Source organism: Phoenix dactylifera, chromosome 8 (genome assembly GCF_051530095.1).
Source record: "Phoenix dactylifera cultivar Ajwa chromosome 8, Ajwa_hap1_PhDact_Kaust_v1.1, whole genome shotgun sequence".
NCBI classification, from domain to species: domain Eukaryota; kingdom Viridiplantae; phylum Streptophyta; class Magnoliopsida; order Arecales; family Arecaceae; genus Phoenix; species Phoenix dactylifera.
This window is the reverse complement of record NC_143197.1, coordinates 9,603,116-9,746,878: the sequence shown is the minus strand read 5'-3', so window position 1 is coordinate 9,746,878 and position 143,763 is coordinate 9,603,116. Positions and strand designations below refer to the sequence as shown.

General features: G+C 39.3%; 9 protein-coding genes, 1 long non-coding RNA gene and 1 pseudogene across 33 annotated transcripts in view; 6 read left to right on the top strand and 5 right to left on the bottom strand.

The window, feature by feature from the left end:
* LOC148702653 (beta-glucosidase 22-like) overlaps window positions 1-6,549 on the bottom strand; it is a 19,209-nt pseudogene extending 12,660 nt beyond the window's left edge. Inside the window, exons 1-8 of the transcript XR_016396082.1 lie at window positions 6,463-6,549; window positions 6,290-6,369; window positions 3,477-3,555; window positions 3,140-3,394; window positions 1,848-1,963; window positions 1,554-1,775; window positions 1,447-1,475; window positions 1,322-1,374 (exon numbers count right to left, since the gene is read on the bottom strand). The product of XR_016396082.1 is annotated as a beta-glucosidase 22-like (transcript). The remainder of the gene's footprint in view (window positions 1-1,321; window positions 1,375-1,446; window positions 1,476-1,553; window positions 1,776-1,847; window positions 1,964-3,139; window positions 3,395-3,476; window positions 3,556-6,289; window positions 6,370-6,462) is intronic.
* The window catches only part of LOC120110211 (uncharacterized), a 33,373-nt gene extending 14,576 nt beyond the window's left edge, over window positions 1-18,797 (top strand). The window contains exons 2-5 of one of the 8 annotated variants that reach the window (XR_015967923.2): window positions 7,549-7,609; window positions 12,833-13,893; window positions 18,517-18,621; window positions 18,706-18,797. This is a non-coding gene — a long non-coding RNA (uncharacterized LOC120110211). Of the gene's footprint in view, window positions 1-7,548; window positions 7,610-9,556; window positions 10,226-10,253; window positions 11,533-12,832; window positions 13,905-17,124; window positions 17,365-18,496 lie in introns of those variants that run through there. The other 7 variants (XR_015967924.2, XR_016396143.1, XR_015967917.2 and 4 more) reach the window with 7 other exon arrangements.
* Window positions 13,391-25,608, bottom strand: LOC103715310 (beta-glucosidase 22-like). Of its 2 annotated transcripts, XM_039124551.3 has the most exons (13): window positions 25,302-25,595; window positions 25,123-25,186; window positions 24,018-24,076; window positions 17,221-17,296; window positions 17,065-17,136; window positions 16,300-16,387; window positions 15,959-16,214; window positions 14,871-14,986; window positions 14,578-14,798; window positions 14,468-14,496; window positions 14,283-14,385; window positions 13,977-14,070; window positions 13,391-13,876 (listed from the first exon to the last, which is right to left on the bottom strand). In XM_039124551.3, exons 1-13 carry the CDS (start codon window positions 25,446-25,448, stop codon window positions 13,648-13,650), a joined length of 1,554 nt encoding a protein of 517 aa, XP_038980479.3. In that variant the 5' UTR covers window positions 25,449-25,595; the 3' UTR covers window positions 13,391-13,647. The 2 variants fall into 2 exon arrangements, with proteins under 2 accessions (XP_038980479.3, XP_088558849.2); XM_088702723.2 differs by lacking the exon at window positions 13,391-13,876 and having other exon boundaries at window positions 14,266-14,385; window positions 25,302-25,608.
* Window positions 25,609-34,692: 9,084 nt separating this feature from the next.
* EID1 (F-box family protein) lies at window positions 34,693-36,219 on the bottom strand. The gene has a single exon (XM_008802885.6). It carries the CDS (start codon window positions 35,885-35,887, stop codon window positions 34,886-34,888), a length of 1,002 nt encoding a protein of 333 aa, XP_008801107.4. The 5' UTR covers window positions 35,888-36,219; the 3' UTR covers window positions 34,693-34,885.
* Window positions 36,220-38,964: 2,745 nt separating this feature from the next.
* Window positions 38,965-52,752, bottom strand: LOC103715300 (serine/arginine-rich splicing factor SR30). Of its 13 annotated transcripts, none has more exons than XR_015967912.2 (17): window positions 52,617-52,752; window positions 52,134-52,225; window positions 48,114-48,381; window positions 46,588-46,653; window positions 46,352-46,426; window positions 46,160-46,268; window positions 46,030-46,076; window positions 45,893-45,950; window positions 44,438-44,487; window positions 44,021-44,077; window positions 43,807-43,916; window positions 43,630-43,734; window positions 40,333-40,421; window positions 40,093-40,259; window positions 39,707-39,819; window positions 39,550-39,636; window positions 38,965-39,454 (listed from the first exon to the last, which is right to left on the bottom strand). XR_015967912.2 is itself a non-coding variant. In XM_088702721.2 (15 exons), exons 2-15 carry the CDS (start codon window positions 52,190-52,192, stop codon window positions 39,440-39,442), a joined length of 1,140 nt encoding a protein of 379 aa, XP_088558847.2. In that variant the 5' UTR covers window positions 52,193-52,225; window positions 52,617-52,752; the 3' UTR covers window positions 38,965-39,439. The 13 variants fall into 13 exon arrangements, 2 of the variants coding, with proteins under 2 accessions (XP_088558847.2, XP_008801108.1); XR_015967913.2 differs by having other exon boundaries at window positions 39,707-39,740; window positions 40,161-40,259; XR_015967914.2 differs by having other exon boundaries at window positions 39,359-39,454; window positions 40,161-40,259.
* Window positions 52,753-68,436: 15,684 nt separating this feature from the next.
* LOC103715301 (uncharacterized) lies at window positions 68,437-69,062 on the bottom strand. Its single transcript, XM_008802887.6, has one exon. It carries the CDS (start codon window positions 68,932-68,934, stop codon window positions 68,578-68,580), a length of 357 nt encoding a protein of 118 aa, XP_008801109.1. The 5' UTR covers window positions 68,935-69,062; the 3' UTR covers window positions 68,437-68,577.
* Window positions 69,063-75,109: 6,047 nt separating this feature from the next.
* On the top strand, window positions 75,110-86,744 carry LOC120110209 (LYR motif protein). Its single transcript, XM_039124544.3, has 2 exons — window positions 75,110-76,000; window positions 86,407-86,744. Exons 1-2 carry the CDS (start codon window positions 75,301-75,303, stop codon window positions 86,508-86,510), a joined length of 804 nt encoding a protein of 267 aa, XP_038980472.3. The 5' UTR covers window positions 75,110-75,300; the 3' UTR covers window positions 86,511-86,744.
* Window positions 86,745-89,568: 2,824 nt separating this feature from the next.
* Window positions 89,569-97,814, top strand: LOC103703611 (complex 1 family protein / LVR family protein). The gene is made up of 2 exons (XM_008786520.5): window positions 89,569-89,870; window positions 97,585-97,814. The coding sequence occupies exons 1-2, from the start codon at window positions 89,624-89,626 to the stop codon at window positions 97,659-97,661; spliced, it is 324 nt and encodes a 107-aa protein (XP_008784742.4). The 5' UTR covers window positions 89,569-89,623; the 3' UTR covers window positions 97,662-97,814.
* A 9,928-nt stretch (window positions 97,815-107,742) lies between these two features.
* LOC120110213 (putative E3 ubiquitin-protein ligase LIN-1) lies at window positions 107,743-122,464 on the top strand. Of its 3 annotated transcripts, XM_039124556.3 has the most exons (17): window positions 107,743-110,823; window positions 111,535-111,607; window positions 112,669-112,929; window positions 113,567-113,634; window positions 113,742-114,917; window positions 115,727-115,868; window positions 116,439-116,684; window positions 117,426-117,723; window positions 118,181-118,302; window positions 120,078-120,197; window positions 120,601-120,732; window positions 120,823-120,945; window positions 121,172-121,282; window positions 121,417-121,563; window positions 121,642-121,767; window positions 121,866-121,982; window positions 122,075-122,464. In XM_039124556.3, exons 1-17 carry the CDS (start codon window positions 110,117-110,119, stop codon window positions 122,090-122,092), a joined length of 3,987 nt encoding a protein of 1,328 aa, XP_038980484.3. In that variant the 5' UTR covers window positions 107,743-110,116; the 3' UTR covers window positions 122,093-122,464. The 3 variants fall into 3 exon arrangements, 2 of the variants coding, with proteins under 2 accessions (XP_038980484.3, XP_038980486.3); XM_039124558.3 differs by lacking the exon at window positions 112,669-112,929; XR_016396142.1 differs by lacking the exons at window positions 121,642-121,767; window positions 121,866-121,982; window positions 122,075-122,464 and having other exon boundaries at window positions 121,157-121,282; window positions 121,417-121,455.
* Window positions 122,465-125,711: 3,247 nt separating this feature from the next.
* On the top strand, window positions 125,712-126,704 carry LOC103703705 (pectinesterase inhibitor 6-like). Its single transcript, XM_088702078.2, has one exon. It carries the CDS (start codon window positions 125,957-125,959, stop codon window positions 126,542-126,544), a length of 588 nt encoding a protein of 195 aa, XP_088558204.1. The 5' UTR covers window positions 125,712-125,956; the 3' UTR covers window positions 126,545-126,704.
* Window positions 126,705-140,578: 13,874 nt separating this feature from the next.
* On the top strand, window positions 140,579-141,565 carry LOC103698163 (uncharacterized). The gene is made up of 3 exons (XM_008780151.6): window positions 140,579-140,735; window positions 140,865-140,955; window positions 141,314-141,565. The coding sequence occupies exons 1-3, from the start codon at window positions 140,666-140,668 to the stop codon at window positions 141,456-141,458; spliced, it is 306 nt and encodes a 101-aa protein (XP_008778373.1). The 5' UTR covers window positions 140,579-140,665; the 3' UTR covers window positions 141,459-141,565.
* Window positions 141,566-143,763: the final 2,198 nt, after the last annotated feature.

Below are 143,763 nucleotides of genomic sequence, written 5' to 3'. Positions count from 1 at the left end.
TTAAGGCTGAGTATACTCCACTGTTGAGTTAGCATCAAAAATAACGTTTTAGAAAAAAAAAAGACCGGTCGGATCTGAGGCCGGTTGAAAACCAGAAGCAAGTCCCATCTAATTTTGCATTTCATTTTGTTAGTTATGGAAGCGCAGCTTGGTAGCGCGTTTGTTTTGGGTACAAAATGTCACGGGTTCAAATCCTGTCATCCCTACCTATTACTTCTCTTATGGGCAGTAACGAGGGATTAATATTAATTAAGATCGATTGAAATTGGACATGCCAATGAGCTGGTTCGGAACTTTCATCTTTCTTCTGGTGCTGCCAAGGCCTGCCTCAAGGCATTACAGAATAGTCTTCGCCTTCCTCGTTCGGCTGCCTCACTCGCAGCTCAGTAGGATATGAGGCCGAGTCTCCAAGCAAGGCAAACAAATCGTATGCTTTAACAGTAAGTAGGATTGTGTCTACATACTGGACTTCACTTTCCCTTACCGCTGTCCTCGTTCAGTCTACAGAAGGAAGGAGAAGAAAAGAAATGATCAAAATTGAAATTCTTTTCAAATCCAATTTTTTTATTTTATTCCAAAATTACTTAAATATAATTTAATTTTTGAATGAAGTTACACGACACAGTTCTTATTACTATTACTTTACTCAACTCATGAACCTCTTCTATAGAACCATTTTTTTCTTGGTCCCAATTCAATACTAAGCAAGTCCGAACTAATTGAATACTTGTGTGATAAATTCCTCGAATTGACTTGCCATTTCCATAAAGGATATAATTGACAACTCTAAGTTGGACATTATCCTTTTCCTGCAAGAGATCCCGAGGGAAAAGTGTTGCTAAATTTATCCCATCAGCTATTTCATATGTGACTACGGACCGAACCGAAACAAAATACTTTTTCTTGGTGGGTGTGATCCGTTGGACATAGATCCAATTTTTCAATTTTTTTGATTTCTTAGAATTTTTTTTTTTCGTCTCTGGTGGTATCAAAATGCCGCTGTGCCTAGGTATCCACTTTTGGTATTTATGGATTTTCCTTCCTTTTGCCACATTTCGCGACCTATTGCTTTAGTGAGAATGCATGGCAAACCAAAGAATTGTTGAAACGGTACATGCTATTCTTAGGGAAGACTAAATTGTGAGGAAGCATTGCATGCAAGTCGATAAAACCTAAAGGCAAGATGCGAAGATACGAGCTGGAAGTGTAGGACAAAAATCCACTGAAAATACATACATGTTAGTTAGTACCTCAAGGGCCGGACAGAAAAGGAAGTCGTAGGAATATCATCTGTTAAAGCTGCTGCGATTTTTCGACTGACTCGAAAGGTGGGTGAATAAAAAATGGCTCTGTTGGTGCATGCATTGGAATAAGCTGATTTCGAAAAACAAGTTAGCCATATCAAGCAATGAAATAAAAGAAGCAATGCTGGTTTACCCATTTTACCTGTAGAATGGGTGTTATGTTCTTAGAAACTGCAATGCATTATCAGCCATTGGTTAGAGATCAAATACTGCCTCCATCAACCTATTACCAGTGAAAGGGAAACAAACCTGTGAATTCAGCAAAGATATCTGCATTAAAGTCTCTAAGACCTGTCCTGGAATCATTGTAGTTGTCGCTGACATATGCTGAAAAATAGTGATTCAGACCAATGAAGTCAAATGAACCCTTCACCTGTTTGGACTGGTTTTTGATGAAGAGTGGGAGCCTTGAGCCAGCATTCTTCTTCACGACTTTCTGGGTAGTCCCCGAACACCAGGGGATTCATAATCCTGAAGTGGATGCCATGAGGTCAGTTGCTTGTATTCCTACTACTGTAGGTAGTATATATGCCTCGTACCTACCAGCCTATCATGAAGTCTAATGCTCTTTGGGCTGCTTCAACATCTACTGTTGAGTTTGTAAATGGATAAGACCAGAAGGTGTACACATTCAAGCCTATCCAGCCATTTTGTACAGCCTGCATTTAAGGATGTTAGCAATATTTTGTCTCTTCCTTCCCGATCTAAAGCTTGTGTATGGTGTAACTCTGGTCGATAATTACATGGACATGTTCTTCAAATAAAATGGAAATGTTGTCACATCAGAACCAGGTAGAAAAGGTATTTCTGTACATTATCTGAATGTGTGTCTGAGAGAGAGAGAGAGAGAGAGAGGTGATAAGAATTTTAAGCAAAGAGAAGAAAACCGTAGATAATGTTGGCGAAAACTGTGAAAGAATTTCAAGCGAGTTGGGGATGATGGGGGATGTAATATATTACTAAAGAGTGAAAAGATAACCAAAATTTTCCGTACCAGTTGGTACCAAACCGGTATGCAGTATCGTACCGTACCGACACTCGATATGCCTCGTCGTCTTATACCGTACCATGTATTAATACTGTAATAGGATGGTACTGTTCAAGATGGCGAATCTTAGTGAGAACACATAGCGGACCAAATAAATAAGGACTTGAGGCTTGTTATTTATGTTTAGGTTTAATGGACATTGTTAAGCCTTGCAATTCATGCCCACCAAGTAGATGTTGTCAAGTCTAATCATTGCAGATTACTTTAGATTAGGATATGACATCTCAACAACTTAAGCATTTCCCGTGGGAGATAGGTATCGGAGCATTTTTTGATGTGAGATATGTTGCATTCCGTATGGTACCAAATTCAGCATTACTGCAGTTGAGCATTTTCTGTGAGAGCTGATGACCAAGTGTCAGAGATTCTTGACAACAGACAAAGAGATGTTGAGAGTGATGGTGAATTCAAACTTATGAATAACGAGTTATAGTTTGTTGCAGCTCAATCTAATATTCATATTAGTAGATTATTCTACTTATAAACAATACAGTGCTTGTGTTATCGACAAATGTATACCTCTAACCCTGTTACTAGTATGCATGTGCATTGTACAGGTAGAGTCTGTATATGCACAAATATTTCCCATAGGACATATTCTCTTTGCAATTGTTTGTACTTGGCATTATACCCTAATGGCATCAAAACATTCCTCCAGCACTTCCACTTTTCTACCTTAAGATTACATGCATAATGATGCAAACTTAGCCCCTTGGAAAGTCATTAAAGCATATGATCAACATCTAATTTCACAAATATAATCAATGATTTGAATAAAATGGCTTACTTGATATTTAGTCCGATATAGTTTGACAACTGATGCATGTGCTAAGAGGATGTTGTGAACTGCAATATATGGCTCTGTGGTGGAATTGCCAGCTGTGCAAGTGATGCCAAATGGATAAGAACATCGACTGGGTGGGAATTTTCCAGTGTCATTCGAGGCAATTGCCATAATGTTGGGTTCAGTAATGGTGGTCCAGTGGGAAACCCTGTCACCGAATTCCCAAAGCAGACATCTGCATATGCTGTGAAATCATCCCTGAATAACAGTTCTATATCTTAGAAGGTTAGATCATGAGTATTTGAAAGCAAAGCTAACTATTGAGAAGTGAAAGGAGTACACTATCTTAGGGCTCAACCATCCTCCATCTCATCTTAAAGTACTTGGGGAAGATCTAGATGATCGAGCGTAACATGTGGCTGAATTCCCAGTTCATTTAAAATAAAAAAAAATCAGAAAAGGAAAAGAGTTTTGCAGTAATTGTATTGCAAAGATATGCAGCTCTTCACGTGAGCGCAAATTCAAACTTTGTCATACTGTGGAGTGATTGATTAAAACCCTACTTGATTTTGATGAGCTCAAAGCATTTGAGTATATCTTTTGTTTACTAATGAATTCAATTGAGTGTTTCAGTGAAAATCTTGTCTAAGTGTTTCTAGACTTGGTTCAAGATATTTTGGATAAGTTAAGAAGTCAGTTTGAACCAAAGTCTGAGACTCGAGTCGACTCCGGGATATTACGAGTCGACTCCAAGCGTATCAGAATCACTGGCACGGGCTCGAGTCGACTCCGGATCATTACGAGCCGACTCCGACTGAGAACTGACAGACGAACAGAAAGACTCAACTCAAAACCTGTCAGCGAGTCGACTCCTGAAGTGCGCGAGTCGACTCCGATGATTACCAAGTCGACTCCGGAGTAGTATGAGTCGACTCCAAGGAGTTACAGACAGAAAAGTCAGAGAGCGATTTTCGACCCTGAGATTCGAGTCGACTCCTGTGGAACGCGAGTCGACTCCGATGGTTGGCAGGTCGACTCTCAGTGGTACACAAGGCAAAAGTCAGAGAGCAGTTTTCGGACTCTGAGATCCGAGTCGACTCCCGCAATGCGCGAGTCGACTCCGAGACAGCGCGACCCCAAAAAGACAGAAGACCGAATTATTGTCTCTGAGAGCCGAGTCGACTCCCAGACAGCTCGAGTCGACTCCAAGGCAGCGCTACATCAAAAAGGCAGAAGGCTGTGTTTCGGAAACTGAGAGCCGAGTCGACTCCGGAACAGTTCGAGTCGACTCCAAGACTGGACGAGCCAAAAGACAGAAGATCGGGAGTTCGGGCTCTGAGCGCCGAGTCGACTCCCAGGATTGTCGAGTCGACTCGAGTGGGCCAAGTTGAAAAATTAGCTCCATGGACTTCATGGGATGAGCCGACTCCGAAAATGGCAAGTCAGCTCCAGAAGTTGGCGAGTCGACTTCGGGTTAAGTCGAGTCGACTCCCAGTCGCGGAGGTCACTTTAATTCAAATCCGGAACAGTTGCCGAGCCGACTCCAGAAAAGCATGAGTCGACTCCCGCTACAGCCGAGTCGACTCCAGATCGCGCGAGTCGACTCCGACCCCAACAGACATATTGTCAGGATGTGCAGAGTGTGCAGAACGGGCAGAAAAAGGTGTCTAACGGCTAGTTTCCGTGGGGGATGGCTTAAATAGCCACAGAGGACTGTAGCAAGGCAGAGAAGCACCATTCCACTCAAAGAAATCAAGCATCCTATCTCTGCCAACTGGTTTTCAACAGAAAAGAAGGAAGAGCGCCATTAACTCCATCCAGCTACCTCTTCCCAGCATTTAAAGAAGTCTCCTCCTGCCTTCAAGTCGACCAGACATTCAAGAGGAGACTCACAGTTCAAGAAGCCCTTCTCTACTCCAACTCAAAAGTGTTTGAGGGCTCTTAACTTCTCTCTAGTTTATATTGCTATATATCTGCTTTTTAGAAGCTCTGTTTTTCTGTTTGTCCTTGTTCTTTCCATCTTGTCTTTGCTTGATTCAATCAGGGGATTGAATCAAGAGTGTAGAGGTTGGTTGGTGAGCCGAGGGTAAAACCAACGTGTAAGGGTTCGATTGTGATCCCGGAAAAACAATCGGGGTGGTTCTAGTCGGTGAGCCTGGGAAAACCGACCGAGTTCGTTGTGAGCTCGTAAAACAACAAGTTGGGTTGTGAGCTTGTAAAACAACCGGCTGTAATCCAAGGGGTTATAGTGAATTCCCAAGTGAGACTTGGGGAGTGGACGTAGGAGCAAGGGTTAGCTCGGAACCACTATAAACATTGTGTTTGTGATTGCTTGTGTCTCTCTCTCTCTCACTCTCATTTCACTCACAGCACATAGCAACTAATTAATCATCTTGCAAAAGTATTAATTAGTCATCCTCAAACGTTTTAATTGCAAAATTATTTTAAAACCCAATTCACCCCCCCTCTTGGGTTGTCTATCTGGGCAACACATACTAAGCTTGGCATATGACATTTATACTTTAAGAACTGATATGAGGTCTTGATCTCTCATAGCCGTGCATATGGATTGAGATAGGTTTCACATGATCATTGCTTGGTGTCTTTTTTACCCCTTCCTTTTAGTGTGCTGCAATGATGTTTAACCTCTCTTTTTAATGTGAGCTTATGGTAGATTATGAAGCTTACATTTTTTACTGCCCAAACAACTTCTAAGTTTCACCAAAAATCCTCTCTTGACTGGAGTTACCTTGTCCAGAAACTTAGAATCAGAGAGAATTGACATCAGGTTAAGAGTTGGTCTTAAAATTGTGGATTTCACCTCAGTTAATCAATTAATACCAGCTTGGAAAATTAGGCTTCCTTCTAGATTGATTTCTTTGATGATACTCTCCTTCAAAGGTAAAAGATAACTGTTCAATGATGTAGCTAATCTATCAGGAAGTTCATGTTTTACCATTCATGTAGAGGCTCGGTAAGCTAAAGGGCAGCTGATAACTTGATTCAGTACTCTAGATGTATTTCCTACAGTCGATTGGTTATGCCATCTGATTGTAAATTTATGCAATAAAACAAATATAATTTGGAGCATTTCTCCTTGTTCATAACTCAGAATTTTCATATATCAAATAAGCATAAGGATAAGAATAAAGCAAACTGACCATGCTTTAGTAGGTCATTGATGAGATTGTTGTAGAACTCGAAGCCTTTTGAATTGAGAGCGCCTCTCCCATCTGCAAAATCAGTTGCATCACATAAGCGAGGATTTTTTCCTCTACTTTGCAAAGGTAATGAGATTTTGAGAAGCCTTGGATAGTCTGTCATACTAGGAAGAAGCCTTGACCAAGAGATGGGAATTTGTAGGCCTCTAGTCCTGTATCTGTCATAAGCTTGACATCTTCTGGGCAAAGCATCGCTCTATAAGTCAGGTAAAAGCTAATGAATGAATGAAATTGTATGTCTTTAATGCAGATTAGTTGATACATGATTTTATGTTTACACTTTAGACCTTAGTGACCTTAGTGATCCTTCAGTTTATCAACATTTTTGTTTAAAAGAGTACAATCTCAGTACTTGAAAGAGTTGAGAACCAACAGGTCACCATTATGGACTGTGATCTTGCAATAGTACTATATAGGCCTGTATCAGGGAAATCAAGCACAACATATGATCAAGAGAGAGAAAGCTCTATCTATTATCAGATTAAGATTTGAAGTCCATTCATCACAAATTTGTTATTGAATTATGAAAACATAATGCTTGGGCATATCATGTACTCAATGACCACAAGCACATGTAAAGATGGGGAGGTCCAAGGGAAGCAATAAGTGAGGGTGCGAACTAGCGGAGTTGATAAAATCTCTTATTTTGACTCAAGGGGCCTATGTTCGATCCTGGCCTCCATCCGGTATTCATCCTTCCTCTAGGTTGCTAGTGCTCAAAAGAAAGAAAAATAGAAAATCTGAATGGAAGATGTAAGGACAAAGATATGATTGTAGTTGGAAATGGCGCAAGCAGCAAGAGTATTGATATCTTCACTGATTCACTGCAGAAGTTCCATGTTCAAGTTTCAAATGGGTAGTACAAGTTAGGAAGGAAAATGTTCTTCCTTTTTTAACGTTTTCTTTTGCTGCTTTTTTTTCCTGTCAATCTATTACCTAACATTTCTTTCAAGCAAGCTGTTAAACCTGATGAAATAAATATTAATAGATTATTGCTGGATGTGCATGTGCAACATTCATGTACCTGGTGAAATAGTACGAACGCAGATAACTGCTGTTATTTTTGTTATAATGAGCAATTATAACACTAAATAACCCACTGTTTTCCTCCATTATTATATATGTAATAAAATGGAAGCGGCCTGAAACCAAAGTAGAAGTGTTCTAAGCCTCAGTTCCTCTCTTGTGCAGGGTTCTGAATGAATCATGGCTGGAGCTTGCTAAGTATATAACATGGTGCCTCTCACAGCAGGTATAGTTGCCCTTTTTCTACAATACGTATGTATCTGATACCATTTACACTTACGTTGGCAAAATATTACTCAGCAGACCAGCGTCCGTCGCTATTTCCCCCTGTTCAGCATATAGGTGGAATTTAGTGTTGTCAAACCCTTGAAATTGCAGGCTGCATTTTGCTCCATTGTAGCTTATTCTATGCAGGGTTGGAGAATCAAAAAGTTGTTTGTTTAGTTATCAGATGAAGTTTTGGTCCCACGATTAGATCGTAGGTTTTGGCATCAACCTCCTCCCTGGACTGGATAGATATACTTAGGAAATGATGCTTAACTGCATTCTGAAAAAGAAAGAAAAAAAATCAAATAATGTAAAATGCAAGTTGGCAAAGTTGATAAAGTCACCAAATCAGCTTAAGGGAAAAAAAATACTCGAACACAGACATGCTAAAGACAATAATAAAGGAGAAAAAAGTGATACAATTTTTTTTTTTTTTTTTTTGGTTTGGCAGAATTTTTATTCTGATTAGAACAGCTCTAGGATTTAGCATACTTTGTCCATGCAAAAAGAGAAGGGTTAACAAGAGCCTTTTTCATAAGTAAGATTAGTGCAGCCCTTTCGGAATAAGAATAAGTAGGTTTGATTGGAATAAATATTCTTGTTTTATTTCTACTTTCCTTAACCCATGTGTGAGGAACAGTCTTATTCTAGACCTACTATTGTTTTATGTCTGAATCAAATGGAACCTTAAATCATGTATGCAGAACTTCTTGTAGCTTAGTAAATGCTGCTTAACTTTGGCTGGCAACATCCACCAATGGATGCACCAAAACAGCTGACGCTGAAACAAGCCGAAACGATATAGTGGGGCTTGCAAGGTCCTTCTTGGCAACTAAAGTTTCTGGATTTGTATATTTGATAGTGCATTTCCAGGTATTTGGATCTTGATCATCACAATACAGAAGAGTATGCTCCATTGCTTTCTGAAGAAAACAACAAAAATAGTTCAACCAGCATCTAAAATTGACCACACATAAGAAATTTTTCCATTAAGGTATTGTTATTGGCTTAAAAAACCTGCAGCCTTACATAAATAAGGTCTGAATTGCGCATTGGCCCTGTGATCATGTCGCTCAACTAACAAATGAAGATTGTTATGATATTCTTTTCTTGTATTGAGACCTGGACGCTATCCAGTTCTATGGTTTTTGGAGCAAACATTGCCTACTGACTTATCTTGTTTTGTGTCCACTAGCAGCTCAACTTGGGTCTTTTATAGACATGCATAGGTAATATAATACTTATAAGAAAAAGAAAAGAAAAGGTATTTTTTTTTCATGAGAGACAGCCAAGAGAGTTTTTAGTAGATTAAATAAATTTAAATGGTTAAACAAGTTAAGCAATTTGGGTTAGATAGGATGGAAACAAATTAAACAGATCTTAAACAAGTTAAATGGATCATGTCATGACCAGATCTAATTATTAAATAGGTTAAAACATATTAAAATAGATCGAAAGTGTAAACTTAAACTTGATTTGTTTAATAAATAGGCATAGATAGGTTGATCCATTTATAACCTAAGCCTATTTATATCAAATTCAAACCTATTTAAAGTGGGTTGTTTGTGAATTGAGTTGACAAAATTATAATTGCCATCCATAGTTTCTAGGAGGACCTAAAAATAATTTATCTTTTTGCTGCTTCCTCCGTATTGCATTTTTAAGGGTAGAACATTGTAAGCTTTTTTTTTCATTAAAGGTTTTTTGCAAAGGTAAATAATCACTTTTTGGTAAATTAATATGTACATTGTGGCTAGGGATGGTATGTTTTGTGCGGAAAAATAAAATTCATCCTCCTTCACACGAATCTATCATGAAATCATTTATCTCACAATTCATAAGATATTCCAAACTCGATCATGACACGTTGATGATCATTGGCAAGATAAATCCTACTTTCCACGCATAAAATACACCCCAAACACGTACATTATACAGGAACCTACAAGATTTTATTTTATTTTATGTTCTAGGTTCTAACTGATTGCAAAAGAAATTGTAGTGTTTTGCGGCCTCTTTACGTAGAATTAAGGCTGCAAATGGGTCAGGTTGACCCAGGAACCAACTTGACCCGACTCGGTTAGATTCGATCCGACCCATTTTAGAGGACCCATGGGACCGGGTTGGGTTCTAAAATTGGATCCGTTCTATTTTTCGGGTCGGATCTAGGTTTACTGAATCTGGACCCGGTCTGGACCCGACCCGACTCATTGTTTTTTGGATCAATTTTGGATCGTTTATCCAACGACCCGATCCAACCAGATTCAAACCCAAATTATCCATTTCGGCCCGCAGGCCCATATGTCGCAGCCGTAGGAAAAATCGCTCCACTCTTCATTGCTTCAAGCTTTTAGGCTTAGCCAGTTAGCCATTTGATTTTCCAAGTTTCCCTTTTCCACTTGGCATTCTAGTGCCCCTTGTTGGAGTAATGATAAGGGTTGCACAAGTTCTTCAAGAGTTTGCTCGATGTCGAGGTCGTCTGTAGATCCTCCATGAGTTCGATCGGATTCGAAGCGATGTTTGGATCGAAGAGAGTTGACGATGAGATGGAGCTCAAGAAGGAGAGAACCGTAAGGTGACTGCGCGCATCTTTATTATTGTTCTTTCTGAGCAAGACCTAGTTTTTTTTTATAAAAAAAGAAAAATCCAATCTTGATGCGGTTCTTAGCTTAGGAATTGAAGCTCGATAGAACTCATCGGTGATTTCATTCTTTTCGCATCTAGAAATGAACAAAACCCTTTACTTCTCTTGGATTTATACTTTTACGAACTGAGGGAGATTTGCAAGATAACAGTAGGCAAACCCTTGTTGCTTTCCTTTTTTGGAGAAGACGCGGTTAGAAAGTAGATATTTGATGTGGCTATGACATTGGGATTTAAACCCCAACAAAACCTGTTCTCTTAGTGCTATAGGCTTTGCTTGAATTTCTTGACTTTGTTTTACAGGATGAACTGAAAATTTGAAGAACCTTTATTGAACTGCTAATAATTTTATGGGTTCATATCAGTCATTTGATGTTTTTCCTAATGCAAATACAGAATGAAGCAAAAGACACCATTGTTGTATCTAACTCATTGCCAAAATTTAAGAACTCCCCCCTCTCTCCCTCTTAACAAGTCCATTTACCATTGTTGTAACTAACTCATTTGAGAAAGGTAATATTTCCTTCGATATTCTCTCCAGTTCATCTCTCCATATCTTATTTTTTCCCTCCTTTCTTTTTATTTCTACAACCAGGATGGGCGCAGGAATGAATCTAAATGTATCGTGCCTTATAATCCACCTGTATGGTTTAATCATCTATTATTTGTTGTACATCTTAATATAACCAATAAATGAACCATAACAATTTTAACATAACTCCTCATGCTAAATGTTGTAGTAGATTATATGCGAGTGGATGATAACCCGACCCGACCCAGATCCGAATTTTTTTGAGTCGGGTCCGGGTTATACATGGACCAACCCGACCCGATCTTTTATTAGGTTGTGTCTAGGTCCAAAACTAGAACCCGAACAAGGAACCGGGTTGGGTTGGGGTTACTCATGACCTGATCTAACCCGACCCCATTGCACCCCTATGTAGAACGTGCAACAAAGGGATCTGCAAAGAAATGAGAACCCATTTACAGGTCTGAATAAAAAAAAAGTTTCTTTAATTTAACGCCCTCCCCAAGTCTAGGCTCCTCTTCGTCTTCCTCCATTGACGAGACCTGGGCGGCGGCGATCCACCCTCCCCCCTCGAGGAGGCCTCTTCGCCACCGAGGACGCGGCGGCGCCGCCACCTCCATGGACGAGGGAACAACGCAAGCTAGCCGGTGTGGAATCCTCTTCCCTTGGGTCTAAAATAACAACTTTCTCCAAAAAAACTGAATTTTCTGGTAATTTTCTCTTCGCCAAATGATTCTCCGAATTATCCTCAGATAAACAACTAATTTGATAATTTTTGGTAATATATTTCTATATGTTTGTGGGATTATATATTGGATTTAATAGTTGAGGTTTCTTTGTACAATGATCTTTGTGATTTGATGCTTGGTATACGAAATAGTAGATGTACGGGGTCAGCTGATATCATGAGAAAAGGAAATCACTCATTTAAGGTGAACAAACAGGGGTTTTACGGAATTTAAAGCAAAGATTGCATTACATAAGGTTGAAATGATTGCAATTTGGTCTTTGTCTGGACACTAGAGTTAAGAGCTTAATCTGAAATCATGACCAAGTCATAGCTATGAGAATATGTTTTTAAACTATATTTATTTTGGAGTACAAATATGTAATGCTAGAATATGCCATAGATTGTATATATTCCAAAGGAGATACTGTTTTAGTGACTCCTAATTTTTAGCAGATTCTGCCATGCAACAAGGGTTTTAGTGTCAAATATTTGGATTCAAGTTATGTCAAGTACAGGTTTTGTCATGAGAAAGCCATTCTCTGATGCTGGCCCTATGTTTGTATTTATGTGATTGAGGTTTTTCAAGGCTCACAATCGCATGTAGTTAACTAATTTAAGCATTGTCTGGGCATACAAAGTTATAAGCAAGGTTGAAGACTTTATAGGTTCATTGCTAAAATTTGTGAATAGTTGTAGGTGTCACCATTGTTGAACTTATCATGTTGGAACATTGATGACAAAATGTCATTAATTTGTCGGATTTTTTTGCAGTATTTTGGACAATACCGGGCTTGTAGCAAGCTGTTTCTGTAGCTGGAATTATGGATTTGAGCTTGAAAAAATATTGATGCTTGAATCGAATAAGAAACATAATTAAATTGAGATTTGTATATAAGTTGACGCATCTTAACTTCTTAAAAAAGCTCATATCTTTAAAATGCTGTGCTTGGGGTAGAACAAAAGTTTTGACTGTTTGTGTTAAATTTAGCAAAATGCCAAAAGAAAGTCATGCGGAAGTATATTGTTGGGCATGGTACAAGACAGATGTGTCAAATAGTGTATGCAACTATGCACTTTGTTATGATTATTATTTTAGAGACCTATTTGCATGACAAAATTATATTTGAAACTAAGGATGAGTAAACTAAAAAAAAAAAGAACATTTTTTATTAGTATATCCCCTTTTATCTGATCTGACTTTTGACATGTTTTTCATTACTTTGTTATCATTTGTCCTATGTAAAGTTTTTCTTTTAATTTTTTTTTTTTGTCTATATTAGAGTGTAGATCAGTATAAGATTCCACTCTTGGTGGCAACAGCCAAAATCTTGACATCAAATGAGCCAAGAGATTCCACAGAGCGGCACTATGAAATACGACTTGGCCATGTAAAGTGTTTGTGTGAATTCTGTGCAGATCTGTTATGTTCAGATGGAATAGAATATATGTTTACATTTGCATTATTGGTGGAGAAGGAAAACAAAAAAAATCTGTTTCTTCTTTGAATTATGAGATAAACATTGGTGTGAGAACTATTCCATGATCTAAGCATCAATCCTCTATAGTTTCAGCATCTCAAACCTATGAGGTTGGGGTTCCAATTATTAGTGTAGGAAATCAAAATATTATACTTCTGGTTGGGGTTTCTTTTCCATATCCGATAGATGCTATACTTATTGGATATAACCCACCAATTCTTTTTTTTTTTTTTTAAGTTTTGTTCTGCAAGGCTTCCCCAAGTCTCTATCAAAATGTTTAACAGACAAATGACTGAAAATGATTCTAGGTGTCAGGAAAAGATATGTTGTCCTGTCACAAGAATAACTGGTGTGCTGGTGTGAAAATATAAGGGAAGAAGTGCATTGATAGCATAAATGCCACTGCATGGAAACTGAAATAGCTTACTGAACATTTACATGCAACTGGATTGTAACTTTCCCTGCTGATTATAACTTATTAATCTCATAACTTTGAATTACTGAGCCATTTAGGGAGTGCACATCACACATAATCTGATTTGGCAGAAGGTAGCTGTGTGCATTGACTTCTCGCTCTCCTCTCCATTGTAGGCCAAAAGGGATAATCTGAAGCAGTCTCACTGCTGAGCATGAGAGGTGGCATTTAGACCAGTCCTTTCTATGTTCATATCTTGCTTCTTCTTGAGGATGTTGGAGTACCAAAAGGCAGAGAGCTTTGGAACCCTTTCACGCTTCTCATCATCAAAATCCACAAAGTAGAGCCCAAAGCGTGATCTATACCCAGCCAAGAGCTCAAATACATCTAAAAATGACCACACAAAGTATCCTCTCACATCCGATCCATTCCTGCAGAAATGAACAAGGTGTTTAAAAGGTTTACAGCATAATTTTTCCTGCTCTTTGTTTTGGTGGCTTGTAGTGTATATCATCAAGACAGCAGCGTTACCTGACAGCATCTAGTGTGCTTCCAATGAAGCCACTCAAGAAATCTATCCTGGCGGTGTCATGGATTGTGTCGTTGAATATTCCTACTCCATAACCTGAGGGCAAAAATGCATTGTTGCAGACATAGACATCAGACATTCAAGCCTCACCTCAGACACTTAGGGTGGTTGACACATTCAAAAAGCATGGTTTATGGGGGTATAAAAACTTCAAACAAAGGTTTTCCAGGACATATTTTAATAACTGTTTGATTTTTGAAAAGTTGAAGATTTTAGGAGGTGCCTCATGACCTTGGAAGCGGACTGACCATTTTCTTGGATATAAATGGGAGGATTTCCATAGGCTTCTTTAAGATACTCCAACATATATTGCAGCCCTTGGGGATCTGCTGGTGCAGGAACTGGGATAAGCTGATTTCAAACACCTGAGTCAGCCACAACAAGTAGTGAACTAGTAACCAGCATTCAATAAAGGAATCATTTGCACTTTTACCTGATCAGTGGGTGTTATATTCTTTGATACTGCAATGAGATATCAGCCATTGGTTAGAGTACAGTCCACATAGTCTCCATCAGCCTATTACCAATGCAAGGAAACCAAACCTGTGAATTTTGCAAAGATATCTGCATTGTAGTCTCGAAGATCTGTCCTGGAACCATTGGAGTTATCACTGACATATGCCGAAAAATAGTGATTCAGACCAACAAAGTCGAATGAACCCTTCACTTGTTTGGACTGGTCTTTGTTGAAGGATGGTAGCCTTGAACCAGCGTTTTTCTTCATGACCTCAGGGTAGTCTCCAAATACTAGGGGATTTATGATCCTGAAGTGGATGCTAGGAGGTCAGCTGCTTATATCCATATCAGTGTGGGTACTATACATGCTATTCCCTTACCAGCCTATCATGAAGTCTAATGATCTTTGGGCTGCTTGAACATCTGCTGTGGAGTTTGTAAATGCATAAGCCCAGAAAGTATACACATTCAAGCCTATCCAGCCATTTTGCATAACCTGAATTTAAGGATGTCAGCAGCATTGCCTCCCTTCTTTCTTGATCTAAAGCATGCATTTTTAATGAAATTTGATAGACTATTATATGGATATTGTTCCAATAAAATGATAGTGTTGTCAAGAAGAACTGAGTAAAACTACATAGTGCTGTATGCATGAACTGAAAATTCTTCATAAATATTGACTTTGAACTAGGATAGAAAGGAGGAGGAAACCTCACTCAGAAGCTGTGAGAACAAAATTCATAGAAGCTCGGTATAAGGATGTCTCGTGCAGTGGGTTTGAATGGCAAGGAATGAAAACTAAAAGTTAACCAAATTGGTAGGCTCTTAAAGCTCGTTAGTCATAGTTATAGGCAGAATAAAAGTTATATGTTAATGGTCATATTTAGCCTTGCATTTCAAGGTGTTAAACAAGTAGATGTCTTCAATTTTCGTTATGATACATTACTCTAGGTTAAATACAACATTTCAATGACTTGCTTGTGCCGTTTTCGATGCTGTACCAAATTCGGAATCATTAGAGTAGAGCATTTTCCTGGAGAGATTATGACCTGAACAAAACATTCTTTGGATAATCAATGAAGAGATGAGAGCCATCCTGTTTTAAATTTTTAGTCACTAATATCTTTTGAACATTCATTATAGTAGATTCTTTATTTAAAAAATGTGACACCTGTTTTCGCCACTCGCAGATAATTCACCCCTATTACAATCATGTATATGAACTGTACAGATAGAGTCTGTCTATGGTTCTATAATATACGTATTTAGCATGTTTTCTTGGAGGGTTCAACACCTTTGCAACTGCATAAATTTGGAAGCGTGTCCTCACAATTATAAAGCATTCACTCAAACACTTCTGCTTTTCCATTCTGAAAGATAGATGTATGTTGATAGAAGCCTGGCCCCTTATGGAAGTCACTAGAATTGATACTTAATTTAAGAAAATGATTTGAACAAAATGACTTACTTGATATTTAGTCCGATACAGTGTGACAGCTGATGCATGTGCCAGTAGGGCATGGTGATTCACGATGTATGGCTCTACACTGGAATTGCCTGCTGTACAATTGATGCCAAATGGATAAGAACACCGATTGGGTGGGAATGTTCCGCTGTCATAGGCAGCAATCGCCATGATGTTGGGTTCTATAATGGTGGTCCAGTGGGAAACTCTGTCACCAAATTCCCTAAAACACACATCTGCGTATGCTGTGAAATCATCTCTGTTATCAATTTGAAGGGGTTAGGACATTAGATCACTTGTATTTTGGTAGGAAAGTTTAGAACATCAAATAAGAAAAGGATTACACAATCTTAGGGCTCAGCCATCCTCCATACTCATCTTCAAGTACTTGGGGAAGATCTAGATGATAGAGTGAAGCATGTGGCTGAATTCCTATATCATTCAAAAGAAAACAGAACTGAGAAGAAGATATAATCAAATGCAGTTCATCTTAGGAGCACAAGATTGACATCTTCGGTATCTACGGTACGACATTTACACTTAGAACTGACACCTGGTTTCAGTTCTCATCCTCTCATATATATTCATATAGTGAGATAGTCTTTACGTGATGTTGAAACATCAGGCATTACTTATGTGATGATGGTGTTCTATTTCTTGTCCGACTCTATGTTAGATTTTTTGATAGTACATTTATTTTACTGTCATCCATCTGATTTTCATGAACAACCATGCCTGACTGAAGTTATCTTAGTAGAAATTGAGCACCATTTCAAAGGGCACAGAGTAACACCTTCTTGGTATGGTTAGTCTTGCCTGTGAAATTGACTCATTTGATGATCCTTTCCCTGAAAGGTGAGAGAGGTATGTTGTAGTGTGGCTAATTTATCAGAAAGTTACTGAAACTGTCGTTTATGGAAAGGCTGAGCAATTTTTAGAGCTTTTGATAACTTAATTGACATGTATTTCCCACTGTTGATCTCTTGTGCCTTTTTATGGTATGACGCACACAACAAAGAATGTATGGCTTTAGAATTTTGTGACTTCGTAATTTTGAATTTCGTTTATCAATAAACTGATAAGAGCAAATTAGAACAAACTGAGCTGACCATGTTTTAACAGCTCGTTGATGAGATTGTTATAAAACTCAAGGCCTTTTGGATTGACAGCTCCTCTCCCATCTACAAAATAAGAGACAGCACACAAGTAAGGAACATTTTTATAGTGCACAGCTGTAATCAGAAGCATTGGTTTGTTTGTGATACTTGGGAGAAGTCTTGACCAAGAGATGGAGAATTTGTAGGCCTCCAGTCCTGTATCTGTCATAAGCTTGACATCTTCCTGAAAGATTACATTGGAAGTTAGAAAAGTGTGACAAACAATCGTAGATTCACATCTTTGCTGCAAAGGTTTGATGCATGACTTTACATCTCAATTCTTCAGGCTGTTTTGTTTTTTCCTTAAAAAATTCTGATCACAAAAGCTAAGTTACTATGCATTTAGAAGATGAGACCCACAGTTCACCATTACAAGATGCAAATAATGGTATCTAGGCATGGACCATAAATGACTCCATATATTTTACTCCTCGACCGAACAACAGATTTCCCCAAGCTCTCCTAGAGAAGGTGTCCGCTGCTGGACCCCCCCCCCCCCCCCCCCCCCCCCCCTCCTCTCTCTCTCTCTCTCTCTCCCTCCCCCTCTCCCTCCTCTTATTCCCTTCCTATCTTCATCCCTCGTCCCTTATTTTCTGCTACCGTTGCTGATAAGATTTAGTCGTTGGCTACAATGCTCTCAAATCCGAGCCCCTCTATCTATCTTTCTCTCTTTCATCCTTGCTTGTCCCATCTGCTCCTTCCTCATGCTCTCTTTCTCTCTCTCTGCGATGGTCACTCTCTACCCATGCTATCCTTCCTTTTTCTCTTCAATGTGAATGCCTCCCATTAGTCTCAACTTCCCTTCCTTCCCCTCTCCCTTCTCTCTCTATGAGAGCTCAATTAGCAGATTGCTTTACTGGCATCGATGGTCTAGTTGTGCTCTTTCTTGATGTTTTTCAGTGTCTTAATCTGCATGCTTATCTATGCACTAATCTTTGGCAAGTCATCCAGTAGTGGAGTAGACTGCAGTCAAAATTTGAATTTTAAGTTTTAAATTTGAATGAGGTATATGGTTTGTATGGGAGGTATTTGGAATTTTAAGTTGTGAATTTCAGAGTCTTATTTAATGGAAGTATGGGATTTTCCAGCTTTTGTGCTCTTCTCTTCTTGTACTCCTTGATTACCTTAATGAAATATAGGGGTGGGTCTCCCTCCCTTTTCATCAAAAAAAAAAGGACTCCATATATTCAAATAGAGTTATAATCTTTAACTAGAAAAAATAGGTGCAACAAAGAGGAAAAGTTTGATGTATATATAATTTTAACTATAATAGGATTTGAAGAGTCTTCATCAGTATTTTGCTATCATGAAGATGGTGCTATTTTCTGTTCATCAATACATAAAAACGTCTTACTTGGTTAATTATGTCTTGTATTTTGACAAGGACCATTGACACATGCGCAGTAAATTGGGGAAGTGAAAGTCAAGAAAGAAGGATAAGAAGAAAGGGATCTTATTGATTCAAGTTCAGGCTGCATCTAATACCTGCTAAATTTTCTCATAAAAAATGTAAATGTTTCAAACCTTTCTTCTTGTATTGGCCTGCAAAAGAATCATGCTATTTTTTTATGACAAACATGTAAACATATGCAGGCTGAAGCTCCACATAAGCCAAACTCTTGAAACTTGCAAAATGAAATGGCAGCTTGGCTTGGCTTGATAGCAAGCTCGCTGTGGTTTGGTAATTTACAAATAAGCGCAACAAGAATATATATTGGGTTAAGTTTGAGCTAGGCTTGAGCGCAATATATTCTTCTAGACTCGTTTGGTTCGTGGAAAGAATTTTTTCTCACTATAATATTTTTACTGAGAAGATTTCTGAAAATATAATGCTTGAGAAAATGGTTTTGGTATATTTGGTTGATCATGAGAAAGTGGCATATTACGGAGTGGCTTATATTTGGTTGAACATTTACTTTTTGAAAAAAATTTATATGAAATACCTATTATACTCTTAATAAAGGGAAAATCTTATCCATGGATTTTGATGACTTAAAGGGTACTTTGGGAAAAAAAAAGAACCCCAATTTCCAACCGGTGAAAAAGTAGCTTTCACATGTTTTTCATGGGTTTTTTTTTCCATGAAACATAGAGATCTTATTCTCATGGAAATGCTACTTTTCTTCTCTCTCCTTTGAAAACTCCAACCAAACAAGAGGTATTTTTTTTTTTGACTCAAGGGGCCTATGTTCAATCCTGGCCTCCATCCAGTATTCATTCTGCCTCTAGGTTGCTAGTTCTAAAAAGAAAGAAAAATAGAAAATCTGAATGGAAGATGCAAGGACAAAGATCTGATTGTAGTTGGAAATGGTGCAAGCAGCAAGAGTATTGATATCTTCGCTGATTCACTGCAGAAGTTCCAAATGGGTAGAACAAGTTAGGAAGGAAAATGTTCTTCCTTTTCCTCCATTATTATATATAGAATAAAATGGAAGTGGCCTGAAACCATTAAAGTAGAAGTGTTCTAAGCCTCAGTTCCTATCTTGGGCAGGGTTTTGAATGAATCATGACTGGAGCTTGCTAAGTATATAACATGGTGCCTCTCACAGCAGGTATGGTTGCTCTTTTTCTACAATACGTGTATGTCTGATACCATTTACACTAACGTTGGCAAAATTTTAGTCAGCAGACCAGTGTCCGTTGCTATTTCCCCCTGTTCAGCATATAGGTGGAATTTAGTGTTGTCAAACCCTTGAAATTGCAGGCTGCATTTTGCTGCATTGTAGCTTATTCTATTCAGGGTTGGAGAACCAAAAAGTTGATTGTTTAGTTATCAGATGAAGTTTTGGTCCCACGGATATTGCTGAAAATTAGATATTGGTATATTTATATCCATATCCATTTATATTTTGCAAATATGGATACAAATACATATATTAATTGGATACGAATATTTATATTTATATTTATTTTAAATAGATATTGATACAAACCAGATATTGAACGTATGGATTCACCGGGTACAACAATCAACAGGGAGGCGCTAGAGTTTGGGAGAGGTTGGACAAAGTCTTCGCCACGGCAGGATTGTTGCAGAATCATCCAGACTTCTGCGTGAGTCACCTGCCCCGGATCACCTATCGGTGAGAGGAGATGCCATGTACAGAGTCTCCCGCAAACTTGAGCTTACCAAGCAACGGCTGAGGTGCTGGAACCAGGAGGAGGTGGGAAACATATTCAGGAGGCTCGAGGAGGTCGAAACTACTGTTGGAGATCTACAGGCCTAGGAGGAGCATAATGGAGGGTTGACGGAGGACCTGAGGGAGCTCAGATCCAAGTTGGCCACTCATGACTCTCTTCTTTGGCAACAGGAGACTCTGTGGAGACAGAAATTCTGGATTCAGTGGATTATGGAGGAGGACCGGAACACCAGATTCTTCCACCAGTCTGCGGTCATCCGGAGGCAAAGGAACATGATCAGAGTGATGAGGGGTACTGATGGACAGCTAACAGAGGATCTGAAGGCCATCAGATGGGTGCTCGACCAGTTCTTCAGGGCTAGGTGGATAGAGCAGAAAGACAATAAGAGACCCCCCTATGCCGGTGCCCCAGACTTTAGTATTGGAGGAGGAGAATGAAACCCTGATCAGGCTAGTGTCTAATGAAGAAATCCAGGAGGTTGTCCGGTCCTTAGCAGAGGACAAGGCACCGAAGCCGGACGATTTTCTCCCACTCTTTAGATGATTTTGGGGGGTAGTCCGTCAGGATGTGATCGAGGCTATGCGACACTTCTTCGATACAGCTGTGATGGCCGAGGATTGGAAACAGACTTACGTCATCCTAATCCCGAAGAGAGTGGATGCGACGGAGTCGAGACACTTTCGTCCAATCAGTCTTTGTACCACCCTATACAAGGCAACGACAAAGGTCTTGGTAGACAGATTGAGGAGTATTCTTCCGATGATCATCAACCCAGAGTAGGGTGCTTTTGTGGAGGGGAGGAGTATCTATGAAACTGTTTTGATTGCACAGGAGTTTATGTGTGACCTCCGGAGAGCTCCATCTCGAACGAGTCTGATGGCAATCAAGCTGGATATGGAAAGGGCATATGACAGGATGAGTTGGAGCTTTCTGAGGAGCATTCTTGTGAGTTTTGGTTTTCATGAGAGATGGATCAGTTGGGTGATAGGGTGTGTTAGCTCCCCGTCCTTTGTCATTTTGGTGAACGGCATGCCCTCCCGCTTCATTGACTCTTCGGTTGGACTTCGGCAGGGATACCCGCTATCTTCTTTATTGTTCATCTTGTGTGCAGATGCTCTGTCCAGAGTTCTTCGGCGTGCTATGGAGACCCAGATGCTAGAGGTCTATATACCGAGACCGGAGACCATTCAAATATCACACTTACTTTTTGCGGATGATTGCATGATATTGGCTTGGGCTACCAGGCAAGGGGCGTTGGTCATCCGGAAGGTCTTGGAGAAGTATTGTGCCACCTCAGGCCAACGGGTCAACTTGGCCAAGTTAGTCATTTATTTTAGCCTGAAGACCAAGCTTCAGGTGAAGAGCTCTATCAAGCAGATCATGGGAGTGGGGGAGCAAGAGGGTACATTGCAGTATTTGGGAGTTCCGATTACTAGTCCTCGTTTGCGTCGCAGTGACTGCTATGCCATTGAGCACAGTGTCAGACATAGCCTTGAGGGTTGACAGATGGATGCTCTTTCGATAATGGGTAGGGTGACACTGGTTAGGTCGGTTCTCAGCTTCATGTTGATATACTTATTGTCAAATACCATAGTGTTGGTGGCGCCGATGAGGTCCATGGAGCAGCTATTCATGAACTTCATCTGGGGTAGGCGACAGGGCAGAGGTAGTATCAATCTGGTAGCATGGGAGGTTATATGTCAGCCGGTCAGAATAGGTGGGCTAGGAGTGCACTCCCTAGTGGCGAGGCAGGAGATTCTAGTAGTGAGACACGTGGCTAGGTATTTGCTAGAGCCAGACAGCTTGTGATGTGCCCTCATGAGAGGCAAGTATGGCGATTGCTTGGTGATGTCTGATTTTCAGGTGGGCCGACATGCCTCCTTCATCTGGAAGGAGATTTGTGACCATGTCCCGATGGTACTTCCAGCAATCAGGTGGGCGATTGACGATGGACAGTCCGTTGATTTTTTTCGGGATGCCTGGGTGACCGAGCAGCCGCTGGAGAGGATACCCACATTGGTAGATTCAGCAAGATTGACGGGGTGCAGAGTCAGGGACCTGATTATTCCTGAGGAGGGCAGATGGGATGAGGCACTAATCCGGGAGACCTTTGGGGAGCAGCTGGCAGAGAGAATCCTGACTATTCCGCTAACTGCTGGAGAGGTGGGTGATAAACTGCTGTGTGCCCCAACAGGGAAGGCGAGGGTGCAGGCCAGAGATTTGCAGGCGTTGTTGGGTAGGGAGACCACCTGGCAGATTGAGGGCAAGTGGATATGGAGGCTGCAAGTGCACCTCCGAGTGGCCTTATTCATTTAAAAGGTGGCTTGGAGGTGTCTACCGATCCGAGGTGTGTTGACGAGGGGTGTCAGAGTTACTCTGATGCGCGAGGAGTGTGCTACTATGGAGGAGACTATCAGCCACACCCTTCTAGGACGCCTCCGGGCAACACAGGTCTGGCAGTGGACGCCTGTTACCTTGCCGCAGGTTGTGGGGTCGGCGGAGGTTCTGCTGGATCACTTGAGGAGGTTGGCGAGTAGACCAGAGACCATGGAGCGAGGCATCACTTGTGCTTACATGGCGTATCATATCTGGTTGGATAGGAATGTCCATACATTTGAGGAGAGGAGGGCATCCCCAAGGACAGTGGTGGACATAACCATTCGTCATGTGACCGAGATCATTGCCGCTACCCAGTCGCCTTCACCGGAGTGAATCAGGGACACCTGGGGTTTCCAAACCGCTTCTACAGTGCCCTGCTTGAATTTTGTCTCTTGGGAGCCCCCACCCTCTGGTCACCTCAAGGTGAACTTTGACAGTAGTGTCTTAGCAGGCGGAGACAGAGGAGAGATAGGATTTGTGATTCAGGACTACAGTTTCAGATTGATTGCGGCAGGCGGGCGGCGCACCAGCGATATGACTGCTATTGGAGCTGAGCTCAGGGCAACATGGGAGGGGATCACCTATGCGAGGAGTGTCCTAGGAGCTTATCGCATCATCTTGGAGGGAGGCTCTTCGACGGTGATTGAGTGGATCCGGCAGGCTGAGCGGTAGGGCGATGACCACCCATTACTCAAGGATTTTCGGAGATTGGTATCTAGTTACATTTCTATCTAGGTTGCTCATGTATATCGGGAGGCGACCAAAGCGGCTGATTAGGTTGCCTCTTTTGCTGCTCATTACTTGGAGGAGGTCCTGTGGACAGAGTCTGACCCTGTCCCTACACCTTTGTGTTATTTTATTTCTCTTGATATTGCTGGTTGTACTCACACTCGTTTGACGTGAATTACCATTGTATCAAAAAAAAAAAAGAGAGGATATAGATAGAAATATAAGCCAGATGGTTAATCTTTGTAGCTATAAAAATAAAAAAAATACTGAATAGAAGATAAATTAAGTCAGAAACATGTTAATACGATCATCTTTTTTTTTTAAAAAAAAATGAAGGGCGTTATATAAAGTTAAATAAGATTATAAATAAAATCGAATACTAGAATATGGATCGGATAATTGGTTATCTATATCAGTATCTATATTCTTTCAATGGTTATGGATATAGTAGGATGCTTCTCTTTTTTTATAGTCTCGGATACCAAAATGAATATTCTGTTTTTTTTTTATATATATACTAAGTGTTGGGGCAGGGTACTAAATTATCACATTCTCAAAGAATTAAAAAAAGGGGGAAAGTGATATATCCAATGGTGGTTCGGTGTAATCACAGAATTGAGAGGATAGATTCGTGTGGAAGAGTTGGAGGCCGTTACCTTGTATTTGTGGTACCCATCGGAAGCCACATCGCCCGTGCTCTTGTCCGGCATCTTTCCTGTCAAGGTATGATAAACAATGGCAATCCTTTTTATTTTATCTTCAGATTAGAAGAAAAGATGCAGGCTTTGCTAAAAAAGTGCACGGAAGCAGGATTATGAGTATAGCGGCTGCATCTAGTTAGAAAGCGTTTTCCTATTGGCCTATATATTCAGAGGCAATCTTTTTCTTTTGAGAGAATATTATTCACATGCAATGAAACATTTAATTTAATAATGGAAGATATTTGAAATAGGACTTCATTAAGTTCGAACTATTCTGAAATGTTCTTGGGAAAAAAAGTAAAAGTTTTTATCACGATCAAGATCTCAGCGAGGATCGTGCAATATAGGATACATAAGAATCCAATATATGAAAATTCTCGACTTTTGTTATCTTGACTAATATAATTGATAAATTTTGAGATATTGACTAATATGATGTTACTATATGGAATGATGTTTTCTATCTAAATATTTTAGGTACAATATCTTAAACATTGTTATTGATTTTGGATTTATCATATCAGTCAAGAATTTGGTATGTTGGTTCTAATATGACAACTGAACTTAAAAGTTTCATTTCTTTGTAAATTTGTCATGTTCCCTCTCGGTAGGGATAGACTGAGTTGCCGTTTTATTTTAGTGTCAATTATTCATGGAGATGGCTGATATCCCAACTTCTAAAAGTTGGTTAAAGATCACTATAACTATAAGTCAGTCAAATATGCATCAAGAAGTCGGAATAGTAGTAACCAATAGCCTATACAATCAATCTCTCGGGCTGCATGAAGCAAAGAACACCTAGAGTTGATTTTTTTTTAAGTATCAGGCTGCTGGTTATGTCGTCTTAGAAGCAAGAATTTTTTCTCCATGAGGGCCTTCAAGATAAAATTTGAGATTTGCAACAGAAGCATGGTGGTCCAATATATATTATTATCCATTCCTTCACTGCTGAAGTTTGTGGATTCAATTGATTAGCTTTCATGGTACCATAACTTTAGCACAGCCATGTCAAATCGCTCCCCCCCTCTGCTGTTCAATACAAAATAGCAGTAAAAATCACCTGCATGAGTAAAAGTATCCCAAATGCAAGGACTCCTTCCATCCTCAGCTGCTGCTCCCTCCACCTACGAGTTTAGCATCCATATGTTGTTCTTTTAGCATCAGCAGTGACTATGTCACCTTTTGTCTTTGTGTTATCTTGTGACGTTTGAGACAGGAGGAAACTGAAAGGAAACTAACCTGGTATGCCGAGGTTCCGGCACCGAAGACGAAGTCCGGTGGGAAGTCGTCCCTACTATAGTGTAGGGCACTTTGGCCCCCATCAATCTCTAGTATTAGCAGCAGCTCTAGAAGAAGCCAAGCTGCTACGCTTCCTCTCATCTCCATCTCTCGTCAAGTTGTGACCTTCTGAGCCTCCCCAAGTTCAGTTACTATAAGCCTCCTCTTCTTATATTTCCACTGACATGAAGTTGGCCCGACATCACAACCAGGAAAAATTTTCGCCAACCTAGAATTTTCTTGAGAAAATGACAAAAGTTTGCATGGAAGATTTGAAGGCAAAGTCCAGTCTCCGGGGAATGCGTTAGGAGGTAACAATGAAGAGAGACGAGACAAATTAAGGGACAAAAAGAGAGAGAAGCATCCAAAAAGTTTGATGTCATGCATGATGAGCGCGTATGAAAAACTTGTGGCGATGCACGGCAAAGTAGTTTTGGAAGTCAATGCAAAAAAAAAAAAAAAGTAGTTTTGGAACTTGTCGTCTGGTACGTGAGCTGGAGCCGCTTTTTTTGGTTGGAAACGTATGGAGCTAATCTCTCAAATTATTCCATGAGGGACTAGTTATTTCTTGGACAAACACATTGCCACTCCAGCCAAAGAGCCCACTCTAGCCACCAAGGTGGTAGCCTAGTGGTACTGGTGTAATTTCTATCCTCATGATCCCAAATTTAAGTCCCTGCGGCATTGATTAAAATGTGGCTCAGCCACTACTTGGACATGAGGCATAGAAATGCTTCTTGGATCTCTAGTAGTCAGGATGGTGCCAGGTGTAATGTACTCACACGTAGAACTCGAGCCAGAGCCTAGAGGGGTAGCTGAACCGGGCCCATGGGTAGGGAGGGTATGAGTAAAACCGATTGGGATGCCCAACACACGGCCATTTCTGTCCGCATCGAATATTCTCCTGGCGGGACGGAAGCCCAGTGGGGGCTGCTACGTAGGGGTGGGCTTGTCCCTCCCCCCCTCCTAGCAAAAAAAAAAAGGAGCCCACTCTCAAGAGCCACACTTCATCACAACCAACTAATGATTCTAATAAATTATTTGGGACAAGCAAGAGCGAAACCCATCCATCCAAGACGCTCGAGATCATTCAATCCAATGCTTGCTTCAATCTACTCGAAGGCAACCCATGGCAATCACCACTCCTGACCAGCTAAACCACTTTGGTGATAAATACACTGGGAGACTTCAATGGAGAGAGGTGCTCAAATGAAATAAAAAATAATGACTCCATATTCCCTAACGACTTGTTCTTGGAGGAGAGCCAAGCTTCAAGAGTTGGATTGTTGCTTTAAAACGAATAATAATGAAGTAGGATAATTTGTGACCACATACATATTTCAAAAAGAACTCCGATGTCAATTTCGATGGTTACGTTTGATGGTGGTAGGCGGGGCGGTGCTGGTTTTGTGATCAGAGATCTAGACTCTAAGATGGTTACGGTTGGAGGTTGCCAGATTTTTGACACCTCAATTCTTAGGCGAAGCTGAAGGCGGCATGGGTCGGGCTTAGTTATGCTCAGCGAGTGTTGCAGTGTAGCGCGGTGCTACTTAAGGAAGACTCACTACGATGATCGGATGGATTCAGAAGAGGTTGGCGGTGCGGATGTGCCACCTTCTGATCTGAGATATTAGAGCTTTGGTCTATGATAGAGTGGCTTTTCAAGCCATGCATGTTTATAGATAGGCCAACAGAGTTGCGAATTGGATGGCTACATACGTGGCTAACCACTCTGGGGGCACTATTGGGGTTGGGAAGAGTGAGCTGCCTAATGTGTTTTGAGATATATTGTATTTTGACTTTTTTTAATGTATCTGTATTAGATCTGTATAAACCATCCGTTTTAGTTAAAATAAAAATAAAAAAGCTACGACAACCTCACCTTGCCGGTGGTATGGCGAGTGAAATCTAATTCATGAGGGCAAAAAATCCTCCTTGCTATTGTGGTGGCAACCTCTTTTTGTTTGGAAAAGCTCTAATTACCAACACTTTGGTACGAGCACCTAGAAATTATGTGACCTTGTTAGGAAGAAGAGATTTTTTTTGAGAAAAAATAAAGAAGAGGTTGCCATCATCCTTCATCAAATGCTGAGCTTGTCCTTTGTGGCCGACCTCGATCATTGTTTCTTGAGGGTTCTTTCGGAAGTAGTTGCTGAAAGTACGATGTCTCATCTTTTTATAATTCAAGAGTAGTTTTCACAAGGCAAAATGTCAGTGTTCGCCAAGGACTGGCAGAAATTTAATTTCAAACCAGCATGCATGTGTTGTTTGGCATGCGATGCAAGAGAAGTAATATTAAGTTCCAGAAAAGATTTGATAGTGAACCATTAGATTAAGTTTTTTTTTCTAGGTAGTTAACTTTAGATTAAGTTTGATCCTCAGATCAAACAACTGTCTTAAGGGCCTATTTAATTGAACCAACGATTCTCCAAATTCTGGATTAAAAAAGGCCCTGATAATGAGATTCTTGTGCTTATGTATTCATCTGTATTATAATTAACTATGCCTTTTAATATTGGAGAATAATGAGAAAAGGTAGAAAATACCAGTTCTTCCCATCCTATAATGGCTATTATAATGTAACAAAGGATAAATAATGGAAATGGACTGATAACCATTGACAATGTTATTTCAGCTGTTATTTCAACTATAGATATTAAGTAGTTTTACAAAAAATAAATATTCTTTTCAGCTTCAGAACATCAAAACATCCCCAAAAGTTTGGCTTTACCATATGTAAGTTTATATTCTAAATATCTTGATATCTTTAAAGGCTCAACCGAAGAAGGATACTGAGCAGGAATTCATTCTTTCTGCTGGAGTTCAGAGTTCAAGAATATTTGAATATCACTCAATGCAGTCAATCAAGGGTTATAGGTTCTGATGGTTTGAAATTAAATTTCTAAAACTACTTAATATGAATGGTTGAAATAACAGCAGAAATAACATTGTCCATGATTATCAGTCAATTCCCATTATTTACCCTTTGTCATATTATAATAGTTATTCTAGGATGTGAAGAACTGGTATTCTTTTTCGATTATTCTCAATCCTCAAAAGAATATCTTTCAGATTTAGATCCTCATGGCACAGAAAAGAGAAAGAGGGAGATTGGGTAGAACCCGATACTTGCTGCTTCATTAATGATATTAGTTAGTGAGATTTTAGTTTCATAACCTTTCTTCTTTTCTTTGTCACAACAGATATCGTTCTTGAATAAAATCTGATTTTTAATACAAAGAGACATACGTCTAGTAATTACCTACCATATCACCGCTCTGTTCACTGTCACAATTCTGCTACCGTTGCGTTAGACCGATGAATGGATTCTGTGATATCAGTAGTTGAGAAGAGGACCGTTAGGTATGTAGATGTTTCAAAATTTCAGAAGAGCTAAGTAGAGTTTTGTCGGAGTTGCATTAATCTAAACAGGGAATGATTATTTTGGTTTCAATCCTCCAAAGGCCAATATAACAACCCAACAAAAACATTAACAACGATTATTCTAGTTTCGATTCCCACAATAACAACCGTAATAACATTAACAATGATTATTTTGTTTTCGAATCCCATTTGGTTTCAATAGAGTCCGAGATAATACCCAAAATAACATAAATAATGATTATTTTAGTTTTGATTCACACACATGGAGGGAGACTGAAATAACAGGCGAAATAACATTAATGATGATTATTTTGGATTTGATTCGCGCACACACAAAGAGACCGAAATACCAGCAGAAATAGCATTATCAATGATTATTTTGGTTTCAACACAGAGAGAGAAACAGACACACACACACACAGAGAGAGAGAGAGAGAGAGAGAGAGAGAGAGAGAAACCAGCAGAAATAGCATTAACAATGATTATTTTGGTTTCAACTCCGATTTGATTTCAATGTTCAAACACAGAGATTGAAATAATAGCCGAAACAACATTAACAATGACTATTTTGATATCGATCGACATACAAAGACGCATAGAGACTGAACCAATGAACACTCCAAATCGCTTGCTGGAATGCATGCATGCATGCATTCCAAATTGCACGCACACATGCACATGTGCACATGCACGCGCGTGCATGCACACAAAAACAAAACTTCCACAAACAATTAAACAATCTGCTCTCAACAATCTATTTTACTATAAAAATAGTGACCATAAAAAAAAAACCATTATTGTTATCCATTATGTTTTTATTAACCATTACAGCAGCCACCGTTATATATAGATTGTGTTCTGATTAACATTTTACCTCTATATCCCCTATTCTGCTTATTTCCTCTCATCAAATGAAACACCACGACAGTCTGTGCCTATGCAACACTGCATTACCAAGGGCATCCCCAGATCTTCACAGCTTATGCTCATACCATTTCAGTCACTTCTCCATCACTTTCTCCTTACTAATACAACTGTTATTCTTTTCCAGAAAACCCTTCAACCTTTAAATCCACGCGTATCTCAACCTCATCATACATACAATACCCATATTACGAAGCAATGGACCCCCTTTGCCAATATTTGAATTCACACAGAATTGCCAACCTCAGCATTGTCTTGTAATTTTCCCTCCCACAAGTCTCTCTACTGTATGGCGATCAAACCACACCCCACAGGCTGACAACCACATCCACATATAATTTTACAACAGTACAACCACTAGGAATAACAAGGCATGGGTATTTGCCATGAACTCTGACTATGACACATTTTATATATTCTCATGGAGCTTCATTTTATTACCTTTAACCTCATATGACCAGAAACCCCTGCCACATTGATATCTGCAGAACAAACACTCAACAATCCCCTTGATGGCCTGCATTGTTTCCTCATTTTAGTAGAGAATGTTTAAGTAGTATTTAAAACATCATTATATTATATAACAGGAATGCTGACTAGTTCTTTATTTTTCACAGGGCATAAAGCAATCTAACCAAGTGAGAGATCAATAGCACCTGTAATATAGGCAGGGGCCGAAAGCGATTTATAATGTACAGACAGAGGATCTTTGTGAGAGACCTAAAGGTTATTTATTTAAAGCAAGATTCCATGCATTGATGAGCTTTAACCCAGATAACATTTGTATAGTGCAACAACAGCCTTGAATAGTAGATTGATAATTTGCGTAGAAGGGCCATAAAAGAGAAGGAACAAATAAGAGCTGGAGGAAGATGTCCAAGAGTGTCTCATGAACATCCACTGACTAAATGTATAAAATAAACGACTGTCAATGGAAAAGATTGAATATGAATGGATTATGTAATGGGAGTATGGGACAGGATAAAGCCTGTTTGTTTTGCTATGAAGCTTCAGTTCAAATTGATGACCAAATATATGCCAAGATATGTAATGCTGAAGACTAATACCAGATTGATCGCCAGGGAATTACAAAGTTATTTTCAAGAGCACAGTACCACGACACCGGTAAACGGGAAGGGGGGGAATGCTGCAAACCTGCAATTGTGACCAGAACAACTACCAAGAGATGCAACTAAACTACAAAGAGAGATGTATTCTGTGGAATGTTTGTGTACCTACTTAAAACTGATGAAAGTGAACTAAAGAAAAGCTAATGGAATGGGCAATAAGATAAAAGAAACTAAAGCAATTAGCTATAGAAAAACAACTCACATGGTATGACTACAGAGAGAATGTTCAGATAGGTGTTGCAAAGAAGTTAAGTTGTGAAAAAGGATAGTGCAAATGCTCAATATGCTGTCTGAAAATGGCATTGAGTTGAAATTAGAGGCCAAAATTATATAAGTAGTTTCCACTACAATCCACAGCATGTGCCTACCAAATATATCAGATCTTTTCCTCAGATTACTTTAGCAACTGTGCATTCAATGCATAGGTTCAGGGAAAGTTCTGTGCTAACTGCATCTTAGGTCAAAAGATCTAGATGGAGAACAATAGAATAGCAAAAACAGTGCGAGCAACATTCCAAGAATGGTTGAACAATGATTCATATATACATTAGGATTAGATCCATGGCCAGATGATAGAATAAAAGGAATATGGGTAATGAAAGCAAATAAGGTTATATCAGATGAAGGGAAGATATCTGAAACATAATAAAAGTAAATTAGCATTAAAAAGGGAGTGGGAAAAAAATGGCATTAAAAAGAAAAATAAGTGACCTGGTCAACTAGCACTGCAACAGAACCTGATAAAAAGAAAGCAAATATATGAACTAGAAGCATCTGATGCCCATTATTCAAGCAATGCTTCCCAACAAAGATAATGTGCATCATTTGGAAAAGTCTTGTAGCTAAGCATAATGAACAGCTCCATCCTTATGAGGATTTCACAACCTGCCAGTGGGTCACTACTTAGTGGAAGACTGCCCACACTAGTTGTTGTACCATTGGTGGCTGCATTGGAGAAAGAAGTGAATAGATCTCGATTTTTTCTCACAAGTCAGTAGTCACCAGCACAAACACAGAAAAAATAATCAAAATGCAAAGCAACAATGTGCTTACAGTTTAGCATTGACTGTCCTACTAAGGCTCCAGTCATTTGCATCAGCCTTCACATGCACAATGATCAATTTCTTGATCAAAGACAAGAATGGCGACATACACAAAATATAGTATGAAAGCCTTCACTTAGTACATGGTGGAAACCAGCACAGCATGGTTTGCACATGTGAAGAACTTTAAGATGCAGACTTTCACATTTCCGGTGATCTGTGAAACCACTTTGGTGTAATTAAAAATATTATCGTTGAAAATTTATAAAAGTTACCTACATAAATTATGTTTGCAAAATTGAAAAGAAAAAAGTTCTGGCATTCAACAAAAGCTGATCAAGACGTGTTGATTTAACTGACACATGTTATGAAACCAAAGTTTGGACCTGGATCAAGGTTTAATGACTATAATACACAATGCAAGTAATAGTTCTGGGATGAAAAGACATCCACCTACCTGTAATTTACCCATGTAAAAAAACTATCATCAAGGTTAGACGGAACTCAACAAGTACTTCTAACAAAAATATGGAAACCTACCTTACATTTACCTAGAAGGAAGACAGAGAAAGGGAGAATGAGACAAGCATGTGTGCGCGTGCATGCACGAGAGAGAGAGAGAGAGAGAGAGAGAGAGAGAGAGAGAGAGTTAAAACTTTTAAATATAGATCAAATACCAAAATTTGCACATGTAAGGGAAGAGCAAGAATTTGACCTCTGCTTCACAAGAACTACAATAAGTTAATTAATGCAGCTCTTGCAGAGATTACCATCTTGGTTTACTCTAATTTGGAAAAAAGTAAAGGAAGGGGCTTAAATTTCAGTAATCAATATATAAGTAGCAACCAAAGGTATAAACACAAGTAAAAAACACACAAAAAAGGGACAAATGTAAGATCTGTCAACCTAAGAAAGCACAAAACCTCGAGCAACTATTGAGTTTTGAATGACATACACACTAAATATTGACAAGTATGCAATCCAGGCTTGCTGCATTGGTACCTTACCAGTACGATACAGTATGTTGGTATAGTACGGGGTGTATCATACCGTACCAATTCGGTACCAATATCCAGTACGAATGGCATACCGACACTCGGTATGCCGAAAAAATCTCGTACTATCCATACCGACATAGTACTAGTGTGTCATCGATACGAGGTCCGATACCAAGACAGTGAATCTTGTGTCTCACTATCAAGTTTAGATGTGTATGATCATGGATAGAAAGCTGTTAAGTAAGGATCGTTGTACAACCCTCAACTACACGGTTCAGGATGTACTGAGTCGTACTAAGGCTAACCGGCGCGATTCTAACTCTCGATTCGAGAAACGAGCGAGGGAATGAGAGAGGGAGAAAGAAAGAGAGGAAAAGAGGGAGGGTTCAAAACTAGGGCTCCGCGCAGCGCCCTCTGCGGACGAGCGGAGAGGAGGGCTTCCGAGCCTCCTCGCACCCTCTCTCGGCATCTTCCTCGCTCCCTCTCCCTCCCTCTCTTCAACCCAAGCCCCTGTTTCAAAAAAAATAGGGGTCCCGCCCAATGGCTTGGGCAGAGGAAGGCTTCCGAGCCCCCTCTCTCCCTCTCATAGCATCTCTCTTCTCCCTCCCTTTTTTTCTCTGCGGTGGGAAACTATCCCTCGATGAAGAGGGCAATATCCACTTTTTATAACGTTTTCCACTCTCTCCTTCTCCCTCTCCCCTAGCTCTCCGGTTTTCCTTCACCGGTACATGCCAGAATGGCATGCTACTAGCCTATTGGCATAGGTGCCAATTTCGATACTGCGGAATTTGCTGTTGAGTAATCCACAAAGTGTGATTTTCCGGTAACCTATAGAGATTTGTTTGGAGTTGTTAGTAGGAAGTTTGAATAATAAAGGGCATGGAATTACATCCTTGTACAACAACACTGGAAACATGATTTCGATGCCAAGATACTGCATGCAATAATCGATTGGCAATAAGTAATCATGCAATGATGCTAGTCAGAAAATATAGATGTCCAATAACCGATGGGCACTATATTCATAAAGATTGCAGACAGCAGTACTCAAATTGATTAATTCAAACACACACAGCTGTAAATTCAGAGACTATTATTACCATGTATTGTAAATGTTGTTCAAAAATGAACTACACAATAATGATGTTCTATCATGTTCTTTGCCTCAAAAACAGATATTCTATCATGTTCTTTTCAACTTGTGACTTCACATGGATTCTGTCGTGGGGGGTGAAAATACATGGTGATCTCTTAATGGTTGGGAGAAGCAAAATCTATTTTCTTAATGGCATTAATAATATTCATCAACTGCATTACCCATGTTGCAAAAAAAATGTTGACCGTGTAAATAACAATACCATAGCATGCCTTTCAAGACACCATCATGATCACTAGCTGCGAGTAAACAAGAAGAAAGGGCAATTTAACATTAACAGATATGAAGTGTCAACTATTGACAATGCAACACACCAGATGGTTAAACTACATATTACCATAGGAGGGAAGATGACACCTACCAGTTGAGCAGCACGGAGATCTTATTATGTTACAATATTTACAAGATGCTACGATCAGATCATGGTTAATCTTTAAAGTGGTTCCTGCTCAATATACTGACATCATGATTCAAACAGTTATAGGAGATTAAAAAAATGGGAAGTCACCTGACCATCAACATGCACACTGCTGCAACAGTACAAGTATAGTCATCCATACCAGGTCTATCATTGATCACACTTTTCAACACAACCCAGTGGTGATATGAAGATTAATATAACAATTAGCAAGTACATTGAAGTCCAAATGACAATAAAAAAAATCACATATTACCAAGGAAAATAATAGAAAAATCTCCATCAGCATACATCGCAGATAAAATAAACACCAGAACTTATAGCATATTCTATAAAAGTTGATCACTTTTCATCCAAGACGACAATAGCAATTAACAAGCCTAACACCATCATCACTAGCAGCAGTACATAATCCCATATAAGCATTATATAATTACTCAAACTTAGAGCAAAATACGCACTCAAGACTAAGTAAAGGAGCAAGCTTCATTATCAAACATACATCGGCCTCTCGGTCCACGCCCCCGAGACATGCCCATTCTCGCAGACATAAGCCCGGACCACCGGCTCCCCATCATCATGAAACCCAAACACCCTCCTCAAGCAAAATGCCGAGTGGAGATCCCAGGCCTCATTGCAAGAACAGAAGGCACAGTCCAGCTCAATCGTCCCCCGATTCGAGTCGCTGATCGTCCTCCACACCCTCGACCGCTTGAAATTCTTGAACACCCCTCTGAACAGCATGTACCTCCGCTTCTCCTCGACGTGGACACAGCCGGGCCACTCGCAGATATAGAGGCAGTCGCCTCTGAACCGGCTGGCCAGGAGCTTGTTCCCCTGTTCCCGGCTTAGGGTCCAGGACCCGGAGGCGAGGTGGGCGTCGACGGGGCCGACCCGCTGCTTCCTTCGCTTCTTCGAGGGCTCCCGGGGGATCAAGATCGGATTTTTAGCAGCGGAATCGGGGTCGGGGGGCGGAAAGGTGGGATTTTGGGAGGATTCGGAGGGGTCGTAGACTGTGTCGAAGTAGAGGTCGTCGAAGAGGGACCAGCAGGGGAGTGAAACGGGGTCATCGCCGGTGACCGGTGGTGGAGAGGGATCGGAGGCGGCTGCCGCGGCGGTGGCGGCGGTAGAGGGAGAATTGGGATGACGAGGGGGCAGGGAGAGGTCGGGGCCGATGTCGCGCTCGAGGCCGAAGTCGGAGTGCTCGAGGAGGACGCCGGCGCGGAGGAGGCCAGGGCAGCAGACAGAGAGCTTGTGGAGGGCGGCGGGGGAAGCGTCAGAGGGGAGGAGGTCGGCGGCAGCGGAGGGGAGGGCGCGGGCGCAGCGGGAGCGGCAGCAGACGCCGCGGACGAGGCCGGCGAAGCGGGCAGAGGTGCAGGCGAGGCGGGCCCAGTCGCGAGGGTCCGCCTCCAGCATCGCCAGGATATTCAGCACGATGTCCTCCGACAGAAGCGCGAAGGGCGACGCCGACGACGAGGACGAGGCGCTGGCCATTTTCGATTCTTCCACAAAATCTTGTTTGCTGTTTCTTTTCCCTTTTTCTATTTGGTTGGTTGAGGACCAAAAGGGGACTTGGGGTGGGATTTTGGGGGTTTAATCAGTTTAGGGATTTGATAGGTTGTTGTGATCGAGGAGGAGAAGGGAAGGAGAGAAGTGAGGAGGAGAGAGCGGTGATGGTGTGGGGGTTTTAGAGGCTATTATTTGATTTAATCTGCTAAGGTCGGTGATGGTTGGATTTTACTTCCTATATTTCTCTTTCCTTCTATGGGGGCCGGAAGAAGAGGAGCGACAAAAATGGTGGGGGCGAGAGAGAGAGAGAGAGGGGGGGGGGGGGGGGGGGGGGGCGCGGGGGAGAGGGAGGAAGAGAGCCGAAGAGAAAAGATGGTACAAGGTAACGAGAAGGTGGACCCGCGGTTTAGGGTTAAATGTCCGTGCATTGAACTCAAGACGTAAAAGGACGCGAACGGGTCGAGTGAATTGGCCAGACTAGTCTACAATCCTTAACCCAATTTCGGGCCTTGTACTAGTGTTCGGCCACATTTGATGAGCCCAATCTCGTCACCCACAAAAAGGGAAAGCGGTTTAGGTCCCAGTGCAATGTATTGGAGATGAGGTATGTCGCGGTTATCACCCCCGACACCACCGCTCACGATGAATTTGTGCTGGTGTCAAGAGACTATTTAGTTAATGAGGAGAAATCATACCCTACGCTCCTGTGCATGAGGCGAATCATTAGCTCTTCATTTTATTTTTTATTTTAGAGATGCATCAAGATAAATACTTGATAAATACTTGATAAATGAGGCTATAAAATAGAGCAATTGTAATACTTGATAATTGAGTGTAGCGTATAATTTTTTATTAACTCGAAGGAGGAAGAGAAATGATAGAGTTTGGAGTACTTTGAAATCTTTGAGGTGGATGGTAGATTCGGTGTGAAGGAAGGCGAATCTTCTTTCCCCGGTCACCCTGTCATGCTTTGTCAAGCATCTTGTAACAACTAACAACTATACAGTTCTAACCAAGGATTCTATAATAGACCATTAGAACCATTTTCAATATTGAAGTTAAATAATTTATCCAGGAAGACATGATGGTCATGTGTATCTATCAACTATTCATTTTTGCGTGCAGTCTAAGCCTCGCTCAGAATGAACCATACTTAGATTGAGCGTGATCTAGTTTGCTTAAGCCCCACTTCTTGGCCTTGTGATGGAATGATACAAATTTAAAGGAAATGTAAGGGACAGAAAAAAAAAAAAGAAGGTGGGTGCAAGCGCATGGAACGCAGATGAATAGCGTCCAAGAAAGCGGTGTCAAAGAGGAGAGTGGTGTTTCTCTTGACGTAAGTGTTGATCTGTGGTTGGTGTTGGTTTGGGACAAAAGAACGAGGACGACATGGTGGGAGAAAAGATAACGAGAGTGGGGCACCTTATGTGGCTTCCGAATGAGGGCCACAAAAGAAGGTGGTTGTGTGCGGATTCTGATGCTGCTCCTTTCTGGCGAGTCCCCTTCCTTCCCCACAGCCGGATGTCACCGTGGCACGCTTTCCTTCACTCGTGGAACAACAGCTGGGAGGATAGATACCATGTTTGAAAGTGCTGAGTTCTAGGACCTTGTAAGTAATCATTTTCCTCAGCTATTTCTGTTATTATAATGCAGATTATTCCAAAACTTTGTTGCCGTTGTGAACTTTAATCCATGGTGAGCCATTGCCATCTGTTAGCAAGAGAAATAATCCAAAACTTCCTCAGAAGTTGTTTGGATTGGGCTCGGATACGAAAGCATGAACGGGTTCAAAACTAGTATACTATGTATTTCGAACCCCAACCCTGAATGTAAGAAATTAAATATAATTTGTCAATAATGTGTTCTTGATTATAATTGCGTATGATTATCAATAAAATATTATATAAAATATATTTTCCAAAATATTTGAATATTATTTTCTACTATTTTTATTGCATAATATGTTTGCAATGTAATTAGGTAATCAATTTATACATATTTATTATGATTTATCTCTGGATTATTTTTCACCTGATTTGACTTGAAAAATTCGATGGATTACAAAAATCAATATTAAATCCAAACCGAAAAATGATTAAATCTGGATTCTCCAATTTTTTGTTGGTCCGATCCAAATATTACTTGGGTTTGAGTTGTGCGGCATGAGTGCAACGAACAAATTAAGAATCCTGCAATACCAAACAGAATTAGATGGTCTCCATACAGTGGAGATGTTTGCAAGGTGCTCATGTCACGCTATAGTTATATAATTTCAACCATCTAGGGTAAAATTTGAAGAATTGTCGATTTTAGACTATAACATTAAGTCAGATGGGTAGGCATCTAGTTAAATTGGATTACCTTTGAGATTATTGGCACCTAAAATATATTAAACAAGTAAACAACAATAGTTTTCTGAAGGAGATGATAACGAAAAGAGTTTAAAAAAAAATTAAACGCCATCAGAATAGCCTGATCTTTGTTAACCAAAAGCAATCAAGCACCCTGATTCCTCACTTTATGCCCCCGGGTGCTCGACCACTGTCCCACCCTCTGAAACAACTACTTCCTTGCCCCAAAAAGTTCCAATCAAAATGACAACACTTCACAAGAGCCCACCAAATTTCACTGCCTGCTGTACCAATTCATTAGCCCATCCTTTCAGCACCGCACCAATCCATATAATTAACTTCAATGAACCGACCCCATCCTCGCGTCCAAAGGATGGTATCATCCCCGACTACTTCCGTAAAGCAATAAGCTCCGAAAAAGAACAAAAGGGAAAAGAAAGCTGGTGGCAAAGCATTCCAGGCTCTGAACTTATGGGAAACTTCATAAAGACGATCCACCACTTGATTCTTCAGCTTTTTTTTCTTTTTTTGATTCTTCTGGTTGAAAAGCAGCAATTGATTGAAAAATTTAGTCCAAAAAAAAACATTTGATTGAAAAATAAACCATAGCATGCTCATACGAGGAAACAAAAACAACAATTATTTAACATCCAATCTAAATAAACCAAAGAGGTCTACATAAAGCTTGGAAAGAGAAATCAAGAGGCGGAATGAAAAGTATAGTTCAAACTTGTTTTGCCTTCGAAACTCAATATAGCATACACACTCCGAGACACAACGAATCAAACATCAAGCTTTCCTGATCCCTGAGCACATTAAGAAAACCCATGCCGCCGTACTTCACAAATCAATCCCACAGAAATGACAATTTGTAAGTGAAAGCGGGGGCGGGAACAGCTCTACTTGAGTGTCTGATGCAAAGGTCTAATCTGTATTAATTAAGCAACTACTACAACAGTACCAACAATCGTCATCTAGGAGAGGATAAAATAAACAGCAATTCTGGCATTCGGTTTTGTTTTCCTAACATAAGTTCAGCATAGTTCCAAATTTTAACAGCACAACCAACAGTCTTGGTGCCCTAGATGGTGGCCAAGCAAAACAGTTTTCTCCGGTAATCCATAACCTTCCCAATCCACACAAATATGTGGCTTCCTATTTGACCATCTTGGGAAACAGATCAGCTTTAATCAGACTTAGCCTGTCCAGGGGCATAAAGAAAGCAAAAAAAAACATCAAACAAGTAAATATTATCGCAAAATCAGAAATTGAGTAAAAAGGAATAGTTGTTTATACAGCAGGGGATCGAGAACGCGATGAACTCCTGCTCCTACTAGGACCGTGCTTCCTTGGACTTCTGCTCGCAGGTTTGCTACGGCGTGGCTGCACAAGCACAGTTTCAGTTGAACAAATATGGAAAAATAATAAGATCTAATTTCATGGTGTAACTTACAGAAATCAAGGGTGATCTGGATTTCGATTGTGATCTGCAAAAAGTTCCAGAAACAACTCAATTCAATATCCACATGGCTGCTTTAACAGCTTGATCCAAAAGCCTCGACACCTCTTCCACGTCAGAGTTACCATATTGAAAGGAAAAAAAGGCTACTTAAAAACTTGGAAAGGATGCAATTCTCAAAGGAAATTTAACACATGCATAGCAATCCAATAATGTGACGTAAAAAAATATCATTAAAAAGGTCGGTGATATTTAAGCCATAGTCAAAAGTCAACAAACTATAATTAGAACTACCAATGACCAGAGTAATTTAAAAACCTAGGCAGCAACAAATAATCCGTAATGAATAATAGAGATGAGATGTATCATTTTCATTATACCACCAAAATCCAAATCCAGAATCCAACCGCAAATAATGTTGAAGATCGAAGGTGAAACTTGTTTCTACCACTGTTTTGGTGAGTCCCAATTCCACATAGTGCATGGAAATCCAGCTCTATGGTCGCAACCCATCCTTTCTGCCCCACTGAACTCCAATGGGTATCAGCTAAAGGCCAAAAGGCATAAAAGTTAATATGCTTTCTGGATTTCCGAAGCTGCTCGCTTATGAAACAGCATACCTCACACAACCAAAAGAATTGCAGGCACTTGCACCAAATCCCATCAAGATCCTAATATGCAATCCCCAGATCACCGCATAGGTCCAAATCTAGAAAACAGACAAGGCAACTTTCAAAAACACAGGATGATAACTGGACAGTATCGAACGTTCTTACACACGGGCAGCCATGCTTAAAGAAAATTTTCAATTGGAGGAAAGCTCACAAAATGAGGGGGGCAGGGGGGACAAGCATAATGGCAGGGGCACTAGAATCAACTAATTTTTCATGAACACATCAATCATAAAGCACACTATCAAAAAACCTACAAAAAATTGTGAATGCAAAGCTACTGCTAGAGAAACAAAATTTTATTTCATAAATAATAATATCCAAAATAAAGCACAAAGTGATTTGTAGCATGACAATGTACAATAAGTTACAGTCACGTTAACAATCTTCCAAACTGAAAGGAAATAACAGCTGTAAATTGAACCTGCCAACCCCAGTATAGTGGAAATGATGTTAAAGGTCAAAGTACCACCACAAGTGCAGAAGATCACTTGCAACTGCGTGGTTAGGCATGCATGAGTTTGAATTACAGTATCAACCAGAAAGAATTGTGCAGACAGAGGCAACATAAGATTTATTTATGCAGCTGTGAAAATTAAGTCAAGACTGGTTGACAAGCTTTGTGTTATAGTCACTTCATTAAGGATTTCACACCAACAAAATGCAACTGGTAAAAAAAACCAACATCTAGATCTAATAAGACCAAAATATATTCACAATTTATACCTAATTTTAACGTGCCTGCTGCATCATCACTGCCCCTCTCTAGTCTCATCCCTCTTAGCCCCTGAAACTGCTCTGCTCAAACTGCTGCAACTACTCTCTGTTGCTATCCTCTTCGACATTGCAACCTCCAAGTAACTGACAGGTATTTTCTACAATTACATGAATACAAATTCTGGAGTACAGATACTTGTACACTTGGACACAACATAGCCCACTGACAACCCTTGGCAAACCTAAAATAGAGCGCCCTCCATACTCAGCTAGAAATGTCTGCACTAGGCACAAGCTCGTGGGAATGCCATGTCATTACACACTTCATGAAACACCCAGAGAAGTAGAGCACCTCCCCATTTTCGCCCTGCTTCTCCCTATCTTCCTTTATTCCTTTATTTTCCATCCTTCTAGTGTTTGATCAAATGAGGAAGGAGGCTGGAATCTCACCCGCCTCCCTTCTTTGGTTGCCAGTGGTGGGGAGCTGGACCTTGCATCCCTGCCATTTTTGGCACTGTCCTGTTAAGGAGGCTGGGAGTCGCATCCTGTTAAGGAGGATTGCCTTAATATCCGAACCAGCAAGGGAAGGGGCAGCTACCCATCTTCGCCGGAGACACACAAGAGGCGCTGTACATATTTCCTTTTTCCACCATCCCACCCATCCACCCCCCACCTTGCCCCCCAACAAAAAAAAAAAAAACTTTCTTATTCTTCTCCTTTCTCCCCTGGTTTGCCATCACCACCTCCTCTATACTCACTCTTCCTCTGTGTTCTCTTTTTCTCCAGCGCCCCTGTTCCAAGGAGGCCTTTCGAAAATCATCAGCACTACTGTCGCTACCTCACCGGCCAGCACATCCTCTCCACTGGGTTCTCTCGATCAATCAATCAAGAGCCTTCCCCTTTCCTAATCCATCTCTCACTCTCTGTTCTCATTCTCTAATGCTCTCAGTAGAAAATGCCCGGACACATAAGGTTAATTATTTGGGACTTCAAATGTTAAGAATGCAAGCACCATTACCTGCACAAGTGTCCTTCAACAGGAAACTCTGAAAAGTATCAGAACTTTCAGACAACTTGAGCAGGATATTCCAATTCCAGAGTGCTAGGTAGAATATTATTGTGTCTCATCATATCCAGGTGTAGATGTAGATGCTACATAGTTGGTTCTCATCCTTCAGAGACTAGAAGTATAATACGAGCATCTGTTGACAAAAGGATCATCCTAAGATGATCATATCATGGCCATTGAAAACAAATCAAATCAGACTATTAATGTGATTATTCCAACTAGATTGAGTATTACATATATGATGATAATAGTAGTGATTGTTTCTCTTAGACCCGCTATTTAAATAACTAGAAAAAACCTTCTAGTTCAGTCAGAAAAGAACTATCATTGTCGATCTCAAAAATCTGATTTTCAATATCAAAACATACAGAAAAACTGTCACCATCACTATCCCTAACTAAAAAAGTATCATCAAAGATCAAACTCCAAATATCCCTAATATCAAATAAATAATCAACATTTCTGAAACTACAACTGCCACTACCCTGACTAGAAATGTTTTCTCCGTACCATTGAGAATGGGTTCTTCATTGATTTATTTAGTCCACACCTATGTTCTAACTTATCATTAGACAACATCGAATTGAACCATTTTTTACATGGTCTTCTTGCCCCCTATTTGACGAAAATACAATAGATGAATGGTCATTCCATGAATAATCAATTTACTATTTTATTTCCTATTGGAAATTAAGCATATGAATCCAATCATTAGGATTGTTAAGATCACCAACTAATCGACACACTTAATGAACCAAGAACGCAAGAGAAAACCATGAGGTCAAATCTATCAATAGCACCAATCAATCCACTCACAACAACATCGAACACAATTTCCCATGAGCCAAAACCATCCAAATATTGTCTGAACCCTAATAAAAAGTGGATTATCGATAGATTTCATAAGATCTAAAATATCCAATTGTCATATTATATGTGGTCCATGGGATAAGGCAGGTCAGCATAACAAACAAACACACACACACAGCCTGCACCTGCTAATAACAGTAGCAGCAGTGGCAACTCTAAGTAATCAATTTGCCAAGAAAACGTCAACAAGCTAAAAGAAAAGGCAAATTTAAGCTGACTAGTAAATGCTATTTCAACATAGCAGGAAATATCATATTTGAATGCTGACAAGTAAAGGTGTAGCAAGTGCATATCACCCCTTATACAAATCAAATAAACACTGCAAATCATCCCCAACTTATCCTTCAATATAGCAAGACACCATTGCAATTTCTATAATTTCTCAGACATGTAACATGCAACTCATGAGCAAGATTGCTGCACCTTACAAGACCATGTAAAGTATGATATCCCCAACTAAATACAATTTTGAATGGCCCTTTCAGGGCCTTTACAAGAAACTTTATGGTAAACTATGAACCATAAAACAAGTACATGCAATTTATTCTAGGTAAACAAACTCAGAATCATCTGAAAAGACAAAGGCATACCTTGACAAGGAGCGCCCCCTTGATCCTGAACGAGATCGAGAAGACACAGATCTTGATCTAGATCTCGACAAAGAACGGCGTGATGATCTAGCCTTCGGAGACTTGCTGCAAATATTCAATTTATGTTAAAAGACATCACATTTTATCACAATAATGGCAAATAAATCTACACCCAACCTTTGGCTCCGGCTGACACTTCTACTGCGACTAGGACTCCGGCTTCTTGAGTAGGAACGGCTACGGCTTCGGCTCCTAGATAAGCTTCTCCTAGAATCATACTCCCTCACCTATAGAACAAAAATATTGGAAATTGGATGAGAAATTCAGCATACTCGACATGTTGCAGAAAAAAAGAAAGAAGCAGCTGCCAATGATTTGCAAAAGGTCAGACCCTTATATATGCCCGAGAAAATGCATTGCGAAACTCAGAGTCATCGAGCTTTCTGATCTGCCAATGGAGAAAAATACTATCAGAAGAATTTTTTTACAAAAATAAAGACAAAATTAAATATTACGAAATCTAAAAAAGGGAAAGAATGAAAGAAAGAAAGAAAGAAAGAATTCTTAACAGAAGGAGCTATAGTAAAACATCATCATTCTTTACCCAAAAGCCTTTTCCCATCAATATGATATTAGCTACAGAGCATAATAACTAGAGGAGGCTCCAAGGAAAACTTAGATTTCTGATAAAGGCCTTTTCCCACATTGAAGTGAGTATTACATTACTTAAATGGCCAGCGGTTCCATACCATTACATGCCACTTTGCAAGTACAAGCAGATCACAGGCAGAAGACATGATCGACCTACCGCATATTTCATATCCTCATAGTTTGTATAATCCACAATTCCTGTAGTACCTGCACAAGCAAAAAAGAATGAATAATATATCAATTATTTAACTCAGAATTCTTGATTACAAGATAAATAAAATCCACAGCCCCTTCATCTTATACAAGAGGCCAAATTATGAAATCATGCGTCAATATGTAAGTGATGTGCATGTGAAGAGAGAGGGAGGAGAGAGAGTAGTTGCACATAAAAGGTGAAGAAAAAGGCACAACTGGTGAAAAAAAGAAAAATCATTCCCAATGTAGGCCTTATCCTCTAGAAGAAACAAGAGAAAACAATGGTACAATGCCACTGCCACCATAGGTATCATCACCACCGCTACCTCCAAGCATTGTTCGTGGAGATGCAGATGACAAAGGTCATCTTGTTGAGATTGTGCAAGAGTTTCAAAAGTGGTACAATGTCAACAACTTCGCAGGAAAATACAACTCGACTACCAGTGTTTTATTCAAGAAAGTTGCCAATATTGAGTTACAGTTCAAGCAATACAAAGTACAAACTGCTTGTTTTGATGCAAGTCATGTAGCTAAGCTAATGTCCAATTGTCAAACTGGCCTTACAGAGATCGGGAGGCAAGGAACACCCAGGCCATAATCATTGCACAGAGGACGCAAGAATTTTAACGTTTGGCAGTTAGATCAATCAAGTTAAACAAAAAAAGGATACTTAACATTAGGTTAGAATGAGACTTTCGAAGGACTAGAATAAATCAAAGCATGAATACACACACACATGTACATGCTAATATCTGTATATGAGTCTGTATGTGTTTTATGTAGATACGTCCATGCATATAACGGTGCATATGAAAATTCAAGATCTACTGCACCAAATGAATTTCTAAATCCATTCTCAGCTGATAAAAAAAAAAGAAAGCCTAATCAGAAAATCTTTAACAATGAAAAGAATATTTAATGAAAACATTTGAGAACAAGCTCAAATTACCTATATATGGCCTCAAATACTCCCTCCAATCTAGGTGGCAATTTTGGCAAAAAAAATTACAAAAAGGAAAGAGCAAAAAGGCAACCAGATCATGCTAAACCACAATACCTTAAGCACTTTCTTCCACAACTTCCTACACATTATCATTGGCTAAACCAAAGAAGAGAAAACTCTTGATCTTCTTTTCTTCCATTTAACTATTTCCTTCTTTTTCATTTGATCAAATGTTTTATGTAAACTAGAATTCGAAAACTTGCTCCATTTCACCAATATCACTAAGTAGAACATTTTACATACATATAAGCATACATGAGCCCATATACCAACTCACTCGCGCACACATAGTTGCAAACAGGTCATTCAAAGACTGGAGTCACTGGACAGAGTTTTTCAAAGCTACCTCCTGATCATTTTAAGTTAAACACAAACCTTTTTTTATATATCAAATAGAGATCTAGAGCAGCTCACCTCCACCATCACGGAACACTTCAGAGAAACAAACATCACCAGCTCGGCGCATATGATCCTGAATTTGGAGAATTTCAAAACCACAGTATCCAGAAAAGGGGAAAATTTAGAATGAAAATACTACCATATTTCCAAACCTTTAGATCTTGCCAAGATGCAGACGAAGGTAGACCAGTGACAAGAACTGCATGAAATAACATATAACAAACCTCAAAAGCAAAATTCATATTTAGGATTACAATCACACAACTTTAGCCAAGAACGCACCACGATACTCTGAACGCCTCGAGACACCACCACGGCGTCCCCCACTATTATAACTGCTATGTCGTTCAAATGATGAAGACTGGCCTCGTCCACCATGTGCAAGTTCCACCTGTATGCAAGAAAAAGAACTTAGCTGTAAAATAACAAGAGATCAGTAGAAATACTAACAACTTTGTCGATAAAAATGCCTACTCTTAATCTATGACCGTCAAAATTATATCCATCACGACCACGAATAGCATCTTCAGCATCACGAGCATCTTCAAACTGCAAGAAACAGAAATATACTGTGAATGCTAACCAGCATTATTTTTTATTTTATTTTGTTTAGCAACAAAAATAAGTGAACTACAATTAGCACAAATATTCTGGTTTTTTTTATACAGGGTAGAATTTCCCATAACATTTGGTCATGAGGATAACACTACCTCAACAAAAGCATAACCAGGAGGCCTTGGAGGAATCTTCAGATCAATATCAACAATGGGCCCATACTGCAAAACACATTTAAATCAGATATTAAATGTCATCAGAAATATGAAGCAGAAAACTATCAATATTTGCAATCCCTTTTTGGTAGCATAATATCTACAATACTGTAAACTGTTCACAATAATAGATGGTACAGTTTTAAAATGTGGTGCATAAGGCCGCATATGCAAGCGCAACCCCTTGACCGCGCTGCATTGCCCATATGCAGTTAGCATATGTGGTCATAGTGCTTGTGGGCAGAAAAGTTGGTCCATTTAACATTATGAAGCTGTACATGTAGTTCAACTAGCATTGTACAGCTGCATATGTGGCCCACTTAGCATTATGGAACCAAATATATGGCCCATTCTTATGTGGACCTGCGCAGATGGAGCATATTCAAACTAATGGTTCGGTATGATGTGGTTTCAATTATGTGATAACTGCTACTAGTATTACATAATAAGTAATAAGCACTAACCTTTAATTATCATTGTTACTCATAATTATGATTATTTATCCCAAAAAAATTACTATCATTATTGTTGTTTATATTGTATAATAAACTTTATTTATCTTGATATAGTTTCAAAAAAAATACTAACTGCATATAGGCCCACATATGCTGCCCGAATACAGCATAAGTGCTATAGAGTCCCTTGAGGCCTTGACACCTGCAAACACAAGCCACTTTTTAAAACACTGATAGATGGTGTAGTTGCTAATGCTATTGCTCCACAGGTTATTGGTCTTTGCTAGAGCCTCTATTAAAGCCTAGAAAATTTGATTAGAAACCTCAATTATATTGTTTCATATACAATATAACTGAATATGTTCAATGGACAATTAACACTTATCTTTTATTAGAGAAGTTATCAACATGTTCAACTCAAAATTAAACAACAACCTTTCCCTGTGCTGAATTCAATAGAGAAGATAAATAAATGCAGAGTGTCTATACCTCCATTCAAGATATATCTATGGTCAGGCTTCCATCCTTAAAGTTGTCTATTTTCATATCTCCAATCTCGTCAAGATAATTGTGGGAACTGATTTCTTTTGTGCAAATAATTCTCCTGATTTTTATTCCGAATAGCATAATTCGTGTGTCCTGTCAGTATTGTCAAACATGTTCCAAATTTGACACTTCTTTTGCCACCAACAACAAAAAAAAACTACTTGTTTAATGAGTTTAACATTTCTAATATCACAATGAACACATCAAATTATTATTTTAATAGCTTAATCCATTGTAGTCTCCTGCATTCTTGATTCAGCAACTCCACCTTTTACACCACAACCCTAAACTTGCAAATGGAGTGCGCTAGCTTTCTTTCAGTCAATGATTTAAAAGGCATATATTTCATATTACACGAGAAAGTACTTAGTTTTTTTTTGGTACAACAACGGCTCCCACTCAACGAGTGTGAATACGGCCAACAAGATCAAAAAATAAAAGACTACATAAGGCACAAGCACTGACATGTGGTTCGCCCAAATGAAACCTCCAGAATGGTGGGTTGCATAGGAGGCAACCCAGTCTGCAACACTGTCTGCCCCCCTGTATACATGCGTGGCCTGATAGAAGACACTCCCCCAGCAATCTGCGGACGTCATGGAGCAGCGGCCTCCCCTCCGCACGACATCTCCGACCCCGAACCCACTCAATCACCATGGCCAAGTCTCCCTCGAGGAGGATGCGTTCAGTGCCCAACACCAACCTCACATAGGAAATGCCCTCCCATGCCGCTCTAAGCTCGACGCAAACAACAAATGTGTCGAAGATACTTAGTTGAAAATGTATATTGCCTTCTTAAGTGGATCAGTTATTTAAATTCACTATGAGTTAGAATAAAATAAACCATCTGAAACATGCACACTTTCATAATCAATTGGTAAGAAATCTTACACTCCAATCTTTTCTCCATTGTAGATTCCAAGAAAAGGTTAATAACTTCTAGAACCTAGTTGTAACTCGATCCCTTCATAATGGTTAAATGCTTCTTCCTAATTCATTTTCCAATTTCAGACTCAAAACTTGCTTGCTTTAAATGATTCGAAGTCATTTGAACTTGTTGCATAGCCATAAATATCCAAAACAGGAACAAATCTTTATCAAAACATTTTTTGTACAAAGGCACAACAACATTATGTGTGCAAATATCTAGGTTAATCAAGTGAGTAAATTCCCATGTACTGAAATCTCTTTTCAAATCTAAACAGGAACAAATCTCTTTTCAAATCACTAGTTTCCACGATACATTAGCAATAAAGTAATTTTCCATTATCTATGCACAACCATCAAGAAACATATCTGTAACCATCTTTATCCAACAATAGTGACTAAAATCATATAAAGAACAGAAGCCTTTTGAAATAGTAGTACAACATCCAGTCCCAATATTAAAAAAATCTCCACACACATTATAGAACAATAAGTATTCATGTTCAATCAACTGTCTTGACAATTTGAACTATTAGCATCACTCCAGAATTGTAGACTTAAACCCACCTGTCGCATGCAAGAAGCTCCCAAGAATTATATTCATCTTTTAAAAGGTTTAGTCTATTACAATCTACCTTTATCTGATCTTACTACACGAACAACACCTTTTCTTAATTCATAAAGGAGTCTTCTTTGCTTACATCAGTTATCACAATGTGATTCTTTTTTCAGCTTCAACTCCAACAAAATAAGTCAGCTGAACTTGATTGATTCTTGCTTCAATCCTCCAAAACCCATTTATTCAATAACTATTCCAATTTCCAAGGTTTATTTGAAATAGTCTATGGTATGCTTGACTAAAAAGTTCATAAAATTGCTCGGTAGTACATATCATGCATGACGAGTATACCCACAACACATTTAACCCCATATTCTTAGGTTCATTTTCTACTTAAAACACATTAAGGCTACAATTCCTTATTACACCCCTTACTAACAACTTAGTAGTACAGAACTTTGAAACAAAAAACTTTGAAAACTTACACATGTCGATAAGCCTCTTATGGAAGCATTATAAAAACACCTAGGTAGTAATTCTGTTTCAAAAACTAGAGTGAATAGTCCCATGATAGTCCTAATCACCAGTTGTCACCATATAGGCTCCATGCAATTTGTCAGAAGAAGCAATTTAACATGGTTTAGAAACCCTACTGGGCTAACAGTGCTTCATGACCATATCAAATTGTGTGACCCCAACCATGTATTGAGTTTGCTCCTCCACGATGAGCAATTGAACCTGTTCAAAATCTCAACTTTATGAAGTTGTCTACCTGAATCTCTTCTGCATTTAGCATCTCCACAAACTTATTGACCGTTTTTGAGAAGTTCAAACAACTGAGTAACATATATAGTAATGAGATTCTAACCAAGAATGGTATTTATAATACTCTGACATCCTTGAAATCCCCAAATTCAATGCATTCTTGCTTTCCATTTGCTAATATAAACATGTCAAAACACATGCACTTTTCATCATGTCCTTTTCGGTAAACCAATTGAAGTTCTCGCAATCATATATTACTTTCATCTCTTAAATTTGATCTGAACCCATGAGATGAGATTTTGTTGTAAACAAGGATACAAAAACTGAAAAAGCATTTATTTAAAGTAAATATTGGATATCTATATATATATACACACACAAATACACAATCAAAAGACACCTTACACCCCAAAAATACTAGCAATAGCCCCATTATAAGGCACATCAAGTAAATTTGTCTTGGAACTAAATAAGATCTGTCAACAATAGATCTTACATAATCATGGCTTAGGATGTTATATCACCTAAATCATCACGTATCAACAACAGAACTTATTGTACATGCTGCTGCTACACACTAAAAATTTTTGAAACTCTAGTCCAAATGGGCATGAATTATCCTTTCAAATTCAACATCTTTGTCCCCCCCCCCCCAAAAAAGCAAGTTATTAACTTGGCCATTTGTAGTTAGGCCTGTTAACAGGCCAAGCCGAGCCCGAGCCTGGGAGGTTCGGGCTCGGCTCGTTTCACAGAATCTTGGGCTCGGGCTCGGTACCAAGCTTTGTATTGGGCTCAAGCTCGGGCTTGCTTGACAAAGCAAAAGCTCGGGCTTGAGCTCGTAAAGCTCGTTTCAGTTACGAGCCTGAGCCCGAGCCTGAGCCCGAGCTTGGGCTTGCTCTTCCTCCGGTTTCAAATAAAAAGCCTTTACATTTAAGTGCTTTGTTTGCAGGCACTGTGCTTCCCGAGGCTGCCCTGCCTCCCTGTAACACTAAGAAATTTCTCTGACGGGGTTATGAGCAACAAAAACCAAAGAAAAGTATAGGTGTTAATCCTAGTACTAGTATCAATAGTAGTAGGTTGGTAGGGACTGCAAAAGATATAATGGAGCCCTCTGGGACTAGCCGTACCCTGGACCTGGGTCTAGAGATAGAGAGTGTTGTGGTGACAACCCCCACAAGAAATGAACAGTCACGTCGCCCTTGCCACCGCCTTTTTTGTGCTTACGGCCTTCGCCTCCCTGCATCTTTTCCGTTTCGGCCGGGCAGTGAAGTTGTCGCCTGTTAGGGAGGAGAAACAAAGTTACTTTGGTTTTTGTTGTGTTCGTCTTTTAAGGGGACGTTTGATTGCTTTTTGCTGCGGCGAGTAACAGTGCAGATCTTTTGCTTGTGGGAAGAGGAGAGCGCCCCAGTTTCCGTCGATACACGAATATGGAAGCACTGGTCCTATACGGCAACTGGGTGTGAAAAAAAGCTGGCAAGTACGGGTGGGGGGAGGGAAGGGGGAAAACAAAGGAGGTCCAACGCCAGAACCAAATTCAAAATGATGGGAAACTGGCCCGACCTGCTCCGTGCACCGTGCTTGGTGCCAGGCAATTTTAAGTCACGAGCCTAAATGGGCTCGTGAGCTGCTCGGGCTCGGGCTCGGGCTCGAGCTTGAATTTAAATGGGCCTCATTTTGGGCTCGAGCTCGAGCTCGTTTGACTAACGAGCCGAGCTTTTACTGGGCCGAGCCCGAGCAGCTCGGCCTGTTAACAGGTCCATTTGTAGTAATAAAAATCCAAAATAAGTCCAATTTCAACAGCCTTCAACACTGTTTCACAAAACAAGTATTGCACCAAATTACCCTGAGAAGCAAGCTAAAAGTTCAAAGACATTTAAGTCTGGCAGCACATAAACAGCCCAACCACATAAGAATCAAAATAAATCTCCATAAAAATAAAAAGAAGAGTTCATTTAAAAAAAAACCTAATCCTAAAATTGTATAAGGCACACAAAGTGGGCTTATTATTTTTCCAGAAATCATAAGCCGTGCTTAACCTGTCACATTTGCATGTTATTTTACATCAAAAAAAATATATACGATGACTTTTTGCCTCTTACGCAGATTCTCTGAGAACTTTTAATGGGAATATCAGAAAATTCTATATTCCTACAATAAAAGATCAAAATAGTAACTACTTCTTGCTCTCATACCAAATAGGCCACATCAATAAGCTTCAATCAAAACTCACAAACCTTGTAAAACAGATCTTCAACTTCCCTCTCGCGGATGTCTCCGGGGAGATTGCCAACATATAGGGTTCGACTGGAACGCTTGCTCATATTTCCTGCAGTCCGAGAAAAAATCAAACAACGACCAGCAAATGAGAAGAAAATCCTATAAAAAACGCAAAAAAACGAACCTTGAGTCAAGAAATCAACCATCGAGAAAAACGAATTCACAAAAAAGGGATAAGTCCATTACCCATCTCAATTTTCAAGAAAAAATCACGGCTTAAACCTAGAAATATCTTCAAGATAAACGATGCGATCAAGAGAACATATAGCTTCAAGAAATCGAAACCTTAACAGTAAAACCCTAGAATCGAAACAGAAAAATTCCACCGTTGAAACGGGTAGCTAAAAAGGACCATAAAGAGGGCAAATTAGGGGGTTTTGCCCTACGATTTGTACGATTCGGACCGGGAGGCGGGGGGGTGGCGGGCGATGAACTCTCACCTGGGCGTCGGAGAAGAGACCGAGGACGGCTGCCTTGTTCGGGGCTTACCAAGGAAAGGGGCTAATGTTGTAGGATTTGGGTGAGAGCGGGGCGACGGCATAAATAGAGGCGCCGCTGCTTCAAGATTCGGGTGTTACGTTCTGACCGTTGATTCGGATATCTTCATACCCCGGCTAGTGTTGAGCGCGTCCGTTGCGCGAGAGGATTGTGGACGGTTGTGATTGCCTGTTAGGTTAAGATTTTTAGACTGATTGTAATTTCCCTTCTAAGTCATGCTGGCTGAACTTTTTATACCACATCCCGGTTTCGAGGCCGGGTTGTGTCGGAGGATTCACCTTCACTCGCATGAATTTACTATTAAATCATATGATGATCTCTTTAAGATCCACGCAGATAGACTGATGAAGAAATTTGGAGTGCTTTAAAAGTTGTGCAAAATATGATCCGATAGTTGAAGCTATGAAAAAATATCGATCGTTCTTTCGCACGAGAGATACAACCCGAATTCTAGTTTTGATGGTGTAATTGTGTAAAGATTAAACAGACAATCAGATAAAAGATTGGATATTAAGTTCTCGTTCTCTTATGAGATCATCTTCTCAATAAAATAACAAACTCTTCTTAACCTATTATTTCCCTAATAAAATTATTTTCCTTTTAGAAAAGCATTTTTAACATATTATATTCCTACCAAAAAAATCTTCACCTCTATTTTTTTCAAAAAAAAAATCTAGCCTCTATTTCTTCATGGTTAATGAAGGTTTAATTAGTTCAATGGCCTAAGCTATATAGTTTTCCTATTGTTTCTTCAATTATTTACTTGTTTTTATAATGGAAATAATTGAAGTGTTGTAGGTATCAATCATAATAACGAAAACAAGTGGGAGGCCTGAAACAAATTTTCTTGCCTTTACTTCTTTTTGCATTTGACATACCAATCGATGTCAAGCCAATCGAAGCAATTGAGAGGGTTAGTATCGTTGTATTTTTACATGATTAATCAGGGTTTTATTAAAACAATAACCTAAGTTGAATAGTTTTTGTGTTTTCTTTCAATTATTCATTTGTTTTTATAATGGAAACGATTAATGTATTGTAGGCACTAGTTGAAATTATTTGAAATTTGAAATTGGATTGCTACAGCTAGCTAGAAGCGAGGCTTAGGCCCTATTTGGAGGAGCTGTTACTAGTAGAGCTTTTGGATGTAGAGCTGTTAGAAGTAGAGCTGTCTGAAGCAGAGCGTTTATAAAAAGCTGTTTGCTGTTTGGTAACTACATTTCTAAAGTGCTGTGGTACTTTAACATGTGTTTGGTAAACAAACTGAGAAAGTACTTTTGTGTGACAAAATGACCATAAAGGACATTACCAGTATTATACAACAAAGCATAATAAAATATAATATGTATTAATACATAAATATATGATATAGTATAATATTAATGTAATGTAATATAATATTATTATAATATAGTACTATAACATTATGTATTATAGAATAATAATTTAATATAATATTAAATTATTTAACATAACATATCAATATATTATGATATAATGTAATATAATATTATATTTATAGAATAATACAATAATAAATATATAAAATATTATAATTATTAGTGTAAATTAATTTTTCATCCTTCTAATAACCATTTATCTTTCTAATAAATTTTCTAGCTAGGTGATAAAATTGGTTAAATAATTACTAATATTATTTATTTATTTAGATTAGATTATTTGCCACTTACCCATTATTTTTCTTTTTATTTATTTTATTTAGTTATTTATTTATTTATTATTTTATTTCATTGAAATATAGAGGGGTCGCCGGCCATGGGTGGTGGCCGGCATGGTGGCTGCCACCATGGGCAACCATAAGCTCCCAAAACAAAAAAAAAAGAAAAAAAAAAAGAAGAGGAAGAAGGAACAGTGACAGCGGCGTTGAGAGGAAGAAGAAGAAAAAGAGGGAGAGGAAGGGGATGGGTGAGAGAGGAAGAGGCGGGATGAGGATTTTGGGGGGAAAAAGTGAGATTTAAATGGGGTATTTTGGTCCAAAAAGCAGCTTCCCGACAAAGCTGAAAATAGCATTTTCGGAAAGCTCCAAATTGGAGCTTCTCCCCAAAAGCTGTTTTCAGCTTCCCACAAAAGCTGAAACAACTTTCCAAAAATTTTACCAAACACCATTTTTTATCTAAAAGTACTTTTGGAGAGCCCGAAAGTGCTTTTTGGCCTTCCAAAAGCTCCCCCAAATAGGGCCTTAGTAATTTTGTGAATTTAAGGCAAGTTACTATGTTGCCATATATACCATGTGATATACAAAATAAAACTTGTTGCTTAGACCACTCATAATCAACTGTTTTGTATGATATAGACATTCTTTTAAAAAAAATAAATAAATAAAAATTCTTCTTGCTTGGTGCATTTTCTCCGCATCATTGACTACTTGATTTTCATTAAATTGAATTTATTGTGAACTCTTGAAAAAAAAATCAAAACAAAGGCATGTCATCTAGCTTACTGGTAATCAACTATTTTACAAGATGTGGGCATCGGTTTTTTAAAAAATAAATGAATGAAGAATTCTACTTCCATGTTCTTAACTACTTGCTTTTATTTACATTGAATTCGATTTAAAGACTTCAAAAAACGAAATAAGAGGTTCCTGTTATTTGCATATTAAAAATATGTTTCATAAACAACACATAATCGACTATTTTGCATGATATGGACATCCTTTTAAAAAAAATAAAAAATAAATGAAGTAATCTTCTATTTTAATTTATGTTCTTCAGGTTATTGGTACTTACATCACATCTCAACAATTTAGCTAGCGGCCAGAAATAAGAGCTACAAGGATTAAATTTGATAAAAATAGGGTAGGGGAGAATCATGTGACTCTTACTAAGATTGGGTAGAATTCAGCTATGAAATCAAACTAAAGGTAGAGAGCCAAGCCAAATAGATAGAATTCTGCCTTAATATAGATAAGCAGGCCAAAGATAAAGTATTGGCCGTGAAAGATGACCGGTGGAAGAATAAGACAATTATGCATGTCACAAAAATTTCAAGGGACAGAATATTATATTATAGGCCGAGCGAAAAGAGACGGTCAGCATAAGCCAAAAGCTAATAGAATTTGATTATCGGTCTAACAGTATAGTGAAAGGATAATTGGTGACGGTTACCAAAACTAGCAAAAGTGGAGTCTAGATGTAAGGAGCTATCCAAGCAAACAATTAGTATATTTAAGAAAATTGTTATGCATTAGTATAAATAGCAGAATTGTAATCTATAAAATGAACCCTTCAACAATCAATCTAATTATATCGCATCATTTTTATCTTAATGTTTTTTCCAAAGAGTAGATGTAACTTAGATTTTCTACCATAGTCCAGTACTATAATTTTATTGTTGCTTAGCACTGCACTCTTCTACCGTAGTCGACGTGGCACCTCTATTCAGTTCAATCTCCTGATGGTGTGACAATGGTGAAAGTCCATAAAGGTGTCTCCCTCTAACATGATCCTTTTACAATTAAGCATAGTGGCAACAGCTTTGAGAGCTTCTCATGCATCTCGCAGCTCAACCGGAGGCATGGAGCTAGCGATGAGACATTTAGCATGAGCAAGAAGTATTTTCCCATTATAATCTCTGATGAGAAACCCAGCACCTCCTTGACCATTGGCGGGTATCAGAATAGAATCTGTTTGAAGAAATTTGAGGGAGACACCTTTATGGAACTCGATGGCCATCTTAATTGACTAATCAACTCCATTATATCAACTCCATCCAGTATAGGCATTAATAGAAAGAATTACTAGCTCATGCCTATGAGAAAAGAATGAATCAAAGAGTCCACTGTATCAAACTCATGATAAAAGGAATATTGGAGTCCCATGCATCCTCTAATATATTGATCCTCCTACCGTCACCAATCTGCCGTTGAAAACAAAAACGTAACCAAGCTCCAGATTATCGAGGTTCTTCGATCTGCTACTAGGACATTCATCCCACAAATCTTGGAAGTAGAGATTCCACTGCTTGCGAAGAGGAAATAGTTGTAGATCAAGATAGCCATGATCGGGATTCCTCTAAGGCACCGGAGGCTTCAAATGGGGATCGAAATTACAAAGAAGCGCATGTTATATTGATTCAAGAGATCAAGAAGAACAAGGATTATTATGAGATTCTTGGGGTGGAGAAGAGTTGCTCCATGGAGGAAATTAGGAAGGCCTACAGGAAGCTGTCTCTTAAGGTTCATCCTGACCAGAACAAGGCCCCGGGAGCGGAGGAGACGTTCAAGGCTGTTTGCAAGGCTTTCAAGTGCTTGAGTGATGAGGAGTCGAGGCGGCAATCCGATCAAACAGGGATAGTTGAAGACTCTGATTTCCACCAGCAATATAGTGTCATGAGGAGGCAGTGAAGGGCAGACTACCATGGGAGAGGTGATGCTATGTATCGTGTGTCTTGTCTATTGGAGCTGACGAAGAGAAGGTTGAAAAGGTGGAACCGGAAGGAGGTGGGGAATATTTTTAGGAGGATTGAGGAGGCCGAGGAGGCCATTGCCAAGCTACAGACTCAGGAGGCCGGGGAGGGAGGCTTGGCAGAGGAGGAGTTGGGGGAGCTCAGGTCACTTCTAGCCATGCATGATTCCCTTTTGAGACAGCAGGAGATCCTGTGGAGACAGAAATCGAGGGTACAGTGGATCCAGGAGGGGGACCGGAATACTAGATTTTTCCACCAGGCGGCAGTAATTAGGAGGCATCGGAACAGGATCAGGGCGATCAGGGATGAGGATGGGCAGCTAGTGGAGGACCCAGATATGATTCGTAGGGTGTTGGAGGGCTTTTTCAGGGCTAGATGGTCTGAGCAGACGGGCCCCGTGGCTTCAGAGGGTCCTGTGCCACCTTCGATACGGGTGGTGGAGGAGGATACAGCAGCACTGATTAGGCCGGTATCGGCTAGGGAGATTCAGGAGGTGATGTGGTCCCTTGAGGGGGACAAGGCACCCGGCCCAGACGGCTTTCCACCATTTTTCTTTCGGAGGTATTGGATGCTTGTGGGACAGAGGGTGACGGAGGCCATACAGCAGTATTTTAGTACAGCCGTGATGTCTACAGATTGGCAGAGGACCCTAGTCACCCTGATACCGAAGCGACAGGATGCTTCTGAGCCGAGTCACTTTCGCCCGATCAGCCTGTGTACTACTTTGTACAAGGTGACGGCGAAGATACTAGCTTTGAGATTGAGAGATATTCTACCGAGACTGATTAGCCCGGAGCAGGGGGCTTTTGTGGGAGGGCGGAGTATTACAGATAATGTCCTTATTGCGCAGGAGTTTATGTTTGATCTTGGTAGGGCCTCTAGTAGGAGGAGTTTGATGGGGATCAAGCTTGACATGGAGAGAGCATATGATAGGATGAGATGGGATTTTGTGCAGCAGTCCTTGCAGGGATTTGGTTTTCCTGAGGCATGGATCAGATGGGTTATGGGATGCATCAGAGCCCCCTCTTTTGCCATCCTGGTAAATGGATCGCCTTCACGGTATTTTGAGTCTTCTGGGGGATTGCGTCAGGGATGCCCCCTCTCTCCACTGTTGTTTATTATACGCGCAGATGCACTTTCCCGGGCCCTTCGACATGCAGTGAGCTCCCAGGAGCTGGAGGTCTATAGGCCGGTGGCGGAGGCTACACCGATTTCACATTTGCTTTTTGCCGATGACTGCCTTTTGTTAGTCCGGGCGACTAGGCAGGCTGCACTGAGTATTTGGAGGATTCTTCGAGATTATTGCTCTATGTCTGGTCAACGGGTCAATTTATCTAAGTCAGCAATTATTTTCAGCCCGAAGACCAAACTGACTGTGAAGACCTCCATTTTGGAGATTCTGGGAGTGGGTGAGCAGGAGGGCACGTTGAGGTATTTGGGAGTACCGATCTCCGGTCAGCGCTTACGCAGCAGTGATTGTACTTCTCTCGAGCTCAGTATCAGGCGCAGGTTGGAGGGATGGCAGATACACTCATTATCCATGATGGGCAGGATTACTCTGGTACGGTCAGTTCTTTCCTCTATCCCTGTCTATCTACTAACTCCCTTATTCCAGTAGCGACAGTGAGGAAAATTGAGCAGATCTATAGGAACTTTATTTGGGGAAGGAACAGAGACGGGGGGGTATCCCTCTTATGGCTTGGGAGGTTGTATGTCAGCCCACGAGATATGGTGGATTGGGGGTGCAGTCCTTGGTGGCGAGACGGGAGGTCCTAGCGGCACGGCACGCTGCTAGATTTGTGCTGGAGCCTAGTGGCATGTGGTCTTCACTGATGAGGGCCAAGTATGGCGTCCTAGTGCCTGGGTCCTATGCTGGTCGTCGCCATTCACCGGTTTGGAGAGAGATTTGTGCCAGGGCAGGGCTGGTGCTTCCCGCGATTAGATGGGCCATTGGAGATGGGCGGTCCATTGATGTGTTGGAGGATTGCTGGGTGACGGAGCAGCCTATTAGCAGATTACCAGTTATGGTGGATACTTCGAGGTTAGCCGGCCTCAGGGTCAGAGATCTTATGGAGCCAGAGGGTGATCGCTGGAGGATGGAGTTGATCAGAGAGACCTTTGGGGAGCAGTTGGCAGAGATGATCCTGGCCCTACATATCCCTGCCCGAGGGGGGTTGGATAGACTAGTTTGGATGCCGTCAGGGCGATCTCAGGTGCGGGCCAGGGATATTCACACTTTTCTGTGCCGAGAGCCAGCACGGCAGATAGAGGGAGGATGGATTTGGAGGTTGCGGGTTCACCCGCGGGTGGCGCTCTTCATCTGGAAGGTGGCATGGGGCTGCCTACCGACCAGGAGCTTGCTTGTTAGGCGAGGTATGAGGATTACTCAGTGTTGTGAGGAGTGCTCGGAAACTGAGGAGACGATTGATCACGCTCTTCTGCAGTGTCCCAGAGCTAGGGAGATTTGGCGCCTATCACCATCAGTATTACCCCATTCAGTCGAGTCGACACAGGATCTGATTCACTGGTTGAGGGTTTCCATGAGGAGGCCTAGCACTGTTGAGGCCGGCATTTGCTGGGTATATATGGCTTATTCTATTTGGTTGGACAGGAATGCTAGCATCTTTGAGGGTAGGCGATTACCCCCACGGAGGGTGGTGGACAGAGCCATGCGTTATGCCAGGGAGGTTACCACAGCTGCCATTAGCTTCACTTCTGAGATAGCCAGGGACATCTGGGGTACTCTTTCAGCTGCCACAGCGCCCAGGTTTGCCCTAGTTTCTTGGGTACCCCCACCCCTTGGTTATTTAAAAGTGAATTTTGATGGTAGTATGTCGGTGGACGGGGTGTCAGGAGGAGCTGGCTTTGTTATCAGAGACCATCGGGGTAGGCTGATTGCTGCTGGTGGGTGCCGTACGCCGGGATTTACCGCAGTTGGGGCAGAGCTGCGGGCAGCCTGGGAGGGCATAGCATATGCGAGGCGGGTACTTCGTGCTGAGCATATATGTCTTAAGGGAGACTCCTCTGTGGTGATCGATTGGATACGAGGAGTGGACAGATTTGGTGATGGTCATCCCCTCATCCGTGAGGTTAGGCGATTGGCTCAGGAGCTGAGTGACTTCCAGGCCGCACATGTTCTTCGGGAGGCGAACAGTGTGGCAGACTGGGTTGCCTCTTTTGTTGCCCGGCATTCAGGGGAGGTCATATGGACATCTGTAGGAGATATTCCTCCCACCTTTTACTCTTTGCTTTCCTTTGATTTGGCTGGATGTACTCAAGTTAGAGTTATATGAAATGCCGTTTCTACCAAAAAAAAAAAAAAAAAAAAAGGGCAGACTACCATCGAAATTCAACTTGAGATGGATAGAAAGTAGGAGCTCCCAAGAAACAAGGACATACCTGTTGCTTGCAGTGAGGGAGGGGGGCGGGGGCGACGTACCTTCGAGGCTTCAGCTTTTGGAGCCGAGCTCAAGGCAGCATGGAAGGGACTCTCCTATGCAAGACGTGTTAGAGGCTGAGTGTATCATTCTTGAGGGGACTCAGCCATGGTGATTGAGCACATACTAAAGGAGAGGTGGGAGGGGAGAACACCTGCTACTAGGCGACATCCGAGGACTGCTAAGGGAGTGTAGTGCTTTTCAGACCGTGTATGTGTATCGTGAGACAAACAAAGCTGCTGATTGGGTCATCTCATTTGCTGCCCAACATTCTGAAGAGATCCTTTAGACTCGACATAATTATGTTCCTCCACTACTGTGTTGTTTTCTTTATATTGATTCAGTTGGCTATGCTTACGCGATATTAGTGTGAGCAGTCAATGTACCCCCAAAAAAAGGGCTAATAGAAGTGACATTTTTAATAAAAATTTTGATCCCAATGAAATCTTCACGTCTTTCTTCTTACGTTTTTAGACAAAATGGGGCCGATGGGTAGGCAACAAGCAAAATGTGATGTTTGGGGAGGAGGGCCTAGTTTAATATACTCGTTTGGTATGCGACAATGATTTTTTCTCACTGAAATATTTTTTTGAGTAGATGATTTTTAGAAATATGACGTCTGAGAAAATAATTTTAGCATATTTTGTTGATCAAGAAAAAATGGCGCATTTTAGAATGGCTTATATTTGGTCGAGTATCTACTTTTCCAAAAAAATTATATGAAATCAGCTGAACAACCCATTGTACATAGATGGATGGCGGCAGGAGGGGTGGTGCGGGCTTCGTTGTCAGGGACCCGGACTACAGGGTGATCACAGTTGGGGGCTGCTATTTATTCGATACCTCAGTACCAGGGGCAGAGTTGAGAGCGGTCTGGTCTGGTTTGTGGTACGTACGACGTGCCTTACAGGGGAGAGAGGTCCTACTAGAAGGCGATTCAGTGATAGTCACCGGATGGATTCTACAGGTTTCGGGGGGGAGGGGGGTCGGCGATTACTACCCACTTTTGAGAGATATTTGGGCCATGGTGAGTAGGGGGTGGTGCTTCAAGCGAAGCATGTATTTATAGAGGCTAATAGGGCCGTGGGTTAGGTGGCGTCCTTTGTTGCCAACCACTCCGGGGACCACCTCTGGGTGGAAGAGGCGGAGTTGCCTAGTGCTCTACGAGATGTCTTATTTTTTGACATTCTTGGCTGTATCCATACACGTTATGTATGATACTTTCGTTTTCAGCACAAAATTTTTTTTATATAAAATACATATTATATTCTTAATAAAGAAAAATGTCTTACCCATAGATTTGATGGCTTAAGGATACTTTTAGAAAAAAAAAGGACTCAATTTTCAATCGATGAGAAAGTAGTTTTTCCATGTCCTCCATCAATTTTTTTATGGAAATCTTATTTCCATAAAAATGTTACTTTCTTGTTTCTCTTTTTTGAAACTCCAACCAAATAAGTACCATTTCTTTATTTTCTTATTGGACATAATTTTCTTCCTTTCTTTTTCTACGAACCAAACGAGTCCTCAGTCATTACCCATCTTGCTTTTCTTCCTTCTTGCATACATTCCTCTTTCAGACCCACACTACTCACTGCAGAAGAATTATACCTATCAGATCCCTAAGGTGATAGTGAAACATGGAGTGGAGTATTTTGTCAAAACAGAAGATTTTGATCAGAAGTTCCCAGAAGGAAGTTCATCGGGAGATGATCATGAACATAATGTTTTGAGAGACTAGAAAAGCATCCTTGGGCGGCTCTGTCGCATGGAACTTCAAAGACGCTCTTGGATGAGAACTTATCCTACGCCTCATTGTGGTAAGCTCCGGAGTCCTGAAGTGTCATGAAAATGTTAATGAGGTGAATTTCATTATTTCCTCCATTACTTATCTTCTTCTTCAACAACAATATACTTTTACACCTTCTTTTGATATAAATTGCACTTTGCTGTTCAGGACCTTCAGGTATGGTTACATTATGTGTGTTCACTTATCAGACTGACTATATTCACGCCTCATTGATTTTTAAAATTTGCTGCCAATTAGTATTGGCACAAATCGAGTCAAAAATGATGTTTGGGAGGATGGTTCATACTTTTCAGAAGATATAGTGGTACAGAAATAAGCACTTTGAAAATAAAATAAGAGAAGCTTACATGAGCATGGGAAGGTAACTTGAATTTAAACAAAATTGTACAATTTGGCGCCTGACTCTAGTTCATCATAATCTAGTTACTGGAAGTCAACTTGCTGCATGGGTTACATAGTAATTGAAGGAATCAGGTTGACTTTCATTTTGTTGGATGGAACACCTTTTATTCACTAATGTATATTTCCCCCCCTACAATGATTATCTGACTTGATTAGAATTAGTGAGTTTATATAAGCCGTGGCCTACTACTAACATTGTTGCTCATAAGGATGGTTTCACAGAATTATCGCTGTCATTATTTTTTTGTTATTTAGCGTGACCATGTAAGGTTGCTTACTCATTATAATGGCTGATCTATTGGATGCTTTTTGTCTATATTTAGAGATCGAAGAGAAGTGAGCTCATTCTGTATTATTAGTGAATCTTAGAGGTGATCACGGGCCTTCTGGCCCGCCCAGCCCGCCCGGTCCGGGCCGAAATTTTTCGGGCTTGGGCATTGAAAAAGAGCCCATTGGTCGGGCCGGGGCAGGAAAAGCGGCCCGACCAAAAAAATCGGGCCGGGCCTGGAAACGTTAAAAATAGTCCGGTTCGGCCCGGCCCGACTATAAAATCCTGTTATAAATTATAATATATTAAAAAAATTTAACAAAAACCCTAACCTTTGGGCTTTCCCTTCCCTTCCCTTCCCTTCCCCTCCCTCGCTGAGACTGAGAGCCGCCGCCGCCCCCCCCCTCCCTCGCCCCCCCTCCCTCGCTGAGAGCCGCCGCCGCCCTCCCTCGCTGAGAGCCGCCGCCACACCCCCCCTCCCTCGCTGAGACTGAGAGCCGCCGCCGCCGGCCCCCCTCCCTCGCTGAGACTGAGAGCCGCCGCCGCCCCCCCTCCCTCGCTGAGAGCCGCCGCCGCCCTCCCTCGCTGAGAGCCGCCGCCCCCGCCCCCCTTTTCCCTCGCTGAGAGCCTGATAGCCGCCTCCTCTCGGTGTCGTCGCCTCTTCAACGACCGGCCGGCGGCTCTTCGCGTCCTTCTCCCCCGGACGGCAACCTCCGCGGCTCCGGTCACCGACTCACAGTCACCGGTAAGAGTTTTCTCCTCCTCCTCCTCCTCTTCGAGCTCGATCTCGGTAGATTTTGCCCAAGCCCGAAGAGAGAAAGAGAGAGAGAGAGAGAGGTGGGGGGGTAGCGAGAGAGCTCGGAACAGTGGGAGAGTGGGGAGTGGGGACAGTGGTTTTGTTTTGGGTGGAGACGGGAGACAGAGAAAGAGAGGAGGGATCTTTCATCCCTTCTCTTTTTTGGTTTTGGTCTTGGTTTTCCTTCCCTCACAATCACAGTGCTCCAGTAACCCAGTTCGAGCTGGGCCATCAGGAAGAAAGATCGGGGGATTGGAGATGGACTTCTTGGAGGGTGGAGATTCTCTGAATTTTCTCCTCTCAGTTTCTTCTCCCCTGATTTTTTTTTTTTTCGGTTGGATGGTGCTTTATTTGTATTATGATAATTCTTATGAACTGAATTTTTTTATAATTAGTTGTATAATTTTTTTGATAGGCTAACAATTGTAGTCATTTAGATATTCTATTAATAACTCTAATAATTATTCATGTTCAATCAACAATTGCTAATGTTTCAATTTTGTGTTTGTAGGTTTTTTGAGTTAGAAGATGCAAGGATGTTCTACAGTTTTCTATTATGAAAGTGGCTTCAAGAATTATGAACTTTTATGAACTTTTGAATGCACAAAGATGCATGTTTGTTATAATGTTAATGGGACAATGTAATTTGTATTTTGTCTAAGTTTGCAGTTTTTATTATTGGGTTGTAATTTTCAGCTGGACAACAGTGTTTCATACATTTTATTTTCTTTCTATTGGCTTGAAGCTGCAAATTTTTTCTTTTTTAATGTTTGTAGATATATCCAAATTCCAAAGTTTGAAACCACTACCAACACTATCTATTTAAAATAGGCTAGTTATATCCTTAACATTAACCAATTAACCAATTTAGAGAGCCATTAAGCTGTTGGGCCATTTTTGCCCATTTCTAGATTCCAAAAAAAAAACGGACCTGTCGGGTCGGGCCTATCGGGTCGGGGCCTGTCGGGCTGGTCGGGTCGGGCCTGTCGGGTCGGGCCTGGGACCAGATTTATAAGGTTGGGTCGGGCCTGGACAAAAATTTAAGCCCGATAGTCGGGCCGGGCCGGGTCTGGGCATAGCCATCGGGCCTAATTTCTGCTGTAGAGCCCGGCCCGAGCCCGGCCCGGGTTTTGATCACCTCTATTAGTGATGGGAGGCAAAATGGATCGCCCCACTCCAGCATGGAGTCGCCCAATTCCGACCGAACAGAGCTCGTAGCCGAGCAGGCCAGACCTCAGTCCCACCAAGAGCCAGACTGATCTCAGACCTACCGATGGCAGAGCCGACCTCAGCCAGAGGCTAGGCCGACCTCAAACTTCGCCGAAGGCCGAGCCGACCTTTGCCGGAGGCCAAGCTGACTTCGGACCCCGCTGAAGGCTGAGCCGACCTCGGCCCTGTCAACTTTAATCTCGTTGAAGATCTCGCGGATTCCATACCCAGGTGGCCGAGCCGCTAGATCGTGCCATGTGGCAGACCCCGAAGCTCCCTCAGCAGATCTTTCTGGATCGCGGTGTTAAAGGCCGGTCATTTATGACGGCCGCATCGAGGGGCAGGGCATTGATGATTGGCCCCTCGTATACCACCAGGTAACGCCTCGGAGTGAGTGCGCGCACAACACATTAAAGAGCTTTCTCGAGCACTTTCATTTGGAACAACGTGGCGGACTCTCAGAGCAAATCAGAAAAGATATCTTCTGAATTCTCTACCCGCGGGATTGATCTCCGTGCTGTACGCCGCCTCTAATTGATGGCCAGCTGATCACAAATCGATCCGAAATTTCATGTAACGGCCGAGACCCTCACCCTATAAAAAAAGGGTAGGGAAAGGCCCTCGGTAAGTTATTATAAACTATTGCAAGCATTATCAAGTGATAAGAGGCCATCCAAGGCACTTAGAAATCTCTCCAAAAATCCGACTAACTTAGCCACAGGAGAGCCTTTGCCGGAATCTTCGGCCAAGACTTTGTACAGGTATCCCACAGCGCAGGAGGTGGTTCTCTTTCCTCATCACCGCCAGCGTCTTCTCGGCTTCTTCCGGCGTGGTCACCCTCAGGCCAAGTTTCAACCACAACAATTAGTAACTAGAATTATAGAATAGGAAAGGATGAAAGAAGAAGCAATATGAAGATCGGAGCTTCAAGGAAGTCAGGTCATTTTGGGCAGAAAGATGTTTTCTGTGGCAAGCACCACTTGGTTGAAGAACATCGCAGCTTTTATCCAATTTCTGTTCATGGAAAAAGAAAATTGGGAAGCAATCACCTCCCATATAAAGGAAAAGTTTGAAGACCTCGTTTGTCTGGGTTTTCCAAGCAACATTATACCCATATACTACACTAGGCTTGCAAATGTCATTTGAATGTCTTGCAGGAAAGGATGATGAAAGACTGCATGACAGAAGAGTTGCTTCTTCGTTTGAGTATACCTGCAGTTTATTTCTTCCATCAGTCACAAATTTAAGAAAATTAGCAGAGATCCACTGGAGACTGGAGTCACTATTTTCCTGAGATGAGTACTATGGTTTGCCATGTATAATGCAAGCGTTTGTATCAATATTCATTCCCCTGTTAACTAGCTACCCCTATCCAATTATCCATCACTACCCTTCTATTTGGAAGCTTAAATTGGAACGGCATATCTGCGAGCACTTAGTTTCAATACAATTTTAATGTATCTCATGACTTTGTACTACTTGAGGACAAATCTGCTTAGATGAGTCTTGCAAGAACTATGAAACCGACTTCAGATACTCGCCAAAGAGGTAGTAGTGTAGTTGATTGTTCTCTAGATCTTTGAATGAGCTAATAGTGTTGCCTTGAATTGATTCCGTTTATCAAGGCTAAGAATGGCGGGGACTTTTCAATGAAAAGTCTCAATTTGATGTTATGAAACCCCAAAGATCTCCCTTTTGGCAGTTCAGCCACTAGTCAACCTTATTATGATTAGCGAAGTCCTTTCCAACTCCGTCGAATGGTCTCACTCCTCTTTTCCCCCTTCTGTCAGTTCTTTGTCAGTCAGTCGACTCCCGTCCCTCATCAGAGAAGAAAACATCTCTATGAAAGCAGGAGGTGTTAAACATTAGTCTGTCTTCAAATGCGGGAAGGTTAGACGTTCAGTTCGATGAGGGCGGGATATTCAATACCAACCTTTTGTTGTACACAATCAATTGTGGAGCTCCGTCTCAAACACAAGCAAGAGAGAATGATTTTTTTTCTATTTCCATAGTTTTTTAATATTCTTTTCCTGAACCACATTGCAAGGTTCGGCAACGCACAGCTATCGTTACGACTGAATGCATTAACTTGGAATCCATCAACAAACTCCGTAGGATTCTAGCATGCAAGAGTAACATTGGTGAATCCATAGGACTAGATTAGAATGATCAAATTATGTGCTTGTTAACATTATAATCATTATGCTAATCATTATATTCCGAGAAAGGGCATGGGACATTTTCTGTTCACTATAGTCATAAAAAAGCTGGACCATCTAACGACCACATCTGTGATATCCGCAGATGGGTAGGCATGGTGCATACATACAGGTTCTCGTTCAAACCCTAACATTCTCGTCAAACTAAGATTATACATCTTCATATACTCTTTCGTTCAAGCAATGACATCCTCGTCAGGCAAAAATTATGGGTCTTTATATCCTCCTTTCGTTCAAACCCTAATGTTCTCGTCAAGCTAAGAGTATTGCAGTATTTTTTTTTGGGTACTACAGTAGCTCACATTAGCCTGACATGATTTTTACTCTTAGCGTTAAAAAAAATAAGAGTGCATAAAGATAAGAGGGCAAGGATAGTCCCTATCCATAAAATCTTTCCGGAGTAATGAGCAGCACAGAAAGCCACCCAGTTTGCTGCCGTGTTTGCCTCCTGAAACACATGAGCAATCTAAAATGAGGTACAGCTAGCTACCAAGCTCTGAATGTCCTTGAGTAGGGGGTGGCCATCGTCCTATCGTTTAACATCTTGAGTAGGGGGTGGTCATCATCCTATCGTCCAACATCTTGAGTAGGGGGTAGTCATCGCTCTATCATCCAACATCGTGAATCTGCTTAGTAACAGTAGCCGAGTCTCCCTTCAAAATGATATAGTCTACTCCTAGCATCCTTCTCATCCAAGTAACTCCCATATATGCTAGAGACGCAGGTAACCAGATTACTCCCAGATACGTGTTTCCCCGGCATCATCTTGGGCCAGTAAATCTCCAGGGTAAAATAAATAAAATAAAACTGCTCCCACTGCCCACAGCTTGGCTTGCATTTAGAAAAAGGTTCAATGCCCACCGACCCTCGGGAGACACGCTCGCACCCGGTCGCGGACCGCAGACGCGGTTACCGCGCTGAATGGCTCGAAGCCCCAGTTGGTGGGGCCATTTCTGACGCACATCCGCCGTGCGAGCCCCACTGACCGTCCGATCGGATCTCAGACCGACACGCCCACCCATCACGCGAGACCCAAAAAAAAGTAAACGGGCTCCACCCCTTTCAAAAGCTCCCTCTCTCCATCTTCTTTCCCTGGGCTAAAGATGACCAAAAGAAAAGAGTCGCAGTTTTGGTTCCAAAAGCGCGTCCCTCCCCACGTAAAACGACAAAAAGAAAAAGCTAAGGCTTCAGAGTAAACCCTGGCAAATGCAGTAATCTACATCATGACATAGAGAAGCGAAGACTTACACATGAAGCCGCATGGCTGAAATGACAAGAAAGCCCCTAATCCCAGTGGATATACTGCGGGCAATATGGTAATTTTACAGCGTTGGTTACTCGCCCTCATCGTCGCCGCCGAAGAGGGAGATGCGGTTGTAGAGGAGGAAGAGGAGGAGGAGCAAGACGAGCGCGACGCCGATAGGAGACCCGCCGACGCGGTGGATGGAGTCCGGGGAGCCGAAGGAGAAGATGTCGGAGAAGGCGGTGCCGCGGTCCGACGACAAGAACCTGATTACAAGTATGAGAGTAACTGGGAGGAGTAGAAGCCCCGCGGGAGTTACGAGTTCGGAGATAGCTTCTAACAGTGCTTCGCCGCCGTCGCCAAGGAGGAACGGCACTGCCACCACCACTCCTACCACCACTGCTAATAGCACACCGTGCGGCGCTCCTCTTCCTTCCTCCGCCATCATGATCTCCCTTCTCTTGCCTTTCTCTTTATCTCTCTTTCCGTGTGAGAATGAGAAAGAGGTGACTATATAAGTACAGGGGAGAGAGAGAGAGAGAGGGGCGCTGTGGGGCTTCGTTGCATTGTCCTGGCCTCCAACTTATATATATATAGAGAGAGAGAGATAAGAGAAGTGAATAAGGTTTTCTTTTTAAAAAAATAAAAAAGAAGGTGAATGAGGTGTTTTGTTTTGATTCGTTGTGTTTCAAAGGGGAAACGGGATGGGTATTTGAATGTTGGGTAGTAGGTGATTTGAAACGAAGGTAGGAGGCACATGGGGTGGGGGTGAGGGTGCATGTGATGGAAGATGGAGATCACAAGAATAGAAAATAGAGTCACGCAGATTTCAAACTACTTGAAGAAGGGACAAACACGCCAACTTCCTCCCAACCAGCTTTTAACCTACAAAAGGTGGAACGAGTTCTACTAATGAGACAAGAAATTATTGAAAGCAGTCTTGGAAATTCAGATTAATTTTATTTGCTTGAAATATATATACCTTTTATTCATGCAGCCAAAGAAGCATGTAAACTAGTGGAACTGACCACCAAGGTGGTAGAACGGTTGGAATGGGGCTAAAAGTTCACCGGAGTAGCCCAGGTTCGGAACACGCTGGCGTTAATTAAATGCAGGAATCGGATGCCCCTCGTCTGGTTTGTCCGATGAAGCCGCCATCTAGTCCGCCGGTATTGAGGTGGTGCTGGAGTGACGTACTCATACGTAGAAGGGGCTGCCACGTTGGTAGGGCTCTCCATGGGTCGGAGAGGGTATGAGCACATTGTCTATCCATATCGGATATTTTCTGGTGGAAGGGAGGCCCAGTGGAAGCTGCTACGCAGGTAGAATTAATTTCCATCCCCTCTTCTCCTTTTGTCCTAGCAAAAAAAAATAGTGTATCTGCGACAATATTTAATATATGCACGGACAATAAAGCATGGCATTATTCTTCGAAACTCTCCTATATATAATATATTTAATGGGGTTTGATTATTGTGTGTGTAACGGTAATTGCATTCCAGTGGAGGTCCAATTTGTTAATTGCTCCTATTTGTGGAACTCAGCATAAGAAACGGTATAATGAGGCAGCGAGCAATTAGCATTACAATTTCTAAGCCTATAACTTGCTCTTGCTGTCAGATTTTTTTTTTGTTTTTTTTACATCGGCGAATCACAAACAATGAGTATCAATATAGTCCATAAATTCAGAAAGAAGCAGAAAGGGCAAAGAAGATGGGATAGAGTTGTGTCTATTCCAGTTAACACCTTCGAAATGATGAGTCGCATAAAAAGACATCCAGTTTGTGGCGCATTTGGTCTCTCTGTATTTTGTATGCATGAGTAGCCTAGCATGATGATGTCAGTATTTTAATAGCTCAATCAAAGTTTAGTTTTAGAATTAGAGTCCAAGAGAGAGACTAAAAAAGAACATGGATCCCAAAAGGGAGTTAGACGTTCTTTGAGATCTATGGAACTTTTTAATACGAGGGGAAAAAGATTTGATCGACAATGGATGGTGAGACTGAATCGACATGATCCAAAAGTCACGGGATATCTATTCCACGCGCCCCACGCACCATGCTCGTGACCTGAAATAAGTGCTAGTCTGAGTGGACTTCGACCGGCAGTTGACGTCGAAAGCGATTAATAGACGACGACGATGTGACGAAACGGTGGAACTTTAAAAATCCCACGATTGAACTTAAAAATTCTACGTCAGTGTCTTCCGTATGCTCGCCTGTACCGTTCTATTTGGGCTGAGGGTCATCGCAGAAGGATAGCTTATGATCAGACCCGACAAATCCAGGTTGGTCTTTGGCTAAATATAGAGTGTAATTAAATTTCATGCCAGGATTGGGTCAATGCTTGACATATCCCGAGTCTAGTCTGAAGCTTGAGCCCAACTTAAGGCTCGAACGCCCAAACTTGGTACCCAACCCCAAACCAGGTCTCTGCTAAAGCCACCCGACCCACTCAACCACACCTACCTAAACCTAACCCTCACCCCTCCTCCCCTCCCTTTATTTAGCCACTCATGCTACAGAGTCCCAAAATCGGCCCAGGCCACCAAACCATGCCTCTGCCTCTCGATCCCTTTCTCCCTCCCAAACTTCTCCATGATATTATGGTAGCCATTGGAGACCACGTAAGAGATCGAGGAGACCTGATTTGTTGTTTTAGACGATGGAGACAACTTGAGCACCGGTAGTGGGAACATCTCTACTGACGAATCGAGGCACGACCATGAAAGTAATGAAAAAGAAGTTCTGTAGTTGGACCATCTGCTCTATCCGTTCGATTGGAGCTTCTCTAGAGAAGATGAGAAGCTCAACCAAAGTTTAGCCCAAGTTCTACCTAATGAAGATCTCTCTAGCTAGAAGTATTTTTTGGGGTTTATCGTAAATAAGGGAAGATTGGTTTCAGCTAGCATATAGGCACGGTTGAGCACTGAGTTCTTACCAATGGACTACCCAGTGTGTAGGCCACCCATGACCTTGGCTTTTGCGAGAATCCTGCTCAGCGGGTCCAGTTCAGGTGACTATAACGATGGAACTTATAATCCATCGATATGCGTTTTGGCTCTGTCCTCTAGGAGGATAACGATGCTATATTTGAGCGATATCTTATTTATAGTCCAATAAGCTTGAAACTAATGATAACATTGCCCAAGTCCTCTCCATCACCAGAAACAACACCAATCATGCCATCAATATCCGACAGTAACTCGGAGCCAACAGTAAAGAGACGAATATAACTCCCAATATTTTTTATGCCTCAATGACTATGATTTTTTCTCTCGAACTGAAGCAGGAAACTCCAATCTCTCCCTCCCTCTCTCTCTCTCTCTCTCTCTCTCTCTCTCTCTCTCTTATTTTTAGGGTTCCAATATCTCCAATAGGTTCTATGGAAGGAAGGAGCTGGACCATGGGACAATGGAGCACCGAAAGCTTCTCTATCTTCTGAATTCTCGAAGCACGTGTTAAGATTGGAAAAGGATTCATCCACACCGGGCTTCACTTTTTTGGGCTTAGGCCTTGTTTGGGAGAGCTGTTGGCAGTAGAGTTGTTGGAAGTAGAGTTGTTGGAAGTAGAGCTGTCTGAAGTAGAGCTGTTATAAAAAGCTGTTTGCTGTTTGGTAACTACATTCGTAAAGTGCTATAGTACTTTGTTTTGTGTTTAGTCTACTTTTGTATGACAAAATTACCATAAAGGACATTGCATAATATTATACAACAGAACATAATAAAACATAATATAAATTAATACATAAATATACGATATAGTATAATATTATTGCAATAAGAAATAATATTATGTTAATATAGCATAATAGTAATATAATTATTAGAGTAAACTAATATTTGGTAATATAACATAATATTAAATTATTTAACATAACATATTAATGTATTATGATATAATGTAATATATATTATATTTATAGTATAATACAATCATAAAAGTATAAAATATTATAATTATTAGTATAAATTAATTTTTCATAATATAACATAATATTAAATTATTTAAAATAACATAATAATGTATTATAATGTAATGTAATATAATACAATATTTATAGTATAATACAATAATAAAGGTATAAAATATTATAATTATTATTATAAATTAATTTTCCATAATATAACATAATATTAAATTATTTAAAATAACATATTAATGTATTATAATGTAATGTAATATAATATAATATTTATAGTATAATACAATAATAAAGGTATAAAATATTATAATTATTAGTATAAATTAATTTTCTATAATATAACATAATATTAAATTATTTAACATAACATATTAATGTATTATGATATAATATAATATGATATTATATTTATAGTATAATACAAAAATAAAGGTATAAAATATTATAATTATTAGTATAAAATAAATTTCCATAATATAACATAATATTAAATTATTTAACATAACATATTAATGTATTATGATATAATATAATATGATATTATATTTATAGTATAATACAAAAATAAAGGTATAAAATATTATAATTATTAGTATAAAATAATTTTCCATAATAATTTCTAATAATTTCCCATAAAATAATTTTTCACGGTCCAGGGGCTCTTCTTCGTGGTCCATGCTCGAGAAGGACCTCAGCGTGGGCCGCGAGGTTGATGATAAAAAAAAAACAATAGATTGATTTTGGAAGGTATGGAGAAGGATTAAATTTTTTTTCTTCTAAAATGTGGTTCAAGAGATGCATACACAAATTGAAAAGAAAAATACCTTTTCTTACGGAAGAGAGTCTGACGGTTAGGGTTCTTGGCTCCAGCAAATTTTTAGGTTTATAAAGGGACAAACTATGTAATTATGTTATTTTAATATTGAAATTTTTGTCAAAAATACAGCTTTCCGAAAAAGCTGAAACAGCTTCCTCCCAAAAGTTCCAAATTGGAGCTTCCTTCCAAAAGCTGTTTTCAGCTTCCCGCAAAAGCTGAAACAGTTTTTTGAAAAATTTACCAAACACAGTTTTTCATCTAAAAGTACTTTTGGAGGACCAGAAAGTGCTTTCTGGCCCTCCAAAAGCTCCCCCAAACAAGGCCTTCCTCTAGTTAGGTGTTTATGCTTTAGGCTTGAGCCTAACCTTTTTTTTCAAATTTTAGGCTGGCTCAAAGCTCGAAAACATTTTCAGGTTGGGCCCAGATAGAGACGTGGTCCAGCACAACCTAGCCCACTTCCTACCCTAGCTTCTATCTTTATGGATGGTAGTTTTTTTTGCCCTACTAAATATCCGACCCAACCAATCCTAATAGTGCGGGTTTTATCCAACCCATTTAGAGTTAATGGCAAATATAGATCTTCATTCTAAAATCTGCAGTGGATTAGGGGTGGGTAGATGCAATCGCAATGTCTCCTTGAATCTAATATGATTATATATGACTCTTGATGATCATGATGATAATGGACAATGAAGCATTATGGTCGATCATAAAAAAGACTAATAATACGACAGACCGCGGGATACATGCGTAGTTATCTGTTTTTTTTTAGTTAATTGGTTTTTTAGTTTAAGAGGTATTTAAGTTTCTAAAGAATAAATTTGTTTTTATCCTACAGTTCTTAGGTCATATATTTGTATATTTAGTGGTCTAGTGAAGGCCCGCGTAGATGCCACCAAGGCGGTAGCCTAGTGGTACTAGGCAGCAATTCTAACCACAAGGTCCCAAGTTCGAATCGCTGCGGCGACGATTAAATTGTGGACCGGAGCTCACTACTTTGGCCACTGCTTGGACTTGTGGTGTAGGACCGCTCTTGAACCGCTAGTAGCCGGGGTGGTGCCGGGTGTGACGTACTCACACGTGGGACTCGAGCCAGAGCTCAGAGGAGTAGCTGAGCCGGGCCCACGGGTGGGGAGGATATGAGTAAAACCGGTCGGGGTGCCCAACACACGGCCATTTCTGCCCGCATCGAACATTCTCCTGGCGGGGCGGGGGCCCAGTGGGGGCTGCTATGCGGGGGTGGGCTTGTCCCTTCCTCCCCCCTACCCCTTTTCTTTAGCAAAAAAAAAAAAAAAAAAAAAAAAAAAAAAGAGGCCCGCGTAGATTATCTGAAAGCCAAGTTTCCCGTGTTGCCCCACAGGCGCCATCCAGTGAGGCACATTTATCCTGTCGGGCTGAATCAATCCATCAAACACGTCACACGTGTCTAACGCAACCCCCACACTGAGACTTATATACCAAAAATACCCTTATATTTTACAAATTAGTCCATCACATCCACCGTCCTGACCCACGTCGATCTATGCCCATAAGAAGATCGAACGGATCCAACACCTCGCGCGGTCTCCTAAATTATAAAAACTTATGACTAAATAAACTGACAAACGAGAAACCCATTTACGAAGACACCACAAGTACCGTTGGGTCCCATACTTTTCATATCCGAGTTACTGTCTCAAGACCAGTTTCTCGGTCCCATCAGTTTTCTGTGAAAAATCGCCGGCTCTCCTGCTGAGCAGACAACGCACTCAAATATGAACTGTACGTACAAAACATGTCCGGTCAAGATTTTCCTAGGCATCGAAACCAACGGTGGATCCTTCCTATCCTTATACGAAATATAAGCGGAAACCCGTACATCGAGATATAATGAACCCATCCTGTTCTCCTTGTCTGGTCCTTGCGGAAAACGAAAGGCTCAACCCCTCTTCCTCCTCTCCTCGCCGGATTCGTTGCAAACCTCTCCAAAACCCACCCCTATCTCTCCCCTCCTCCTTAAAAACCCTAACCCTAACCGTAACTGCTTCTTCAAGATTGCAGGGATAGAGAGAGAATGCCCGATTGTCGCCGGCGATGACGCCCCGGGCGGTGAATTCCCGGCACGCCGTGGAGTCGTGCGCCCTCCAGCTCCACGCCTGGAAGCCCTTCCAGCTCCAAAGCCGCGGCGTTGATCCCTCCTCCTCCAAGCCCTACCCCTTCCACGCCAAGAAACCCTGCCGCCCCGATCGCTCCACCGCTCCTATCCCCTCCACCGCCGCCGACTCCATTGACCTCTCCCGTCTCAGCCTCTTCGACGACCCTCCGCCCCGCCCTCGGGAGGAGAGCTTCCGGTGGCTCGCCCGGAAGCGCCGCCGCAGGGGGTCCCGGTCGGTGTCCGGTCGGAGCAGCGACCGGAGCGGCACCCGCCGACGGGGCAGCGCATCGGCGGCATACGCCACCTGCTCTGATTTTCCACTCGCGGCCGGGGGCACGGACTCCAGCGGGGAGCTGTTCTTGAACGGGGATGGGAGCTGGGGGTCGGACGTCAGCGAGGCGCGGATCTCGAGGAAGGAGAGCAGGGAGGTCGCGGGGGGAGGTGGGTTGGAGAGGGAGAGCTCCGGATTCGGGTCGTTTCAGGGCGGAGGAGGGGCTGGGGCTCTGGAATCGCAGGGGAATGAGTCCGGGTATGGCAGTGAACCGGGGTACAGGGGCGATGGCGAGCTTGGCTATGACGATGAGTTTGATGAGGAGGATGAGGATGGGCGGCAGTTATTTTGGGGCGAAATGTTTGGAGGTAAGGCCTTTTGACCCATTCTCTGCTGCTTTGATTATATTGTGACAAATTAGAGATAACTGGGTATTGTAATCTTTGAAGGAATGATTTTTTATGTTATCAAATATATTTATAGCTAGAAGATTTAAACAATCTGTTGTTTAAACCAGCAAAGATGTAAAGATCTTTTGTTTATTGTATATTCCAGAAGCTTTACAATTTTATTGCTCGGATCTTTGCATTTCTTTGGTTGATTTTAAAGCTGTTGTAGATTTCATGTGACTGATGACGAACAGTGATGTCTGCGGCGTCTGCCCAAAGCAACATGTACAAGAATCTATGATTGGAACATGCGTGATGAGCTCTTAGTAAAGAACAGTAGTGGAAAGAAGAAAGAGAAGTTAGAATTTATAAAGTTTGCCCAAAAAGATTAATACAAGAGGAGATCATCTCTTTTATTTTTAAACGTATTAACTATAACTGGTTGCTATATCAATGGGTTCACAGTTACTAGTGCAAGTGAATGCTAGGAAATCTAACACATATTCTAACCATGAGCTTACATTATGTCTCATGGGCATGAAAAGAAGGAGATCCATTGAAACTCAAAAGAAGAGAAGGGTGCCATACTGCTACATGTACTCCCATAGTGGTCTTTAAGGCCAATCATGTTGTTTACAGTGATATATCCCATGAAAGTTCATTAAGAAAATCTATCTGGTCGAAAATCAGCATGAAAAATTCTTGCTTGACCAAAAGGAAATGATTTCTTGAATTCATCAGCTTATGCTGACTGATTTATCTTGCACAGATGTTTACATTTGCTTTTGAACCAAATTATTAATGATTGATTTCTGGCATTGAGCTGCTTCAGACTTAAACGATGACTCCATGTGTCACATACACTCCTTATTTGATTTACACTCCTATCCTGGCTCAGGGCAGACACCTAAGACTAAGAATAAGTTTCAAGTGATTAAGAAATTGGGAGTATGTTGTCCTTAATTGCAGGATCTGATAAGAGTGAATTGATCTATTATGTGGCCTTCCATATGGTATGTGTCTGTTACATTGAACTAGCCATGAAATCTCTTTTTTATTATGTCTTCACACAGACCTGTTGAATTGTTAGCTTTTATGATTCACAAGCCCAATTAAAATTCTGTTTTTGTTATGTATGAAGGTCCTTAGCTTTCAGGAAGAGTCTTCGTGGACTTTGTCGAAAGTTTGAATTAATTTGATGGTCTATTTGTGACCTCCGTCTATTGCATTGTTTAATTTGAAATTATTGAGGAATTTTTTCATGGTTCAATATAGCAATTGATTCCCTATTGCTTATCGCATTTTCCTATTAGACATCTTTCTAAGGAATAATGGGAGTTGAGCTCATACTATTCAATTGATTGATAATTTTTGGATATTTCAACAAAGTAGATGAAGAGGAAGAAGATGATGAATTTGCCTGATGCACATGATCTCCTGACATTAAGCCTAAATATTTTCTTTTATAAATGAATTTCTGCAAGAATTTAAGATGTATACTTAATAAGAAGTCTTATAACCAAGTAATAGTCTTAGTTTGGCGCTTAGAAAAGAAACTAGAAAAGAGAGTATTCCATCCCAATAAGAAGAAGCTTGAATAATGAATTCTTTTTAAAAAAACTACACCATTTTGATTCAGTTTTAGTTTTCATGGGGTTGGTCTTATGATACTATCCCTGCATATTTAGTTAATAGATACATTGTCACTTAAAACTTTGAACCCATGCTAATCATTAATTCATTTTCACATCTACCCTAGCCATTGATAAGCATAAAAGTTACATATTAACATAAAACTGAAAAGGTCATAGATACAACTCGAACAAAACATTGCACTAAATCACAAGCAAAATTCTAAGTTTTTGTACAAAATTTGTAAACAAGATTGTAGACTTCAAAATTGGTTTTGAAATGAGTTGTTCATGACTGAATGTACACAGAAATATGCCTTTATAAAAGCTTGCCTGTTTTAAACTTTACCTTCGATTCAAACTTTTTTTATTGCTCGCATGGATGTTGGCATTGACTGGAATCGGTGTACCATGTGGTTTTCAATTTTGCTTGCAATGGGGATGCATCTAGGTATGAATTGCAAGAATGAAAGTGATATATGGAGTACTCGTTGTATTTCATGTTGTTAAACTAGTGAGTCACTCTATAAAAGTGACAATGCATAGTTAGGAACAAAGAACTAAGGATATTTTCTTTGTGATAGAAAGTTAAGATGGGGGGTATTTTGTTTCTTAGGTATCTATGAAGCATGGGCACATATATGACATAATAATTACATGCTGATAAAATGGATATTGGTAAGATAGGATGCCAATGTGGTGCAGACATTACAGTAATTAATTATATATTTTTTTATATAAATATATCTACTTTATAGATGACAAGTTTATTAGAAAAAAATATAGCTGTAACTGATGATGATTAGTAATGCAAAAATTGATGATCTATTTGTGTCAATAACGAAGTTATCATTCAAAACGAAAAGTACAAAAAATGCATAAAATATATAAGAAATAAGATGCAAGAAGAGATAAGCTGAAACGTATCTAAATTGTCTCCATCCTTATGCAGTCATGCAGCCAGCCTCTATCCAGTGTTAAAACAGTTTTTTTAAAGATAAAATGATACTTATGTAGTGTGTCAAACATATATTAGGTGGTAATTAAGGTGTATCCATATGGTATTGTCATTTCTCCTCTAGGGAGAACTTTTTTTGCTTTGGAGCCAGGTAAAAAAGAATTCTGATCAAGAAGAGTAATCTTTAGTTAGTAAGAAAAATGTGCTCCAAACAGTTATATTGACAGCCTCAAAGACACAGATAATATTACATTGAGAGATAAGAAATTAGAGAAGTAATTATGATGAGATGGGTGAGGCTCCAGGTGTTTGGATATGCTTGTCCCAATTAGTTTTTTGCAGGTTGTTGCTAAGGGTTGTAATAATAATTAGAGTAGATAAATCACTACGATTTTCGGTTTTGGTGTGTTGCATGATTTGCCATTACCAATGAGACTTTAGACAATGTAGAGGTCATCAATGCTAGTGAAGATGGAATGTTGGGTGTTAAAGCGATGATAGAAATGGATGAATTTAAAGAAGCTCTCATAGACTTGAACTAGTCTCTGATAAAATTTGGAAGGACAAAAGTCTGAAGACGCCCCTGAGAAAACACATTTGTTATGATCAAGGTATTTTCCTTTATATGCTAGGTTCTCTTGCACCCAAATCTGCTCCCTATACCATGCATATTAAAGCTACTGATTCAGGAATATGAAGGTAAAGAAGATGATTGTTTTTATTTGTAAAATAGAGCTGTAAGTCTGTATCTATCACGAGCCTAGTTCCACATATTGGGTGCTCTAATCTACACTTGAGGTTCATTACAGGTTTTCATTTTCTATAAAGGTGGCTTTCTACCTTACACTGAGCATCTGACCTCTTTGTTTCCTTAGGCCCTGTTTGGGGGAGCTGTTGGCAGTAGAGCTGTTGGAAGTAGAGCTGTTGGAAGTAGAGCTGTCTGAAGTAGAGCTGTTATAAAAAGCTGTTTGTTGTTTGGTAACTATATTTTTAAAGTGCTGTGGCACTTTAACATATGTTTGGTAAACAAACTGAGAAAGTACTTTTATATGACAAAATTACCATAAAGGACATTGCATAGTATTATACAATAGAGCATGATAAAACATAACATATATTAATACATAATATACGATATAGTATAATATTACTGTAATATAAAATATTATTATTATAATATAGTAATATGATATTGCATAGCATAGCATAATGGTAATATAATTATTAGTATTAATTAATTTCTCATAATATAACATAATATTAAATTATTTAAAATAACATATTAATGTATTATGATATAAGGTAATATAATATAATATGTATAGTATAATACAATAATAAAGGTATAAAATAATATATTATTAGTATAAATTAATTTTTCATAATATAACATAATATTAAATTATTTAACATTACATATTAATGTATTATGATATAATGTAATATAATAATATATTTATAGTATAATACAACAATAAATAACTATTTATCTGTTTAATAGATTATCTTTTTACTTAACTATTTGCAATGGCGACAAATTCACCGTACTTATCAATATCATAAGGATCAGATTATTTGCCACTCACTCATTATTTTTCTTTATATTTATTTATTTATACGTTCATTCGTATATATATTTTTATTTATGCATTTATTTATTTATTATTTTATCCATTGAAATATATTTATTTATTATCTTATTTATTTATTCATTCATTCATTCATTTATATAAATATTTATTTATGCATTTATTTATTTATTTATTTATTCTTTTCTTTTCTTTTCTTTTATTTTATTTTCTTTTCTTCTTTTTTTTCCTTTTCTTTTTTTCTTCTCTTCTTCTCCTTCCTTCCTCTGCCCCCTTCTCCGTTCTTCTCCTCCCGCGCACCCGGCAGCACCGGAAGGGGGCCAGGCCACGGCGGCCGCGGGAGGGGGCCGGGCCGTGGCCGGCGGCAGTCTCGGTGGCCGACGGCGCCGGAGGGGGTGCGGCCCTACGGCGGCGGGGGAGAGGGACGGGGTGCAGCGGCGGGGGAGAGGGAGGGGGTGCGGCACTGCAGCGGGGAGACACTGCAGCGGCGGGGGAGAGGGAGGGGGTGCGGCGGCGGGGGAGAGGGAGGGGGTGCGGCACTGCAGCGGCGGGGGAGAGGGAGGGGGTGCGGCGGCGGGGCACTGCAGCGGCGGGGAAGAGGGAGGGGGTGCGGCGGCGGGGGAGAGGGAGGCACAGCAGCGGCGGCGGTGATGCGGGGGGGAGGGGTGCGGGTGGGTTGGGAGGTGGTTTGGGAGAGGAACAGGGCCGGGGGGAGGGTGGGCGGGTCGGTGGGGAGAGGAACAGGCGGTGAGGAACCTTTTTTGGGGAGGAATTTTTTTTTTACATGGGGGTATTTTGGTCAAAAATACAGCTTTCCGAAAAAGCTGAAAACAGCATTTTCGGAAAGCTCCAAATTGGAGCTTCATTCCAAAAGCTGTTTTCAGCTTCCCGCAAAAGCTGAAACAGCTTTTCAAAAAATTTACCAAACACCATTTTTTAGCTAAAAGTACTTTTGGAGGGCCAGAAAGTGCTTTTTGGCCCTCCAAAAGCTCCCCCAAACAGGGCCTTAGTCCAACTTTATGTCAAAGTACAATGACCATTCATAAGTTGCATTAAGGCAAATTGAAGTAGATATTATTGTGGTGTAAAATCCAATGTTATTTATGTGGTTCAAGGAAGATATGGTTTTTCTTTTTGTTCTGAAAGTAACATGCAACATATCCTGTCGTATTTATTGTCAAAGGAGATTGGAAGATCTCTCTATATATATGATGAAGTATCAAGGATCCTCTTTATTTTTGTAGCTTCTCAAGGATTTTGTTCCCATGGTAGAACAGGTGTAGCAAAAGCAGTTCGGAGTTTAACCTTACATCGCTTTTTGGCTTTCTTGATTGACCATAGCTTGGATTCTTCTCAAGTCTCAATCCCAGTGATCCAGTCTAGTTAATTGTTTAATTCCTTTTGACCATTGAGCATTTTATGGGAGTTTCTACACAAATAGCTTCAGGGTAAGCCCACCTATACATGGTTGGCCAGTTCTTGGCTGAGTTTCAAGCAGCATAAGATATCTGTATCCAGTATTTCTTTTTATTTTATTTTTGGAAATTTATGTTGAAGGTCCTGCATTTTCAGATCGCTCTAACGAGTCTCTTTCCAAAGTATGTTACTGTGGTTCTGTTTTAAACAATCTTCAGATCTTTCTTCATGATTGAAAATAATATGTTTCCATGTTGTGAGCATGTGTAAGAGATTAGGGGAGTAAGTTTCCTGAACATCATCGGTGTGTTGCCTGTACATGTACATCCAACATGCTTAAACAAGCTTTTGAACAAGAAAAGCATCATCTTAATTGGCAACAAATTTTATTTACTAAATTAACTGTTGTATCAGATTGTCCAGAAATAATAATTCCCCTGTATGACTTTGCTGAAGTGGGCCCAGTGTTTTAAGGATTGGATGGAGAATTAGCCACACAAATATCTAGGACCTGAAAAAAAAGAGGCTAGAAACTAAAATGAAAAGTAGTGATGCATAATATTATAATCTTGCCATGGTATTTTGAGGAATGAACAAGATTCTTTATTATGATGTAATCGTTAAAGATACTAAAATTCTAAAACTTCTGCAATGTGGATTTTAAAAGGACTGTGATAATTTAATGCAAAGATTTGATTTAAATGGAGCTGTCAAAGTGACCAGTTAATCACCAGCTGATGGAGAACCTTGACCATTTTGTTGGTGCTTAGATGGATTGGGTGGACGATTGGTGTGTTGGTTGGGATACATGGAAAAAGAAGAATGATGAACTCAACCCGTCCCTGGTCCCCCTCCAAAAAAAATTCCTCGTCCAAATAAAGGGAAAAGAAACAACATAAAAGAAGGAATGAGTGGAAGATATGGCAACGGGAGAAGAAACTAATATATGGCAGCCTATTTACTTCTAAATCTTTGGATAGTATTTACAAATATATATATATACTAGTCTATTTACTCATCTAAAAAAAATTCTCACGGCCGAGGATCCTACCCCACAAATTTTGCTGGTTAATTTGATCTAAGCATCCATTAAGTGTTGTCCTTTTTCTTGAAATAGACAAGTGTATTGCATGCGCTATGTACTATTTGGACTTGAGTTGACAGATTGTTTACTAGTCATTATATTAAGTAGTCTATGATCGTTGGATTAGAGTTAGAACTTGGAAGGATGGAAGTGGAGTTTATAGTGTCACACTGCTGCTGTATAGGAACCCAAAGTCTTATATTGTTGTATGAGTTCGTCTACTTTCAAAAGGGTTGAGGCTTCAATCATACCAATCCGAAATCAACGATGGACATTCAAAATTGAGAATTAATACCTTTGGTGATGATTTACATGATGAAAACTATTAATAAACAAAAAATCTTGAGGTTCTGAGGCCTCCTATGCATGTATGTGGTCATAACTTTAGCGTGCTAAACTATGTGAGAAGGCACAAATTGAAATCCACACCTTGATCTTGATCCACATATCAGAAAGCTTGTATATACCAAAATTCACTTGATTTGAGAGGGCTTCCAGACCCTAAATCATGCAAAACATCATATCAAACCATTAAAGCAATATTTTTTTTTGAAACTTGATGCATAGGTAACTGATCTCTAAAACACATGAATTTGATATCATAATACTTTTTATGATGTAGATCATAATTAATAGCGTGAATCAAAAACTACCAAACTGTCTTGAATTAGGCGGTTCAGAATATACCGAATTAGACTGGTGGGGAATGGGGATCGTTCAGTTAGTCAATCTGGTTCGACTAGGGTTTTTATAAAGCCCTCTCCTCTCCCCTCTCTGAATCCTCACCTTTCCTCTCTCACCCTATCTTTTGATCCTCCTCTTCGTTCTCTCCTCTCCCCCTCTGTCCCAATTTTCGTCTCCCCTCTTCTCTCTTGATCCCTTGCAACTCCTTTTGCATGATGATGTTGATGATGCCAATGCCAACAGTTAGGGTTCCACGACAATGACTTCACCACTAGGGTTAAGGTTCCATCGCTATCGATGATGTTACAGGGAGGTACTCTTGTCCCTTTCTCTCTCTCTCTCTCTCTCTCTCTCTCTTGCCCCCCTCTCCTCTCTCTCCTGCCCCCTCCTCCCTCTTCCTCCTAGTTCCAGTATGCCTCAAGTTGATATGGTATGTACCGGTAGCGTATCAAACTAGTAGCCAGCTGGTATGACTTTCGGTACCAGTTCAATGAACCTTGATGTGAATCCTTCATATAACATCTCCATAATAAGATTGAGACCACAATCTTTCCAGGAGAGTAGACCAACTCCTGCTATACTATGATATTGGGTCACTTCTCCTTGCACTGACATCCAAAGTTTTTTGATGCATCAAACTTTAAGTATGCATTTGGTTCAGAACAAGAAAAGTGAACGCGAATGATTATCACTATGAGGATAGTTATTTGACCAGTAATTCCTATTTCTGTATGGCTACAATTTTAAATAACTCTAGGCTGAGTATGTTTTGTAAAAGCAAGGTCACCTTGCTTCCTTGAACTAATAACCATGCTAACCTAGCCTCCTCCATCCCTTGGGACTAACAAGGGTAGTACAAGAATATTCATCTATTGTCCACTCCCCACACCCGACGCCCACCCACCCCCCCTCTTCCCCTGCCCCCGCGAAAAAAAAGAAGAATGAACACAGGAGTGGATGAGGAAATAGCTTATGACATCTCTTCTTTGGAATTGCTATGCTTGCACTAAGTTTGATCGAAATAACTAGTCCTTGCAACTCTTTTCTAAAAATTGTTTGGCAGGCATATGGCTTAATCTAAGCCTTATGGCTTTTTTTTAAAAAAAAAAACAAATGCTGTCTACATCTCTCTCGCTCTCTATTTAATTGTGCCTTGAGCCCAAGTGTGACAATAGGAAAAAGAAATGTAAAGCCACCAATATTCGCTGGTGGGGGCCTCAACAATCCAGTTTGGAGAGGAACAAGAGAAGTGCACGAGCCAAAAGAGGTAGTGCGTTTATGAAGTTAAATAAATAAAAGGGACGGGTTTGAGAAACCTTGTTTTCACAGGTGCTCTCTCTCTCTCTCTGCCGTCCTCTCCATTTTCCACGTGCCTATAGATACACCAATGTTTTAGGAGTGTAACTCTTGTTGCTCAACTTTTTTCTCTGTGAGAGAGAGAGAGAGAGAGAGAGAGAGAGAGAGAGATGCATCTCTTGAAAATATAGATATTTATTTGGTTTTAAGTAATAGGACACTCTGTTTCTCATCTTATGTGCATTTTGCATGCTAAATACTAGTATGAGAGAAGGATCATTTAGTTATCTAAAATGCTATGCATACCTGCTGCATATGCACCCGCATGTGCATCCCGCATTTCCTATATGCCCTTCTCTCCATGTAGCATTTCACAGCCACACGTGGTTTGTTTTGTATCATACAACTATGTTTAGCATTCTGGAGCTACATGTACAATCCACTCATATCACTCATATATGGGCCCATGTAGGTGAAGTGGGTTCAAGGTGATTGTTAAGTTTGATATAGGTTTCAAGTGGGCTTAATATGGTTATGCGAGTATTAATGGTGCTAAAATGTTAATTATGCTATAATTACTGCTGTCAGGTATTAGATACTAAATAAAAAGCACTAATTATTAGTTATTATTGTTATTAATATTGTTATTATCCATCCATGAAAAAATGTTACCATTATTGTTATGTTTGTTGTACCTGATGTATTAGATTTATTTTTAAATAGTTCAAAGATAGTAACCACATATTCACTTGCATATGCAGCATGCATATCGAATGTGCACCATGTGATCTCTTGACTGCATGTATACTGTAGCTGCTTTCTATTGTTGGATCATATACATGTGTATGTTCATGTGAGAAGAGGTTGGCGGGCATAAACCATGTATAAATCAAGTGTTCCCTTACATGCAACACATAGACCTGAGCGAGTCTTGAGTTTATATACCATACTAGTATACGTTGGACATGCAAAAATATACTTGATGCGTTTAATCTATTGCGCTTAAAATGACTATTAAGCGAATATCGATGTTAACATACAGATACACATTGATTAAGAAATAAGGTTATTTTTAGCATGTAAACTAATATAACATTTATATATTAATGCAACACAATTAACTGAATTGATGGATTTGTCCTAAGTAGTAGACCTACCTACATGCTTGGTGGACCGCCTTAAAAAATACTGTGACTACTAAGTCATTCATGTGATTTTGATGCCATATCTGACTAGAGCAACTACTTTGACTGTAGATGGTTTGCCTGTGAGTAGATGGGATTTTCCTATGTATGCAGGACTTCATCTTCTGTGGATATGTGTGTAGTAATGTGCTTGAATGGATAAAAAAATTATTGTTTATGAATAGACAGAAGTGATAGTGCAATGTGAACATGTTGGACCATAAAACACAGTGAGATTTGCAATATCTGCTTCTAAGATATTGTAATTGTTGTCCATCAATTTGTTAGTATGCCCAAGAAATGAACTGTAATCTTTTATGAACCCTGTATGCAAGATGGTTTCTTTCCTAGCAGATTTATATTTCCATATAAACAGGATGTAGTTTGATGTGTGGCGTAGAAAATCATGTACATGCATAGTACAATGATTGATTCTATGCTTTACAAGGCATTCTAGTTCGGTATTGCTTTCTCATCATGCAATGTTATTGCTCTGTTATTTTTTTTGAAACTTTCATTGAGTTGTCCTGCAAATTTTATCAGATACCAATCAGATGGGAATTGTAGGTGAGAATAAATTTTCAGAGCAGAAGACTCACCACAGAGGCAGGCGGAAGAAGCATGATTGGAGATCAATGGCTCCATAGAGATAATAACGAAGCATCTTATTATAATTTGCTGCATGAAATGATTAAATCGTGATTAATGTAACAGAAGTTAGTTATAGTTACCCAATGCCAAATGCAGTCATGCTGATTGTTTGGATGTAATTAAAGAACATTGTGTTTTTTTTTCATTATAATATTAGAACCCATCAGTTGCAATGCTAGTTTTAATTCAGACTCTGAAATAGTTGATATAAATGGATATTATTGCATCAATTGGTGGTGTACCTGGAATATTTTGATCAAGCAAATTCTTATCTGTGGTTTCCCTCTTACTTGTGTTTCTCCTTGTTCTTGTTTCCTTCCTTGAGTACACAAATATTTGAAAAAACAGAAAAGAAAAAAAAAAGGATGTGTTTTTTGCATTTTTTTTCTTCCAAATTTGACAAATGCTGACATGGTGTTTGATGGATGCAAAGAGGACGTTGTACTGTTGTTTGTATAAATATCGTGCAGAGATGCTATTTTCAAAGTTGTATCATGGCTTGTGCTCTCTCAACATACCTTGTGAGAATTCTTCTGTTCTGGTTTTGATAACCTGCTGCAGGTAACAAGGCTGTCCGCAATTTACCATGGTACTCTTATTGGTGGTTTTAGTTGTTTACCTGCCTTAATCTCTCATGTATTACACAAACTTTTATTAAATATATGTGATGTTAGATTACGGAAGGTTTATTTGCTCCTATGTAATGATTTCATACGCTCTGTCACATTGTCTAATATTATCTTGTTTCTCTGTTATGGGACGTACATCAGTGAAAAGCTGACCGATACTCGCACTAGATAAGAGGTGGTCATCCTATTTTTGAGGAAAACCAAGCAATTGTTGAACGTGAAAGTGAGATTAAGGGTGGGTTACGTTTCAAATATGAATCCTAGCCGACCATAACAGATGCCAAGCAAGTATCCTATATATTTCAGTACTTGAATAATATGAAATTGATTTTCCTTTTGTGATATGTATGTATGTCAATCAAATCTATCACATGTTTTTGATACTGTTTACACTTTGCATACTATTATTTTATTTCATAATATGCTTACGAGATAAATAAGTAAATATGTACATATTTATTATGATTTGTCTGGGAACTATTATTAACCTGTATTGACCCAAAAAAATCCGTTGGATTTGCCAAAATCAATATTATGCCTGATGTGGGCCAAACCCTTGTAGAATAGGATTGGGTTTGGGGTCTTTTTTTTTGACCCAGTTCAAATATGGATTGAATTTTGGTTGTGCCTATTCCTGATCCATCGTAACCTTGCATCCCAGAGAGTATGAATTGGATCTTCGTTAGTTCGTATGATTTAATCGATCTTGATGGCTAATAATAATTGACTACTGGACCTTTGGACATGCTATACATGTGATTATGGGCTACTCCTGGAAGATAACTGCATAAAATAAATATTAGTTTAAGGGTGCAATCATATTGCAAGGAGACTCGAGTAGTGTCATCTCTAGGATCTCAGCAAAAACTCAGCATGAGAAGCCTAATCATCCACCATTGATGGATATTTGGAGATTTAAATTGATTGATGCGTAATTAATCATATGAAAAGCTAATCAGATGGTCGATTAGATGGCTTTTTATGTAGCTGATCATAGTGGACCTGAGATTTGAGATACCTTCTTTATATTTACTATGTTATCTCCAATACATTTTAGTGACAGATGCTACTAGGTGTATTTATTCAAGCTATGAAACAACCGGATTGACAGAAAAAAAAAAGAAGGGTAGATGATAGGCCCTTCATATTGATAAGTCAAATATAGAGTGGAATCAGAAGAGTTTTAATTATAATAGTACTAAAATACATGTTTCCCATATAAGAAAATCAAGTGAGGCGATTTTGAGAATCTGGAGTTCGGTCATGCTAGACTTCCCACCGAGACAATTAAGCGCACATAAAGGGCCCTTAGTATCAGAGAAAAATAGCAAAAATTGGAGTGTGTGTATATATATATATATATATATATGCATGCATGCATGTACACATACACAATTATATATTCTATTTCTAAATTGCTTATGTATAAAAATTTATTTAATTTAGAGATTTTTAGCCCATGTATTAAGTAGTAAAAAATTGAATGTAATATACTACATCACTTGCAGGAATCCATGCGGAGACCAGGGATGATGGAGTGGGACGTCACCTGTGCTTACCTGACTTATCATATTTGGTTAGACAAGAATGTTTGTATCTTTGAGGGAAGGAGGTCTCATCCGCTAGCTGTGGTGGATAGGGCTATTCGTCATGCAGCCGAGATCATCGACACTACTTTGGCGACTTCGCCTAGGAAGATTAGGGATACCTGGGGTTCTTATATCGCTGTTACAACGCCCAGAGTCACTTTTGTCACTTGGGAACTCCTACCCCCTGGTCACCTCAAGGTGAACTTCGATGTAGTGTGCTAGCAGGAGGAGATAGAGGTGGGATGGGATTCGTGATCCGAGGTCACAATTCCCGTCTGACTGTTGCACGAGGGCGATGCATTAGTGGTACGACAGTCATAGGAGTGGAGCTCAAGGCGGCATGGGAGGGCATCACCTATGCGAGGTCTGTTCTAGGGGCTAGTGAGATCACCCTGAAAGGAGACTCTGCCATGGTGATTGATTGGATTCGGGATGCTACGTGATGGGTTGCCGATCATTCTCTCTTTAGCGATATACAACAGATGGTGCGAGACTGTGACTTCTTTTAGGTTGCTTATGTATACTGGAAGGCAAACAGGGCGGTTAACTGGGTGGCTTCTTTTACTACCCATCACTCCGGAGAGGACTCCTGGATATGGGCAGATATTGTACCTTCTTTTTTAGGGCACATTTTGTATCTTGACTCGGTTGTATTCATGCCAGATTAAGGTGAGCGACTGTTTTACCAACCAAAAAAAAAAAAAAAAAAAACCAACAACAACAACAACAACAACAATAATACATTAGCTAAACGGGTGCACGGGTCAGCGCCAAGCGACCACCGGATCGGATTCATTCTCTTGCTCTGTGTCCGCACGTGAAACGGGAGATATCCCATAAGCTTCTTGGGGATATGCGCTCAGGGAGTGAGCGAGCCGGCGAAAGAAAGAGATGGGGGGAGGAGTGGAGGCGCTGGGGGCGTACCGGGCGCTGCTGCGGGCGACACGGAAGACGTTCGCCGGTGACACGCTGATGCTGTCGGAGTCGGCTGTGGAGATTCGGCGGAGATTCGAGGAGAACCGCGGCGTGACGGCGGAGGCCGAGGTCAAGCGACTCCTCGACGAGGCGCGTCAGGCCTCCCACTTCATCACCCACATGATCGTCCAAGCCAAGCACAGCTCCACTAATGGAGGTTATGGTAAAATATCGAGTTTTCTTCTCGTTGCTCGTGCTTTGAAGCTGCTAGCTCTGATTTCAGGCTATTTTTTTTTCAAACGTTTGCAACTATTCCTTCCATCGAATTGGATATGGTGGTTAAAAAAATCGTATTTTTAGAGCTGGAGCCTGGATGGATTTCAAGCTGAGAAGATTGGGTCTAGGGCTAGGAGAGAATTCTCAAATTACTCATTATTTTCCTGGTGGCTGCTTAAATGTTCCAACTGTTCGACAATTGTCAAAATATTCATCAATTATGTATGAACTTATGAGTTTTAAGAACTTGTTGCCACAGAAGTTTAACATTGATACTGGATATGATAGTCAACCATTTATCTTACCATGCTTTGTGACATTGTGACGCGTTAAACGTTTTAAGATGCATAGGTTTTTGGAGTTTAAAAGAAAATTCAGCTGGCAAAAGCGAATAAGATTCTTAAGATGTAAGGGATTTCAATATTATAGCTGAATATTTTAGGATGCAATGATTCTAAAGATGGTACTTTGATGCCCTATCGTTGTTCCACAATTTTGATGTTTGTAGAGGATCATGGCTGTTATTGGCATAACAATCAGAATGGCTATTCTTTACTGAATTATATGCTTGTTAAGCATTTGGGATGAGAAGGGCCAAGATGTATAGGGTCATCAAGCTAAATATAAAAGGCCAAGAAGTCCATGGGATGATATATTTCGATACATTTGTGGAAAAGACCAAACATAGCAATAGGAGGAGATCTCATCATCGTTCATCACGTCTGTTTAGTTAGTAAAATGGGTTGAGTCATGGGATAGTCTGAATTCTGTGACAGTCCTATATTGTGACTGGAGGTAATCTAAAGTAGTCATGATTTCATGATGTCTTAGGTCAGGAAATTCTTGGGTTGAGTTTAATGTAGTTTATTATTTTCTTTGTTTGAATCTAAAGATTTAATCAGGAATTGCTTGAACTTTAAAGTCAACCTTTTTTCTCTTTTAAGTCTTTTCGCATTAGCAAGACCTAAGAGGGGACAATGCCACACTCTATGTGGTGACTTATGGAAAATGCCAGCTGGCAAAGATAGCATCAGTACTACCAAAGCTAACTTTACTATCAGGTATTCCTTAAAGTTTATTTAAGTTAATCCTTGCTCTTTAAAACAAATAATGGAATTGGATCACTGATTTGTATCTTAACCGACAACAGTTTGTTTTCTATTTTGCTATTTCTCTGCATTAGTTTAACAAAATTAACCAAGTTAAATCTTCAGCACAGCTGCAGTTTGTCCCTAGTGCAGTTTGCACCTTAATTTTTCAATATAAATATCTTCAGATAAGCTACAGAATACAGAATATGTTAAAGTTCTTATTTGAACCCTTCAAGAAAATTCTTGCTTCATCTTGCCCTTGTTTTGCAATTTTGCTTAATGAGCAACTTCTAAGTTGATTTTCTGTATCATATAAGATCTGAAAGCACACATTTAGTAATTAAAATCTTTTTTTATGTGGCGTTGTGTTTCCTGAGGCCTTTAATGATAATGCTGTTTGCGAATAAACATATAAAAATACCATACAGGTCATGCAGATTTTCACAAGGCTCTTTTGTTGGACCAAACAACTATCCATGTTTTATTTCTTAAGGAAGCATTATCTGCTTAGATTAGCTGTCAAGTTCATATGTTTTGACATCTTGGTGCATGGGACTGCTCCAATGTCCAATGGAGGGATCCCAATGTGACTGGTTACGCTTGTGTATTGCCATTTTGCTACATTTGGGCTTGCTTGACTAATTATATTCTTTTCATCGCACCATATGCATCAACATATGTCAAAATACATTACGCCATTCTCAAAAAAAAAAGCCTGTTCTGCAATTTATCTGAGAAATTGAAGATAATTGACACAGTCAAAACAGCCTAGCCATCACATGTGATGCAAAATTCTCTTATTCATATTCCTTGCACTGTTGTTGCTAGCAGCAGATCAACGCTTGACTGTAACTTTAGTATGGCATCTACTACTGCCCTGAATTATGAAGATATGGCAATGCTTTCCAGAATGTGATTTAGAGGATCCTTTAATTGCCTTTCCCATACAGTTTAACATCTCATCTCTTTTGCTAGTCTAATCTTTGATGTTTTTTTAACTTCTTCTATTGTATTGAATGGTCCATGAGATTCTTGTCAACATTATGTGATCATTGTGTAGACTGGATAATCTATAAACCTGTTTTTTTGGTGCATAAGTATTATAGAATAGCCATTTAAACCACAAGAAGAGCCAAATTGAATATGTTGCAATCGTGCAATTGTGATCATTGTAGTTGTAGAGCAGAGGGAGCTGAGTATTGAATGTCTAGGGAAAGCTTCGTCCTTATGCGTCATTTGTGCTGTAAATCAGCCATTTTTTTGTCATGAAAGGTTGATGACATCACATCATTAGCATTCTGAATTGTAGCTCCAAATAATTATCTTGGGGAGCTTGTTAACTCATTACAAGTTGTCCTTTTGTTGTCAATTGCTTTCTTTCATGTTTGCTCCACTTTTCTAGGGTTTAAAGTTTAAACCTTATCAAGCCTATCATTGCTCCCATTTGTGTGCTCCTTTAAGGCAAGCAATATGCTGCCACATTCTTCATGAAGTGCAACGTAAGCTAACTCTTGGATTTACAACCATGTTATTGCTCCCTACTCAGTTCAATAAGCACAATTTTTATGAATCAAGAGGATCTCAACGTAACAATTGTTTCCAGAGCTACTGTAGAAGGAATGTTTGACGTGGTGTGCAGTTATCCGCAAGCACTTATTTAGCATTACATTGAGTTGAGAAACCTATTCTTTGGTTGCTTATTTGCTTGATGACAATTTTGATCATTCAATTAAAGAAGTGATTGTTTTATAATAAGTATACTCAAAGGTAATATAATTATTAAAACAATGAGTTCAGGGATTATTTGTTACATGCATAAAGTCATGCATATATACAAGGAGATTGAATTGTTATCTTGTATTTTTTTAACTTTTGCACTACTAGATTGAGTTTTAGGAAGAAGAAGAGAATAATTTTGACTTTAGGTGAAGAGATGCAACTTGAATGAATTTTTACATTGTTTATTAGACCTAAACTAAGAGAAACAATAATTTAAAAAGGAAAAATGTTCAAGTATCTCCAAAGAAGGGTTTTTTTACCCTCAAAATTAAGATATTGTCATAGATTTGCATAATCAACCGTGTATGTGTGCCACTGGTGTATGATCTTGAACTATTGCTTTTTTAAAATTAATTTTGTGGCATCACATGAATCCTCGATGGTTGCCATCGCAACATTGACTCCTGAACTGTTGGTGTATGTGGCATGGCTCCTCATTTTTCTAATCAATCAAAACATGCTGCAATGAGGACCTCTATACTGTATCCACATAAACCATCTTGGTTTTGCTTGTTGAAGTGAGTCAAATTGTATATCTTTATTTGATATGGCCTAATATTTCAAACTGAAACTTATATTCATGTAAGGATGGAATGTACATATATAATCCAAAAAGGTAGCCCAATGCATGAGGCTCCTGTCTTGCAAGGTCTGGAAAGGGTTAAATGTATGCAACCTTACCCTGTGTGTGGAGATGTTGTTTCCGTATTTCGAACCCATGATCTTTAGGTCACGATGGAGCAATCTTGCCGCACCCCGAACCTGTTACCTAGGTCGACCACGTGCAGGGGCGGCCCAAGCCTTAGGCGACCGAAGCGGTCGCCTAAAGCCTCAGCCCAAAGGAAGGCCTCCGGGAGTCTCCTACGAGCCAACATAGCTGCCTACGAACCGAGTCGAAGTTGGAACTCGGAAGCCTACGAGCTGCTCCAACATGGCAGCATAGCTACCTGCTGCCTACGAGGCTACGATCCAGACATCTTAGCCCGTCCTCTATCCTCCTGCCGGCTGCCGTCCATAGCCCATAGGACCACCATAGCCCGTCTTCTCCATCCGCCGTAGTCACCAGAATCCCAGTCTTCCCAGATAACCAGAGTCCAGGGCCCTCTAAAGTTCTAAACTCTTCTTCTTCAATCTTCGGTTCTTCCTTCCTGTTCCTGCTACCTAGTTCCTCGGTTCACAGTTCACTTCCTCCTCCTCCATCCTCCTTAGTTCTTCACTTCTTCTATCCTTCGCCCGTTCGCCGTCCTCTCCAGCCTCTAGGTGGCAGGTGCTCTTCAGATATTTTCCTGTAAAGACTTCAGTACATGCTTTCCTCATTGTGCTACAATAACCCAAGTTCCTTGATTAACTTGTTTCATGTTTATGAAGTTCAAGATTTTTTGTTTTTTTTTGTTTGAATTTCATATGCATGTACTGGTGGTATCGGAATGCCTGTTGGACTTTTTTGAAGCTTGTTATATGTTATAGTCATGCATAAAGTCATGCATATATACAAGGAGATTGAATTGTTATCTTGTATTTTTTTAACTTTTGCACTATTCGATTGAGTTTTGGAAAGAAGAAGAGAATAATTTCAACTTTAGGTGAAGAGATGCAACTTGAATGAATTTTTACATTGTTTATTAGACCTAAACTAAGAGAAACAATAATTTAAAAGGGAAAAATGTTCAAGTATCTCCAAAGAAGGGGTTTTTTTAACCTCAAAATTAAGATATTGTTATAGATTTGCATAATCAACCGTGTATGTGTGCCACTGGTGTATGATCTTGAACTATTGCTTTTTTAGAATTATTTTGTGGCATCACATGAATCCTCGATGGTTGCCATCGCAACATTGACTCCTGAACCGTTGGTGTATGTGGCCTGGCTCCTCATTTTTCTAATCAATCAAAACATGCTGCAATGAGGACATCTATACTATATCCACATAAACCATCTTGGTTTTGCTTGTTGAAGTGAGTCAAATTGTATATCTTTATTTGATATGGCCTAATATTTCAAACTGAAACTTATATCCATGTAAGGATGGAATGTACATATATAATACCAAAAAGGTAGCCCAATGATGAGGCTCCTGTCATTGCAGGATCTGGAAAGGGTTAGATGTATGCAATCTTACTCTGTGTGTGGAGATGTTGTTTCCGTATTTCAAACCCATGATCTTTAGGTCACGATGGAGCAATCTTGCCGCACCCCGAACCTGTTACCTAGGTCGACCACGTGACAGGGTGATGTAAACCCTAGAGTGATGCCCTAGAGATCATGTAAGACCTATAAAATATTACAAAATCTCCAATAATACTAGAATAATCATATCAATCATAAAATTCAACCATATTAATCTAACTATATAAATCCTATCATTATCAAATAGTAAAGTTTGTTTAGCATAAAAATTCAAATGTTCACCTGATATCAGAAAATCAACTAACTAATAACTTTGATGCTCAAACTCTACGCTCAACCCATCTGAAACTACACATCTTGTGGTTTTTTAAAAAAATACAGTAGATAGATATGAGTTTTTCAGCCCGGTAAGAATCTCCAACCGTCACATCAATAAAATAAAATAAATTAATATGAGTTTTTAGATATTGTTATGGTATTTGATTCAAAACAACATATACATATTATCATCAAGTATCCATCTTATCAAAAGAAATATTTATATCACAAATACCAACAAATTAAATTGTTTATTCAGCAAGGGTTCATATGCCTTAAAATCCGTCTCTCATTAACTTAATTCCAGATTCAATAATAATTTATTTTTCGATTTTGGGCTAACCAAGATCATGCCTCAGTCCATGATTGATAAATATAAATTCCATGAGTAAGCCTATGAAGGCTATCCTATGCATAAGCTCGTAGAGGCTATCCCGCGCATAAGTTCGTGGTAGCTATCTCATATGTAAACCCATGGAGATTATTTAGGCAGAATGTCATCGCCTATTGTCACTAAGAAACTGAAAGAAACCTCAGAAATGGAGGGATCAAATGGTATAGTTCATTTGTTGGTAGCTTGGAGGATTACAAACATGACTATTGCTTTCCAATTAGCTGTTTATTCCACATATAAGCCCGTGGAGGCTATCCAATGCATAAGCTCGTAGAAGCTATCCACATAACGAGGTTAGTCCAAACTACTTCTTATGCATCTGATTATTGCATATTGTTCTTGTCAAAGTGATTCCAATTTGTCAATGTGTTCCTTACAATTTCAAGATAACTAGAATCATAATTGATATAGCCATATTTTTAATAGCTGATACCCACATATAATAAACACATAAATATACTCATGCCAAACATCATATAAAATGACATCATCTCATGCAAAATTGAATTCATAGATACAAATCCAATGATATAAATCCAACAATACAAATTCAATAGTACAAATCTATACATAACATATACTGGTGATCATGTATAAGGATTTTTACCTCTATTGACAACAAACTTAACACACTTAAGTACTAGCCCACATCTTGATTTATGAACTGGGATGTCAGAATCCTGCTCAATATCTTTTTATCCAAAAGATTATTCTCCTACAGAACCAAGTGCAATATTAAAATAAAAACCATAAAATCAACTATCTAAAACCTTCTATTGGGGTTTATCAGGGGTCCACCATTGAGTCCCCTGAATCTTTTCCATCAAACTCTTGGATTAGTTAGAGAGAGAGGAGAGTGAGAGGAAGAGAGAAGAGAGAGAACTCTCGCTCCTTTCTCAAAATAGGAGAAAGTTCTCTCCCTCTTTCTCAAACAAAGGAAGGCATGTAAGGCTTGGCTAGGTGACGACAACAACATAGGGCGGTGCTCGACAGTGGTGGGCCAGTGGAGAGAAGACAAAAGAAAAATGAGAATAGGTGTTGAACCAAATCAAAATTTGGCCTAGATCATGGCCGACTCAATGGTCGACTACCATACCTCATCATACAACCTTAGAGGAATTAGGGGGGCGGGGGATAGTGATGGTCTCGGCAATGAGCGGGGATCACTGACGATGAAAGATACAAGAGGAAAAACAGGGGAGCCTTTATTCAATAAGATTCTGGCGACTTGCCGGTTCACATCAGCCGGCAACAGCAGCACTGGAATTGGGAAAAGGAGGAGAAGGTATAAGGATGATTACCTCGATCTTGCGAGGTCTCAAAGATCCGAGCTTGGGGAAGGCTTAACGGAAAGAAAACACACGGAAATGGTGGAAACAACGATGATTGCTCGAGGATTCAATGATGGAGTTCGCAGGAGGAAGAGGAAACCTTTTTATAGAGGAGATCCTAGGAATTTAGTCGAGACCCGGCATGTCATAGGTCTCCCATCTCCGCTGGACTCAGGAGAGAAGAAGACTCCCAGTAGGAGTCTCCTCTACGCCCTGCACGTGCGATGCATGCATGTGTCCAACCGAGTTGGGCTGACCCGATCCAACCGGGTTATCAATTTGGTTCATAACAAACCTTATTGTTGTGCCAAGGCTCACTCTCTCGTGCATATATAATACCAATTATTTGAAAATTAGTATGTGCCGTCGAAGATATAGGTGGATACTGTGCCTCCTGCCATGGTAATGTCTTGAAATTCTTCAGCAAAATTGTCATATTTTGTAAGGAAAAAAATTTAATTTTTCATTCATTTTGACCTATTTAGTGTCTTTCTTTATGTCCTGTCCATATTTATATGCGTAGTTGCTTCAAACTATTACCAACATTGTTTAATGTTGCTCGACCTCTCCAGCTATAAACTTATTTCCTTTTTGGGTAATTATCTACATTTTCTACTGCAGTTGTGAAGCCTGGTAAAGAGCATGCTGGAGCAACACTAGAGATTCCTTCTGAAGAGATTCTCTCTAAGTTGACATGAGCAAAATTTAGCTAATTAGAATGTCAAAGGCAACAACCATCAATATCGCAGGTTAAGCATCAGATCAGTTGATATATTGAATAAGTGTTTCATCTGAATTATATTTGCCTGAGGAAACCAGCAGGAATATTTTATTCTTCTAGTTGAACTTTACACTTCAACTGTTTATCTAACAGAACTAACAAGGGCAGAAGAAAGTAAAACTTGCTATTGGGACTAGTTTTTCATTTGTAAGTTGTAGAAGTTCAGGGGTAAAGGCTCATAATCTGGTGGATCTATATTTTCCTAAGAGGTTCAGAAGGAAGCTAAGTGGCTGTTATTTTTATTTTTTAATTGAGTCTTTGCTCTTTCTATCTTGAAGCTTATGTAGAAATTAGCTTATCTGATACGGTTGCTGCATTTCCTTCTGCCATGAGACGAGCAGACCATCATAATATACTGCTTGTGTCTCACTGTAAATGGATTTGCATATTGCTCTGTCCTTCAATGCAGTAGCAGACTTCATGTTTGTTCACTAATTCTTTTTTTTTTTTTTTTTGCGATGCTGATGAGAGTACAAAAGTGAAATCTTCATATTATCTTAATTAGTATTATAGTTAATTTTTATTAATAAAATTAATTAATTAATGTTTTATTTGTGTTTGAGTGAAATTAATCCAAGAGACCCAGTAACTCTGGATTTGAGCCCAAAGCCTGGCATTCCGAGCTCAACAAATCCTCAGCATCTCATCTGAGCCTCAAGTCGCCCGTCATCCGCATGCAATCCATATCACTGTAACCACATGTTTCAGCTAGCACAAATGCCCGCATCGTGGAGCTTCTTAGCATCATCAAAACTGTCCATGTGGCTCTCCAAGCATCATGGTATCTCCTCCAAGGGACCTAAGCCAAACCGGCTCTTCAATTCAAGCCACATCTCATTCATGGTTTCGGATTCCCTATTTCAAGAACATTCAGCTGCATTCCATTCTTCCCATCATTCATCTATACTCAAACATCAAAACAAATTTCATGCATCCACGTCAACGGGTTGAAGCAAGATCAACATCCCATCTCCTTTATTTAGGAACAAACCCAACATAAAAGTCTTCCCAGTTTTTCATCCCATCTACCCGTGAAGCACATCTTCAATGAACAGAGCATGCGTCGCCCCCGTGTATTCATGATCTCCAAGCATTTGTGGTGACATGCGTAACTCCCAAGCATATCAGCAGCCATCGGAGGAGAAGAGTCCCAAGCCGAGTCTTCTTAACTTCCCAAACGTCTGCAACGCTTCCAGCTGAAGAGTCCCAAGCGATTCAAATTCATCCCGTATCTCAAGCAAACGTGGATCATTCCAAGCTGCATTCAAATCCATGCGGTTCAGATGCTTCATCATCCCAACAGCCGTTTCGTCCAGGGAAGTCCAGCCGAATCAAAACCTTCCCATGACCGAGTCCATCGCAAAGCACCCAACAATCTCGGTTCGACTTCCATCGCGAAAACAGGGAGCAAATTAAACGGCCGGTTTGATCTTCATTGATTCCCAGCGTCTCTTGAGCTTTGGGAAAATTCTATAAAAGGGGGAGCCATCCGGTGGAAGAGAGGAGGAGGCGAGGGGAGGTCACAGAACGGAAGGGAGAAAGCAGCCGACGAGGAAGGAGAGAACCACACGGTGGAGGAAAAGGAGGAGGCGAGGGGAAGCCACGGAACCAGGGAAGCCAACATCCATTTCTTTCCCAGCCGAGCGAGAGAGGAGAAGAGGCCACGGGAGAAGAAGAAAGGAAACATAGTACTCTGTTTCCTTATCAAAGAAAGAAAAAAAAAAGGGTTTATGTTTGTTTTATTTATTCTATGCTAATCCCTTTTATAAAATGTTCCCATTTCATATGAGTAGCTAAATCTTCTCTAGCTAAGGCTAGGGAAAAGCCTAGCATTTTCTTCATGTATTTCATTTAATCATCAATGGGATTTTAATGTTTTTGATTTAATTTATGGTGCAGGAAATTTATAGAAATTATTTCAAACTTATATATTTTCTTTGATTTGTTATTTCCCCCGGGTATAACAGATGCTTAGAAATCCCTGTAGTTTAAAATAGAATTACTGTAATACTGCCCATAAAACTAAATCTATTTAACTGAGATAATAGATGATTTTAAGAAAAGCATGATGAAGTGCTAGGCTGTATCCTGATGCCTTAGTTATATTTTGTCAATCCGAATATTATTTAGCCTTTAGTTTTTGTTCACTGTCAAATCCCTGTGGATTCGATCTCGGACTCACCGAGAATATTATTTTGCTACACCCTATACTTGGGGTATCCTACGTTTAATTTTCCTTTTTAAAAGAGCAAGATTAAAATCGTAGCAAGTTTTTGGCGCCGTTGCCGGGGATGCATGAAATTTGTTTTGATGTTTGAGTATAGATGAATGATGGGAAGAATGGAATGCAGCTGAATGTTCTTGAAATAGGGAATCCGAAACCATGAATGAGATGTGGCTTGAATTGAAGAGCCGGTTTGGCTTAGGTCCCTTGGAGGAGATACCATGATGCTTGGAGAGCCACATGGACAGTTTTGATGATGCTAAGAAGCTCCACGATGCGGGCATTTGTGCTAGCTGAAACATGTGGTTACAATGATATGGATTGCATGCGGATGACGGGCGACTTGAGGCTCAGATGAGACGCTGAGGATTTGTTGAGCTCGGAATGCCAGGCTTTGGGCTCAAATCCAGAGTTACTGGGTCTCTTGGATTAATTTCACTCAAACACAAATAAAACATTAATTAATTAATTTTATTAATAAAAATTAACTATAATACTAATTAAGATAATATGAAGATTTCACTTTTGTACTCTCATCACACCCCCCAACTAGCTTATTGCTAGTCTCTAGCAATTTAGTGTGAAAATGATAGAATGAGAGTGCAAAAGTATTATTTATTTTATTAATATATATCAATATGCATGAATTAAAATAAATACTCACTTTCGTAGAGCATTACGATTGCACTTAGCACATGCAACAAGCCGTTAAACCCTTAGGTTACCCTAGTGGACGAGTGTTGTCTCGTGAGGGTTTGCAGTGATGTTACCCACAAACATCGTTTTTAAGTTAGAAGATACTTTAAAACATAGCAACTCTTAAGGCAAATGTAAATGTGACATCTTAGAATACCTATACCTCCACCACAATTGAGTACCCTTTGAGTTCTAGGTGCACTACTCAAATTCACAAGTGTTAACTACCATTTGTTAGCTCCCGACTCACTAAATTTTCCGAATATCACATATTATTTATCCAGAATGGTTCGCATATAAAAATGAAGCTATCAATCCCAACTAGACATCCCAGGTACACAGAGTTCTAAAACAATGGAGTCAAACCAGTCATCCACATGTCACTTGGTTTAAGTTTAACTAACTCACTCATGTTTAATTTATTTTTTATTTTTTATTTTTATATATATATATATTTTTTTTTCCACATAGTGACTACAACAGTTCAACTCCATTAGGCTCTAGTAAGGTCCATGTAACGAGCTTTGGGTCAATGACTCTTGATCCAGTTGGCTTAAGGCATTAGGTGAAACACCCTTCGGACTTAATTACTCGAACCAGACTACGCCACGAGGCCAGACTAGTCACTTATTTCAGTCATTTTCACCTTTTTACGCGAACACTCGCTGCTTTGTAGGCAAGAGGCCCGGTTACTCAGTGAAGACAAACAGTATTATTTCTCTCTCTTTTTTTTATTTATTTTTATTTTTTTTATGTAATGTGACTGTATTGTGACTATAGGTCAACCAAGGTCAGAACATAAGGCACCCAGGTGATCTAGCCGGGAATTTCAAACTCAATCTTTATGTGAAAACCAAATCATGAACTTTAAGACAAGGACACTCGTACTTCTCTTGCGAATAAGGTCAACAAATAAATAGGTAACACAAGTGAACTCCTGAGGCTTTCCTATTGTCATTGAATACTTGTGTGGGGATCTAATAATAGGTCTCTGATAAGTCATAATATGCTCCTTGCCTTAATAGCTGCACATGTTTATTTCTTTGAAAAAAATATAGTGGTAATTAGATGCAACAAAATATATTTTTGTTATTATTATTATTATTATATATATATATTATTATTTTTTTAATTATTTTTGTAATATTTTTTTTTTTTTGAAATGATATGACAATTGGTATGATATATAGAAAAATACAGTAATCTCTAACAAATTTGGCTTGCCTTCTGTAATATGGCTCTTGTTCATCTTTTTCATAAGAACTCTCTTCACGGCTTTGTCCTCAGCCATTTCCCATTTGCCATCATTTACTAACCTTTTCTTGTGAAATTAGGGATGGGGTAGTCAAAGTTACTAATAAATGAACAGAAGAAAAATAAATTATCTGCCTCAGTATAATGCTTGCCTTTTCCAGCTTATTTAATTGGACTTATTGATTTTATTTTCTTATTTATATGCTTTGCAGAGATGATCATGCAATTATTCCAAACAAGGTTCGCCGTACCGGTACCGAACCCCGTATCGGTGCCGCATTAGTATAGGCGTACCGAGTGTCGGTACGGTACCGTACGCTCGGTACCGACATTGGTGTACCGATACCGGTACCCATCGGTACGGGTACGGTACGCTCGGTACCGACCGGTACCGACCGGTACAGCGAACCTTGATTCCAAACAAATATCACAAGGACTTATTTCTTTCACATTTATTTGTGCACAGTTCCATTCAAAGTTTTGAGATTACAGCTCAAAGTACTTGTCAATTCAACCATCAATAAATTCATACAACATTGCAGCCACACCCCTCTTTACTTATGCCAAGGTTCTAAGTACCAACCTGTGTTGGGCGGCAGGGGGTGTACTGTACTGACGTGGTTTGATACTAGTACAATACAGAGGCTTGGTATGCCTTGATACTGAGAAAATATAGGTGTTGTGCCAGCTCTTGTAGTGTGCCTCATGTCTATGGGGGTATACCCAAAAATCAGTCATTTGTATGGTGCTGGATGCTAAGACTTAACTCAAAACCTTGATTGGTTTTATGCAAAGAAATAAGTAAATAAACCTAAATAAGATTGAGATGTGCAGTCTAGCTAATTTAGCATCTCAAAGAGAGTCTAATTGAAGCCCCATCAAGACGAGTCGAAATGGATTCAAAATCCAGATCTATTAAGAAACCTGATTTTAGTCCTTAAAAAGATCAGTTTTCTATATAAACTTTACTTTGATGATTAGATCAACAATACATGATTTCTGATATTTTGATCTTAGAATATTATGAACTAGAATACTTTCAAAGAGATTATTAAATTTATGATTATTATAATCAAGGTTCCCTGAATCAGTATCGGGGAACGTACTGGCCGACGATCGGTTCAATGCCAGTATACTGGTATGTACCGTATTGAGTTGAGGTGCACTGGAACTAGGGGGAGGGAAAGAGAGTGGGCAGGAGAAGGAGAGGGAGGGGGAGGCATACCTCGTTGTTGCAAAACCCTAACCCCAGTCAACATCATCGTCATAGTGTCGTCATCATGGAATCGTCAAATGTGGCAGAGTATTGAGAGAGAGGGGTGAGGGGAGAGGAAGCTCCTGTGAGTAGAATCGAGAGAGAGAGAGAGAGAGAGAGAGAGAGAGAGAGGTCTACCTCATCGTTGCGGAACCCTAACCCTACCCAGTGTTATCATTTGGAGTCCGTGGCGGCGGCGGAGCATTGAGAGAGAAGGGTGAGGGAAGAGGAAGCTCCTAAGAGTAGAATGGGGAGGGGAGAATTGAGAGATCGGAAGAGAGAGAATGAAGAATAGAGAGGGAGAGGATTTGGAGGCATTTATATATTAAAAAAGGTACTAGATCGATTGGCCAAGCCGTCTCGGTGACCGTTCAATCTAGTTCAATATTCCCTGAACTGCCCAGTTTGGGACGATTTGGTGATCCTTGATTATAATGAATGAATGCTTAACTTAGTATTGAAGACAATTAGAACTTGTCAGACATCAAGAACAATGAAGACAGAATCATGTCTAGTTCAGTATTCCCTGGACTGCCCGGTTTGGGATGGTTTGGTGATCTTTGATTATAATGAATGAATGCTTAACTTACTGTTAGTATTGATGACAATTAGAACTTGTCAGACATCAAGAACAATGAAGACAAAATCGTGTATAGTTTTGCAGCTCTAGGCCAAAGCTATTTTTCATATGAGCAGCTTTTTGTTAATATATACAAGAGATTCATTGCTCTTCACTAATCGAACTTTGGAATAAGATATATCAGTCAGTATTAGTTGTAACGGTTCCCACTTTGGTTAGAGGTCAGCTTTAAAAAACTAGCTCAGATTAGTGATTAGAATTTACAAAATAGTTCCAATATGTATTGTTGACTTTTATATCCTAGTTAGCTGCTCTATGTGCAAATCTAATGCTGTTACTGGAAGAAAGATTAACACACCAGTCTCCAGTGTCAATTTCTAGTCCACCAATAATAGGGTAAAACTGTTCCTGCACCCTTTAATTTATAAATAGGAAATGATTCTACTGCTACAAAAATTGAGGGCTAAAGATTATTGATTGAAAAGATTTTCTGAGAATTGGCAAATAGCAAACAACTCAAAAGACCTAAAAAGATTATGACATGATGAGATGGATGACTGAGATATTATACACAAACCCACAGAGAAGAGATTATGAGATAACTTTGAAATGTATACTCTCAGAAGGAAAGTTAGAGACTTAAATTACTATAATTAGGTTTTTTAAATAAAAAAAATGTGAAAGAGCTTGTAATTAAGAAAAGATTGAGAGAATAGGCTAGCGAACAAGGAGATCAGATTTTTAAAGAACAGTCAAGGGCTCAACCTTTCTATTTGCTTTATTGATCCTTCTGATTCAAATCATTTTTGTTCCAGCAATTTTCTCCCCATCATCTTTGTTAATTCAAGTCAGTAACATTATCACATTGTTCCAGCTTTAGCTTTTTCACATTGCATTTTGTTATGTTCCAATTATAGAAATGTCTCCCTTTCATCATATTCAAACTACCAATGAAAACTCCTCTTCTGTGTTTGAGTTTGACTCTTCGGTTTATAATTTATGCCTCATATATTAACATATATAGTTCCCTGATAGGACTTCATCATCTTTCTTGTCTTTTCCAAATTTACGGCAACTTTGGAGGGGTGTCCCAAATTCTACGCTGTTTTCCTACATGCCACTGGCTCTCTAGCTGTTCTGTCAGGTCAATTAGTACAGGTAGATTAAATTTCATAATAAATTTCAGCTGTACATTTAAGCGTGGTCCATGTTCAGAACAGCAATGCTTTTTATGCTTCCATACTAAATGGGATATATTTGATTATGGTACCATTTCTGGCTTCCTTTAGGTGTGAAATTTTAGACTGCAACGATCTATTTCATCGTGCCACCACTGACACAGTTTTAGATTGTATGAAAGAAGGGCAGAATGTGGTGCAGTGAAATCCTTTAGTCTCCAAACCAGAAGCGGGATGTTGAAATGGTGAAAACTCAGAGGCCATTAATTTGACTGTAACTAAGAGGCCATTAAATTACTGTTAAGGTGACAAGAAAGAAAGAAAATTGTCAGGCTTATAAATGAGGATGGTACTCCCCTTAACTATGATATAGATTAGGGGTGTGGTCAGTCATTGTGAATCAGAAAATTGGTATAAGATGTTCACGGAATGAGGTCTAGGTCCTCATCATGCTCAGTCTCTATGGAATCTTCATTATTGAGAACAGCTGCTACCTAGATTTGAGTAGCTTGTCTTTATTGTATTGCATTTTTTCCTTTCTTCTGAATAAGCCTTTCAACCTCCTTAAGCCAAGCAATTTGGCTGACTGCCTGAGGAAATTAACTTTGTTTTTTTATTAGGCAAGGGTCACGAGTCTTTGTATAGAGAGGACTTTCTTATTTCAAGTTGGTGGACATGAGTCTTAATTGTATTGTCGTAGTACGACCTACAGAAAAAGGATAGAGGCTTTCTTAGAGGCTGGTTGCCTCTTCTGCTGATATTATTGTTTAGATGCTGGACCTTCTCTCCCGTGGTGGACTCCACAACCATGTGCTATCAATCTTTTTTCTTCTTCCTTTATGCATTTTCTACAAAGCAAAATGGACAAGCTTCATTCAATCTTATATAAAGCAGGTATATTTTTCTTATTCTTTTAAACAAATGACATTTTAAATACCAAATTCAGTTTTTTTTTGTTTTTCTATATCTAAATTTATCTATCGCACAGAAACCGAACAATTTCCTTTTTATTATCATCTTCTCTCGATTTAACCATAACATAACCATCCAGCTTTGTCCATCTATTTGGCATGTTGTATGAATACTCATTTGCCAATAATTCTTAATGATGGCTACTTCAAATGATAATTTTCTAGATGGGACGAGGCTCAAAGTTTCAATTTCTTTTAATAACTTACATATACCTTACCCTTTAATACTTCAACTTCACAAACTTTTCATTTAATTGTTTACTTTTCTTGTGAAACAAATTATGCTCCTTAAGCTTAACTAGATCTTTTTTATATTGCACTAATATAACTCCTAAATTTGTTACTAGAGGTTTTGGATTTGAGTCTTGGGTGGTGCGTCCAAGTATTTGAGACTGGATAATTATAGTACGGTTGGGTTTCTGAAAAAAAAGAAATCGTAATTGCGTTACCAGAGACACAACGACATTGAGAATGTTGAATTGCTTAAGGGAACATTTTCCCAGAGCCATCCTTTTTCTGTCGTGGGATGTAAATACTTAGCATCCTGATGGGAAATAATGAAATTGTGTTTCTGCAAGCTATACTTCTGCTCATGAGGTGGGTCATTTGTTGTGCCTGAGGTCAAAATTCTCATAATCTTGGATCTTTGCTTGGACACGGCCACACGGGGGAGCTGTTCTCTGAGAAGCAATAATGGAGTGTTTTTTGAACCATTTTGAGGAATGAATTTTATTCTGGACCATGTCCTGAAACTTTCTGGTCCTGTCAGAGGGTTGCAATCTTGAGAAAGCAGCATTGGATGACATATGTTGCCATAGCTGGTTCTGGCCCAAAGCCGAGTTGGTTGCAAAGAATATTTGCAGTTCTGAGGCTCATGGATAAGAACTTTGGCATGACTATGGAGCATCCACTCTCAAGTGCTGGTTGGATTGCCCATGCAAGATAAGTTGGCTCATGGAGATAGATATAAGCTCTAATATTTTCTGATAAATAATAAAAATGATTAGTGCTGATATTACCTTAATCTAGATCATAAGCTCTTAACTGCAGCTCAAGGGAACCTGGTGAAAAAGACATTTTCTTGATTCTACATTGGTGCTTTCAAATCATTCAGTCTTGATGCAATTCCCTTGTATGATATCATCTCCAAATAAAGTTGCTGCCAAATTAGCTTTTAGCTCGTTGGAGATCTGGAACATAGGAGCAAAACCTACATGAGTTCTGTATTATACTTTTTCATATGGTTTACAAATTGCCATTAAGCATGCCTCTTCTTCCATATAGAACAGTGGAGGTTAATAATGCCGATCCCAACGACATCTAATCAGATGCCTTAATGAAAGTGATACAGGTCAGCTTCCAATCCAAACTGTATCATTCATAGCCGACACCACCACTTTAGTCAAAAGTGGTTCATATTTTTAAGTGTTAAATATCTGCACCTTCTCTGAAAGGACTATTAATTTTTCTGAGCACTACTAGATTCTTATAGGTTGGATCTTGGAATGTTATGGCCATAGGGAAGGGAATGGGCTGTCACTGATGCAGAATGTGAAGGTTACTGTGCCAAAAAAGTTAGGTAATGGGGCTCGGCATATCCTTATTATCACACCCTGCGTACTTCTTGTTGTAAGCCACCTTGTGTTATAAGATGACAAACCCAGTACTAAAAAGATTGTGGCCATTCTGGAGTCCTCTCTTAGATAGGACCAAATGGCCAGGTTGTGAACTACTTGTTTTCTTTTATTATGTAAGATTGGAAGTTATCTTCAATTATGACTTTCTTTAAGAGATAATTTCTTATCATGGTAACTCCTCTGATGATTACCAACTGTTTCTTACATAAATAACTCGATTTCGGATGGTTGTTCTTGCAAATAACCATGCTATATCATGATAAATTTTTCTAGAAAGTTAATTTCAGCAGCAGATCATCCACATGTAGCTTCTTGTGTGACCAACAAATGGCCAGAAATAACTTATAAGTATCACAATAGAAACAATTAACTAAATTTTGATAAGTCTATTATTTTTTATCATTTATTATAGTTGATTAATAGCTGTTTAATTCTCCTCCCTCTCTCTCTCCCTCTCTCTAATTCGTGCATAGCTCACGGGAATGTGGTAGGTTTCAGCGTACAGACATCTGTTTCATGATGACGATGACATACTGGGTGACTGTCAGATCGCACCATAAAATTTTCAGGTATCCAAATTTTTTTAAGTTGGCATGGTTTTGCAGCCGCACGGCAACCCAATAATATGCTAACGATACGTGAAAACTGAAAAGCATGGTTTTTTTTCTTTCTTTCTTTCTTTCTTTTTACCATAGGAAAAAAAAGGCAGAGGGAGTCTTTAAGTGTCCTCCAAAACCAGAACTAGTTTTAACCTCTGTTGCATCCTGTAACACTGGTAATTAAAAATGAATTGCAACTTTTATCACCAACCCTGTACTAGATAAGATTGAAGATCCCATACCCTGTACTACAAGCTTACAGTATGTAATTAAGACAGAATTGCAACTTTTATCACAAAATGTCATTGTGCATTGACTTCTATTAGTTAAGATTGAAAATCCCATACTCAAACTTCAAGCTTATGGATCTTGGTTGCAACAAAAATCAATGATAACTATAAAAAAACGTTCTGCAGCCATCTGGCTATAAATTTTCTAGATTTATTGATTTTCTATGGAAACAAACAAATAAAAACTATTTTTTTAGGAAAATAAGTTTTCTAAGTAATTTTCCATGCAAACAAATACTCTCTAAAGGGAAACAGTATGTAGGGAATTAAAGAGTAACTGATCTAAAAGCAGGGAGTGGATATGTGAAAGAAGAAAATGAGATTGATGCCAAGCAAATTTGCGCATCTCGAATTTTCTAATCTATTAAATTTTCAATGTCAGTCCAAGAGAAACCACAGAAATATGATCCTGATGTTATGTCCATAGCCACCATTGTGCTATTGTCGCATGTTTTCACTTAGAACGAAAAATCTTAGATGAAAAATTGTATTTTAAAGTAAAATCTTAGATTGCTTCAGAATTATTATTGCGTGACGGCAATCATATCAGTCCAAGAAAAACAACAGAAATAAGGGTCCGTGATGTTACATCCATGCCCATTTGTGCTATTATCGGGCTCTTTCAAACAGTCTTCTAAACTGAAGAGGTTTACATCTTAAGCTTAGATGAAAATTTTAATTTAAGTAAAATCTTAGATTTGCAATAGCATTATTATTGTATGACCATCATCATGTGCCGTATTCCTGTTTATTCATTTAATATGACAGTAATTTATTGAACCTACTAACTCTCAAAATAACCTGGTGAAATATATGGTAACAACAAGAAAACCCAAGAGTCTTAGTTCCAAGTCAAACATGCCTCTTCATTTCCTCACCTATATGAAGTTGGATGAGGAATTTTGAGCTGCCATTGATAATGGCTTTTGCATTAAAAGGCTCATCTGTTGCAACAGTAATAGCAAAAAAAAACCTAATAGAATCTCTCAGGGATTACTTTCTGCTGCATAGAACTCCCCAATCAATAAGTGATTACAATTAAGCAAGCCAGAAAATGCTCAAATTTTAAAATTAAATATTATAAAGTACATAAAGAAAGAAATTTGTCCATGACATTAAAATTTTAGAATAATGTCTCCGTGTATAACGTGAGTAGCACGATGATAAGAAGAACAAAAGTATAAATGAGCCATGATAAATAACTTCCTTGAACAGTAAAAAATTAAAGAAAACGTAGCAGGGTCAAAGTTGACAGGTAATCAATCAATGAAATATGAGAACAGATGGGGGAAAACATAATTATGAAATAATTAGGAAAGATGAGAGCTGGAAAACAGATATCCACATGATTAGAAAATAATTTCATAGGGGCAGTCGTGTCTTTCCATCCAAATCTCCTTTAGAGAAGGAAAAGAAACAAATATACAAAGTCCCCTCCCTTTCTTGGAGGGAAGAAGGCAGCCAAGCAACGGTCACATTTTTGGTGTGTTAGCCTTGTGAAGGCGCGGGCCTCATCAGTTTTGGATTTTGTCTGCAGGCAGTCACGAGCGAATGTTCCATCCCACATTCCATTCCCTTTCCCAACACCTCTCTCTCTCTCTCTCTCTCTCTCTCTCTCTCTCTCTCATATCTTTTCTCCAAACTTGATTCAGTATCCCAATTCTCCAACAGTTGTAGCTCCCAAGTCCATGGCTTCTGCCTCCAAGTCTTCACTCTCTTCCATCACCCATTCCCATCTCGACAACAGACTAGACTTAGACTCCATTCTGTCCATAGTATCATTGGTTAATCTCCACATTCGCCGCTTCCTCTCCGACCCTGCTGCTAGGAAGTCTCTCCAGCTCATATGCAACTCAAGTCTTACCATATCCGACCATGGTTACTTTGAATTCTCCGAGCAATCAGTCCTTTCGAACCTCTACTGGGGAATTGAGAACATTGAGCTTGCAATCCAGTCCAATGGCCAAGAAGAAAGGAATTTTTGGCTTGCGAAGGCTGAGCAGATGTTACAGGTACCAGCATCTCTAGAGGAGGATGGGAGCACGGCTGGAATCGAGAACCGATTCATAGTTTGTTGCTCCTACTTCTACCTCTCATTGGTTCAGAAGCTTAGGGGGGATGGGTGGCAGATGACCATGCACTTCCTCCAGTCAGTGTTAGTCTTCCCTCAGCTGGTTCGAAGAGAGCTTGCACCGGTCTTGTGGCGAAGACTTTTTGGCTCTCTGATGACAATTGAAGATACCGAGGAAGCGGTGGATGAGGCGGCGAAGCAGCAGGGGAGAAGGTACAAGGATTGGTTGATGTACTATCAGGTGGTTTCATATGGGGAGACTCCTCCACAGATTAAGGGATGCTCGTTGGTCGATACCTGTAACAGGGAAGCAGAGAATCAACAGTGAGTAATTCAATTTACTATAACATTCCACAGACTGAAAACTGGAGTCTGGTTTTTAGGTACCGGCTTGGGCTTAAATGTAGATAAATCTCACATTTCATTATAATGGTTAGGATTTAAAATGGCAAGTTATGATTCCTACTGACATAACATGGCACCATGGGCATGTTCATACCCACTAATCAGCTTTAAGCTTCTTGAGGAAAAGTTGTTTAAAGGAGAAAAAAAAATTTCCCTCAAAAGTTCTCTTTCTTTTCTGAACTTTCTCGAATGCTGCCAAATTGTTAAAACTTGTAGCTGCATTAAAATTCTCATGGTAGCAAATCCCACAACTCAAGATATTCTTGCAGTACTGGCACCAAGCAGGCAAATGTACTATATGTACCTCATGAGGAGATTCAACAGTTGATTCACCACATGCATAACTATAGTTACAGAATTTCCTCTACTATTGGTGTTATATAGTGCAGAAGATCCTAGAATTTGATTGCTACTTAGAAACCCCTAGAAAAAAAATTACAATCATGAACTGAAGACTGAAAGCATGAAATCCAATACTCACAATGTATGTTTTTCTCAGTTCAGCTTTTGAGTTGCCTCTGATAACATCTTGCAAGCAGAATATCTGGGCACTGAAAATGGTGGAACGAGATTTAGAGAAGCTAACTACTCCCTGCTGGTTCTTATCCTTGGTCACTGTTCTTGAAACAGGTACACAAATTTTGCAAGTACGAAATGGTTTAACTACCTTGAACAAGCACCTACCTGGGCAAGTTTTCAGATGGTAAGTATGAATGTTTTTGAATAATGCAGTATTGAAATCAGACGAATTGACAAATAGACTGCTAATTTGCGAACAATGATTTCTGAAAAGAAAGGAAGATAGATAAGAACTTTAAGGTTACCATAGTGTATTAAGTGAAGAACATAATACATGAATTTATTAAAAAAATGTTGGCGTTCATCTTCCTTACTTGCCTTCAGGAATGTCAATCTTATGGTCCTAGAAATTAGCACCTTGGGGCCAGTTCAAAGGACTCATATCACGCATGGAGGAGGAAAATGGCATAAATCCTAGATGGTATACAGCTGGTGTTAGAGATTTTCTAGGGTCATAAGCTGTGGAAACCAGATCACATGCCTATTTTGATCATACAGTCAGAAGTTTATACTTTAAGTATCTATCACTCCATACTAACGGCAGAAGATCCACTCCAGAAAATGCATTTCTAATTTTGTTTTTCGTTTCACTATTTATTTATATGAAATAACCAGAGGATTTGATGCTAGTTTCCAAAAGAAAATCGTTCGCAATGAGAAATGCTGTCTTCAGGAAGAAGGCATGATCTAACCTTGAACATGGTATATGGCAGTCTGACACTTACCCCAAACTACAAAGTCAAACTATACCGTTAAAATTCTTCTGGCAGACTGGCACCATATGAAAGGCTGCCATATACTCTGTTTAAGGTTCTGTAGCCTCTTCCAAGAAGGTGGCTATACTAACTTTTCCTTTATTTTCACTGTTCTAGCTACAATTATCAGTCGGGGAAGCTAGTTGGCTGCATATCCATATACATAAATGTCATGTACTAGTTTTTTTGTTAAAAAATGATTTCACATGCAAGCTGCACTGGAAAATAAATTTTTTTGACATGTCCAGTTGATGGAAAATAACAAAGAACTCTATGTCACCCTTAAGTTTGTCTGATATCCTAATCCTCTTGTTTCAATTTAGCAAACTAATAAACACAGCCAACTGAAAATTTACTTTATAAACAATTTACGCATGCAAAAATTGCCGAAAGGACCTTATCACTACTTCTGAATTTGTTTTTCATGCAGGCTCAGATGGTATATCAACCTAAAGAAATTATAGTTATAAAAAAAAATAAAGCCTCCACGGCCAATTCAGAGGAATGTGAAGATTTTACCAAACCCAAAAATGTAAACTCTCTTGTGACAAATCTGGATAAGAGTTTTCATGAAGAAATTAAGGAAAGCTTTGACATCAGATGCCTCCAAGAGATGCTAGAAGAGTCCCAGTCAGATTCACCAGTTTCCTTTTATTCACATGTTGATTCTACAGAAACAAGTGATTCAGAGGTAACACATACGGACATCCAGATACACATATACAGACATTGTAATGTAATTTGCATGATTTTTATCTTTGAACTGTAAAAATAATAGTAAGATAACTGGGGCCTAAACTGCTAGGTTATTAAGGTAGGTTTTGCAAGCTGCGAGTTGCTTAATCTTAAACAACACAGCCGATAAGATAAAATTTGTCCTGCCTGCTGATCTTCTAGCATTCACAGAAGTCATTCCTTTGTGTAAAGTTGGCTTGTTAAGGACCAGTAAACTAATTCAGAATGGACAATTTGAGAGCTGTTCGTGTGAGGTTCTCAAATTTTGATGGATAAAACAACTTGATCCGTAGAACCAGACTCAAAATTAGATGAGATAAGGCCTGCTATTCAATATATATTTTTCAGTAATTATAACTCACTTGCATGTGGAGTCAATACAACAGTGATGTAAATACACATCTTTGTGGCAAAGATTAGATTCTAGGATCCAATGATAAATTTCATTACTAAAATTACAATAAAAAACCAACCTTGCTATCATCGGACAAGGACTTATTCTAAAAATAAAAGAAAATTGAACAGAATAGCATAGTTTCCAGATCTGTTATTTTTTAATGATTACAATTCATCTGAATCGGATGAGAATGCAGGGTAAAGAAAGTCCAGAAAAGATTCTGTCAACAGATGCAGATCTTTCAGCATCCAATCATGGTGAAAGGTATGTCCATACCCTATTATATAGCAACTATCATCAGCTATTACTGTAACAAGTTCCTAATGAAAAAACTATGATACAATCATATTGTGTTCTTATGATCATTATAGGAACTACCAACCTGGTTATTCATCTCCTCAGTGTCTAGAGTTATATGCTCCTGATTCTCCAAGCTATTCAATGAATCTGGAAGTCTGCAAAGCAAATGCAAATTGTCTATTATCTAGCAGATCACATAGTTCACTTAATGATTTAAGATTTTCAATCTTGGATCGGGGAGATGGGGAGACATGCCCATTTTCCTATTGTTCTGTAGAAGATGGGACACCTTCAGGAAGTTCACCACCACAAGACTTAAGATGCTTTAGCAATTTCTCATCTAAATTTAGAAGGAAATATAGCATATCTGAAGCAGTTCCTCGAGGAAGTTTTGCAAGGAGGAAAATAAACTTTTCAAACAATGAGAAAGACCGGAGTGATGAAAGCTCGAGTTATAGGAAAGATAATCACATGGAACTGCTGGAAAGATTTGAAAAGGCATTTTCAACTCTATGTTTCTCGGAAGGTCCAGGAAAATATGAAGATGATGATTTGGAAGTTACAACTATAGGGGAAATATTCAACACTAAGAAGAAGGTTAAATATAGCTCAGTAAAGCAAGGAATCCTTGACCAATTACTGGACATCATTTCAACTTCTAAAACGGAGAAAGTCATTAGGGAATCAGTATCTATGCTCTTACTTCTAATATCAGAAGACAAAGCAGTTATAGAAGACATTAAGAAAAAGGATTTACTTCTGAATTATTTGGCCAATGCATTGAAGAGAAATGTGCAAGAGGCTGCTATTCTTATCTATTTGCTAAATCCATCACCTACACAGATAAAAGGTCTAGAGCTTCTACCAGCATTAGTTGAGGTTGCTTGCAACTCAAATGGTCAGAAGGGGTATTTGTCACTTACTATAACACCAACATCAGCATCAATAGCCATGATTGAAGTATTAGTAACTGCCTTTGACTATGTAACAAATAACATGCACTTGGGAGCTATTAGTTCTCCTCAGATTCTCTCTAAGCTTGTAAATGTTGCCATGAACAAGAATTTAGAAGAAGGTGTGGCTTTGGCAGCGATTCTTGTTAGGTGCATGCGTCTGAACGGGAATTGCAAAAAGTTTTTGTCACAAGTCACTCCTGTGGATTCATTCCTCTATCTTCTTAGAAGAAATGAGAAACGTGCCAAATATGCTGCACTTGAATATTTCCATGAGATTCTTCGCATGCCCAGGTATTTTCATATGTTTTGAATTGCTTATTTCAATAGCTAATCTCAATTCACTTGTGTCCATATGTTTTTGTATTTCATAGATGGGATATGTTATCTATATGATTCAGGTTTAGCTTTTGACTATTTCAACTCTTCTTGAGGCTTATTCATTTTTTCGAAAAATAAATCATCAACCAGAAACAGAAATAGCTGTCTCAGATAATCAAAAGAATGACAATATTAAACATAGTACACATTTAGAATACTGCAATTTTTGTATATAAAATATTTAATACAAGTTAGCAGCATAATATAACTAATCAAATTCATATAAAGGTAGATATGCGAATAGGATGGTTCTGGGATATGGATTTCCAAAACTTTCAACGGCCAGCCCCATTACTCAAACCAAACAGTGTAAAGTTCTCAGTTGGTCCATTTGCATCCCTGTAATAAAAGGTTTCAGTGAATCATAAATCCAAAACCATCCAATTCTACATTAATTGTGATTGCTTCTCTGCATGTCTCAATGACAACAAAAATTTATAACTACATACAAAAAACTAAATGTTACAATGCAAGACATAAAAGAGTGGGGTGAATATTAGATGCTCTAGCAATATACAGCTGGCTGTAGACCATTATGGTTTCCTTCTGTTTTATCTGGAAACTGTTTTTGTTCCTCATATCTTAGCCAAATAATGAGCCGCAGGACTCAACCCAGTAAAAATTAACCTTTTGAGTTTAAAATACAAAATCAAAACAGAGTACACATCTATAATTAATTGACATTAATGAACTTGCTAAGTACTAGTATCCTAATGTTTCAGGTCATCAGCCATTCATTTGCTCCATCAGATACGACAGCACAGAAGCTTCAGCATTATGCACACGTTAATGACGTGTATCCAACAAGCTGAACCTGAATATCGACTTTTGGCAGCAAATCTTCTGGTTCAATTGGACATGCTGGTATAGTTTATTCAGTGGTATACTTCAAAGCATTCAGTTAAACATATGAAGATATATACATCATTGAAATGCAATTTCCATCAACAGATTGTAGACTATAATTTTCTATTGTCAGTTCACTAGAAATCTAACCTCTCATGGTTACTTGAGACTTCTTTGCTATAAACACTGAAAATCTTGGCCTTCTGCAGATCAAATTCTAAACATTTTTCCACCTTGTAGATATCCATGCATTTTGATCAGAGTGAAATATTTTGAAAATTTTATCTGTAAACTAATCAGGCAGTTCTCAGCCATTATAATGATCATGAAGGATTTGTGATTCATTGAATCATTTTCATGTTGTCTCAGACAGTGAACCACTGCGAAGTGCCTCTTCCACAATTTATACCCACAATTTATATGATATCTTATCAAATTAATATTCTGAACATATAATAGAACTATATCATTTTTTTTTTAAACATTATAATTGTCTACATGATTCACGAACGAGAAAAGTTTTCTTTTCTAGGAATAGAAAAAATGTTAGAAGCAGGAATTGACATTAAAGAAACAAATCTATCGCAGGAACATTCAAGTGGCAACAGTGCATTCAGAGAAGAGGCAATTGAAATCCTATTAGAGTCAGTTGCATCAGAAGAAAATTGCAGCACACAGACACTGGCAGCATTTATTTTTTCAAACCTTGGAGGGACTTATTCTTGGACAGGGGAACCATATACAGCAGCATGGCTAGTAAAAAGGGCAGGTTTGGCATCAGTACATCATAGGAATATGATCAGAAAAGTTGACTGGTTTGATCCCTGTCTACAGGTACTAGTCAAACAATTTTCATCCATCCTATTTACAACTAGAACCAACCATCATATTGTAGCGTTAACGTCAAGGTCGGCGGAACCATCCCAAACCGTACTGACCGCAGACCGGGATGGTTCCGGAGACGAAAACGAGACTGGCACCGGAGGGAGAGAAGACGAAGGAAAAAGAGGAAAAGAGAGAGAGAGAGAGAGAGCGGGGGGGGGGGGGGGGGGGGGAGGGAGGGAGAGGGAGAGGGAGAGGAAGGTCGAGGCCGGCCGGCGAGCCACCATGCAGGGAAGGGAGCCTTGGAAGAAGAGCTCACTCTGGCCCCTGTTTCGAACGAAATAGGGGACTGGAGCGGAGCCTTCTTATGCAGCTTCCCGGCGGCTCTCCGGCCTCCACCTTCTCCGTGGGGCGGCTCTCTGGCCTCCGCCTCCTTCGTGCAATTGCTCTCTGGCCCTCCACTGGCTCTTCGTCAGCTTCTCTCGGCCTCCCCCTCTCTCTCTCTCTCTCTCTCTCTCTCTCTCTCTCTCTCTTTTTCTCTCTCGTTCTCTCTTCCTCGCCTCTTCTACTGTATCGGTACAGGCCCGGAGCAGCCTGTACCGACTTGTGCCACCGGGCAATTGGTATGGTGCCTAGTACTGGTTTTGCCGACCCTGGTTAACGTACATAATGTGTTGCTTCAATTTGGTGATGCATTAAACTGAAATAGAACATATGTGTCTATTTTTGATATAGTAGACGATATTCATGCAGGACTCCGAAACAAATGCATGGAGTGCCAAAACTGCAAAAGATGTCATCAAATTTGGTTGTTCCATCTTTAATGCTTTGGCAAGGGGAGTTCAGAGCAAGATAAAGAGTGTTTCACATGGCTGTCTTATATGCATTGCATGGCTTGGAAGTGAAATGGCAGTTATGGGTCCAAGTAGCCTCAGATATTATGCCTGTGAGATTTTGTTAAGTGAAATAGCACACTTCCTCCATCCAGGGTCAGAGCTCGATGAGCGAATTCTAGCATGTCTTTGTGTGTACAATTACACATCTGGTAAAGGTAATGGAGTTTTTGACAGTTACAGTCCCTCATGCACAGAGTAGTAGCAAAGTCTCAATAACTCAATTCTACACTGAAAATGCTTCTGATTAAAAACAAATAGTTCTAGACTATTATAGTTATGATTTACATACTTCCTCAAAGGTAAAAAGCTAGCAGCATATTACCACCTAAGAGATACATAACCCCAACCACCCACCCCCCCCCCCCCCCCAAAAAAAAACTATTATTACTATGGTTTTGCATTCATTTACTAAGAAAATAGGAACCTTGAGGTGATAAGAACAACTTAACCCATCAAAAATACCTTCAAAAACCTTATACATCTAACTTTGATTCCTTTAAAATTTTAACATGCCACAGTGGTGATTTCAAAAGTTCATGCGTTCTGTTTAGATTAAGCGTATTGTTTTCCATATTGAAACTGTAACCTTTGCTGGATTTTCTCTATATGCAGGAAAGCAGAAATTAATGAACTTCTCAGAAGGTTTACAAGAATCACTTAGACGTCTCTCAGGTTACACATGGATGGCTGAGGAATTACTAAAAGTTACAGATTATTTTCTTCCCACCAAACCAGTGAGTGCAGTTGTTAGTTTTTAAAATTGTTACATATACGTGGAAAAGTGAGATTATAACTCTTAACATTGGTAGTGCAAACTTAAGAAACACTGCAAGATAACCATTACATAGTAGTAATGGCTGCATATGATGTGTTACAACAGTCTGATAACTACATTTGAAATTGTGGCCTATGGTTTAACTTCACATACATGCAAGAAACTACTTGAAAGTGAAACAAATTCATTTAAAGTTTTATCCTTGGAACTAACAGAAATTAAGGATGTATAAGGTCCTTTAAGCAAGTAAATCAAAAACATCAACTGTTGCCAAGAGGTTCTAGTCCTCTCACATCAACCGCATTTCTATCTTCTTGAAACACATTAGACTTCTCAGCTTTCATGTAGATATGGAGAATTAGAAATATTTTGAAACAGAAAACTGAAAATTCTTTTATATGGTCTTCTATAAGTGACAATTCCCAGCAAACTCTAGTACTTGAAAAATCCCACACAGTTGTTCAAGAAAGCCAAATAAACGCCTTAAATATATAATGCCTCAGATAAAGCATAACAATTGTTTAAATTAATAAGGGTACTTATAAGAATCTACCTTTCCGATCTAGTTGTTGGCATAATACTTAGAACTGCCAACAGAATCACGAGAATGTAAAAGAAATTAGAATGCTTATAGTATGAAAGGCTAAATAATTGAAGATATCCTAATGTAGTGTCATCTAAATATACCTTTAACTTATTATTATATTATAATTTGATATATGAAAATACAGTTACCTCGAATTATGAATGATGGACACAACATGATAGGCAATTCCCAGTTTATTCAAGCAGGGCAAAAGTAACAGGAAAAAAGCACTTTTTGAGATTGATAGTTTGGTTAGATAAAGGATAGCTAACTTCGAGGGGGGGAAAAATCTTGAATTAACTGTTCCAGATGAAAGATGTTAGCTTATTGCAGAACAGCCTACTCAGATTAGCCGGTTCTAGATCCCATAATGAGGTCAAAGAACTTTTGATTTAATTCACCATTCTTGCAATGCCAAGCTTTATTAGAACTTGAAAGCATTACAGTACCTCTGAATTGAAATCACAGAAATCTGAATATCACATATTTTTAAAACATGCTGAACTTCAAATTTAGATTACCTTTATGACATCAGTTATTTTGTTAATATCAGCTTCAAGCCTTCAAATGTCCAATGGATGCCAATAATAAGAATACAAAGAAATTATGCGATTCTTGTTAAAGATATTTCTATCATAAATATAGATAACATTGGAAGGCTCTTACTGCAAAAGCAATACATAAGTCACTCTACTTCTGAAAAAATAACGGTGCATTAGCACTAGCAAGGCATTAACTAAACACCTGCTCAGATGCCAACATAGTAACAGAAATATATAATGAAGGAACTCTTAGATAACATTTGCGCAAAGATTGTACATATAAGTGTGATTTCCATGCTTTGTAGTTACTATAACACTATTAGCAGCAGACCCTTACTAATGTCCTCCGAAGCACAGATCAATCTGTCAATTAGCATGAAATCCTTGCAACATGTTTTTTTATGTTAAATATATTTTGATGAATGAAAGTAAATAGTCTTGTTTCACATTTTAAAGGTCTACAATTATGCTTGCATATTTCCTCTTCATCTTACTGTTACTTTAATTCTCAAATTAAGATTCATTGGCTTTTTTACTACTCTGTAATAAGAATATATGACATTGACTCACTAGTGCACATCATCCATCTAACGATGGCAATTGCAGCATGTGTCATGTGCACATACACAAATTCTGGAAGTAGGCCATGTTGGAAGCGGAGCTGCAACTGCTCTTATTTTCTACAAAGGACAGCTTTGTGCTGGATACTCAGATGGCTCGATTAAAGTAAGGATATATTTGAGACAGAATGTTATGTAGCTATCATTTTTGACAAGTTCAGAGTTACTTTGCAATATCACATATTCCCAAATACTATAAAGATGGAAAAAGAATTGTGCTGTATGCAGCTCTAGCCAAGATGAAAGATTTGATCAGAAGCAGACATTTGATCTTATTGCTATTAAAAAATGTTATCTTGTAACAAAAATGGAAAAAGAAATGCAAAGTCATCATGTCAAAATGATGACAGATTATATCAAGTATGTTACGAGCCGGACATATTTTTTATTATGCCAGAAATATTTGCTACTTGTCAAAATAATATGCGAAAATTTCATCTGTCATTATATGTCAACTTATAATGCCTATCAAAATATGAAACTCTAATATATTTGATGAATCAAATCAGGTCTGGGACATCAAGGGACAAAGAACAATGCTCGTATGGGAGGCCAAGGACCACAAAAGGCCCGTAACCTGCTTAACACTTTTTGAACCAGGGGATAGCCTTTTAAGTGGATCCTCTGACAAAACTGTTAAGGTAACTGATCCCATCATATAAACAGACTAAGGATTCATTATTAAAAAATAATAAAAGAACAAGTAATAAAAAGCTCTTTTTCATTTACAGGTCTGGAAAATGCTACAAAGGAAGTTAGAATGTGTTGAAGTTATAGAGATGAAGGATCCCATTCAAAAAGTAGAAAGTTGTGGTGACAAAATTCTTGTAATTACACAGAGCCATGGTCTCAAGGTAAAGGTCAGCCTATTCTAGTTGCGACTAAAGTGTACACTTTGTACTACAGGGTTCAGATTCTGTAATCAATACATTCAAGATTCAGGATTAGCTACGGTGACATCCATAAGCATAGAAGCTCTTTTTTTCCTTGTTTGTCACCTTTGGATAATTGTTCAGCGTGCTTCACTCTATCAGGACTGAGAAATGCAATTTGACATCATGTTAGAGCAATATTTTATAGGTCTGCCATGAATCAAGAAGCATCGAGACTACATGCAAGAAAAAGCATGTTAAATGCCTAACAGTTGTCCAGGGAAAAGTTTACCTTGGTTGCACAGATTCAAGTATACAGGTTGGTTTGATGTTTGGACTTCATATGAATTCATGAATATTTCATAGCATATAAGAATCGTTTCATTATATTCATCCAAGCCTTTTTTCATCAGAAGATCCAACCATTTAAAGTGTAACTGAAATTTCCTTCAGGAAGTAGATATAATGGCAAACTATAAAACAGAGATCAGACCGCCTACAAAAAGCTGGAGAATGCAAAACCAAGCGATAAACTCTATTCTGGTCTATAAAGGATGGGTTTACCATGCAGGTGTTGCTGTTGAAGGATCGAGTATAAAGGTACGTATTATAATATTTAACATAGGAACAATTAAAAGGATCAAAGCAATCAACTAATTTAATCTGAGAAAAACTCAGGAGTGGAGAAAGTGCTGCCGACCTCAAATTTCAATAGCGATGGAAAGGGGAACAAATGTGCAAGCCATGTCAGTAGTGGAGGACTTCATTTACTTGAACTGCAGCTCATCGCCAAGTATTATTCAGGTGATTGTCAAGCCTATTTATTGAAATTTTCTTAATATGAATCTTGTCATATACTTGCAATTTGGTTGGTTATAATTGGATGAGGTAATGTGCAACAGATTTGGTTGAGAGGAATGCAACAGAAAGTAGGTACATTAGCAGCAGGTAGCAAGATAACAAGCCTCCTGACAGCAAATGATATTATCTTTTGTGGTAGTGAAAATGGGTTGATCAAGGTGCGTTAAGCAAGCTAATTAGCATTGTAAAATTAAACCTCCAAATAGCGTATCTTGCTAATATTCTTACCCTAATTACACATGGATGACAGGGCTGGATTCCTCTCTAAATACACTGGAACAATGAATGTGGGAGCTACAGGTTGTAAATTTTTCAATACAACTAGGCAGAGAGAATGTAGAAAGGATAGGATATTGTGAGTTAATTCAGTTCACAAGACATAAATAGAGTATTTCATGACCAGCAATGCGAATGAGTGTAAGTGAAAAAAAAAGTTGCAGGGTTGCTTTGTTGTTGATGAATAATGGGCATGCATTTCTTAAGCTTCAACTGTATGTGTATTAAAGCTGAAGATTGAAAATGCAGTTGCTTATATGTGTATCAAGGATGGATATTGAAATAGAATGGTTTGGCAACTAGACAAGATAAAACTTATCTATCATGCCTCTGCTTGTTGAGCGAGGAAAATTTTTTCATTCAACGAGGCCACTGGAATGATGATATCAACCTTGACATGCTCCCCCTGGGTATACTTAAACCTAGCTTGTGAATACTGTTTTAACAGGCTATGTAACAAAAATCAACTCCACTGGTTTTGATTTGAATGGTTAATACCAGTTACATAAGCATTGTTCTTTTTTGTTACTTTTATCTTCAATCCAGTGACAGAATATGTGAACTGAGAAAAGCTATAACTCTGTTAAACCATTACTGTATGTCAGAAAAAGGAAAATGAAAAGGATGAAAAAAAGGCAAAAGAAGTCTCGAGTTTTCTACCAAACATGGGACCAAGCAATGTGAGTTAAGTTTCTTACCAATAACAGATTGGCAATGCTTCCTAGCAAGAAAGAGAAAAAAAATTAAATGTTATTGGAAAAGTATTGAGAGATAAGAACGATAAACTCTTAAAAAGAGGGAAGAAGGACAGGGAAGAAGAACCTTATCAGGTACACCAGAAGGACATAAAAGTGATTTGAAAGCCTCTCTTTTGACAGTTGGACAAACTCTCCTTTTGCACATAAAAATGAATCATATGACCAAAATAATCCAAAAGGATTTTTTACAGCACATGTTTCTTTTTGCCCGGTAGTTCTTCTCACCAAGAAAGAAATAAAGCAGTCATAGGAATTTTCCTTGGAACAGAGGATAAATTAAATACCTTCATGCTCAGGTAGGCAGGTAGCATAAAGAGATGGCTCAGCTGGCTCATCATGCAATTAAATTATGTCTTGGATACTGAGGTACCCTTCGTAGCTTTTTATTTGCAAAGAAGGGTCGTTCAGAAACTATTCTCCTTCTTGTGCTTCTTCTTCATCCACTTTTTGATTTGCTTCAGTAGCTTCTTTCCCTATAAAGAAAAGAGTCAAAAAACAGAGAAAAAATTTGTTTAATATCAGTGAATAATAATGCTAAAGTGATGAACCAGGTAACACAATGAAAGCTGCAGGAGTGTGCCTCTTATCAGACCACACATGCCTATAGAAAAGCAAATGGTGCAGCTGATTGAGTTGCCTCCTATACGGCTCATCATCTGGAGGCTTCATATGGATGGAGCATGACATAGTGCTGGGTTCTTTATCTGCCCTGTTGTTTACTAATTTTGTTGGCCCCATCCACACTCGTAGGATGTGAGCCGCCGTTGTACTAAAAAAAAAAAAAAAGCTGCAAGTGTATCTATGCTTTAACAATGAGCTAAAGCTAATAAGCAGAATAAACCATCACAATGCATGGCGTGTAACCGGACCTTATTGTTCCAAAAATAACAAATCCATTTACATGCTCCATAAATAGTACCCTTGAAGACATGCAAAATAATCTGTTTTGCTATAACATCATCATGGACTCGAGCATCTCATCCTCTGTTATCCATGAGAAAAATGTTGGAAAAATTATGACTAAATCATAGTTCTTGAGCCAACAGCAAGTTATATCCAAAATACTTCCTGCCTAAGATGAAAGCTGCTAGTTTTCAAATACGAGCTTATATATGGATGACTATTTTTATCCTCAGTGTAAAATATCTTGGCCAAAGACTTATGCAACGTACGTATTATACAAACTATTAGGCCTGAAGTGAGAGGGGATTTTCAAGCTCTTGGCTTATTACCTGACGTAAAAAAGTTGCTTCTCTGCATGACACATATCTGGCCGAATTCTCCAATATGCCCTGAAAAAACCCGGTGGAAACTATTAGGCTCTAGGGCCTTATTGGATCCTGTTGATCTGAATGTCAACTAAATCTCATCATATGTAGCATCTGCACAATGCTTCGTCCTATCAATATCATTTAAACCATGTCACTTGTGGCACTTTACAGGTCAAATTTGTATCAAGCTGATTCCATCTTTCTTGGGGGGAAAAAATCTATTCTAATAACTCTGATATGTTTTTCACTTTCAATAACTTCTGTTACATTGGAAATTGATAAGATTCTATTGCACACGTGCCTTAAGATTATAGATCTGTGTTCCAATCTCCATTTTTGATCCAATCTACCCTGGATTTCTGCTGCCAAAATCTATTGTGTTGAAGAAGTATATGGTACTAAGAGATGAGTGATCCAAGTGCTTCAACTCTTTTGATATAAGCCTACCTCATCAAACTCTGTATTAAAGTATAAAAATTAGTTTTTCTATAACTATATGAATAGGGAGAGAGACTACTTGGAAGATGTTATTTGAATTTTTTGGTTGTACATTTCTCCAGCACACAATTATTGTGGGACTAAATACATGTTTGCATCAGCTCTCACATACTTCTCTGCTTATATCTTAGCATTCTCGCCAGGCTAAAGATTTAAATATAATCAAATCTTATTATAAACACCAAATAGGCCCAGAGTTATCCCCAAGTCTATAAGGACCATTGGTCAGGTTTTCTTTAATATCATTTACAATGATCCATGATCTTGTCCAAAAAGACTATATGGAAAATATTATTTGTATTCCTTAACCTTGTATAAGTATCCAAGATCTTTATAATATATAACTGATATTAGACTAAATACATGCTGGCATAAATCCTCACAATTATGCAGTTATATATTTTCAAAAATCCGAAAGGCAAAGACCTCCAAGGTATGTGGAAAAAGATGCGAAGCTACACGGGGCAAATGCCAACTCCATCTTCTGTGGACAATGCATCAACCTACACGGGGCAAGTATGCACTCCACTCCATCATCTGGAATAATAGAGGTAATTATATGACCTCAACCACCACCCAATCAATATTAAATCTTTCTCAAATCCTCGCCAGACCATCATGATTGTTACACCATGCGAACTTTGGCCTGGAGCAACACACCTCAACAGGACCATTGCTCTGGAGAAACTCTCTGATTTCATTTGATTCCAAATCATCAACAAATGGCAATCCTTAAGATGGCACAAATTAAAATCATCTGCGAGGAATGTTTGAACTGTGGAATCCTTAAGATAGCAGAAATTAATTCGTTCCACATATTTCTCCCAGTGATTCCAGAAGTGCTTGTGTAAATTGCCACCAAACCCATACATCACTCGGTTGGAAGCTGTTGCAAAATCCGTAGTATCAATTCATCATCTGCACCTCGTCGGAGCAACTCAAGCCCATCCTCTTCGTGATGCAGCTCACTCACATGCATCACGTAGAAAAGAACCCCTGTACCTGTTCTTGCCTCAGCAAAAGCACCAATCTTCCTCGATTCTTAACCATAATTTTCCTTTCCATCGCTTCCTGTTGTCATCCTAGTATGACAGGACGTAACAGGCCCACTACGTCTCCTTCACGAGAAGCTCACCTCCTCCCTGGAACCTACGCCTTCCATCCTCCCCCTTTCCATATCGTACGCCAACTCTTCCCCCCTTTATTGCACTTACCACCTTCTCGCCACACACCACATATAGCTCCCACCTGTAAAGCCCAAACCCTACCCCCAACCCACCTATAAAGTTGACCCCCTCAGTACTCTCTTTCTTCATCCACTCACAAACCATGGCCACCCTACCCCTCTCCCCTCTCCTTTTCTTCGTCACCATCTCATCTCACCTCGCCTCCTCAACTGCCGCCAGCGCCCACTACCTCGAGGCTGCATGCAACGTGACGCGGCACCGCGCCCTCTGCATGCGCTCTCTCGAATCCTTCTCCCACTCAGCAGCCTGGAAGCAGAAGAACCCATGCTGGTGGGCGCGCGGGGCGGTCGCCGTCACGCTGACCGAGGCCAACGACGTCGGCCGCTACCTCGCAAAGATGAAGCATGGCGGAAGGACGCGAGGGGGGAGGGCCGGGAGGGCGATGGCGGACTGCGTCGAGTGCTTCGGGGATGCAGTGGCGGAGCTCCGCAGCTCTCTCGGGGAGCTCCGGCGGCTGGAGAGGGGGACGTTCGAGTACCAGATGAGTAACGTGGAGACCTGGGTCAGCGCAGCGCTCACCAACCAGGATACTTGTCTTGATGGGTTTGGTGGGTACAAGGGGAAGGAGGTGGGGGAGGTGAAGGCTAAGGTCCTGAATGCTACGTATCTCACTAGCAATGCATTGGCTCTGGTTAATAACCTGGCGTCTTCTGGAGCCTGGAGGAATTAGCTAATGATATCTTAAGAACTACTATATATCTTGATCAAGAGGATATACTAGCCTTTATGCTTATGCGTGATTTATAAAGGTGTATCATGTTGTATATTGTTATCATTTACCTTGTCATGACAGCTATATATACAAAGGTGCAGTCGTTGGATGCTGGGAATATATGGTTCTGAGGAGAATAGTGATGCTGTGATCTACGTTACGTTTTAATTGGAGAATTAAGATATATATATGGTAATTGTGCTAATGTGACCGATATTAGAGACATGTTAGTTTGGCATGTATGTCTTTATGCAGCTTTGACAAGGTGAAGACGTATTGAAGTGTCCACCTAGCTCAGAGTCTTCCAAGCAAGAGGATCGCCCTTGAGTGACTCTGACACTAGCAAGGATCAGATCATTGACATGAAAAACCCCATGCGTTAATGAATATATTTTTTTTTACTTTTGAGCTACGTTCGTGATTCGTAGATCAATGTTTTAACTTGCGTTCAGGTGAAGGTTTCATGATTTAGATTTATCGATGCCTGAAAACAAGATTTTCGTGCTATGCCTTGTATTTGGAAGAAATATGATAAATTAAAGATTTTCCAATTAAAAAAAAAAGGAAAGATATCTTGTACCATAAGAGATCAAAACTTTGCTCAATTTATCTCGCTAAATTAACACAGTAGAATTAACAATCTAACAAAAGAAATTTTAGATTGATGCATCATATTTTGTAGCGCATGGAATGAATGAACCGGGACTTTGTTTGATACATTAGGTCAAATCTTCCTTTTCTTTCTGCATAATTAATGAATATCTTAGATAAGGTCCATTTGATAGGAGCTCAAGTTTGTACACAAGTAGGGTGGGAATTTAACTATGCATGCCATGCAAAAGTTTATGCAAAACTTAATTGATTGTGATGAAGTGGTGCTGTAATCACTAACCTAAGTCATAATGATAAGTAAATAATTTTTTTTTTTGAATTCTTGGATATTGTTAAGCATTTACCTCTCTTCATTTATACCCTTCATCTAGTATATGTATATGAACTCTTTAACTTCTCATCAATGCTAAGCGTACATACTAGGACCACTACAGCAAATGTTGGTTTTGCCGACTGACATTTCCCGACGCTAGCCCAAAGCGTCGGTAAAGGTTGGCTCAGCGCCAACCTTTTCCGACGTTTTGGGTTAGCGTTGGAAAAGCGAAACAAACAACGATGCTCTAAAGCGTCGTTATAAGTTTAAGAAACAACGACACTTATAAGCGTCGTTAGAAAACTTAAAACCCCAACCCCTCGCTCGATCGGCCCCCTCTCCTCATTTCCTATCTGCGAGCCCTAGATCGGCCCCCTCTCCTCATTTCCTATCTGCGAGCGCACCGACTTCCCCGCTGCCGTCGACCTCTCCTTCTGAGGTAAGGCAGCTCCTTCTCCTCCTCCTCCTCCTCCTCCACCTCAAACTAATCTCACCTCCATCCCTAGCCCCGATCGGCGATCGAAGACTCCGCTACTCCGCCGCCGTCGACCTTGCCGTCGTCTGAGGTAAGCCTCCTACTCCTCCTTCTCTTCCTTCTCCTCCTCCTCTTTGTTTTCTTCTTGTCTTTAACTCTCTTCCGGCCCCGTCTCCTCATCAACTGCCGGTCGATGCCCTAGCTGTGCGCCGACAGCTCATCTCCATCCCGAGCGAGCCCTAGCTACTCCGTCGTCGTCGACATCGCCGTCGTCTGAGGTAAGTGATCCTCATACTCTCCGTCTTGATCCTCATACATATTTTCCTGTTATTGGGGTTAGGCAAAACAATGAACAATGGAAGATAGAGCGCTGAGCAGTAGATGAGAAAGTAAAGGGATTTTGGATGGTAGACTAGTAGTATTTCTAGACCAGAGCACTTTCTATGGCTATCCGTGGCTGCTATATGTCATGGGTCATTCTTTTGATGGGGATTTTAACCTGTTATGCTCTTGAAGGGCTACTTTATGTTATTTGCATTTAAGTTTCATCTTGTTTTATGATTGCTATTCTATAAATGATGGTCGCCTCTTTAAATAATGAATTTGATTCTCTAATTTGTGATATTAAGAGTTGGTGGGTAGTCGTCGTTTCTTTAAGGTTACAAATATTAAAATGACTTGTTAAAATATTGTTTTATAAATTTGTTAAGTTAATTAGAAAATTTGAAGGAGAAATATATGTCTTTGCAAAAAAATTAATATTTAAATTTAGTTAAATTTATATATTATCTTTTATATTTTGATATTTCTCTCTCCGTTTTTTTCTAGTTGAGTCTCAGTTATATATATACATATATTCTGTTTTGTCTTAGCTAGCTAGGTACAAATCTGAATCCGATGCTTGTATTCTTGTTCATGCAACATCAGTAGTGATGGCTATGAAAAAAATAGTTATATTTATATTGGTGAATTTCGAATTGTTTGGTTTGATGTTTTGTTTTCATCGGGCATGGAACTAGAGGCGTATGCTTTAAATTAACCCTTATTGCATATCTGGCACTTGTGGTATGAAGATAACGAAATTTTAAATTGATAGCCGAATCCAATATCTTTGATAAAAGTCATCTGATATTACATTAAAAATATTAATATATTCATTATGAGCTCAGATCCATCAGTCCAGGTTTGAAGGAGCGATTCAGTTCTTTACATCCTAGATATATATCAATAATAGTAATATATCTCAATGATTAAACAGATCCGAACTTAATAAACAAAAGGAAAGATTTTGTTCTAAGTCATGGGTTCAACAGTTTAAGCAACTAATGTTAGATTTTGTAGTAGTTTCTTCTCCGATCATCTCAAGGAGAGCATTTAGGACTATTATCATGAGGAATAATTCAGATGTTGTATCTCCTAATGAACTTGCGAGAAGAAACTTTGATAAAAATAAATGATCTTTATGATGCCATCTAAATCTAACGTTTGAATTTTATATGGTGAAAGTTACATTGCGATAATCTCAACTAATTGACATCTAGCCAAATTACATTTTCTAAAATATATTAATCTCAAATGCCTATAATAAACAACAAAGAGTATGTACCTTCATACTGATTAGATGGAGTCACTTGGTATAATTATATTGTAGCATTTAATGTTGGAAAATTATACAACAAAGGCATTTTCCATTCTGTTTTTTTTTTAAAAACATTTTGCTAAATTCAGAAATGAAAGTAACTTTTATAATAATTTATAAAGAACTATCTCCTAATTTGCACATTTTGGAATTAGAAGTGCTACCCTGGTTGACCATCATTTTTCTTGTCCTAGTTATTTCTTTTTACTGCTAATGTTAAAGATGTCAGTCTGTATGGTATTTTCAAGTTGAGAAAATTGGTATGTTATATATGGGTGTATTGGGTATTTGCTTGTAATACAATATACAATACGATATGATTTCCATTGACTAATTTTGTTTACGCTAACTCTTGATGTAATTGAATCTACCCCATTGGAGTATTTCTTTGTGTAGATTTGACATAGCTTGCTTATTTCTTTTATATTCTTCTAAAAACACTGTCAGCAGATGAGGAGTAAATTGGCAAAACTAGAAGTGAATAAAACTTTGAATTGAGGATCATTAAGAGGTGAGACCATTGGTTTGGGAAAGATTATCGTGAAAGAAATGATTAAATGGTGAATGCCCTTCTATGAAGTGTGCAACTTGATAGTTACTTTAGATTGAAGATGTCATGTCCATGAACAATAAGACTAATACTTCCAGTCTTCTGCACTTTTCTACGCAGGATACTTGCTGTGAGATGGGATGATTGAACAATCTAGTTACATCTAGCATAGAACAAACATAACAATTCATGTCTTGTTCTCTTTAAGAGAATTGAGAGTGTGTGTATTGGATGCATTAGGATAGTTTTGGATATGGATGCTTTCAGATATTAATACAACCTTGCTTAGAGGATATGTGGCAAGAACTTGGAAATATGTGCATGCGCTTGCATACAGAATCCAATGCATGTGCCTGTGTAGAGAGCGAGGAACACTAGTCTCTTCCAGTGCAAAATCAATGATGAATATTTTGAACAGAGTATCCTTTGTTGATATGCAACATTAAGGAAAAAATACCCAGAAATAATAAATCATTTGTTTTTATTGAATTTTGGCTCAGGCATGTCTTAATATGCTCATAATCTTTTGTGTAACCAAAATCTGTATGCACTGTTATCCATTTTAACATGATAGAATTATTGATATCATATGTTTTCTGACCAATGATGCGTGGGTAATTGTTCTTAAAGACACATACTTTTTGGGTTTTGGATATTTTCAATGTTGTAGTTCATGATCAACATTGTGGATCCTCAAATTCAGCTGCCAATAATCTATTATGTTTAGATCTATGTATTTGTACACATGTTAAATTCATAAATGGGGTACCACAAATGTATGTTTTTACATTCTTATTTTTACATAAAATTTGGCAGAAAATCCTATTCAAGTATTCTTAAACTAGAAAAGTTCATTTTTGGCTTTGCCGGACCATTACTTGCCTACTATTATGACTATGCTAATAACAATTTTACATGTGAATTAGCTTGTATTAATCTGTGCACCCATTAGCAGTATCTTGGCATCATTGAGCTAAATGTGTGCGTTCCTTTGTGTATGGGGCCATTATGGTCTAGTAAAGTTTTAGATGGACAAATTCTGCAAAAATAAAAAAAAGTGACCTGTTTTGGCAATATACAAATAGACTAGGTTTTTGTGCAAACACGTTGTTTAAATTGGTGATTCATACCCTAATTTTGTATTGGTGATTCATACCCTAATTTCGTTTATTATTTTTTTATATTACTTGCAGTTCAATCAGTATTTTAATAGAATGGACAAAAGTTGGATAAATAAGTCGAGATCCAGTGCCGAATATTTGAATGGAATTCAGAATTTCGTTAAATTTGCTTCTGAGAAATCTGAAATGAATGGGAATATTTTTTGTCCATGTCAAAAATGTGTAAATTGTTATGTTATCGCTCCACAAATTGTTGAAGAACATTTGGTATGGAATGGTTTTCTGAAGGGTTATACAGAATGGATATTTCATGGAGAGTCTAAATTGTCGTCTTCATCTAACCAACCCTTAGTTATAGAACACACTGCTAGTATTGGATCTAGTAACACAGACAGAAATCCTGTTGTAGAAGATGATATGAGGGGCTTACTCAGAGATGCTCTTGAACATAATATTAGAAATTTAACAGATTTTAATGTAGAGCAAGAAGGAGCTCCAATAGGTGATGAGCATACCGTTACTGAATCTATACATGTTGAGGAACCTATATACTCTGAAGATAACACAACTCGGTATCATAACTTGCTGAAAGATTGTGATAAAGAACTATATCCGGGTTGTAAGAAATTTACGAAGATTTCTTTTATGGTGCATTTATTTCATTTGAAATATTTGAATGGATGGTCTGGGAAGTCTTTTACTATGCTTCTTCAATTATTAAAAGATGCATTTCCAGAAGGTGTTATTTTGCCGTCAACTTCTTATGAAGCCAAAAAACTAGTAAAAGACTTAAATCTTGGATATGAGAAGATTCATAGTTGTCCAAATGATTGTATTTTATATCGTGGTGATAATATTAATGAAGATTCGTGCCGAACATGTGGGTCTTCACGATGGAAAAAACAAAATGAAGACGGGCATGATTTGTTGAATGAAGTGGATGCTACACAGTCTAAAAAAATTCCGACTAAAGTTTTGAGGTATTTTCCTCTCATACCTAGATTAAAAAGGATGTATGCATCATCAAAGACGGCTTCCTTAATGAGATGGCATGATGAAGGACGTACAAGGGATGGAATGTTAAGACATCCAGCGGATAGTTTAGCATGGAAAGCATTTGATGATAGGCATCACGAATTTGCTTCTGATGTTCGCAGTGTAAGGCTGGGTTTGGCAACGGATGGATTTAATCCATTTCGAACGATGAGTTCTACATACAGCACTTGGCCAGTTGTTTTGGTTCCATATAATTTGCCACCATGGATGTGTATGAATCAGTCTTCACTCATTCTGTCAATGGTTATTCCCGGTGATAAGAGCCCAGGTAATGATATAGATATTTTTCTACAGCCTTTAATAGATGAATTGAAAAGGCTATGGCAGGGTGTTGATGCATTTGATGCTTTCACTGGCCGAACATTCAAATTGCGTGCAGCTCTTATCTGGACAATCAATGATTTTCCTACATATGCTAATGTATCCGGTTGGAGCACTAAGGGGCGTATTGCATGCCCTTCTTGTGGAGATTTAACTCATTCATATTGGTTAAAACATGGAGGAAAATTCTGTTATATGGGTCATCGAAGATGGTTAGAAGCAAATCATCCATTTCGACATCAGAATAATCAGTTTGATGGTACCATATAGTTGCGATCTGCACCTATTCCACCAACTGGAACTGAAGTTCTTAAACAAACTCATGGCACTAACTATATACCTGGTAAGGCATTCAACAGTTCAAAGAAGCGGGGAAGGGGGGATGCTGGCAGCTCAGTGACACAGGTTTTTGAGGACGCTGACAACTTCGAGAATGATGACAGTATTTATGAACAGGAAAATGACGATGGCACAAACTCGGTATCTACACAGAAGCAGTTATGGAAAAAAAGGAGCATTTTCTTTGAATTACCTTATTGGGAGTATAATCTTCTTCGACATAATCTTGATGTCATGCATATAGAAAAGAATGTTTGTGATAATTTGATTGGAACAATGTTAAATCTTGAAGGAAAGACTAAAGACAACTTGAAAGCGCGTCTTGATTTGAAAGACATGGGCATAAGACAAGAGCTTCATCCGAAAGAACAACCCAATGATAAATATTTTATACCTCCTGCATGTTACACAATGTCTACTCCAGAGAAAGATCTTTTTCTAACGGTTTTGAAAAATATGAAGGTTCCAGATGGGTATGCATCGAATATTTCAAGATGCGTTAATCTTAAAGAGCGAAAACTTACGAATCTTAAAAGTCACGATGGCCATATTTTGATGCAAGATATCTTCCCATTGGCTTTAAGATCATCAACACAGAAACAAGTTCTTGCAATTGTGACTCAGTTATCATCCTTCTTTAAGGCATTATGTTCCAAAGTTCTAGATCCCAAGGAGCTTGATCAATTGGAGTCTAATGTTGCACTAACACTGTGCCATATGGAGAAGATCTTTCCTCCTGGGTTTTTTACTATTATGGTTCATCTACTCATTCACTTAGCGGCGGAAGCTAAACTTGGTGGACCGGTTCACTACCGATGGATGTATCCTATTGAGAGGTGATATTCTAAACTCTAATGTCCATATTTATTATTAATATGAATATATATCCTATTATCTTCCTCGATGTTGATGTTGAGCATTAAAATTTACTGTTGAAGGTATCTTGTGCGCTTAAAGGAATATGTACGCAATCGAGCCTATCCCGAGGGATTTGATGAGTGTTTGACATTCTGCTCGAGATACCTTGAAGGAGTTGAAACTGCTTTTAATCGACCACAAAGGAATTACGATATTATACATAATACAGAGGAGTACAAGTTCTCAAAAGCATCGGCAATTGAGCAATTGCCGACGCTTAAAAGCGTCGGGGAAAGCTTAATACCGACGACGCTTTAAAGCGTCGGTAAATCAGGAATTGCCGACGCAAAAAAGCGTCGGGGAAAACGCTTTTTTGCGGTAAAGCCATGTTTCTGCCATGTTTTTGCCGACGCTATATAAACGTCGGTAAAGCCATGTTTTTGCCGACGCTTGAGTAAAGCGTCGGCAAAAACTTTTGCCACTCTCGTATATCCGACGCTTTGCCAACGCTTGGCTTTGCGTCGAGGGTATTTTAGCCGACGCTAATTAGTGTCGCCAAAGCTCCACGAAAGCGTCGGGTAAAGTCCTTTTTCCTGTAGTGGACACATTTTGTTTTGATATATGTATGTTTGTATACGTACGTACGTACGTCCTTATAAAAAATAAAATAACTACAAAAATAAGAGAGAAAGATGAAAATCAAAAGTAAAAAAAAAAAAGAAGAGGGAGATGAAGCAAGAAAGGCAAGGAAGCTAAAAAACCAAGCCAAAATGCATTGTCAAGGATTAGGAATGGAATCTGGTGAGGCTCCAGTCCAAAGCCAAAATATGCCTTACCCGGATCAAGCCTAAGCTGGCTATAGATCAAAGCTTACGACGGTGCCGAGAACGAAGACAAGGGCATCCATGCTCTCCATTGAAAGCAAGCGAGTTTACCTTCGTCCACTGGTAGGACTAGGGCATCATGATCTTATAAACCATAAGGTGGAGGGGGGAGAGAGAGGGCGGGCCAGCTAGACCATTGGGCCAAGGCACTAGATGTGGGGGGAGAGAGATCAGGACTGAGAGGAAAGAAAGAGAGGAGGTTGCTGAGAGGGGTTTGTGATGGTATCGTACGGATCATCAAAGTATTTACAGCGAAAGATAAGAATATTTGTTCATGATATTACCGCACAAAAAAGTATGCATAAGGGTTAAATTAATTTGTACTTTCCAATAGTGATGAATTGAATGCAGATTTTTACATTTTTGGGAGATGCCGAGGTCGCAAAAGTATACAATCCTCTAAGAATTACTATCCTAAAACCACTTCAGTGCATGCACCTATCTTCTAGAGCTCAATGGGCTCTAAGTCTCTAGAAACTAAGGTCAAGGTGATGCACTATTGGAGATGCTTGTCCCACAAACTTTTTTTTTTTCTCTTATCTTGATGGAGAAGAAGACCCTCTTTTTTCTTTTCTTGATGGAGAAGACCTTCGGCCCTTCTCTTTCTGCCCCCAACACACACTCTCTATGGCCTCTTGGTATTGTACTAGGATGGGTGCCTCCTTTTTTATAGAAGAGGATGCCTTGCCCTCTTCTCTGAGACCTAGAAGTAATCGGCATGTAGGAGGTAAGAGAGAGGCATGTAGGAGGTAAGAGAGAGGCATGTCACCTTTCCTTCTAGGCCACCCCTCTCTCTGGAGTCCCACGCAGACTCTTAGTCCATGCCAAGGAGGGAAAAGGGGCATTGGCCCTAAATGAGGGCGCCCCTTCCAAATGAGGCACAGGTAGGTGCCTTTGGTAGTGCACCAAAAGAGTAGGGGCACCAGCCCATTCAGTTGGCTTCCACTCAGGTCCAACTCGAGTGCCTTTGACTCAACCAAACCAAGTCTGGCTTAGACCAATCAATATGACCGGACTAATTTGTTAGCCCAATCTCTTGTCCAATATAATCTAGATCTTTTTTGGTCCAATGAATGAGAGAATCTTCAATTAGATCTATCTTAATTGAACTATTGGATCTTTCTTGGTCCAATAAATGAGAGAATCTTAATGGATCTATCTTAAATTTTCATTGCATTACTGGGATAGGTCAATTCAGATTCCCATTTATCAAAGATATGCCCCTTCAGGTTTGCTTATACATTTGCTGCATAGTCCAATATAGGAATACGAAGTACACATCGCATTATTGAACCTCTTGGTTAGTAGAATAAAATCCATTGGTCTCTCTATCCCTGCACCAGCCACATCCTGCAATTAAGTCTTCTATCAATCTGATGTCCGTATAACACAAGGCACTGTTAGACCTTTAGTCAAAATAATTAGTAAAATAATTATTTTCAAAATCTTTTCAAGTTGCTACGTGGACCTCAAGACTTGTATATCTAAGTATGTTTCTATTTTAATATGAATGTTATGCCAATTTGATGGTTTGCATATTAGACAGCCTGACCCTTGCTCGTATTAGAATCTATTAGACCACCATGCTCCATTTCAAGAGCAAAGTCCAAGATGTCATGGTCAACACACGAGTTTTGGCCACAAATATACCAACCTCCATAATACAGAAAAGTGTCTTGTCCTTCGGGTTAAGGAACGTTTTGTAAGCTCATGCACCTGGTTCATACCTTAACCCCTGCTAGTGCTTTGTGAGTTAGGCTGCAAATAGGTCAGGTTGACCCGTGACCCGACCCAGTTAGACCTAACCTGACCCATTTTAGAAGACCCGTGGGTTTGGGTCGAGTTCCAAAATTGGACCCATTCTATTTTTTGGGTCAGGTCTGGGTCAACCTAATTTGGACCCGACCCGGACCAGACACGACCCACTTTTTTTGGGTCAATTTTGGATCGTTTACCCAACGACCCGTCCGACCCGACCTGAACTCGAATTATGCATTTAGACCCGCGGCCCACAGGCCGCAGTAGCAACCTATAGGAAAAATCGCTCTGTCAATCGGTTTTTCATGAGGAGTCCTCAGGCTCATAACTCATTCACTGCTTGAAGCTCAGGCTAGCTAGAATCATAAGCCCATTCGCTCTCTTTCGAAGGGGATCCATCGCCCCATCCGTAAATCACTATAAGCCCATCCATCACTCCATCGCTCCTAACTCCTGAGTCCCAATTCTTCATTCTCCTGAGAGCTGAGGCAGAGGAACCCTAGAGAAAAACTTTCCTTTTCGGATTGATCTCCCCCTTCATGCTCGTCCAAAATCGTAGAGCCTTGCTGATTATTCTGGTGCTCTGCACACCCATCTTCCATGGACTCGGGAGGGGAAAAAGAAAGAAAAAGAGGTTCGGGTTTGTGCACTTGGAACGACGTAGTTAGGGTTTTATTGCCTTCCCTTTCGCCCTCTTTTCTTTGTTTGCGCCTCGCCATCCCATCTTCTCCTCCTCTCTTCATTGGACCTGAGATTCTAGGATTGAGATGGCTTACACACTGTTGGCATTCGAAAAGCAGCAAGGGCATGGAGTTTGGGTTAAACCTCAAGTTCTTGGAAGTGGATGCAATGGTGAATGCAATTCAAAAAGAACTGAAAAGATTAGGTTTTGATTAGTAGTTGAGTTGGAGTGTATCGGTTGAATTCTCTTCTCTTCTTCGCAACCTCAAGGAAGCATCATGGGAGGTCATGAGTGAATATTAAGGGCTCGTTTGGTTCGCGGGAAGCATTTTTCCTCCTAGAAATATGATTCCTGTAAAACAAATTTCCAGGAAGAGAGTACTTTTGGCATGTTTGATTGACCATAGAAAAGTGACAAATTTCCAAAGTGCTTATGTTTGGTTGGCCATCCACTTTTCTAGAAAAGTTATGTATAATTCCTATTATGCCCTTAATAAAAATTAGGTCTTTAATGCCTCTTTAATATTTCTTTTTAGGAAAAAGTAAAAATAGAGTGATTTTCGCCTCATGGGAAAGTAACTTTCCCATGTTTCTTATGGGAAAAACTTTTCTATGAAATGTGGGAATCATATTCCCATGGGAATACAACTTTCTCGTCTCTCTCCTTTGAAAAATCTAACCAAACCAGAGGTATTCTCATTACTTTCCAATTGACCACACTTTCCCCCTTTCTTTTCCCGCGAACCAAACAAGCCCTAAGGTGTAGAGAGGGTTTTGGAGTTTTGCTTTATGACTCTGGCTAGGGAAGATCATTCTCTCTCTCTCTCTCTCAATCAATCTATCTCTATTTTAGAGGAAAAATTATTGGTTGGGAAAAAGCTTTTGTGCTTAGCCAGTAAGACTTCTCGTGAGATAAACTCCAATAAGAACTATAGAAAAAATAAAATACATTATAAAATTCTCTGTAAAATTCTTTGAATCCCAATCTAAACATTCTTAAGTCGATTTCAAGACCCAACTTGGAGCTCACCCAACCCGATAGGCTTCAGGTCGGTCCAAAACCATTTCTAGCCCTATAAAGGACACTCATCTCTCATAGAGAACACAATTACAACGTAAAGCAGCTTAGCCACTTGAATTAATGGACCAATCCAACTTATCAACTAACCTCAGGTTCCAACATCAGTTGGCTTGTTTATCCCATTCTTAATTCAAAATTTGAAACATGGAATACCTAGAGGCCATTGACGTACAACCCATTTCACCCTATATTTAAAACATGCTAGATTAGATGCCTTGCCCTTATGCCTCCGAGCTCCCTAGCTAGTGCTGGATGGGGTCGATGGACTTCTCTCCACCTCTACGAACTACCATAATTCTCTTCAAAGTATGGACCATCCCATATTCCATAGCCATGAGCTGATCATCCATGATCCAATCAACATCCATCGCCTCCACAATCATGAACTAAACACTAGTGCCCCTCACCTCTGCAGCCATGACCTAACCTTTGGAGAAATAAACACTTTGCCTCTATGCCCATAATTCCATTGCTAAATTTCCACGCCTGCATGCCCGCAAACCAACCACTTATTGATATCTCATGCCTCCATAACTACGACCCAACCACTTACCTCTTAGCCTTCACACAATCGCAATGTCCCATCACTCTAATGACTTTCATCAGCCTCACTCGTCTTAACGGTGGTCTGGACCCCTGCCAAGCCACCACTCAATGAAGCAAGAATCTCTACCATATCGTAGGCATTCTCTAGCGACAGCTTGAAGCTACTCAACTGATCAACCTTCCTTAGGTTTTCAGATCCAATCGAATTTATAGGTATAGAAAAAAGCCCTATCAATTATAGATTTTTTTTTTGACCATCTTTCAATTGTTAAAACGAGATATACTGCTAGCACCATTTGTTCCATTTATCAATCCATTTGCTGGGGACTATTGCTTGCTGTAGCTTCATCAGCAGGACTTTGCTAGCTCTATAGCTAGATCTTGCCACTAAAAGTGCTGGTCAAGAGCGTCATTGGCTTCCTCACCGATGTCGGCCTCTTTGTCACTATCGACCATGAACTCTAGCCTCCACCAGCCCAGAAAAGAGGAGAGAAAAAGAGAGGGAGAGGAAAGAAAGGAGAAGAGGAGAAATGCTAAGAATGAGATGGAGAGGTAAGGGGAGTTCCACGATTGTGCAAAGCAGAGGAAACCCAACTTGGTAACCTCTATGATGCATGTTTGTCATGCGGAGAGGTACGCATGTTTAGATGAAAAACACATCGCTTATGCAACAACTCAGGACCTCACCCAAAATGACTAGCCGGAAGGTATTATTTAGGTTCATTGTGGGACTAAATACACGTCCACACGGATCCTCACATATTTCCTCCGTTTAAGCCCTAACGTCCTCGTCAGGCTAAGGATTCAAATTTCTTCAAATCTATTCACAAACACCACGATCGGCCCATGATCAGCCCCAATGGATCCGTGCTGCAGTGTCACCTAGTCCACATAGGTTATAAGATGGGTCCGCTCTGATACCATTTGTAACAACCCAGGACCTCATCCAAAATGGGTAGCCGGAAGGTATTATTTAGGTTCCTTTCTAAGATCTACCCAGCAAATAACCTATGTGGGACTAAACACACGTCTGCACGGATTCTCACAACCTATATTGAAAATGGACGATTAGTATTGCTCCCTCACAATACACGTATGGCACAGTAATGTACATGTTGCTAGGTCAAACATGCATGGCCCTCTGCGGTCACCGCTGATGACCCTCCTCTCTCAGTCTCTCAGCCTCAAACCTCACAGCTTTCTCTAAAATAGCATAAAGAGCAAGTGTGACCCACACCTAAAACGGACCTTAGGATTAGCATTTGAGCATGATTAAAAAAATAGAAAAGATAAACTGTATAAGTCATGAAGTACAAATCTGTACATATCTATCTAGAACCAGGTACAATTGCCTTAATTAAATTCAAAACCAAATGCGCGGTGGGCGTAATCAGTGAGCAAACACATGGTATTTTAAATAGTTACATGCTGGGTTCAGATACAAACCCAAAAAATTACACGCGTCAGAGAACTATTCCACAAGTATAATATTCATGCAACGAAATTTGCAGCATTTCATTCCCCCTCTCACCGCAATCTACGTGAACCAAAACCGGGGCAGCCCCCTGTTTCAAGCACCACGGGAACCGAAGCAGTTCGAATGAGATCCTAGCAACACACAAGCGACTCCTCCACCAGTATCTTACCTACACGTATCTGAACTCATCGGCATCTGACGCGTGTCAACTAATTACAATAATTGCAAGACTCCTCTTTAGAAGCCATTGTTGTTCCGGAGCCAGAATCCGTGCCCCTTCTTACCTTTTTAAACGGAAGGCCAAACTCTTCCTCCCCTTACAAATCCTCTGCGTTTCGATTGAAGAAGAGAAGAAAAAAGCCGGAAAAATGGCAGAGAGCCCAAGCACGATTGAATCGATGAGGAAGTGGGTCATAGATCACAAGCTTCGAACCGTTGGTAACTTACTGATTTCTCAAATTTCTCCTTTTTCTTTCCTTTTTTTTTTTTAAGTTTCCTCTCTACATATCTTCTTTATTTTTCTTAACATTGGCCAAATTCTTTTGTTTTTTAACCCCCTCTTTAAAGGTTGTTTGTGGTTGAGCGGCATAGGGAGCTCCATCGCGTACAATTGGTCTCGGCCGAGCATGAAACCCAGCGTTAAGATCATCCATGCAAGGTTTGGTTGGAACCAACCCACTCTCTTTTCTTTGTTAAAATTGAGTTTTATTCAGTTTAGTTACTTTATTTTAATTATTGCCACATTCTCCTCGACAAACTAAAGATCCTATCAAACAATGTTATCATATGTAAACCATTACCGAATGAATCCTATTAAGATTCCTCTACTGCTTATATTGGATTTAAACATGATTTAATTTCAGGTCACCCCCTAATTCTGCATACACACACAAAAAAAAAAACTATAATTTATTTTTTTTGGTTTATTATAATTCCTTGACATGTTTGTGATTATTTCTTTTATCATTTCGATCTCGAGTAATAAGATTTGGCATTTGGCTGTGTTTATTTTAAAGGTTACATGCTCAGGCTCTCACTCTGGCTGCCTTGGCCGGAGCAGCGTTGGTTGAGTACTATGACCATCGGACGGGATCAGGATCCAAGGTGAACCAATATGCCAAGGAGTTCTTCACAATGGATGCGCGCCCACAGAAAGATTGAAGTCAGAGGAAGCAGCAGCTGCTTGCCCCTGCTGTTCTAAGGCCATCTGTTTATATTTTGCATGTAAAACGTACGTAGAAGTGGAATAAATGCTGGATTTTGGCTGATCTTTGGTGTCCGAGTCCTCCTTCTCATTTCATTTATTGATGAAATAAGGTGGATTTCCATTTATTTTTATGAAAAAAGAAAACTAGGGGAGGTTAGTTCTTCCTCCTGCAATCTTTGTTTGATCACGATGGTACGCCATTTGTGTAACAACCAGAACCTTATTCAAAATAAAAAATAAAAAAGAGCTAATCAAAAAAAATTATTAAAATTTTTTAATTCTGTATAAGTATCTAATATCTATTTAGTGAATAACTGATTTCAGACTAGACATATGCTTGTATAGATTCTTCCAAATTTTTTTATAGTGTAAGATGGATTTGCTTTGATACTATTTATAATAATTCAGAATTTTATTTAAAAAAATTAGATATAAGATTTTATTTAAATTTTTTGAATCTGTATAAATATTTAAAATTTATTTAGCGAATCAATGATGTGGGACTAGTTTGCACAATTTTCATAATTTGTGTCCAATATAATGTGCTATCTCGCCATTTTCTTTTTCTTGCTAGTGCAATTTAGTAAGTGTTTTAAGTGCGTTATGATATGCTTGAGGTGTCAAACAACTTAGTTCTGCAAATAATTTTCTGGAGGAACCCGGCCTCTATTGAACATGGATTGTTGGCATTTTTATGTAAATGTTTAGCATGTGTGATGCATGAGGGTGAAAGTTTGAACAACTTTGATTCCTCCTAGTTAAAGATGCAAGTGTGCCTCTTTTCCTTTCCTAAGATATTGAGAAAAATATTGGGATTTTCCTTTGATAGAAAAATGAAGTTTTATTAATAAAATTAAGAATAGTTGATGAGCAACCGCTCTGCAGGATTCTTCTATCCATGTTTCAAAAGCTTCTCTCTCTTTTTTGCAGGATTGAAGGAATAAGTTGACAATTGAAAACATAAATGCTTCGTATCCTACAATTATTCTAAGATGTTTTCGTAGAGCAATGACAACTTTTATGAAATCTCCTTCAAGATTAAGCATTAAGATATTTACATTACCACAAATTGTACTCTTTCCTTCGAGGCCAAAACTTCTATTAGGGACGGTGATTTCAAAGAAACCGTGATGGGAGATGTAGCCACAAACTCTCCTCTTCTATCTCCTATAATAAGCCCCAATCCGTTCAATCAACAAGTGTAAAAGATAGCTACATCCACATTAACTTTATATGTACCATCTTTGGGAGATTGCCATGTGACTAAGAGAAGAATTGCGATGAGGATGCTCTTGAGCATCTTCATAAAATCATTGTACCTTCAATGCTCTAAATCATATTGTTTGTGCACAAGGTTTTTCTCGTTGTTTAATGATGGACGTGCCAGAAAGCTCATTTGACAAGCCAATTATAATATGGATAAATACATACATAGGCGTGCCACCATCGTTAGAGTAGTCAGAAGTATGATAATTGAAGGAAAGATACGAGAGTAGCGTGACTCTAAGTATCTTGATCAAGAATTTTTAACATTATGATACTATCATTTGAGGAAGATGGATTTGGTTAAGTATAAGGGTGTATTAATACTATATCAAAGTATTGAAAAGTAAAGTGTAGGATAAAATAAAGCTAAGATAAAATAAAATTTATTGATATAGATTTCATTTTTTTTCTTTTTACAAAATATAATTATATTTATTTATACTTAGAAACATAATAACTGTAATAGAAATCATTGGTCCTTGTAATGGCCCACATCGCCACTATCCTTAGTGGTTTCGAAGATTTGCTCTTATAATCCTGCATGTAGTGTAATTGCAAACCCAAGCTAGTGAAGAAAGTGAGTTCAAGACTGTGGTTGATACTCTGACTTGTAGCTCGTGCCCATGTATCATGGTTGATCAAGGCCAAGTTTTAATCTTTCAGCCTGTTTATTCATGTTGTAGCTACCTTTCGACTTGCACCTACCCACCTAATATGATTTATTACAGGTGAACCATATCTAGTCCATTTGCACTTGATTTGACTTATCTAACCACGTTGATATGGCGTTCGCACGTGACCGCGGGCTAAATTGTTGAGATCATATATAAATGCATATATATCTCAAGAAAAAATTAAACAATATATAGTATATTTTTTTTTCAAATGCACAATTACACAGGTTCCTCTACGTTTAAGATTAATAAAGAAAAAAAAAATACGAGCATAATAGAAAAAGAATGGAGTCAAAGCAACCCTTGGCAGTCTAATGGA

Bases quoted from the DNA above. Each gene is read 5' to 3' on its own strand.
- LOC103715310 (XM_039124551.3), bottom strand. From the start codon at position 25,448: ATGGAGATGAGAGGAAGCGTAGCAGCTTGGCTTCTTCTAGAGCTGCTG. The intron at 14,799-14,870 runs GTAAGGGAATAG...CATCCACTTCAG, and splicing joins TTAGACTTCATGATAGGCTG to GATCATAAATCCCCTAGTAT. The intron at 14,497-14,577 runs GTTTGGTTTCCT...ATCTCATTGCAG, and splicing joins TATCTTTGCAAAATTCACAG to TATCAAAGAATATAACACCC.
- EID1 (XM_008802885.6), bottom strand. From the start codon at position 35,887: ATGGCCAGCGCCTCGTCCTCGTCGTCGGCGTCGCCCTTCGCGCTTCTG.
- LOC103715300 (XM_088702721.2), bottom strand. From the start codon at position 52,192: ATGTTGGCAATCTCCCCGGAGACATCCGCGAGAGGGAAGTTGAAGATC. The intron at 43,917-44,020 runs GTCTGACCTTTT...TTTGTTCTATAG, and splicing joins TTTCTCGGGCATATATAAGG to GTGAGGGAGTATGATTCTAG. The intron at 43,735-43,806 runs GTTGGGTGTAGA...GAATATTTGCAG, and splicing joins AGTGTCAGCCGGAGCCAAAG to CAAGTCTCCGAAGGCTAGAT.
- LOC103715301 (XM_008802887.6), bottom strand. From the start codon at position 68,934: ATGATGGCGGAGGAAGGAAGAGGAGCGCCGCACGGTGTGCTATTAGCA.
- LOC120110209 (XM_039124544.3), top strand. From the start codon at position 75,301: ATGACGCCCCGGGCGGTGAATTCCCGGCACGCCGTGGAGTCGTGCGCC. The intron at 76,001-86,406 runs GTAAGGCCTTTT...AAATTTTATCAG, and splicing joins TTGGGGCGAAATGTTTGGAG to ATACCAATCAGATGGGAATT.
- LOC103703611 (XM_008786520.5), top strand. From the start codon at position 89,624: ATGGGGGGAGGAGTGGAGGCGCTGGGGGCGTACCGGGCGCTGCTGCGG. The intron at 89,871-97,584 runs GTAAAATATCGA...TTTCTACTGCAG, and splicing joins CTCCACTAATGGAGGTTATG to TTGTGAAGCCTGGTAAAGAG.
- LOC120110213 (XM_039124556.3), top strand. From the start codon at position 110,117: ATGGCTTCTGCCTCCAAGTCTTCACTCTCTTCCATCACCCATTCCCAT. The intron at 118,303-120,077 runs GTGAGTGCAGTT...TGGCAATTGCAG, and splicing joins ATTTTCTTCCCACCAAACCA to CATGTGTCATGTGCACATAC. The intron at 121,768-121,865 runs GTGATTGTCAAG...AATGTGCAACAG, and splicing joins CATCGCCAAGTATTATTCAG to ATTTGGTTGAGAGGAATGCA.
- LOC103703705 (XM_088702078.2), top strand. From the start codon at position 125,957: ATGGCCACCCTACCCCTCTCCCCTCTCCTTTTCTTCGTCACCATCTCA.
- LOC103698163 (XM_008780151.6), top strand. From the start codon at position 140,666: ATGGCAGAGAGCCCAAGCACGATTGAATCGATGAGGAAGTGGGTCATA. The intron at 140,736-140,864 runs GTAACTTACTGA...CCCTCTTTAAAG, and splicing joins TCACAAGCTTCGAACCGTTG to GTTGTTTGTGGTTGAGCGGC. The intron at 140,956-141,313 runs GTTTGGTTGGAA...TTTATTTTAAAG, and splicing joins GTTAAGATCATCCATGCAAG to GTTACATGCTCAGGCTCTCA.